Raw genomic sequence first — 144,179 nt, 5'->3', positions numbered from 1 at the left:
ACTATCCAATATGTTTTTCCCTTAATCTATTTAGCATCTTGTGCTAGACGTGTACATAATTTTTGCCATCTGCCATTTTAAACACTTCATCAGTGAGTGTTATTTTTTTCGTTAAATGCTAAATTGGAGTCACGATGAAAAGCGTTCAACTAACCACCTTTGCCTGGAATGAATTCTTTGCTTTCAGTTTTGCCAGATGTTTCCTAATTACTTATCTGTCAAGGATTTTTCTTTTCTTTCCATGTAAAGACATTTCCTCTAAATGAAAAGTAGCATAAGGGTCTTGTTGAGTATGTTTGGCCTGGGTGAAACAGGCTGGGCTCCACTTCATCATCAAGGCTGGATTTTATGCTTGAAGATGCAACTTAACACCAAAACCCATGATATTTTTTATTATTCAGCACAGCTCTTTTGGCTCAACTTTGACAAAAGCCAAATGGTACTTTATGGCTTGAGATTTAGCTAGAACTCAGTCATGCAGTTTCTCCTGAGCCTAAGATCAATTCATGTAATGATTTAGGGCCAAAATCTGCCTCCATTACTCACATCAGATAGGACTTATTTACATGACTAATCCCCCATTGAATGAGTGCCAAACAGCACCAGTAAGGGTTTCAAACGCAGGCCCGTATTAAACTTGATATTTGTCCCAATGGCCAAAAAATTCTCATCGACTTAAATAGGTCAATTATTGGGTTTTCTGAAGGATCTCCTGCCCTTTACTCACATGGCAATTCCTTAAGCCATAGAAGGAATAATTTAAGCCTTTAATCGTTGGAATTGACCCCTGTGGAGTTAGGTATAAACGTGTAGTGCTACTATTCAGGGTGGCCATTGGGGGGCACATAGTGAGGAGATAAGGGTCTGTGTAACAGGAGATAACCCTGAACATGATGTCCCGGGTCTCTAATCTCTACAACCACTCCTGAAGTGGAATACCAGACATCACGGGACAACGATCTGACTTTGGTATAGTGAGGCATATGCCGACACTTAGATCACTTCTGACATTTGGCATTGATTTGCTATTTAGCTATGATCAGAGAGCTTTCTCTCTCTTTCTTTTTTCGGTCTGTTTTTTCCAGTGTCCCTAATTTTAGAGCTACCTCCACACAGGAAAACAGAACGATCACATTGCAGTCAAAGTAAGCTTGACATGCATCTCAGCTGCTTTGACTGGGGGTGGAGGTGGGATCTGTCAGTTGCTTGTCATCCACTGACTACAAATACAGTATGCTCTTGGCTTTACACGCACAAATCCTGACACCAATCCTCTTGAGTTTGTTGTTATATTTTGAAAGGAACACAGAGGTAGTTCTGATGCCATCTTGAGTCACTTTGGCTGAATGGATATTACAATTGCACATGCAAATTGATGTTGCTGGTTCCATTCACCCCTGAGTTAAGCAACTTGAAATAGTAATTATTAGGTGGAGTGCTATACATCTAGGTCTTTTCAGACATGGAGTTAAAAGGACATATTCAACACTGTGACTCCATTGATTTGCAGAGAGTACCTATCAATATTTTTATTCATTCGTTAAATTTTTCATGCTCTACTGAAGTGGTTTTGATTTAGTTTACTACTTAGTTATGGAGGTAAATTAACTCTGGGGTCATACATTTTTCACTGACTAGTTCTGCCTTGCCTTGAAAAACAAGGTGCAGATTGATCAATGTCTGACTGAACAGGAAATGCAGCAGTGACATTAAAAGGTGGTCAAGAAATCCCACTGGCTCAATGCTCCAACGGGACCCTTCACGTCACTCTGGCAGCACGAAGGCTGGTGGATTTGGCAGAGGGGAATGACACCATCTCCTTTCACAGCACTTGGTGGAGAGGGTGTGTTGGAGACATGGCCAAGAGAAGGCAGAATACCACTGCTGGAATGGCCCCTGAGGGGGCTCTAGGTAGCCCAAATGTAAGAGCACTCCTGATGTTGTACCATACATTGGAGCTGGGTCCGGAATACAGGGGAAGGAAACCCATTTATCTCCCTCTCCACTTTCTCCCTCAGCTTCTGGGGAGCTCAGGCAGATTGGACAATTGGGCCCCATATTTGTAAATAGACATGATCCCCATTCCAGGATTCAAACCAGCTACTTTAGCTCACCTGGTGTGTTGATTTGTAGGGATTTGCGTGAACTTTGTTTTTGGTTTCTGGTCTTTGAGCTCCAGAGCTGAGCAGGTACATCAACCCATAGCGTAGCTATCAAAGGCTACTGTGCGGTGGATGGGTCAATACCTTCCTGACACGTAGAGTGATCAGCTTACACTCTGCAGCAGGGAATCCATTTACCTTCAATTTGTCTCTGTGACTACAAATAAAATCATTCATCCCTTTTAAAAACCCAGCTGCAGCATTAATTTAATTTGTCATATTTACACAATGTGCCCATCACTTGCTTTCTTGTCACATAAACAATCTAAACATTGACAAAAACACTGACAATAATTATCTAAATTAGCATAATGTTGAGAGAGAGAGAGAGAAACCAAAATAATCCCTCTGGGAAAGACCTGCATGAAGACACAGGCCTAGGAAGTACCTGGGAAGTCAACATAGTGTGGAACTGTTGAGCTGAAAGGAAAGAAAATTCCAGAATCCCTCATTCTCCCCTAACGATTCCTTACTTCTGGAGCCCCGCTGTATAATACCCTGTCCATACTACAATGTTTAGAACAGTTTGTAACCAGCGACGGGCATGGTAATGTCCAAGAACCACGTGATTAGTATTAGCAACCCCAAGCATTCAAATATTATGAATCAAGCCCCAAAATCATGAGAGCAGTTTAAAAAATCATGAGATTTTAAAAATCTGCACCTTTTGGGGTTCTTTTTATTCGACTTTTTGGTTTCTGAGCCTGGCGATCATGCTTTGTTCACATTTTCAGCCTTTTTTTCCTTTTAAAAACAAGAAGAGAGGTTCTGAGTTGTAGGAGCTGGGGCTTTAAGAAAGTCAGTGAACATTGCGAGACTTATGACAACTTAATGAGAGCTGGAAACACTGAATTCTGTTAGTAACAGACACCTGTTAACTTTTGGTAACCAGGCTTAGCTCAGCTGTTCTTGCAGTACACACAAGACCCCCTAAATGTGTCTGTATAGCTGGTTTGAACAGGCCTCCCCTTTCCCAGCTCTGAGGTAGGAATCCCAGTATCCACTGTCCCAAGTACAATTGTCTACTAGGATGGAGTAGTCTCTTTGGAGTGGCTCAGCTTTGGCTCCACAACCTTGGTTCCCACTTTGGGCTGGATCCTAGAAGAGGTTCAGAATCTTAAACTGACAAGAACAATATGCTTTGCATTCTTCCTTCTCACCCCTGCACCTCACTCATTAGCTCATCTCCTTCTCCAAAGAGGCAGAATTTGAAAGCTCTCTCCACCAAATTGAGTCATAGTTCATGCTGGGCTATCACGTCCAGTTAGCAGCTTGCCTTGGAGCCTACCAACAGAAGGATGGTGCAAACTAGTTGTAAGCAACTGAGTTTTATAGCAGCTGCATTTGAAATTTGTCACTTGTCACAGCACAAGATTTCCAAGTCCTGGGTGGATTCAAGGTTTACGGTGGTGCTAGGGCTCTGAAAGTTCACAGGGAGCATAAAATTGATTCACTCCGTTACTTTTCTTTCTCTGGCAGAAGAACTCCCTAAGGAAAGATATAGGGATCCTGTTTGCTTTTCAACATTTTGAGTAGGCAGAGAACAGTGTGTCCTGTTCCATTTATTGTCTGTAAATCACAGAAAATATCTTGAAAAGAAAAGGAGTACTTGTGGCACCTTAGAGACTAACCAATTTATTTGAGCATGAGCTTTCGTGAGCTACAGCTCACTAAATATCTTCCTTCTCCATGGCAAAAATAGTTAGAATTAGCAAGTTTCTTTACCTCTTCCTGCTCACATTTGTGAATTTCTGCAAGGGCCTCATAAGCAAGATCTTTGCTTTCCCCACATATCTATTATATGTCTTCATCTCCTTCACCCCTCTCAGTATCTGCAGTTTCTTCTACATTCAGGTAGTTGTTGTTCCCAATGATTACATCTTGCAGCTTTTCACAAAGGATGGAAATGTCACTTGACTGATCCATGCTGTTATCATCACAGGATGTCCATTTGCTTTGCTCCGAAATCAAGTTGGAATCTAGTGGAATTATTAAGCAAGAGGAAAAGTGAGAGAGCATTTAAGTGACTGGAGCAGAGCAGAGCTGTGCGCCAGCTGCCCTGCATGCTATAAATGCAACTGAATTGTGCAATCCTTATGTTAAAATTAATTAATTAATTAATTAACATTGTGGTTACTGACACTGGTAGCTACCGTTTGCTTCTATCTCTGTATATTTCATTTACAATTTAAAGAACACACATGATAAACGATTAAGATACAAAAATAAGAAATACGGGTGTGAAAAAGTACAGCATGCTGCAAAAGAGGAATCAAGGTGCTTGCAAAGTAATTACAGTTTAGCATGATGGGGGAAGTACCATAATAAATAAAATCAACCCTTGGGTTGAATTCTCCAGTCCGCTAAGGCCACTATGCACTGCATGGTGGAAATCACAGCCACACCCACCCCCTTGCTGGCTCCCTGGAGGGGACATGTCACAGGTAGCAAAGAACTTTGTTACTCCTTATTCGCCACTGGTGTAAGATCAGGAAAGTGTTTCTCTTGAGCAAGCCCTAGGTAAAGAGGGTAAGGGCAGAATTTCTGTGAGGGGTGAATTGTTGCATAGAAAAGTCCCTGGGGAAAGGAATCCTCATGGTAGTCTTTGCAAGCAGTTTACTGCAACTGAAGGGTGTAAAAGTGATTTAATCAAGAAATTTTCAGTTCCTAACAGCCAGAACTTTTCTGTTGTGAATGAAGCCACTGACTTTCCTGTTGAAAGATCCAGTGTGGATAGCTTTGAGAAGGTCTCAGATGAATCATAGAATCATAGAATATCAGGGTTGGAAGGGACCTCAGGAGGTCATCTAGTCCAACCCCCTGCTCAAAGCAGGACCCATCCCCAATTAAATCATCCCAGCCAGGGCTTTGTCAAGCCTGACCTTAAAAACTTCTAAGGAAGGAGATTCTACCACCTCCCTAGGTAACGCATTCCAGTGTTTCACCACCCTCCTAGTGAAAAAGTTTTTCCTAATATCCAACCTAAACCTCCCCCACTGCAACTTGAGACCATTACTCCTTGTCCTGTCCTCTTCTACCACTGAGAATAATCTAGAACCATCCTCTCTGGAACCACCTCTCAGGTAGTTGAAAGCAGCTATCAAATCCCCCCTCATTCTTCTCTTCTGCAGACGAAACAATCCCAGCTCCCTCAGCCTCTCCTCGTAAGTCATGTGTTCCAGACCCCTAATAATTTTTGTTGCCCTTCGCTGGACTCTCTCCAATTTATCCACATCCTTCTTGTAGTGTGGGGCCCAAAACTGGACACAGTACTCCAGATGAGGCCTCACCAATGTCGAATAGAGGGGGACGATCACGTCCCTCGATCTGCTCGCTATGCCCCTACTTATACATCCCAAAATGCCATTGGCCTTCTTGGCAACAAGGGCACACTGCTGACTCATATCCAGCTTCTCGTCCACTGTCATCCCTAGGTCCTTTTCCGCAGAACTGCTGCCTAGCCATTCGGTCCCTAGTCTGTAGCTGTGCATTGGGACCCTGCACTTATCCTTATTGAACCTCATCAGATTTCTTTTGGCCCAATCCTCCAATTTGTCTAGGTCCCTCTGTATCCTATCCCTGCCCTCCAGCGTATCTACCACTCCTCCCAGTTTAGTATCATCCGCAAATTTGCTGAGAGTGCAATCCACACCATCCTCCAGATCATTTATGAAGATATTGAACAAAACCGGTCCCAGGACCGACCCCTGGGGCACTCCACTTGACACCGGCTGCCAACTAGACATGGAGCCATTGATCACTACCCGTTGAGCCTGACAATCTAGCCAACTTTCTACCCACCTTATAGTGCATTCATCCAGCCCATACTTCTTTAACTTGCTGACAAGAATACTGTGGGAGACCGTGTCAAAAGCTTTGCTAAAGTCAAGAAACAATACATCCACTGCTTTCCCTTCATCCACAGAACCAGTAATCTCACCATAGAAGGCGATTAGATTAGTTAGGCATGACCTTCCCTTGGTGAATCCATGCTGACTGTTCCTGATCACTTTCCTCTCATGTAAGTGCTTCAGGATTGATTCTTTGAGGACCTGCTCCATGATTTTTCCGGGGACTGAGGTGAGGCTGACTGGCCTGTAGTTCCCAGGATCCTCCTTCTTCCCTTTTTTAAAGATTGGCACTACATTAGCCTTTTTCCAGTCATCCGGGACTTCCCCCGTTCGCCACGAGTTTTCAAAGATAATGGCCAATGGCTCTGCAATCACAGCCGCCAATTCCTTTAGCACTCTCGGATGCAACTCGTCCAGCCCCATGGACTTGTGCACGTCCAGCTTTTCTAAATAGTCCCTAACCACCTCTTTCTCCACAGAGGGCTGGCCATCTATTCCCCATGTTGTGATGCCCAGCGCAGCAGTCTGGGAGCTGACCATTTTAGTGAAAACAGAGGCAAAAAAAGCATTGAGTACATTAGCTTTTTCCACATCCTCTGTCACTAGGTTGCCTCCCTCATTCATTAATGGGCCCATACTTTGCTTGGCTTTCTTCTTGTTGCCAACATACCTGAAGAAACCCTTCAGGTAGTGAAGTGAAAGCTGTTAAGAAAGTTAAACAGTCCTATAACCCAAGTGGCTGTGTTTGGCCAGCTTGTTGGGGAGACAAGGTTGTTGAGAAAGGAATGTCTTCATGCTAGTTCTTTAAGTGAACAGTATGTGGCCCAGGTCAAGATGGGGACTCTTAACCAAGAGAGCCCGAATTGCAGCCCTCCAGACTGGAGCACTGGGAGAAGACCTGATCCCAGTTTGACCCCCGGGGGTTTTGGGGTGGCAAAAGGGCACGGGCTGCATAAACCTTCCCACATGCGGCATGCGAGTGCTGTTGACCACCCCCGACCTAAGGGAGGGCATGAAACTGGAAGGGCCTGGTGTAACTCCCACCAATGAATGGAAGAGATGCTGGGGCATCCATGGGAACGTTGGTAGCTTCGAACTTCCCCAGGTCACCGGCTAAAGTGACCCCGCTCAGTTCGGTCTCGAAGGGGGGAGAGATGTGATGAAGTGGGACTGTTCTTAATGTTTCCTCTGAATATTGTGGGGGTGCCTCAAAGTGATGTAAATTAGGGCTCCTCCTGTGCATAGTACCAATCTACCCCAGCATTAGGAAGGATGCGAGGATCTGGCCCAAATTGGGGGGGAAGGACCCACTGATAGTGATGCTTCTAGAATCTGATCCAAAGCCCATTGAAGCCAATGGAAAGATTTCGATTGACCTAAAGAGGCTTTGGATCAGGCCCATAGTGCACAATGTTCAGAACTGGCCACCTGTCCAAATTTGGCAAGTATGACCTAGATGTCAGTAGTCTTCAAATGTCTGGCACACACCAAGGAGCCAGCTCATACACATCAGGCACAGTTTACATGCAAGAGAAGCCTACAAGCGTCAATACGCCGTTTGCCATCTTGACCTGAAACATCTTCTTCCTCATTTGTCTCCTCATCTGCGAGGCTGGCAGAACCACACTGCTCATGAACACTCATTTGGTTGCTGTTTCCGATCATGACGTTCTCCATCTGAGACTTGTTGATGCTGACTCTTTGAAATGGAGCTCTCCTTTCCCCGGGGCGGGAGGTGCTAATTTTCAGTGACAGTCCAGGGCTGGCAGAAAGAATGTCACCAAATGGATCTAGAGTTAAAAAAAAAAGGGGGGGGGCATTTGTCATAAAAAGGAGAGCATAAGAAATCAGAAAGACGGAATCAGTGAATGTCGAAAAGGTGACATACTCATTTCCCAGGGCTCGGGTGGGACTAAGATTTGCATTATAGTAGTAGAAATCTCAGCATTTCAGCACGTTAGTTTGTTGCACAGAAATGAATGGATACAGATAGGAGGGTACCTAGTATAACTCTAAAAAGTTCTAGGCACTTGTGCAGCATGTTCTATGAAGGAGCTCAAAGCAACGTACAAAATATTGGCATCTTCATTTTACAGATGACATTAAGCAGTTTGCCACAGGCCACTCTGCGAGTCAGTGGCATAGTCAAGAATACCCAGCTCTCCTGACTCACAGTCCCGCACTCTAACCACTTGGGAATACTTTCCATTTATCTAGTTGCCTCGTCCTACATCCCTTTGAAGTCGGTGGGAATCAGAGGCAGATGACAAGTGCAGAGTCAATAATTAGGATCCATTTTCTGGGCTGCACTCTGTCATGAAGTTGGTCCTGCCTAGCTGAGATGCAGGCTTTATGGGAGGGTGTCCTACCATAAATAGTGGAGCCAAATGGAAGGCTTGCAAGAGGTTTTTGTTATAGGAGTGGGTCACAAATACGCGCTAGTAGGATGTCAGAGGAAAGTTTTCCTACCCCAGCTGTGAAAGGGGACAAATAGACATGAACAGGGCTGGAGTGCAATAACCACTGCTACTCACACATCACAGACTCTGAGCATTAAGCCCAATTTCTAGGGTCATAAAGGTTTGTTTCAGCACTGACATACTTTGTAATGATTCACAAGTCAGCGCTCATCCAGACAGGGCTGTGCTTGAGGGAGTTCTCGTATAACCAGTGCCCTGCAGAGCACTGGAGTATCTTCAACACAAGCCAACACACTGTACCTACTCTTTTCTGAAGTGCCACATTGGTCTAGATGCTCCTCTCGACTGTCAACGAAGTTCTTCATAATGATATTCATTTGATTATCATTACCAATGACAGTATTCTTGAGTGTGGACTCGGTGACATCAATTTCCTGACCACCCTGGGTGGTTGTTTTAGCGTCTACTTCACAGGGCAACATATCAGCATTCTCTGATGCAGCCCTAAGACTTGGAACAGTTGGTCTAGAATCTAAAGTATAAGTGTAAAGGGAAGGAATAATAACTATATTAATAAAATAAAATAATAATAATAATAGTGAAATTTTGTATGGGAGAGTGCCAAAATGATTCGTTTTGACAATCTCATTTTGATAAGGTCTATATTAGGTGTATATTGCAATAGTAATTTTATATATTTTATATATTATAATTTATATATTATATATTTAATACATTTATGCTATAGTTTCAGTTATTGACATGAAACGATTTGGTGTCTCCTAACAGAAATTTTTCAGAATTTCCATTCTGCAGTAACTTAACTTTTAATTCCGTCTGGCACAAAAGCAAATTTCAAAATGTTGGCATATCCCACAGGACAGAAAATCCATTTTCCAACCAGCTCTGGTAAAATACGAAATCTTTTTTATGTTATTAATTATGATGGCTGTTGTTCATGTCTGTTCTCAGAGAGGATAACCAGTATAGCACCCATAAACCTGTGCAGAGAGATGATTACCATCTTTTTTATCCACTAGATTCAGTGAGTTGTAGTTTCCAATTTGAGTAGCTCTGGAATCAGCTATAGAGATGGTGTTTTGCACTCCTCCCTGATAGATAATGTTTGTTGGATTATGCTGAATAATAAGTGGCACTGCTTCCTTATTTGCTCCAGGATTTGTTGCTTTGTAACCTGGAAAAGAACAAAACACACATTAGTCTCCAGTACAAAAGACAAAACAATTTTCCTGGGAGAAAAGCAATTCTTGTCCTGTGACAAAAGTGATCCCCTCTCTAGGCTTCAAAGCCCAAACTACAAAGTCTGCACAGCTATTGTTAGCCTTGTAATGCGAGTCCCACGAGCCTGAGTCTGTAAATCTCGGCTCTGAGACACTCCACGGTGGGCTGCTGGCTCACTGGGTAGACGCACTCTAGCAGAATCCTAGGACCCGGGTCCTGTGTGCTTGCTGACCCAAGACAGACTAATTTGTGTGTGGACTGAAGTGGGGCTTGGGCTCAAACCTGAGTCAGAGCCCAGACTTAGTGTGCAGTGTAGACACACCTAAAGGAGCCCGTTATGTTGCTAATTCTGTGTATTTAGAGGGAGTAAGGGCTGTTTAGGTATCCTGATTTCCTAGTGACCCTGACTGGTAGCAGATCTCTCTGTTGTCTCATTATCTCAGAATGGAGGGTTGTGGGCAGGAAGACATTGGGAGGAGCTACAGAAGTAAGGGAGCCTGATGTTACACATAACTTCTGTGTCTGTGTGTCTAATGGTGCCAGTGGCGAGGGCTGATCTCAGTCAGCCAGCAGTACCCAAAAACGATGTACAATGAACAACGGCAACAGTGTATATCCCAGGGCAGGATTTGAAACGAATGATAGAAATGGGACTGATCAAGCAAGGCCATAGAAGTAGTGAGATGAAATGATTTTAGTAAGAGATCGATAGACAACATCTCTTTTTTTCCTAATATATGTCAGCATAGGCGTAACGATAACTTGTGGCTACACAGTGCGAATCATTTCAGGAACTCAGAGCCTTTTACAAGGTGGACAAGTGCTCTCCGCATTTTACGGATGGGGAAATGGAAGCACAAGGGAGTTAAATGAACCCCCATCGTCCTAGGAGGGCACACAGTGAGTTGGGCATTGTCTGGCTGACTCAAGACCCAAGTCTCGCAGCCCCATGCTCTGAGCTGTTTACCAGAACTTCTGATTAAAGATCAATCAAACTGTGAGCATTGGTGCTGATAGGCACATCGAAGTAAAGCCCACGTTCTCAAAGCCAAAGAGACGTGGCCCGGGGAAGGACCATTTAGTTGTCTAACTGAAAGTGTTTACAGCCATAAAGAAAACAAAGCTGCTTTTTGTAACACTACTCAGAATGCGGTGTTCTGAAAAGTGCATCTCAGTACAATACCTGTGCCCTGTCCGTAAACTGACCAAAGCTTTGTGTCTTCCTCCTGGCTGAGGACATGTTTTTTCTGCAGCGCGTATAAATCTGCATTGACTTCCTTTTGTGTCTTCTTTCCCATATGTTTGGCAATGGCTAATGCACGGCAAGATCCATTTTCTGACAGAAACTGGTAAATCTTTTTCTCTGGGAAACAAAGGGTGGGCTTATTGATTCACTGCCAGAAATGGAGGATAATGCAGCGAAGTTTGTATCGTGCTCCCTGGGACCACTGGGCTGATAATTTGTGGCCCCAAGGCCACACATGGTCTACCAAATTCCCCTTTGAATCTTACCAAGTTATCAGCTCACATGACTTCACTGGGATTGCCAGTAATGAGCTCTGTGCTATCCAGCTCAGGCCCACCATTACACCGGCTGCAAAGGGAATGGGGAGTAGGTGGAGCCATAGTTCTACCAACTACCAGAGCTGGTGGGCTGCATAGAGTAGATAGAGCAGTATCCTGTGGCACTTACAGGGGTGTAGCAGTTCATGTGCTCCCCTGTGGGAACTAAGGTGCCTGGGGTGGGGATCTACCTCCCTGAGACAGAGGGTTTCTGGAGGTGCACCTGGGATGATGAGGCTTTATCGTGGCCTGGGGGCTACTAGCACAAGGTATTCCTAGCAGGAATACGATTTACGACTCCTAGACCCATGCTAGACTTCTACACATACAATAGTGCAATGCTAGCATTAATAGCATTCTATTGTGGCTGCCAAAAATCATTAAATGTAGATTTCTAAAGTTAGTCTATTCAGTCTTAGGCACGTGGCAAATATCTTACGATTTTCTGACAGTCTGCGGTCATCTTTCACAGGAGTCACAGTGTTCACAGCCTGGTGCAATGGGACTAGGGCAGTGTCATCTACAACAAAGAACATTGTTAGGCACTGTAATTTGCGGGGCGGGGGATTTGTGAAAAGTTCTGCTATTTAGCTAGGAAGAGAGACTGATTCCCCATTTTCCTTTCTTGTCCCCATCCCCTAAAGCAGGCTCCCAGGGGAGCAGGCATCTTTGCTGTATACCCTCAGTTCTGATCTTTGCCCACCTCCAGAAAATGTGGGGCTTTAGTAGAGCTAGGATATTGGCAGACGGTTGGTCTGCTGCATGGCTTGAGTTGATCAGGGAGGGGGAAGGGCACTTCTCTGCCTTTATGTGGAGTTTGTCCTCTCTCTAGTTATCTTAAAACTATCCCAGCCAAAGATCCCTGGCTAATGAAGGGCCCCATGGTCCCCATGAAGGGGAAAGGACACTGGATCAAAGCCCATAGGGGGTTCATGCAGAGCTTTTCATTGTGAGGTTCAGGGAGCGATTGACCCTCCTGTGGAAGAAGTTGGGGATCCCATGAGATCCACAGGATCATTCTTCTGCAGAAGTTGTACTTACAGGGCCTATGCCTTCCAGATGCCTCCTGGAGGGATGAAGGTCTCCAGTGCAAAGGGTATGGCAGTGCCAGATTCCCCTGCCTGGGAACCTGGTTCCTCATCACAGCTTTATGAAGCTGGAGCCATGGAGAGGCTTTTACAGGATGGGTGGAGTATTCTATAGAGGATTAAACTACCCCCCTTCCCTGGGTGCAGACCCCCCATGTCTGAGCGAAGAGAGGAGCCTGACACTCAAAAGAATGGCCCTACTGGGTCAGACCAAAGGTCTACCTAGCCCAGTATCCTGTCTTCTGATAGTGGCCAGTCCAGGTGACCCAGAGGGAATGAACAGAACAGGTAATCACCAAGTGATTCATCCCGTCACTCATTCCCAGCTTCTGGCAAAAGATATTTCCAAGATATTTCTGAAGAGCCAACCTTTGTCTGCTTCTGGGATGCACCAAGATTGCAGGTATTACAAAAGAAATGTCCTAGGGCAGGGTACCCTCAGAGAACACTACATGGGGTTAATCTACCACCCTGGACAAGGTTCAGTGCAAAAACTGCCTAGGAAAGAATGCACCTTCTGCTTTAGTCAAGTTTCAGTTCTGTACAAAAGAAAAAAAACCAGAGTCGATTGACTTGCAACTCACTGTACTAAATAAAAATGGACTCAGAGTAATTGGGGTCAAAGGCTTGAGAGTCTCTGATGCAGTTAGGCTGCAATGTAGTTACAGACTTGAGAACAAACTCAGCTCCCAAATGCCCTCAGCATCGGAGGTTGCGGACAGAGTTTTAAAAGGTTTTTCAAAACATTTACCGCTTTTCAACTGGGCGGTTTTCTGATGACATCCCACCTCTGTGTCATCTGTCCGGACAACCCATTTGTTATCGACACTCTGCTTCTCAACCTTTCCCTCCTTACGCAGCTTGTACAGCACTTTGTTGGCTTCCTGTTTTTTAACCGAACATGCGCAGGCAATCTCAGAGGCCTTCTTTGGAGTGGCAGCTGTCCTTAAGTGGTCCCAGATGAGTTGTTCCATTTGTGAAGCTAAATGTAAACAATAAAAGCCATCTACAGACAATTCTAAGCAATTCAGACAATAACTCCCCCCCCCCTCCATTTTTTTCTTTTGGCAACCAGACTTTACTCACTTGCCTCTGATCTTCAGTCTGAATTTTTTGTTTGTTAACTGTGGATATAATAGTCACGCAATAATGATCACAGAAGCCAAATGGGGAACTGTGACCAGACACAAGCGGTGGAGGCATGGAATGAATTGAAATGACGGGCTGGCGTGGCTTTGCACTGCAGTTGTCCGTCATATAAATAGGTGCAGTTACATATTTAGGCTTTAATGAATACGTATTTACTCACCCAAAATGACATCCTCAGAGCAGTCACGGTCATTGGCTTAAGGACTTATTTTAAAAAGTGATACCCACATTATTTTCCCATACTGGACTGATTTGTCCTCTTTAGATGCCACTTCACAAGCCTAGCACCACCGATTATGTCTGGAAGGGATGTGAGGGTCTAGCTTCTGGAGGCCACAAATTGACAATTTAAAAGAGATGCCATTTGGAAAAATGCGGCCATATCCAGGGGTGAAGTCAGAGGCACTGGTCCTGCATCTGTCTAAGCATTAGCTTCCCCTCCTCACAAACACAAAAAGAGCCTCCTGTCTCTGAGGCATAACTAAAATTCCCAGTAGCTACCCCTTCCTTCAGGTCATGTGGTTTCATGAGTGGTAAGTTAGTACCCCATCTCGAAAGAGGCAAGGTACCTCTCTGAATCTCTGGGTATTCTTGTAAGAGTCAGCAGTCCCTTCTATGACTGCTTCATGCAGAGTAAGAACTGAAGAGATGTTAGGTTGCAAGGACTAAATTAGCCTGTGAGCTAGAGAAACAGAAATTACCCTCTTGTATTCATCACCACTGTGTCTTGTCCTTTCCCTACCACGAGGGATGCTACACATTCCTGCTGCCAGCACTCAGACAAAAAGCAGTCAGCAGGGTGGTGCAAGGTCTCCTGCTTGCTAAGAGACTGATCTTGCACCACTGAAGTCAGGGGGGTTCTGTCACTGCTTTCAGTGGCCTTTGGATCAGGGCCTCTTCTGGGTGCAGTGTGAGGTCCAATATAAGGATCTCAATTCCAAGGATCCTGGTTGCGTCCAAATGCTGCATGTTTTACTCATGGCCTTCTATCTCCATAGAAGAGATTCTATGTCATGAGAGATTTTTTATTTCTTTTCGTGAAGACCAGGAAAGAAGGGGAGTAGAGCAGAGAGGAGCACTGAAACTGACAAAGAGCAGAAAAAGCATCTCTGACTGGAAATACATTGGCACATCTAACAAAAACCACTTTTATTTCCCCCAAAATGCTACAGCTGTGAAACATGGTTTGCCCTTGCAAACAAACTAATTCAATCAGGAAATAGGAAATCCAAGGCAAGAGGGCTTAACTGTCATTTTACAAAAACCATTAAATGCATGAAATGTATCCTAATGATATTATTAAAGAGAAATTCCAATAATCCATTAGCAGCAGGGTTAATTATTGCAAGCACATTACAATCAATATCATTAAAACAAGGAAATCATTTGCTATGCAGACTTTAAAAAAATAAAATAAACACAGATTATTTGCTCCTCCAGAGAAACTCCAAGAAGCTACTTTTGAATGCAACTTTGATTACATTTGTTTATTGAAGCTGATCGTAAGAGAGGCTGCAGACACTGCTCAAAAGTGACAGCATCATTGTTAAAAATTCAAAGGCTGAGTGAAGCAGTCCTGTGCCATTGCTATATATTCATGAATGTGTTTAGGAAGCTGCAAATAGTCAGCTCTGACTAATACTTTACCACTAAACTGACAATGGGCTGCTGACATGCATATATGACAGCAGAGTTCCAGCACTGAAATTAAATAGTTATGAATGAAAAAACCTGAGCTGGGTATACCAGACACTGCCTGCCTGGTATTTTTGTAAATATACCATATAGTATCAATGGGCTAGCAAATGAGTAAAGCTTTTCTGACTCCTGCTCTTTGAGGGTCTGATCCCACTCCCATAAAAGTCTATGGAAATACGTGTATTGACTTCAGTAGAGGATGATTCAAGACCTGAAGTTATGGCCTGGAAAGGACCTCATCTCCCATTGATTTCAGCACCACTTAAGATTGGACCCTAGAGAATGGGCTTTCAACCACAGAGAAACTACCCCGAACAAGTTGTCCCAAACTGTCTTCCTAATGCAGGCCAAATCCTATGTTCTGATATTCACACATGAAACTCACATGGATATCTGAAGGCAAAATTTGACCTTCAAGTGAAAGATGTGACACAGCAAAATGTCTAGGCCGAGGAATGATACCCTTTCCACTGGATTTCACATCTCCAGCTGCTTTTATTTTCTGAATTTCAGTGCCATTCACAGCACATTTTGTGAATTTTCCCAGCCATATTGTAAAGTTTTCACTGTATGTAAAGTTAAATTCAGCTAACGTTGGTGAGAATTGCCTCCTTAGATATGAGAAGCACTGCTTCCTAAGTTGCATTGCCAAGTGCCATTTGGTTTGGACTTCCCAAATCCTTTGACGAGCCAGACCTTTCAGGAAAGATGTTCTTTACCTGGGCCTGATCTGAAGCCCATTGAAATCAATAGATGTCAGCCCTGTATGAGCCAGTGCTGTATGCTTGTTTAGGCACATTTATGCATTTATTGTGTAATGCAAAATTTGTACTAATAAAGATGAAGAATAGATAAGAGTGACTACAGCCAGGAGATACAGCCCACACAGTCCTGCCCATGTGTGTTGGGTGTGAGTTTCAGCAGCACTGGTGTTCCAGTCCTGGCTTCTGTTACCCAAGGTGGATCAGTTGTAGCTTTTTTTTGGGTCAATAAACTACTGTTAGGTCTGTTGAACTCCTGGGCTTTTGCACACCTCAACAACGAAGGTAATTTATCTTCAGACATCTGAAAAATACACCGGTGTCACAAGACTACTTTGTACTTCTAATAAATAATCCACATAAATGTGCTTAAAAATGACAAAAGATGATTAGGAAAGTTTACAATGGGTGTTGAAATCTGAATAATCGAGACCTAAGGTACTTACAGGGCTTTTTTTCACCCTATCAAGGCAATTGAGATCAGCTGAACATTCTGAGATCTGCTCTGAATCAGGGCAAGGACTCATTTGTAGAGCACCCTTCACAAGTAGGTAACCAGTTTGTGTTTTTCAAATTCTGACTCTTGTTTGTATGTGCTGCCACCTCTCAGATTGCTTTGCAGCGATGGTGCTTTATGAATTAAATAACTCAAAAAAACTCGAGAAAAAATAGTTCAGAAAGAAAGAGCAAGAACTTTGTTGGAGTTTCTTTTTCAAATTGTGGTTTCGTTTAGCTTTCGCAAAGGGAAGAACCATCCATGAGCTGTTAAAAGGGTCCTTAGATGTTGCTCAAAACATCTTTACATATTGGGATTGACACTGGAATTACTGAGTGATCTCAAAGATCTGAGGATATCATAAATACCTACTCTGTGAGAAAGTCATCAATAAAGATCTCAGTAAGGGGACATCTATTTAGAGCCCTGAGCAAACTGTTATACAGCATAGGCTGCTTGTAGTGGTGTTTTAAATCCAAATTCAGCTCCACAGCACTTTTAAAAAATCCATCCCTGCCAAAAATCAGCTCCTGCAAATGCCCATGCAGCTACTCAATGACAACTGTGTGAGAACAAGCAAATGCATCGGTTGAGTGATTGTGTGGATACCTGCTGAAAGAAGGGGATTTGCAATTATCCCTGGGTGATTTTCTACATGTACATGTCCCTGTATATCATAAAATCAATTAGAGACCATCATTTGTTTCTGAACACATTGGTTGGAGAGAACTATTAGTTCAGAGACATTAATTTCTGGACAAATGTTTACAATTAAAATGTAATTTTGATTCTACTCAATTCCTGTATCACCACATTGTATCTCAGCCAATTCTGGAGAATAAATGAATGACTTTAGAAGATACAGTTCAGGCTGAAGCATAATGGGAAATGATTCCTAGATGGTTTGCTTTTATGAGGTTTCGCCACAACCAATAGGGACGACTGGGGGACATGGATGAGATTAGTACTGCCAACCCGAACCTTTGTCCCTCTTGAGAGCCAAGCTCTAATGGAAACTTTTTCAGAGATTCAGAAATGTTTGGATTTGGGAAAAGAACCAGGGAAAACATCACAGGGAAGCTACTTCTCAGGTCATTCCCAACTCTCAAGCAATAAAGGTTCAGATAACTCAAATAAACCTTTCAGAAGGATGTGAACTACTGGGAGCTTATACAGATGGCAGGCAAATGCTAACCCTTCTCTACGCTAAGGTTTTAGACAAAAAATGAAAATGAAAGCACGTACATTTCCTCTTTTATCTCCCGTCCCCACCACCTTCTCCAAAAAGCTATACAAAGTCAAAGAAGTTTCTCAGTTTACCCTGTAACCAAGATCAGAACGTGACACAGTCACTGGCTTGATTGATAAGCATTACCATGGGAAATTCTAGTCTAATGGACAATCCAAAGGGGGGTGAGGAAAACCACAAAAAGGTCTTGCAACCAACAGGAGGCTGTAATAGAGGGGTCACTCCTGCAAAGGTTCATGTGGTGTGCAGTCCTTGGGAAGTCAATTGGGATTCCCACACAAGCAAAGGGTTTACAGGATTCAGCCTGAATCTAGAGAGGGAAGAGAAGAGAAGAGAAGAGAAGAGAAGAGAAGAGGGTAAACACACATTCTGTGATTGGAAAGATGGTCAACCTTTCCGCTAAGATGGAAAGAAAGGGGAAAAAGAGGACTGAATTTTCCTTACCTCGCTGCAAAGAAGACCCCATCTACATCAGTCTTATAACCATGTAATGTGGTTCAAGTCCAGTTTGGAAGTGGAGAAAGCTGGCGTCTGATTCTGAAAGGTGCTGAGCCCTAGAGAGCTCCTCTACTCCCATTCTGCTAAGTGGGAGCTCAGTGTACCCAGGACTGGGCCCCAGAATAGAACAGTGCCACACGTTTAGAAGGTTCGCTATTGTTACGTTGACAGCGCATTAATAATTAGAGGCAAGCTCCCTCTCTCACCTCTTATCTGGTCAGGGCAAGTCCAGCCTGGCACAACAAGTTGATCTAGTCCATGTATGAATGTGAAATGCAGAGCTGTAAAACAGCCTGGGAAAGCTGGTGCTCTCGCTGTTGCCAGCTGTGGGGGCTCTCATCAAACCAATCATTTTTTGTGGCCATTTAATTGTTTTCTTTAATTATTATGTTGTCCATAAAGATTTAGTAGCTTGGCCACCAAAGCTAGCTCGCTGAACAAGTTTACACCTAATTAAAACCTAACAGCAAAACCTAACACCCAAAGCCTCAGGCCATGCACAGCTGGTGGCTCGTAGACCGGGAGACCCTCTGCCTAAGGCCACGCTGCAGTACCATGGGCCACAGGTGTGGATTACACACAACTAACCGAGTGGGTGTGATTCTCATGGGCACGTCTTCCAGCTTGAAAACAGCTAATGGACCCAGATGATGAAACTGCCAGATCTGACTCCTTTTTAACCCTTCAGTCCCTTCCTGTCAGATGTCTTCATGATAACTCGGGGTAGGCAAACTTTTTGGCCCAAGGGCCGCATCTGGATAGGGAAATGATATGCAGGGCCATGAATGTAGGGTTGGGGCCGGGGGTCGGGGTGCGGGAGGGAGCGCAGGGTGTGGGAGGGGGTGCACTGTGCAGGAAGGGGCTCAGGGCAGGGCCCTGGGGTGTGGGATGCAGGAGGGGTTTGGGGTGCAGGCTCCAGTCTGGTGCCGCTTACCTGGAGCGGCTCTGGGGTGGCAGCAGAGCGCAGTGGGGCTACGGCTGGCTCCCTGCCTGCCCTGGCCCTGTGCCGCTCCCGGAAGCAGCCAGCACCATGTCCCTGCAGCTCCTGTGGGAGGGAGGGCAGAGGACTCCGCTCGCTGCCCTCGTCTGTGGGTACCTCCCCCGAAGCTCCCATTGGTCACGGTTCCCCATTCCCAGCCAATGGGAGCTGCGGGGAGCGGTGCCTGCAGGCGAGGGCAGTGCACGGAGCCCACTGCCCGCCTCTTCCCCCAGAAGCCACAGGGACATGGTGCTGGCCTCTTCTGGGAGCAGCTCGGGGCCAGGAAGCCTGCCTTAGCCCTGCTCCACCACGGGGCTGGCAATCCCCTGGGCTGGATACAAAGCCTTGACGGGCCGGATTCGGTCCGCAGGCTGTAGTTTGCCCACCCCTGTGATAACTGCTTGATAGCTTGCTCCTCCCACCTGCCAGCTTTGGGGTGGGTGGGGGTCAGTAGGAAAACCCATTTCCCCCCCAGTTCTCATGGCTAGGGCTAGTCAATAATATCCCATCAAAGCTTGTTTTCCTATGGAAAGCGGGGGGTTGGCTGAAAGTTTCTGCTATCATTGGTAATATTAATTTTTACAAAAACTTTTGCCTGTAAAACAGGACATTTTCTGCTTTCATTTTTTTGGGGGGAGGTGGGTGGGTTCAGGGTGGGATTGGACAGTTTTGGGCTGACAACCAAGAAGGTTTTGACTTTCAAAATTTTCTGCTGAAAATAATCTTGTTTTTGTTAAAAATTTTCCACAGAAAGACATTCCATTTTCTGGCCAGCTCTATTCATGGCATTCGAAAGTAAACAGGGATGTTTCCAATCACTCTTCCAAGGCAGACGAATGATGACAAAGACACAACCCATAATTTAGATTTTGAAGCCCCCTTTCCCTACCTTCCCATTGCTGGGACACCTAACAACACTCGTATCACACCGGTTACACTTGTGTGCTCAACATCAGCAGTAATAGAAAGAGCAAGGAGTATAAATGAGCAGCTAGAAAAGTCAGGCAATGATTCACTAAAAACTCAGAATGTCTTTAAAAGCAAATCTTACCTGCACTAGATGGTGCGTTTGCCATTTATCCGAGTCCCAAAGCAGATTGAGAGTCAGTTACAGAACTTTCCAGAAAACGACTGACTCCAGTGTATGAGCATGTATCAGCAAGCACCAAATATCCAGTCAGAACAAAAAGAAAAGCGTAACTTGGGGCTGGGTTTCTGACGAAGGACTAATAACTATGTGGTGAAGCTGGAAGTGGAAAGTGAAACTTACATATCTCATAAACTGAAACCGAGAAGGCTGACAAGACAAAGTCCACTGTACAAATGTTTGTCTTGGGAATAAAGTATTACACTTGACTCAGACAGTTCCTGGCAATTTTAATTTGCAGCAGATATAATATACATCATAAAGCAAGAGTAGGGAACTTCCTGATAGAAGCAGTGAGGATATTAATAGAAAATCGGGAGGGATGAATAGGTATTCCACTCCCCACAGTTTACCTTTATGTGTTCCCTTCTCTTACATAAGTGTCCTTCGCTCAGTGTCATCCACTTAGGCACATCTCAGACTTGCTGATCTGGAAGATCCTTCTTTGAAATCTCTTTGAGCTTCAGGGAGCAGAGTCACATGGATCTACATCCTCATACTTTCATAAAGGACAACATGCTGTGTACTCTGCTGCATTAGGATCCATTGTGTATGAGCCATTCTTTGCGTTTCTTTTAGCAGAGATCATTATTCTTTTTTAAATAAAAGTTTCTCTTCCACCTGAAAGCTCTTGGTCATGTCAAAATTCTGAACAACAAGGCCCAGCTATTTATACGCTGTATGCATGCCACTGTGTGCATTCAAGAACAGCAACTGGGTGCACAGTTTCACTAGTTATTTATTCAAATAGTTGATACGGGGCTTTCACATGCACAGTTACTGCAGCTGTGGTAACTACAACTGCAAATAATGCATGCAAAACTCTGGGCCTGGGAGAGTTACGAATAAGGAATAAGCTCTGCTGAACTCAATGTTGCCAACTCTCCATTTGCAATGGGAAATCTTGCAATATTTCATGTTTTTTTCTTAAAGCACCAGCTTCCAAAGTCAAGCGATTACAGGAAAATCTTAGCTTTCATTACAAAAACAAAAAAAAGATGCAAGTTTCTAACCCTCATGGTCACAGAAGAAAAACTTGAAAAGACTCCAAGACAGGAAGGCAAATAAAAATAACTCCACACTGATTATTTTTAAAGCGTCCTGATATTTTTTAAGCTAGTCTCATGATTTTGCAGGGCCTGACTCCTGATGTTTGAACGTTTGGGTTCGGTTACGCTGTGAATCCTAGAGCTAAGTCATCCTGTCACACACTGCGAGATGATCAGCTGTGGGTGGAGCAAAGAGTAAGTAACATGGTTCAAACGATGCTGCAAACCTGTAAATGGAAAACGAAACTTACATGTTTCTCTGAAAACAAAACTAACGAAAAACACTGGCTGTCATGGAGGTCTTAACTACGAAAAATCAGACAAGGGAAACAAGGAGCTGCATGTCCTTATTTTTGAATATTTTTGTGTATTTAAACGTTTTTAATTCAATTCATTTTCTTTGCTCCATGTTTATCATGGCTTCATGTTAACATGTAATCTTTGGGTGGGCTAGTGTTTACTTCATTGCCTTTCTCCAGTGCCTAAAAAAACCCAACACCCATAGCAAAGCACCTGGAGACCCAGAGTTATGGCACTGAGGATTTTCAGCAAGAATTACACAGAGTCAACCTGCCCATAATCAAGTCCAAAAGAATAAAAGGAATTAACTTAATTCTTAAATGCCAACTTTATAAAATCTTATAATAAAGAAAATTAAATAGTAATAATAACTTCATTTTTATAACATAACATGACTGTTGTGTAAGCCACACAAATGATCTTTACAGTTACACATGAACATAAATAAAGAAAACAAATTGAATCTAAACAGGTCAGTCCCCACAGAAACACAGTGAGAAGAAACTCCCAAAAGGTTAGGCTGAGTTCACCTGAGTCTCAGAGTCTTTGGTCACTCATGGAGTCTGAGTCCAGCAACAGGGAACCTACTGAGCATACCCAAAACTACCACACCCAATTCCAGAAACTTCTGTGTGTGGAGAGGTAATTGTGCATCTACCTAGTAACAATGACCCAGACATAATTCATTCCTACCAGGGCCGGCTCTAGGTTTTTTGCTGCCCCGAAGCTGGTCCCTAGAGCTGGCCCTGATTTTCTACCCATCCACCATTTCTTAAAGATATATCTCCCCATGAGGCACGTGGGTTACAAATGCACACGGTGAAAATCTGTCTAAGGTGACTGGTTTCAGAGTAGCAGCCGTGTTAGTCTGTATTTGCAAAAAGAAAAGGAGTACTTGTGGCACCTTAGAGACTAACACATTTATTTGAGCATAAGCTTTTGTGAGCTACAGCTCACTTCATCGGATGCATCTCTCTCACTTCATTGGATGCATTCACTGAATGCATCCGATAAAGTGAGCTGTAGCTCACGAAAGCTTATGCTCAAATAAACTTGTTAGTCTCTAAGGTGCCACAAGTCCTCCTTTTCTTTCTAAGGTGACTGTAAGTCACAAGGACTGATGGTGATTCACTGTTGCATCGCTCCAATGTTACACTGGCAGAACATCTTTGATTTCAGTGGCAGACTAGAACCTCTACATCCATTGATTAAATGCCATCGCTTTGAAATATTACAACGGGTTTCCCAATGAAACACGTCTCTGGGTTGCCTCCTGCAGAGTGTAACACACAAGTGGATACAATTAAGGACACATTGGCATTGTTCTCAGTTGTCCCTCCTTAAAGGGGACAACCCCCAGTTTAGTCCCAATTTACCTTTCCCCTTCTCCCCTATGCAGCTTTGAAGTTCTAGCTTTTATCATTGTAGACCATCTGCCGAGGGGATGTTAGATCGTGAAGCAGACTCTAGCTGTTGGATGAGATTTTCCAAGCTGCCAAAGAGACTTCGATGCCTAATTCCTATTTGTTTTAATGGGAAACGAGCATCAAAACCCCTTAGGTAGCTTTGAAAAATCCCACTCGCTGCTCTTGATGTTAAAATAATTAGCACCATGTTCTATATAGGTCCTTATAATGTGCTCATTGCTGAAGTATTTGATCACCTTCTGGCAGTGCATTAGCATTGTGACTAACATGTTTTTGTTTACACACACACACACACACACACACACCTGTATGTTTACATTACAGAAGTCCAGGTCAAAGAAATGCACCATGCACTTGACCTGGAAGTTTAGGGTTAATTCATATCATTTAAAGTGTCCTGCACCCTTTTTTCCCTTGTGGTCCTAATCTGGAGCCATTGGCTTCTGGATTCCTCCCATATTTGGGTCTCAGGAATGCTAGCTGCCTGAAACAGCTGTAGTTTCAATGAAGCTATAAGAGCCCTCCTTTTCCTCTTCAAACCTCTCTTTATAGCCTTCCGACATTGACAGGTCTGTACTAGCAACAGAGTGGCAGGGGATGCTGTGCCTGAACTGACCGACAGCAGGTGAGGTGCCAAGGAACCCAGACCAAAAAGAGAGGGATGCTGGGGAAAGGCAGTGACCAGAGATGGAGGGAGAGAGATGGGAACCCTTTCAGCCACACGTTGGTACCTCAGTTTCCGAGTAAACTAGTGAGAGGTGTTTTAGCTGATCAGTGGTGTCAGCTCTCAGGCTTTGCTTGCAATTCTCATGATATTTGGTGTTTTTCTTAAAGCCTCAGCTGCTGAAGTCAAGAGAATCTCAGCTTTCATTTAAAAAAGACAGGACATTTCCAGCCCTCGTGGTTGCAGAGAAAAGCTGGGGAACATGAAGCAGGTGCACTGTAAAGGTTCAGAAACCAAAAAGCAAATAAAAAGCAGCCCCAAATGATTTATATAAAAAAATCATTATTTTTCTGTCAATTTCATGATTTTTGTGGGGCCTAACTCATGATGTTTGACCTCTTGGGACTGGCAATACTGGTCAGCTGAAGCGTTTCTTTACTCCGGGCACCATGTAAAGCAGGAAGGGACTCCTCGGTCAGTCAGTCAGTCTTTCCTGCCGAACTCCCGGCTGACCTCACTTTTCCTTCCCTCAGAGAGGTCTGATACTCTTGGTTCCATAGACCCCAAAACAGCACCACGCCTGGAGCTTTGGGCCATATCGCACCCTCCACCAAGAGAACAAGACACGTGGAATAGGAAACTATGTCAGGATTCCCCCTGGAGACTCATTTTGCCACATCCCTCACATTAAGTGGCAGGGCTCACTCTCAGACATTACAAATACCATCATGGAGGGGACAGCACAAGTCCAGGTAGGAGGGAATTAAGGGAGAGCAGTGCAAAAGGTGATTTACGTTTGCCATCTATACAGTAACTCCAGTGAGCCTGCACTGGTAAAAAGGAAGAGGGATAAGAGGGGTGCAAAGCCAGTTCTACCCACACATTTGATTTCTTTAGAGCGGTTTGTTTTGGTACCTTTACACGTAGTTCTCCTCCTGCTTATTAGCAATGCACACCACCACTAAAGCTGCCCACCCCTGCCCTTCAGCACTCTGAATCAAATCCAGTTCAACAGAGCCAAGCTTACCTAATTGTTCAACATCCAGGTTCTCTGCATTTGCAAGGGACAAGTACTCCGAGGAGGCACTTTTTGACTGGCCTTCAAAATCCATCGTTAGATGCTGCGATTGTGATTTATGGCTTCTGCTAGCAATCAATCTCAAGCCAACTTGTGTATTCGAACGAGGAGCTTGAACTACAGAGGAAAAAAAATATGAATAGCCACTGAGAGTGACAAATAATTAATCCTGGCTGATAGTTAATGCTCCCCCAGATTTCTGCTTTTCAGAATCCACTCTGACCACAGCAGGTTGAATGTTTAAAGCTACTTCGCCTTCCCACACTCTGGTGCCATTGGTTTATTTAGTTAGGGTTGTAAATGTCATTAGTGCATCTTTTAATCTTCTCTGACATTATACTTTCAACAGGCTGAGATGTGGAAAAACCCTAGCAACTTGTCAGTCCATTTTCCCTGTTCTTCATCGTGACTGAGCCAGATGAAGCCCTGAGTCAGGCACTGTGCAGTCTCTGCCTGCAGTGATCATAGCCTTTGTGGTGACCCACAAAGAGGTCTCACCCCCTAATTAGGATGGGAGGGAGCATCTCACTGCCAGGACGTGGTGCTGGTTATTCAGTGGGGCGCACCCTTCTTTCTGAGCCAGTTCTGAACTAAAGCACCAGCATGTTGCTACAGGGCACTGACTGAGTTCTGACCATGTGGGGTCATTAAAGACCTTGAAACCACCAAAGGCATCTTGACCCTCTAAGAATTTTTGCCAGTTTTTTCCCCAGCCCTAACCACGGGGACACAATGCAATGCACAATGGCAGTGCTCCCTGAAACCTACACAAAGCATTTCCTTCATAAGGCACTGAACCTCCCAGTTCTTCAAAAGAAATGACTGATGTCACAGTTTAGGGCAGTTGCACCTGTATCCTACTTGGTGGTCCAGCAAGGGTGCCGACTTTAGGATCCAGACTCTGCAGCTGTCACCACTCTTGGTTGAAGACCAGCATCTCTCTCCCTCCTGATCAGGGTATTTCCAGGCTACATAGTTTACAGATTATGCTGTGAAATCCCCAGCAAAAAACAGGCCTGCTTTGGATTGCTTTGCTTCTTTCCTCAGAGACGATATACAGTGTAATTGCCGCAGTTCGGTTTCCACACAGTTTTGTCTCAGCAAGAAAAGTAAAGCATTACAGAGAAAACACATTAACAACAATAAAAGAACCTACATGCACGCTAATAAGCTTACCAGAAATCAGCCCTCACTCCACAAGGGCTCTGGCTGTTGAACAGTACTTCAAATCCCAAGCACGGGTTTTCTGTGGCTACCAGTCCATCATCTTTTTGCTGACAGCAAGAACACATTTCAAGTGGCTATGTTTCTAGTGGGGGTCTTGCAGGGATTGGTTCTTTTATCAATGACCTGGAAGAAAACATAACATCATCAATGATAAAGTTTGCAGGTGATACAAAAATTGGGGGAGGGTAAGTAGTGAAGGGGACAGGTCACTGATAGAGAGTGATCTGGATCACTTGGTAAACTGGGCGCACGCATACAATATGGATGTAAAAGTACATATCTAGGAACAAAGGATGTAGGCCATACTTACAGAATGAGGGATGCTATCCTGAGAAGCGGTGATTCTGAAAGAGATTTGGGGGCTTGTGATAGATAATTAGCTGAACATCAGCTCCCAGTGCGACACTGTGGCCAAAAGAACTAAGGCAATGAATGCTTGGATGCATAAACAGGAATCTCGAGTAGGAGCAGAAAAGGTATCTTACCCCTGGATTCGGCACTGGTACAACAACTACTGGACTACTGATTCCAGTTCTGGTGCCCACAATACAAGAAGGATATTGTTACACTGGAAAGGGCTCCAGAAAAAGCCACAAGAATGATTAAAGGATTAGAAAACATGCCTTAGAATGATAAGACTCAATTAGCTCTATTTGTTTAGCTTAAGGGGTGACTTGATTACAATCTATAAGTATCTACACAATGAACAAATATTTAATAACGGACTTTTTATCTTGCAGACAAAGGTATAACATGATCCAAGATCCAATGGCTGGAAGTTGAAGCTAGGCAAATTCAGGCTGGAAATAAGGCTTAAATTTTTGGTAACAAGGGTAATTACCTATTGGAACAATTGGATTCTCCATCTCTGACCACTTTTAAATCAAGATGGAAGGTTTTTCTAAAAGATCTTCTCTAGGAATAATTTTGGAGAAGTTCTATGGCCTGTGTTATACCAGAGGTCAGAGTAGATCACCATGTTCCCTTCTGGCTTTAGAATCTATGAGTCTTATTAGGCCTCTGTAGGTCAAAGTCCTGCCAGCCCTTTCCTACTGATTGGGGCCCCTCTTGAACCAGAGGCCCTATCCATTTGATGGATCAAAGAGAAAGCCCTGAGTCAGTTTAAACTCTGGCTATTTATCCAAAAGTCCTTTCTGTGTCTGTTGGTCCCTGACAAATCCATTTTGAACCAGTAGATGTGGTGGTAGCTCTCTGGAGGTGGTACAACCTGAGTCAATTTGTCTAACCGCTCCCCCCCAGCCCCTAGTTCCTGGGGGTCTGTGGTCCCCCTCCCCCATGAAAATACATACAATCCCTCAATAGTACCTAAACATTTTAATTTTTAGTACAATGGCCTCCTAAACTACTTAAACTTAATTCAGTAAGGTTTGTCCAGCGTATGGTTATATCCATCAAAGCTTAATTCTAGACCAGGGATCTGCAATGTTTGGCACGCGGCCCACCAGAGTAAGCCCCGTGGCGGACCGGGCCTGTTTGTTTACCTGCTGCGTCTGCAGGTTTGGCCGATCGCGGCTCCCACTGCCATGGTTAACTGCTCCAGGCCAATGAGGGCTGCAGGAAGCCGCTGCCAGCACATCCCTTGGCCTGCGCCGCTTCCCGCAGCCCCCATTGGCTTGCAGCAGTGAACCGCGGCCAGTGGGAGCCGTGATCGGCCAAACCTGCAGACATGGCAGGTAAACAAACCAGCCCGGCCCGCCAGGGGGCTTACCCTGGGGGGCCGTGGGCCAAATGTTGCTGATCCCTGTTCTAGATCATCAGGCTGGAAAAAAGAAAGCTTCAAAATCTGGGCCTTCTTGTCCAACTCTGCGTGGAACAAAATTGTCTCCCCCCTCCCAGTTTGGTTTTCATCCATCTATTCATTTTGTCATATTCCTAGACTGTCAGATCTCTGGACAGGGCCAGTTTGAATCTTAACTAGCTTGGAGGAGACCTACTTCTTGATTGGAGCCTCTACACATCACTGTGATGCAAATAATAGTGACCTTCACCTCGGTTCAATGGCAGTCACTGTGCTGCAGCACACAGCCAGTCAGACCTTCACAGTGACATTTGAAATGGGCCCCACCCACGGCCAAAGCCCAGACTGTGGTGTTTGAGCTGAAGATGGATCTCCATACCCATGGAGAAGTAGAATTTAGCATTAGGGAGGGCTGATATTTTTCAGTTGAAAATTTTTTTTTTGATGCAAAATGCCGCCTCCCCCCCACCCTTGTCTCTGTCTAAGATCGCTATTTTTCAGTGAAAAATTAGAATATTTTTCAGCAGTTTTCAGGTTATGAAAATGGAATTATTTTTTTTTTTTTTTTACTTTTTAGGATTAAAAAAGGCAAATTTCTGAGGAAAAAACCTGAAAATATGCCCCAATCTTTTTTAAAAAATTTATTTTCCATAAAAAGTTTTGGGGGAAATATATTTTTTTGTTTTTTTTTTTAGAAATTTTGCAAATACCATTTTTCAGCCAGCTCTAGTAGCTCCATCGGAGTATTTCCAATTCTATCCAGTAGAGGGCAGACGAGCCAGCGTGTTATACACCCTTATCCCCAGCCCGCCACAGTGGCTCTATGACCTTCACAGTTGGACTACTCTATTGCCGAATTACTGAGCCACTTAGGAAACATTTCCTATCTAACCTGCAGCTTTTTCTTTTTTGAGCTGCAACCCTTTGTTGCTCTCCAAACGCTCCTCCAGGTAGCCAGCCCTGGAAGCAGCCATCATTGTAAGCATACATTTGCTAGCTGTCTTGCACTAAGAGTCTCCAAGAGACCGCCAGTATCCCTTATAGGAGGAAAAAATTAGTGGCAAATGTATTCATTGAATTCCTATCACATTCACAATAGTCACCAGAAAGGGTGTCTGCCTGAGAGTGTGTTATTCATCGAACCATAGGTTTCAAAGGGGCTGCAAAGATCATCTAGTTTAACTCCCTGCCAAGATGCAGGATTTGTTGTGTCTAAACTGTCTAAGACGGACGGCAATTCAGCCTCTTTTTGAAACCTTAGTGAAGGAGCTTCCACAACTTCCCTAGGCAGCCTGTTCCATTGTCCTACTGTTCTTCCAGTTAGGAAGTTTTTCCTGAGATTTAAACAAAATCTGCTTTGCTGCAGTTTGAACCCATTGCCTCTTGTCCTACCCAAGGGAGAACATTTTTTCTTCCTCTTTATGGCAGCCTTTCAAGTATTTACAGAGAGCTATAATGCCCCCCCACACACACCTTTTCCAAACTAAACGTACCCAGTTCCTTCAGCCTTTGCTCATATGGCTTGCATTCCATCCCTTTGATCATCTTTGTTACTCATCTCTGCAGCCTTTCCAGTTTCCCTACGTCCTTTCTATACTGCGGTGACCAAAATTGGACACAGTACTCCAGCTGAGGCCTAACCAGTACCAAGTAGAGTGGTACTATCACCTCACGTGACTTATATCCTATACTTCTGTTAATTCAACCCAAAATTGCATTTGCTTTTTTTGCAACTGCATCGCATTGTTGACTCTTGCTGATGATGTGATCCATCACAACTCCCAGGTCCTTCTCAGCAGTGCTGCTGCCAAGCCAGTTATCCACCCACTCTGTATTTATGCATTTGGTTTTTCTTCCCTAAGTATAGCACCTTACATTTGTATTTGTTGAATTTAATTTTGTTGTCTATAGCGGAGTTCTCCAGTTTATCAAGATCCCTTTGAATTTTAGTTCTATCTTCCAAAGTGTTTGAAACCCCTCCTAACTTTGTGTCATTTGCAAATTTGACCAGTATGCTCTCTATTCCGACATCCAGGTCATTAATAAAGATGTTAAACAACACCCGGCCCAGAACAGATCCCTGTGGAATTCACTTGAGACCTCTGAAAACTATTGCATCTGTCCACCAAAACAAGACAGCAAATCATATGCTATGTATTTTCATATCCTAAATAGAACAGATATTCTACTTCCTAATAGGAAGAGGCACTACATGGAACTGACAGCTACTATTTATTCTAAACTGCTCTACAGTAATCACTTTGATTGGAGTCAGTTTTTGTTTAGGATCAGTTGGAGTAATTTCTTAGGGGATGACAAACTGAGCGATCTGGCCCAACCAAAAGTACACTAAAAAGAGCTGCAAGTCTGGGATGTATTTTTTTGTCCTGTACTCCAAAATCTTGCTACCATATGGCTTCTGAATCTAAGCACTAAACTACAGACATGTATCTGTGCTAAATTAGAAAACATAAATAAAAACATACCTTTTTTCAATTGATACTTATCACTTGCATAGTGCTCTTCAGCTGCAAAGCAATTTTAGATGAACTAGATTAACAAGATAGGATATGCATGGGAGACAAGAACAAACAGTATTATTTCAATTTTACAGATGGGAAAACTGAGACAGAGAGGTTAAGTGACTTACCCGAAGGGAGAGAAGTCAAGGGCTGAGAGTAGAACTCAGTCTAGCGATCTAAATGGGCAGAGGAGAGCCAGGAACTCCTAAGAGCCAGCTGGAATAAATGGGAGCTGCACCCAGCTGGGGAATCTGTCTGCGTGTCATTTTTTCCAGTTAAACACCATTGCTTTAAGAAAAGTTCGTTTCTGAGTATAAATTTGCATGTAACATGCAATAACCCCCCAGGACTATATTGTCCATTCACGTGCAAATCAGGAGTGACTGCACTGCAATCCACGTAGTTGCACTGCTGTAAGCAAGAGGAGAATCAGGCCCTCTTTTATGATAATTTTACTGTTCTTGGATAGTGTACATGTACCCATTTCAAAAACAGATTTGTATTATTGGCCAAGGCTGGGGTTTTCAAAAGCAGCTCAAGCTCCCAATTAATTTGGGCACCTAACTCCCTTAGTTTCCTTTGGAAAAATTGCAGCCGAAGGTGCTAATTCCAGGTGGCATTTGTGTTTTGGGTTTCTGGCCCAGCCCCCATATCAAATGTCCTAGCTACTGTTCGTGGCATCTAAGAATATAAGAAACAGCAGATAAAATCAAGGCCAAGCGAATGCTATCATCCAAGTGTCTAGAGTCTTATCTTTGGACCTTTTCATGTCCTGCCAGGGTTTTGTTAGTTTGGCCATGATTAAAAAGAACTTTCCTTTGGATCCAAAACACTCCCTCCACTCTCTGTGCCACACACACTGAGAAAAAGAAAAGTAAAGAAACTTTGGATAAAACGGGCAGTCTTTCCCACTGCTCTCAGCAAAGAGTCCCTATGGATTCTCTTCAAAGAAACAATCCTCTAATGCATGTTACATTGTTAGCTGAGATCCCATTTCAGAAGAACCCTGCGGGTGACAAAACACATTTATACTATTGGAAGAAGGATGATGCTCAGTGTTTCGAGTGACGACCCTGATCTGTATCTGCAGCAGCCAGCAGGCCGTGTAAATTCTCAGTCAGATACAGGGAGGGGCAGACAACTGTGACAGTCTGCAGAATGCCAGACAAGTAAGCAGCACAGCTGCCCTGATTTTAAAAAACCAAAACCAAAACAAAACCAAAAAACCCACACACAGTTGAGAGTTGTGGCCAGATATGCTGACTGAAATCCAGGGAGGGATCAACTCTAGGTTTCTCCCCTTCTTTCCCTTCTAGTCTTAAGGCTGTATCATCCCATCCCCAGGCTCTTTTGCTCAGAGGAATGTATAATAACTTCCACCAATGATCATCAATTTGGACAGAACCCAGGACCTTCCACACACAAAGTCACTTGGGCTGAACAAATACCTCTATTAGCTGGTAGCAGCAGCAGGCTATTATCCTCTGTAGGCCAGCTGCTATAGGGTGACACATTTAATCTACACGTTATACAGGCATGTGAAGTATGTGGGTACATGGGACACCCAAGCAATGTCAATCTCACTTTTCTCCAGATCCTATAGAAGCCACTCCTTCTTTAACTGCATGGTGTTGAGCTCTATGGGTTTTGTGGGATGGAGGGCAAGGCAGGGCTGTGGGGACAGCAGAGTGCTCTAACTCTCTGAACTTGCAGAAGTTAAGCCACACTGTGTATGAGATCTCTTCAACACACACCAGGTGTTACCAAAACAAATAAATAAATAAACCCCACAACCTCTTTGCATGTTGGTAGCCGTGAATCTATAATGTAGGCTATGCTACTAGAGGACTCAGAATAGCTCCTAAAGCTGGGTAGGAAAAACTTCCCCTTTGCCTGAAATTGAGCTGCCTCCAGGAAGAAAAAATTATTAAATGCAGTCATAGGCAGCAACATGGCTAGAACTGCCGACGCTATGTGAGAAGTGAATCATCTGTCAAGCAGCAATGGGAACAAGGATTAACTCAATGCCCGAGGAAGAAGATCTCAGATTGGAAGATGTAACAAACAACAGTGGAGAAAAGTCTGGGTTATGATGGGAAAGATAAAATGTTGAGGATAAAAAAGAAATTAAAAAAAAAAAAAAAAAAAGCAAGAGAGATGCTGTGAAGTGTTGATGCTTTCAAATTGATACAGACACTTTCCAGCAAGCAGCGCCAGGGGGAGACTCAGAAATTTAACAAAAATAGCCTCAGTGTTGGAAGTGCTGGGTAAGGTGGAATCAATTTTTTCTTTAAAGTCTTTTTACGTTTAAAACCAAGACCCTTGCCATTTGTGGTTTTTAAGAGTCACAATTAAAAATGGTTTCCGCCACTGAGAAACCAAGTTAAAATAATCTCTCCCCCTTCAAATATACTGTAGCTTCCCTTGCTGTTTGAGAAAAGAAGTCGTTTAGTTACAATAATTCTCTCCCCCACACACTAGGGTTGCTAATTTTGGTGGACATATTCCTGGAGGTTTCATCACAGGACATAATCTCTAATTAAAGATTAATCTTTAATTCCTGGAGACTCCAGGGCAATCCTGGGGGGTTGGCAACCCTTCCCCACACCAAATAGTAGAGGTGGATGGATTTTTACTTTGCTGGAATTTTTCAATCTTTGATTGGGAGAACTGAAATGAAAAAGGTCATTCTGGGATGTTGATTCAAAACAAAAAAAAACCAATGTTGTTTAGTTTCCATTGAAAATGTAGACTTCTCATTTTGCCATTTCTCATTTGAAACATTTCAGAATATTCAATTTTGCACAAATTTGTTATTTTAATTTTTCATTCTCATTGGGAACGGAAAGCAATTTTGAAAGGTCAGTTTCCCACATATGGAAAATTCCTTTCTCAAACAGCTCTACCAAGTAGATGTATCAGCCTTGTTCCTGGACACATTTTGTATATGAAAAAATTACATATAGCTTCGCAGCAAGTAAGTGAGTAACAAACTTTGATATGGTGGTGAATAGAGCATTACAAATGCATGGACCAGATCTGCACTATCTACTTAAGAAACCATTTCCATGCACTGTCATTAATAAGCAGCTGGATGCTCCTCTTGACATACTAAGATGTGGACCTTTAAAAACTTTAGGTCAATGACTTCAGCTGCAGAACTTGCTTCCCTCTGTTAAAATATCAGTTTGCTTCCATACTACAGTGTATTTTAATGTCCTTTTACATTAAAGGAGTATGTAGCGGATAGGAATTGGGCAATATCCCTAAAATATAGTGCAATACGGCACAAAGACCCTAAAACAAACAAGCCATTCCGTTACAAAACTGCATATAAAACATGCCATAAATCAGCCATTCAAAATAAAATGCATGTAACAGTATAGGAAAGCTAGGCACAGCACTGGAGAAATGCATATGAAGCTAGCACTGGAGAAATCATAAAAGGTTCAGGCAAACATCCAGAGTTTTAAATGCTGATCCCATCCTACAGAAGTCCCCATGAGGCCCACAGTCCTCCATTCCTTATAACCCCCTTCATCCTCTTCCCAACAGACCTCACCTTCAACAAAATGAACAAAGAGTAAACTGATGATGAGATGTCTACTTCCGTTTGGAGCCAAACTAAATATCCCCCATCACATAGTTACTTAGTGGTTCATTCTTGGTTAAGGAAGATCGGTCTCCCGTTAGCCCTGTCCAGCTTTTTTTGTAGGGGTAGGTCCACGCTTCTCTGGCAAAATTAAGGAGCCTATCCCTTCCCACACAGATCTAAAAACAAGTCGAATTAGCATCAGCTGACCTCCTTGAACATGTTAAATATGCGCAGACAATCAGGGATCATTAGGAAATAACATGGGGCTTCAGCCATCTGACTAAACACAACCAACCAACTCAACACTCAAAAAGGCAACCCCAGAAAGCTACTCAGATTTTTTTTGATGGCGGTGGGATAGCAGAGGAAAAATGTGACCCAACTTGGTGGGGGTGAGGGCTAGAGGAAGCTCTCATGATGAAAATATCCCCCACACCCTTTGGTTTCATAGTAGTGCTCGGGATTTGAAAAGGGCTACATTTCAGCTGTTTTCACATTTCGCTACAGCTGTTTTGCATGGGCCGGTTGGCAGTGCTGGGTCAGTTTAGACTCTTTGAAGGGTATTGCAGTCTGACAGTTCTCAGACTTAACTGGGCAGGTTAATTGCTTGCAAGAGCCAAGAGATTTGTCATTTCTCTGACAGAGTGTGTGGTTTTTTAACTTGCAGGTTGGGTGGCTCTTCTAAAAGGAGGTCAAGAGTTACACGTATCCCAATGGCTTTGGAGCTGCAATCCATGGTCTTGCAGTAACACACCAAAGGGAAATAAAGCACTGTAATCATGTAAATGTGGGAGGGGAAGATGCTGCCTGGCAATGGAGCACCTGTCAGAATAAGGAAGCAGATAATAGCACCAACTCCTAGCGCATGTTCTACCCTGTCATGCCCAAGGGGCATTTGGCTGGGAGGGAACTCTGGTTATCCTTGCTTTGACCCGATAACATTGTGGCTTTGGATCTGGTCTTACATCCTACCCCTTTAGGATTCCCATCATTACACCTGAAGGCACCAGGCAATTGCATTTTAGCTGTGGAACTCATTCACTCCTGAAACCTCTACTTTATTCCCTCACCCTTTTAAAATATTATTGTTTATGTTAAAGTTGATCCTAGATGCTAAGTGAAGCTTCGTTTCCAACCTCCTCCTCAAAGGTGCCTAGTACCTGGCTATTACCAGGTTGCTAACACCTTCCTTTCCAGTTGCTTATATTAAAATTGTCCTCGCCCATTCGTTATCTGCCTGTACTCTAGGAGGCAGTACTTTACCATGTGCCCTCCATACTCTGTTTTTTTACCTGGACTCCTTGGCAGTGGATGATGTGTAAATAAAATTATTGGTTTTGATCTGAGAAATAATTTGTAAACAATTCTTTGATAAGCATACACAACTCCACAGTTGTGGCTAAGAAGAAACATTGCAAAGGGGATGTGCAACAAGAGACATATGCCATAGTAAGTGCACAGTTGATATCCGTATATTCACGTTATTGTAGTGCATGAACCAGGACCCCATTACATTAGGTACTGTACGAACACACAAACAAGAAATTCCTCCACACAGCACTGTAAACATTAGTAGCAGCTCAGGAATAGTGACCCCCATTTGTAGCACTGCTTAGGTACATTACTGGATTCTGGCTTTTGCTGAAGCTTCTGATAACCTTATTTCAGCATTGGCTAGTACCTGAGTTAATGATCAATACTCGGGCGTTCTGCAAAAGCTACCATACTCCATTCTTGCACCATTATAGCTGAGCAACTAATTCAATCAGTGCTTTTTCAGCCTTGTTGGTTTTTTTTTTTTTTTTTAAACTAGGGCCCTGATCCTGCAGAAACTTACTCACAGGCTTAACTTTACACACTGTGTTTAATCCAGCTGACATTGTCTGTGAGCGCACAATAGCAGAGATATGAACGGGGTTGGTTAATTTCACAGAAGGTGATGCGGTGATGTTTTCATTTCCTGTTTGCAAATGCGTAAATCTCAGACCCACTGGTGTTTTAAATGTGCTTCCTAAGATTATCCCCTAACATACACTTAAAATTTCCTGTTTCCACAATTTGCCTACTAGTAAAATGGGTTAGCTAGACTACTTGGCATAAGCAAAGAGGGGAAAAAACCCAAGACTGCCCAGTTTCTGAAAGTAATTACTTTGTTCCAGTAAGAAGCCACCAATCTGATTTAAAAAAAAGTGTTAAAGTCTGCTAAATCAAGTTCTGCAAGGAGTGCCTGACCAACAGCTGCTCTAAATACGTGATAGACACAAAGACTTTGTGCCTGTTTGATGGCTGAGTAAAATATTGGGCACATTCACACACCAATGTTCCATGATCCTCAGGGGTTTAGTATTGTTTGAATAAAGAAAGGATTTCACATTCTTGAGGACCATGCTTTCAAAACTTTGCACATACACACCCAGCTCTGAGCTCACACTCCCCAGGGTAGTGTTTTGTACACCCAAAAACTGAAAGGAAAACAATTTAATAGACACAGTACTTACAAGTGCTGTCTACACAACAGCTCTGGCTCCACAGGTATTTAACTCTTCAAAACATCAACCCTTTACCTGATCTGCCTGTGATGGGATGTAAGATGGGATGGGTCTGAGTTACTACAGAGAATTCTTTCCGGGGTGTCTGGCTGGTGAGTCTTGCCCACATTCTCAGGGTTCAGCTGATCGCCACATTTGGGGCCGGGAAGGAATTTTCCTCCAGGGCAGATTGGAAGAGGCCCTGGGGGATTTTCACCTTCCTGTGCAGCGTGGGGCACGGGTCACTTGCTGGAGGATTCTCTGCACCTTGAAGTCTTTAAACCATGATTTGAGGACTTCAATAGCTCAGACATAGGTGAGAGGTTTATCGCAGGAGTGGGTGGGTGAGATTCTGTGGCCTGCGTTGTGCAAGAGGTCGGACTAGATGATCATGATGGTCCCTTCTGACCTTAATATCTATGAATAAGAATGCATCAGGTGGAAATGACTGGTCAGGTCTCAACTTTCAAACACACATTTTCAGACACTTTAAGATGGGCTGGATGCATTTGCTGAAATGTAGTTTTATTCTAGAGTTAGGCCAATTTATGGCATCTGGTATTCAGGTATTTTGAATGGAGGTCTATAGGAGGTTCAAATAGCTCAGAGGGATAGCAGTGTAATACCTCAATCCACCAGATCCTACTATTAGATCCTTGGAAGGGGTGGCGTGGCAGGAGGTTTACTAGCATAGCAGCTTCCCTCCATGTTTATATTCCCCAGCAGGAAAGACTACTGAATGATAAAAACACTAAGCGGATGATAAACAATGTAGTTGAGGGGGTTGGAGTTGGGAATCTTGGGTTCTCTTCCCAGTCCTGCCATGAATCTGTTTCAAGCCATCTACGCTAATGTCTTCAAAAGCGGTCAGTGATTTTGTGTGCCCACCTTCGACAATTTGATTTGAAGTGTGCAACAACCAGAACTTCCGTTGAAGTCAACGGGAGCTGCAAGTTCTCAGCACCTCTGAAGAGTAGAGTCACGTTGCCCCAAGTTGGGCACCCAAAAACCTGAGGTGCTTGTGACCAGTGGCCACTTTTGAAATGCTGCTCTTACCGTCTGTGGTGCAGCTTAGCCATCTAGAACACCATGTCAATATCACCACCAACAGAGCAGGGCTGGTGGGAGGCTTAATTAAATATCTGTAAAGCCCTTGAGGCACTCAGAGGAGTGGTGCTATGGAAGTGCAGTGTTACTAAAGGCTTCACACTTTTAAGAGGAAAAACAGACTCAGACTTTAAGACTAGTAGACTTTCAGGTCAGAAGGGAGCATTATGATCGTCTAGTCTGATCTCCTGCACAACGCAGGCACCTCCTGCAAAGCTGAACCCAGCTGTTAGAACACCCTTAAGAAAGTGAAAGTGGAAACCCTGCAAACAGTTAGGTTTTTAATCTGTGATTGCTGCAAGCTGACCACAGCCTCCAAGGAAACCAGTCACACGAGTTATCTGCGCTTAAGACTTAAGCTAATCTAGACAGTTCTCTGCTGATTGATGGTTACTCAAGTTAAGAACTTCTCACCATCAACCATGCTCTTGTTGCAAAGGCAGGATCACAAGGGTGGTATATATTGGTGTCATGATGCAAAACTGGAATGCTTCTTCTGCAATAAAGGTGCACATTCGAAAAAGTGAACAGTACCTAGCTGTGCACACAGACACACACATGCACACGCAAACACACAAAACAAAAATATTTAGCATGCAAATACAGTAGGAGCAAACTACAGCTTCATTTGAAAACCACAGTGTCTACACATACGCTGGCTTGTCATTTTAGCCCGTTAAGAATGTTAGTGATTAACTCCCCTACACGCAAACGCAGAACTGAGGATATAGTTTTTCCAGTGTTTTCAAAAATTAGGGAAGTGCATTTAAAGATACGTTGTGTTGGCAAACTCTGAATTTGGCTAAGAAAGCAAAAGGAGAAAACAAACATTCCAAAGTATTGTAAAATTTATTGTATAAGTATTGCAGCTTTTAGAATGACATATAATTGCCACTATCGGTTACTGTTACACAATAAGCGTTTACAACAGATTCTTGTAACTTGGCATCAGAGTACATATTCATACTAAACCAGCAAAATATAGATAAGTACTGCATTGCATGTGCTGTCAATAGTTTACATAAGTTTAAACTTGAACAGAATTCAGGATACAGGACTGCCTATAACAAACTTCAAAGCCAAAGCAATGCAACTGGAAGTTTAAGAAAATATCAATACAATGAAATGTGACTATAAGGCAGGCAAATTAGGACTTTAATGTCGTCCTTCATGAGCTTCTATAGTACAGCAAAAATTTGAAGCACAGTTTCTGGAAAACTCTCTCTTTTTTTTTTTTTTTGTAGCTTTGTGTTGTACATAGAAAATCGGAGCGGACAGAAGAGAATAAAAATTCATTCTGTTCTTGACTAACATTGTTTATGCCACACATCTGGATTCAGTCGTTTTTCAACCCTTAATAAAAACGTTGGGCTTTTATTTTTTTTCAGTATAGCAGTTAGTGCAATTTTATTGATTCATATGCATACAAAAGGGGTCATTTCCCAAGAAAGCAATCAGTTCTCCTTACTCCCCCACTTAAGATAGAATGAATTTTAAAATACTTAAGGAAACAATGCACTAGATTAGTAAAGCTGATATTCCAACTGTTGAAATCAAGGGTTGTGAAGGGAACTTAGTTTTACCAGTGTTAGAACCAAATAAAACCCATTCTTCCTTGCCATCCTTATTTAAAAATCCTTGTTCACATTGCAGTTCACTAAGTTTTGGTGGCACTTTATTGAAGAATGCTGTTTGCCCTACTAGAAGATACAAAGAAAAAAAGGTAACATGACTTTAAAGCTAACATGTCAAACTTCTAGCAAACAGGCAGATTGGGACAAGAGGTTGCGAAGCATAAGCAATGTCTTGTTTCTTCTGCTTTTGTTAAATTAAAAAACAAGTGAAAGGGTGCTCCTTAAAGGGCTTCAAACTCTTCCCCCTCCCATCCCCCGTAACACCAACAGCAAATCTCCCATTATGGTCCTACACTACAGGAGTCAATCAAGTTCAAGTACAGTTCTCTCATCTGCAGAAAGGCAGGGAGAAACCAAGGGCAAAGATACATCAGCTGTTGTGCGGCACAGCTGGTTTTCAGTAACTTGGTGGTAATATGGGATATCAGTGTTCAGTAGAAATGGACCCTGAGCCAAAAAAAGTTAGACCATGATTCCTAAAACCCTGTTAGGATCTTGGGGTTGGTTTGGGCCCCATCTTGAGTATTTGGGTAACAAATACATGGATTACACAAAGCAGAAAGAGGATTTAGGGGGAAAAAATGACAGGGGGTAAATCCTGGCTCCAGTGAAGTCACCCAAAATTTTGTCATTGACTTCGGAAGAGCTCAGAATTCACCTGAAAGGGTTAAGTGCTGTTGGAAAACTAGATTGGTTGGGATCTATGGTTTCCCTTTCCATATATGCCCATATCTAAATCCCTGTTGATGGACGTTAAGGATACCTTGTTGGAAGAAAGGATAGATCCTTTTTGTCTTTGTGCAATAGATGAGTTGAAAGAGGAATTCCTTTTCATTGAAAATTCAATGTTTTGAGCCTTCCTGCTTATACAGACATATCTTCTGCATACAAGAAAAACAAATGAAAATACTCTTCCTGGGAAATAGTTGGGATGGGGGAGGGGAAAAAAAAAGTGAAAAGTGAAAATTAGACTCTGTATGTTGACCAGCTCTATTTTCACTATTCTTTTTAGAATCCTCTCCTGCCAACCCCCATTAGACAGTGCTTTCAGGAGAGCCAGATATCTTTCTGATTGATTTTACAGGTTTTTGGGGCGTGTTAATCCCCTCTTTCCCCCTCCCAATGACAAGACAGTTCAGTTACTTAACAACCTCCAGTCCGGATAACGCTTCCATATTTACTATACAGTTTTAGATGTGATGCACACTCCACCCAAAACCTGCTGAGGTAACCATTTTTGTAGCAAACAAACTAGTTAGACTACAGAACAAACAAACAAACAAAAAAGAAAACCCAACAATACTATTCACGCATTTTGGCTCAAGAGGGCAGTAGATATTATGTTTCAGTTTGTCTTTTGGTTGGTATCTCATTTACAATATCCACCACAGTTTCCTACCCCTAAAGTAGGATATGTGCATAAATGTATTCAAGTTACCTTACAAACAGTCCATGAAAACAAATGGCAGAAAGGGAGCACCTTACATGGCTAGGCACATCAAACTGGGTCTAGTGGGTGAAAGGGAGCATTTAAAGAAGCAGTACCCCTTTTAAATACATAATGGGAAAATTTAATGCAAGGATCTAAAGGTCAGGAGACCAGACCCTGGTAACTCACAACACTAGCAAAGATTTGTTTCTCCCTCTTTAAGGGGAGGGTTACTGTTTCTTTAATAAGGCACTAATTAGACATGTTACATAAAGGAAAGATAAATTTTAAAAACTTGTATAAATTCATCAGTTTTGTACCTTTCATGACAAACTAGATTTATTCCTTTGCATGACTTTTTTTTGTTTTGTTTTTTTGTTTTCTTGTTTTGAAGGCCAACAAAATTTAGGTGACATGACTTGTACAGTTTATGAAGATTTCAAGAAGCTGTGGAAAAGCAGGCAGTGATACTGTGAAGGTACTGGACTACTACTAGGCAAAAACAAACAAACAAAAAACCAAAACAAAAAAAACCCAAACAAAACAAAAAGCCCACAAGCAAAAACAAAGTAATGATCAAACTTCAAGTTAATCTATTCATTATCTCCTTTAAAATATATATAAATATTGTTCAAATGGTCAAAACTTCAAAACTGTTCTCATGGTTTGTTTGTTTTCAAGTAATAGGAAAAGTTGCTTAACAACAATAGTTTATAGTTATTGCCTTTATATCTTTCATTTATGTTACTCTACTAGTTAGCATCCTGCAGAAAAAGAAGTTACACCTCCTTGTAAAATCTTCACTCTTTGTGGTTCCCCCATCTGACCCTTCCTCACATTTGTAGATATCCTCTCCCAGCAAATGGAGAGGTGTAGCTCAGCTAATAAAATCTGCACACAAGGTAGCGAGAACAATTATTCCCTTATGTGTGTTCTCTCTCTCTCTCTCTCTCTCTCTCTCTCATATTTCACACTGTCACATACAAATTCACCACAAGGGTAAAACGTCTATCCGATATCCACACAATAGAAAAAATGTAAACAATAGCATAGTAAGACAAAATGCTTATGAAACAAAGATAAATTAAAAACACATCCAATGATTTTGAGGAGGTGCTTGGAGGGGGGGAGGTGGAACCTTGACATTGAGGGACAAGGGATGGTGCTTGTTTCGAATGAAGAAATATTCAGAAGAGGTAAAGGGTTTTGCTTCTAAAGCATTAAGCATGGTTTCGTTAGCCTTTATTTAATACATCACAGGAGCAGATTCATTTCCATCTATTGTTTTTTATGCCTCTTTCTCTAAAGTAATAAAAAAAACAGTTAAAAGCCAGAGGCGGCGTACAAGGATTGCAGACATTTATGCAAGACAATTGCACTGTTTTATTCCAAATAAAAGTTTTGCAGTTTGACATCGTATGAAAATGACATGAACAAACTGCAGACTGTTCACCTTGTTTCCATGTCCCATTTAAAAACCTATCCAAAAAGCCAGACTTCCGTTACGTTCCCGTTTACTCACAGTCACCTCAGTAACCACCGCTTTCTCTCAAACCAGGGCCCTTCAGTTTAATATTTAAAGAAAAGCAAAAAAAAATAAAAATAAAAAAAAAAATTCATTGTTTTCCTTCAGACCGAAGCTTATTCCCTCCCCCCACCCCGCCCCTCAAAAAAAAAATAGAAGTTGTCCCCCCCACCTCAAAAGTAATTTTTTTTTGCTTCTGTTGTTTTTAATTCACAGAAGTGTTGAGAGCTTTTTTTGTTTAACTCCAATAATCCTAACTGGCAACATACATGCAAACAAACAAACTCCTCTTGTTCTATAGGGAATGTATAAAGCAGTGACTATCATTAAACAACCCAGTAGCAGACTGTCCTGTATGGGTAACACTCGGGTGACTATGGAAATTGAAGATTTGCATAAGATGCCGTCTCTCTTGCAATGGTACTTCCAGGGTTGCCACTTCAACTTTAGGATTTTCCACCCCCTTCCAGCTAGTTTGTTCTTCACTTTGAAATGTATCCCTTAACAGTTTTGTGGTAGACATGATAGAGGCTTTGACCAACACAAGCACTGACATATTTATATTAAAAAATAGTGCAAAATTTCAACATTTATATAAATAACTCTAAACCCCTGCTTTTGATTTTTTCTGGTTTTTTTCTGCTTTTTTTGTTTTGTTTTTTTTTGTTTTGTTGTTTTTTTTTACAATGTAATACATACTTTTTGAGTTGGCACTCAAAAAATTGCCATTTTTTTCCTCCTAGTTCAGAAAACAACAAAACATTTTTTTTTTTTAACTAGGCCTCTTCTAATACAAAAATACTCCTGCTCCTCACACATACAGTTTCTCTTATTTTTTAATATATATTTATATATATATTGCAGATCTTTAAACAAAATGTTTTTGTGCAAATATTTTTTTTTAAAGTTAAGTGAAATAAAAAAAAGCATCCACACACACAGCTCAACTAGAAACAACACCAACCAACAACAACAACAAAAAATGAAGGACTACGGTTGATTCTTTTTTTTTTTTTTTTTTTTCCTTTTTAAACTTCTAGATGCAGCTCAATAAAGAAACGGTTTTGCAAGCTTTCTTGGCTTGTGCATTCAGACCAGACATAACAAGTAAATATTATACACAGAGTGGTAGGGGAGGGCTTCTTATTTTTTGCTCGTCTTCCCCAACTCTCTCTTTTTTCTTTTAATGAGAAGTGCAGAGTGTTCTTACTTTCGTGTTGGATTTTATTTTATTTTAAAAGGGGTGCCCTTTTTGCTTCTCTTTATCTTTGTTCCATGCGGTTGTGCTCTCGAGGCCATTGATTTGTGAATGGTGGAGTCTATTGCCCTCCAGTATCGAGGGCATGCCATTGTTGTTCTGCTGGTGCTGGAAAAACGTAGATCCCGGATAGTGACCTATCACCTCACTGTAGGTCGGCGGCGGTCCTTCCATTCTACCATTGCTTCCATAGCAGGTCGCGCTGATGCCAGAGTTACTGCTGGGTGGGCAAGGCCCTCCAAACACTGAATTATCTATCAAGTCACTGTCGAAGATGGTTCTATTGGGAGGGGCCCGGACCGATTCTCTGTTTAGTTCCATTTGCTGCTCTGGATCTCGGAGTTGTAGTGTGCAGGGTCCCTGGTAAGGGGGCGGCTCCTCTCCATCTGATAGGGAGATGGTGGGTGGGAGATCAATCTCGTGTTGCATGTAGGGGTACGTTGGCTGGAATCTATTAAAACGGTCCCTCTGCAAAAAGGATGGAACTGATAGTCTGTCTGTGGGTCTTGGAGTGTAGATTTGCTGCTGAAGACAAAGGAGAGAGAGTGAGTTTTGGAACATTTCAGCCTGTATCATAGCCTGCATGCAAACAGATGAGGTTATTATGCAATACCAGCCTTGTCCTTACCTCTGTTACTCCATTTCCTGACACTGTGCTTTCTGAAGGCCACAGACTTCCTTCCTACATTGGAAAGAATAGGAGGAAAATTGAGAATCATTCCTGTCCGGCCAGAGTCTAAACTGCCAAATATTTTCTAAGGAATTCTACCAAGTTACATTCTGGACCAGAACATCAGCTGGTGTAAATCAATGTAGCTCCAGTCAGCGGAGCCACATAATTTAGAACAGCGAAGTATATAGTCTTAGGTCTTAAAAACAGTCAATATTCTTACCTGCATTATTAAGAGCGTTAGATTAACAACACTGAAAGAATTCTCAAAATCTAATTTTCAACATTTATGCTTTCTATTTTTTTATTTCACTTACAGCTTGAATTGGACGGTGAAAACACCACCAGTGTTACTCTCTCTTTCATTAGAGTTGGTTTTTTTGGTCAGTTTCACTTTTTGGTGCTCAGGCACGAGAAACCTTGTCTGCGTTCAAGCATTGGCCCCAGTCCTACAATTAGATCCCACTGTCACCAACCGTAGGCATTCAAAAATCAGGAGCCAAGCCCCAAAACACCCAGTTTAGGGAGTCTCTCCTTGAAATACTAAAGGTTAAGTATTAGGACAACCACATACTTTGGAGTTAAAGAAAACGGATCTATAATTTTAGTTTCATACCACATATCTATGCAGCTGAAATGTCTGATAGCTGTGAACAAAGCCATTTTTTATAGGGAGTTTTGAGACTTTAATATTGCAACTGTTGACACGGGCACTGATTGTTTAGTCTATTTAATTGCATATGGCTTCCTTTGCCTACAGGAAGTAATGTTCTGTAAAGCTATTCTATGGTAAAATTCCCTCAACATCCAAAGTCACAAAGAGCACTTGCACCCACCACAGACTGAAATCCTGTCTGGAAACAAAACAAAACACAATTCCCCCATCCCCCCGCAAAAGGGACTCAAAACAATTAATACCAAAGAACTTTTGAATCACTGGAAACATCTAGTGTAAATCAATGGAATCAATGAAATCGAGGGAGCTATGCCAATTTACATCAGTTAAGAATCTGGCTCTTTGTAACCAAATGCATATCTCTCTAAAGGAGGCATGGGATTATGTTGTATGGCTAGGCAAGGAATGCAACAGAAGAGATACTACGAATATGAAGATGGCTGATGATGCACTCAGAAGTGAATACAGAGCCAACATATGGCTTTAAGACATTCACTGTGGCTGTACGCACGGATTAAAACTTTGCTGGCTTGGAGGTATATTTGATTACTGTTTGTTACCTCAATTAAAAGGAATCTGAACCAAAGGGCAGCAGAGGGAATCACTTTGAAACATTTAAGTGTTTACTTTGCAATGTCCTCATGGCAAACTTCCTGAGCAGCTAGTGCCTCACTGCCTTCTGCTAGATGTTTTATATTTAACTTAGCAGTGGGCAGTGCCATTACAATATCCCATCTGCTTTTCCATTTCCCCTGCAGTGATGTCAACCTGTTTCCACACGGGCAGCTGCTATGCAGCAGGAAGGACAGTGCTTTCCCCAAGGCAGAGGGAATAATGCCATGCCACTATATATGATTTTGGGTTTTGCACTGTATAAGGCAGCTCTCAAAAGGGGAGGTGAAATATTGTTAAGTGAATAAAGTTACTTTCAAAGCTCCCCTCCCCCTGGAATCCTCACCTCCCAACCCGCCTGTAGTATCCAGCAGTGAGCTCTTTGGGGCAGGGACTATCTTTTTGTTTGATGTTCTATAGTAGTCACCATACAATGGGGTCCATGACCAGGGCTCCCAGGTGCTACCAAGATACAAAAAATAATAAATCACAAGTGGATGGTGCCCAAGGGGAACTAGAACAGCATTAAAATGGAACATCCAGAAACTTAAGCAGTGAATGAGCGGGAGGCTGTGAAGTTCAGATCTAGATCCAAAGTCTGAAGTGGTTTGATCTGGGATTTTCTATTTAGGCTTTTTTAGGGCCTGATCCTGCAAACAACTGAGTTACCCCAATTAAATTAAGGGTGTGCTACAGTGTTGCAGGACTGGGGCCTTTTACAGTACCCATCATTATGGTGCCTGAGAACAGCTTATGTCTTATCTCTAAATATAGAAAGGAAAATAAAAAACAGTCCAGAAAAGCAGCAGCCAGAAGTGTGCAAAGTTTGTAGGCTGAAATATTAATCATGATTTTCTTTTCTTTTTTTTTTTTAAAAAAAAGACATCCATCTCCTGGCCATGGGAGCACTATAATGCCAATCCTAAACATTCCAAAATCATGAGGAAGGCCATCCCTCCACCCTCCCACCAAAATCAAAACCAAAACCACACCAACCATGAGATAACCAGATTTTCAAAGTATTACATTGGGAGTTATTATTATTTGGCTTTCTAACTTTTGAGCACTCAGGGTCATGAGTTTTCAAGCTTACCTCTGCATGTATGATGGCTAGAAACCTACTTTTTATTTCTTAAAAAGCTGAGATGGCAGTGTTTGTACATGACTCCATGGTCTAGGGCTTAAAGAAAAAAACTGCAAGACTCTCCATACAATTGTGTGAGATTATAACAATCTGAAATTTATTTATTTAAGAATTCTAACCATCTATTTACATGGCTGCCCATCACTGTAGTAGTATATGAGTACCTTCCATGTAAAATCAAATGGTAATAGCAACAGTGAAGCTTTTTGGGAGTTAACACTGTGCTTGGAGAAGGGTTTCTGATTTTGATTTCCTTTTCCAGGGAGTCAGTAGGGCTTTAGTAGTAGAAGGGGGTGTCAGTGTTTTGAGTATCATTCTCAGGGTGGAAAAGACTGTGTCGAAAGGAAGGTTTTGCAGTGTTTCCTAGAGACAGTCAGACTCTGGAGAAATGAAGGTATCTGTGACAGGCAGAGAAGGCAACAGAGAAATATGGTGCCAACAGTGGTCACATTAAAAACATTTGGGGGGAATTGTAAGGCTCTCTTCTTTTAATTGCAAATGTTCAGAAGCAAAACCATGTGGGCTCTAATGCAGATCTAAAATAAAAGAAAAAATGTAACCCAAGCAATAGGCCACATGAGTACTTCAGTAGATGGAAAGTGCATGGCTCCAGTGGGCTTCTCTGGGCATGAAAAAGTTTGCCTTTAAAAAAAGAACTTCTCAGTGTGCTCTGTGGATTGGCAAACCACTATCTAGTTCAATATAGAGAATGCGCAGGGATGACAGGCAGCAATTGATGTTGGAACATTGTTTTCTAGAGGGAAAAAAAATCATACTGGGCTGAATTTTAAATAGGCCACTTTTAAAATCTTTATTATGATTGATCCTTGTGTAATGAGCTTCCTGTTTAGCACACTAGGGGGCTTTTCTGTCCTTCCAGGAGTGCTCGCAGCATGCCAGTAACGAAAGTAATGTGTGGCTGTGAGTTAATTACACTGGATGGGGTGGGGATGAAGCTCTCCTCGGGGGGCTGGAGGTGGGGAGGAAGGAAACTAAGACATGATTCATAACTAAAAATAAAAGATAATGTGGCTTTTGATCTATGGAACTAATCTGTGTTACAAAAGTATTCCTTCGGTGGTAAATTCAAACAGGCTCTGAAAGTATTGTACACAATGCAAGCGGCATTGAACTGGCATAATGTAAACCTGCCAGGAGATTATCTTGGTTTTGCACTGCTTCCCTCCTTCCCCAAGCCCATGAGGTTCCACTTCCAAAGAGCTCTCAAAGACCATAGAGAACTGCACCAACTTTCTGTCCTGTGGGAGGTTTTAGCAGCTTGCTTTAAGCATAACACAAGAATGAATCAGAACCTTGCACATATCAGCACATAAGCCTCTAAATGCAGGCTGGTCCATCAAGAGCAGGCACCTTAGATCAGAGACCAAATCTGAGGGCTCGCCACACCTATGGAGGTCTAGTTTATAATAAAGTACATTGCAGGTGAGCTTTTTTTGCATAGATCTCTTAATTCCTGACATGTGAACATCAACCAACCCCTCACTGGGAGCAGAAAGATGCTTTCCTCATGCCAAGGTTATTCCCCAAGTGTCCATGATGGGGTGTCTTGCACACCTGAAGCATTTGGGATGAGCCATTGTCAGAGAGCCATGATACCAGACCAGATGGAAAGATGGTCTGATTTATTAATGAAATCTCTATGTAGCTTGCTGTGGGCTAGGAATCTTGCAAGAACAGATTCTCTCCTGAACTTTCAGCTCCTGTCGACTCTTGGCTGGATTGGAAGCATGACAAAAACAGCCTCTCTTCAGATATTTTGTTACTGGCAGAAACCAGGTGCATGAGAATTTAGGAAGAACGGCACCAAAGGTTTTTGACACTACCCACTGGGATCTGGATTCAGGTTAGAATTTCAGCTCTGATCCCCTGGCTTATTCACTCCAAACAGGGCAGATGCTTTTGTAAAATGCCTCATCTGCAAGTCACCGTAGTTAAAGAGAGTTCACATACACCCCCCCACCCCTTGCAGTTCACTCCTCTTGCCTGGTTTAAACAACTTGTTCATTCCCTCACTCCTTAGAGACATATTCCACATCAGACTAAATGAAGGGTCCTTTAACTGAATTGAATGATTTCACAGTTGAGGCTGTCTCTCACTTTGGCAAGAAGCCCTTGTCCAGGGGCCTCCGCTACCTTGGATTATTTCATGCGAAAGTGAGAGGGCATCTGTGGGATGAGGATGGTTTGTGTTCTTTGGGACATTAAACGAATACTGGAAAGCGTAGGCAGGTTCCATGTTACTACATGCTTTGGGCACTTCAATAGGTGTCACAAGGAGGACTTACTAGAACTCACTCTTTTGAATGTCAAGTTTCCTGTTTTCAAAGGGATAGCTTCATTTGATTCTAGATTGTAGGAAACATTGGATACATGGGAATGGTGCACCATACATGACAAACTAAACATCTGTTGGTGCTTTAGATTTATAGTGGAAACCTGTGAATTGGGAAAAAGTAACTTTCATTTTGCATGGATTTGGGGACATTCATTTTTACTTTCTGCCTATGGAAACTCCTGAACAGTTTCAAACGGATGAAGTATTCTTCCTCACTTCCTGTCCCAAACCGCTGAGCAGGGCTGCTATGTACTGCCTTCTACACCAGTGGTAGTTTGAAAGATTCTTATTGTTAAAGAGCTTTGGTATCCTTCGGAATGCAATGCAATATATGAATGCAAGTTATTGCTGTACTAAATGGTAGATCAAACAAAGAGTAGTGGAAAATCACATGTGCAGCCGCCAAGAAAAATAGAGATTCTATTTCTTTTCTATGTAGGTTTTTATAATGTGCTCATCACCATAGTGTTTGAACATCTTCCAGTTGTGCATTAAGCAACGTGACTAATATCTGTCATGATATTGGAATGGATTTTGACTGAATTCGTGTCAACACTACAATTAAAATAATCTTATTTCCTCTTTGTTCGAAAGAAGCAGTAAGCTTAAATTGCACCATGAACTTTTCAGGCATTATTATTTCAGGAAGAATTCACTTTGTTAGACTGACCATGTTTTCTGTGTTCTGCACTACAATAATGGGACAAGAAAACCTCGACAACATTGCTCTTCTAGCGGTAATAATGCAGCTTTTGGACCACTTCTACAGAACACCCTAGTAAATTCTGTATGATATTTGCACGCTCATCTCTGATCAAGAGTATAGTTTAGGGACTCCCTGGCCAATGCAATACCCAAAGGACTGCTGTATTTTGGGGTTATGTGAGTCAATAATGTGAATCCCATCCAGGTGTTTATAACTGGTGTTTTCAGGTTCAGGGGGATACAGGAATAGCCCCCTCATGCCATGCTGTGGTACCCCCTTTGAGTTAACTTCAGGCCAGTTAGTTGGCATTGGCATATGCATTCACAGCTGCAGGTCTGGACGTTGCAGAGCATAAAAATGCTGCTGTCCTTGCCCTCATGCAAAGTGTCCCACTGTAGACATGTGGTGGTTTTGTTCTCAAGGCACAGAACGCTAACTTGAAGTTTCTACACAAAATCCTGCACGACCCCAACCACCTGAAAGATTCAGCTGCTTGGAAGGTGCCTGTTCGTAGGGTTCTAAATGGCACAAGCACTTTACTATATGGGCAAAGGCAATCAAACTGGACTCCTTTCACCTTTAACATTTCACAAGCTTCTGATCATCTGGACAGCAATGCACACAGAGATGGGGGAGTTACTTACTGAAGATAGGTTCTCATCTCTCCGTCTTCCTTGACTGTGCCGGTTGATGAAGGATCGTGCAGAGAGTTTGTAGTGGTTCAGCAGACATGTGATAACGACCACCATCACCATCATCACCACCACGATTATGATTATCTGTACAAACTCCAACTCCGCTGCAAGAGACACAGACATGCATTTTGAGCCACCTTAGAAAGCAGCATGAAATACAGCACAAGAAATCCTAGACTGAGTTCCACCACGCAGCTAGGGGAGTTGCACAGCTGAATTGCTTCCATGGATGTTTCAAGCTCTCAGACACAAAAGTTCTCTGCAAGCTTCCACTCAAGCAACATAGAAAAGGGAAATGACTAGCACCAAGGAATAACAGCCCTCATACATAATAGATGAGGGTCTGTCTTTAAACGTGATCTGCAAAGACAAAATTATTCTAAATCATACCTAGATGTTGGCTTTATCGGCTTGAGTTGCGAGGCTAGAGTCCAGAGACCAAGTTTCTCAAAATCTCCCAGGGGTTTGGGTTCAGGCCCATCTCTACCAGAAATGTTTGCTAGATGCCTCCACTAACCAGGCTGTCCAAGTTTTACTTCTGTGCTTAATGCCTCGTCACCCTATTTAATGAAGGCACGCCTCAAATACTTCCGGTCTTAATTAAACAATTTTAAAAAATGTTTGGTTTTGCAGTACACTTAACATTTACATGGCCTTATTCAGATGAGGATCTGTATTAAATTTAGGCCTTAACAGCCTTGTGAGTTGGGTGAGTATTATCCCTGTTTTACACGTTTATAAATAGAGACCTGCTCAAGGGGTCACAGCAAGCCTGCAACACTTTGGAATCGATTCCCAGTCCCACCCACACTACAAGTCTCTCTCTCTAGGTCCAGTTAATCTGCCAAAAAAACACACACAGTGGATCAGACTTTGTGCTTTTCATGAGAGGACAGACATTGAATCTACACTGACTGCACCCCTCCCCACCACATCAATATACCAGATCTCCAGATGTCATTCAGTTCAGTGCTCAGCACAGCCAGCTGACAGTGGGGGCTTGAATGGTGTGAACTGGCACAAAGAGCCTCAACAGGTTACCAGTTAACTTCAGTGTGTCTCCAAGAGACGGACACTAGACAGCAACTGGTGTGGAATGACTCCTAAAGTCAAAGGAAATTGTTCCTCACTTGGACTGTAGCATGCATTGGCTGGAACTAGAAGATATCGGAGATAGCATGTAACAGTTTGACCGAGATGTCCATGCAATCCTAGTTCCGAGAAGATGTATTCAGCATCCAGGGAGAGCCTGGAAGCCACCCTGAGCAACTCAGCTCCCTGACAGCTGGCCAAGAAGTTACTCTAACTGTCAGCCGAACACAGATGCTCACCTGTTCTCTGGTGCTTTTCTATCTGGGCTACATTAGCAGAAGGAATCTCAGGAAAGTTGTTTTCCCCCCAGCAATATTTGTAAAGACTGGGGCCATTTCAAGGGAAAGAAGGGAGGAAAAGCAAAGCCAACAGTGCAGACAACTTAGATAGAACCTGTTCCTCCACAAGAAAAGCCAAAGAAACCACTTTTTCAAAAGCTGTGCCCTCCGCTATCACAGATACTGTAATTTGCATTAAAATGTAAGAGCGCCTAAACAGAACAGCATCACAGTAACATCTGTATGTGATGGGATGGCTTCTGCTGACTCAGGCAGATATTTTTAATGGAGCATTTTCCTTCTGGCAGCAGTGAAGTAAAAGCAAATAAAATGTCAAGCAAAACAGTCCAGGTGGCAATTCTGGCCAGTTACCTTGGAATTAACTCTGCTTAGCAGCAGCAGGGGTATCTGCCACCAAACCAGTCTTAATATTACATTTCCCATAGCACCTTTCATCCCAAAGCACCCCAAAACACTACTGACTGTGCTTACAACCTTCAAAGACTTTGGTATGTCTTGTGGTCATTGGGAATACTTGGGTGCTTAAATTTAAGCGTGAGAGCAGGTCTTTTCAGGATTGGAGCCCAGCTACCTACAGCACCACTGAAAGTGCAACTGCCTCTGGGGTGGAAGGAGGCAACTGAGTGGAACAATCAGTTCACAGTACCCTGCACAAACAGTGATGAATGGGAGTTTTAGCTAAGGCCCAGGGACAAACTCCACTCTCTTAAAAAGGGATCCATGGGATCTTCAACAGTAAAGCAGACCAGGTGCCCACATGTCATCGTGAGGGGCACAGCATGCCAACTACCTAGAACCGCTCTCTTTTAAGGTTTAATCTGAAAACCACACAGGCAGCATACTCTGTGGGAGAATGAAAGGCTATTTGACCCTGCTGGGATTGAGATGTGTGGTTCTAGAAAAAGAAGGATGTTTAAAGTGAGTTAATCATCTCTTCCAGGCACAACCCCCACATGATTAATTCTAATAGATTTCCCGCCCCAAAAAAACTATTAAGAACTCTTATAAATCTTCTTATTTATAGTAATGCAACTGCATAGGGAAAACTTCAGGTAAGGCTTCCCTGGAGAAAAATGTGTGCATTATATTGCTAGATTCCCCCCACCCCCAACACTCCCTTCTCAAACTTTTACAAAGCTATAACTTCCAAGCATGAGCTTCTTGGATATGGAAAAGGGCTGGAAAGGAGATGGCGGGAGAAATTTACCCAGCGACAGCAAAGAGTTCTCTCTCCCCTCCAGAGCCTTTCAAAGTCTCAAGAATCTAGATGTAATGCTCTCCACTGAATGGATAACATACAGTGCACATATTGTCCCCCAACACCCACGTTCACAGCTGCAGCCTGTCGCTTGGGCTTCTTTTGGGGCCCGTAATAAACAGAGGTCTTTAAATCCACTCCAGAGAAAAGGCAGCTCTGCACTTTCTACCTCAATGAGATACATGTCAAAAAGCCACACAATGCCATGAAGGGAAACAGTCACACAGGCCCTCCGCCTCATTTAAATATCTGCCATTAACATTCAAGGGCCCTTTGTAGAAAGTCTCCCTGCATGACCAAAAGGATGAGAGGCTTTAAACCAATACCCGGAGTCCTTTTGTTTCCTTCCAACCATGAGAGGTTAAAGGTAACAGGAACCCTGACAGGGAGACAATCCCCTTGTCCTTGTGTTAACTGCTATCGCCCTGGGCATGCTTGGTTGCTTCCTAGACAGCTCTAAGCACTTGGCAGACAGGCAGGCTGCCTTGAGGGTGGAGTTAGGGCAGACTGCATTTGGCAGTCCTATCACGCACTGCACAGGCCTCAGCCTTGCCTGACAAGGAGGAGGTTCATATAGGAGCAAGGGTTTTTTTTGTTTTGTTTTACTAACCAGATTTATGGCTGCCTGTCTGCAGGATAGAGGGGGTTCCCATAGTTGCCATCTATGTCTTCCGGGCAGCAGGAGACCTGCATTTTTGGGCTAGTCTGTGTTTCTTTAGAGAGACGAGAGTACCAGAATTGCAGAAGGCCAGACTTAACTGGGAGGAGAGATTCTGTTTCCTAATGGGGCTATTGTGGTCCTCTGCCCATTGGGAAACACCAAATGCCCTTTAAAAAAAGAAGGTTCCCTGGAGATGTTTATTCAGATCCAAAGGCCTGTTGTAAATGGCTGCTGTTCGGAGAGACAGACCTAACTGGGGAGGTGTCCCAGTTCACTTTCCTTTGGGTGGCCAGACTACAAGAGATGGCAGCATATTGCAACAACCCCTTTCAAACTCAGGTGCCTTTCTAAACTCCCATATTCCATCAGTTCTAATTAGAAACTCTCCACATCCAGCTACCGTACAATATACTTTCCAGCAAATATCCTCATCACCCCCCCTACTTTCCCTATAAGATGACACCAATCATGTGAAATCTGGAGAAGGAACCTCATTCAATTATTCAGGACGAAAAATGGAGATCACATAAGATGACTGGGTACTGTAGCAATATGGTATTCAGAATGCACCTGTACCATGCTAGGGATTATACACGCACTTGGCTTCACAAGAGTTTGCCATACACTCATTTCAAAAAATCTGCCAAAGTACAGATAGCAACTAAAACTGCAGTAGACACAAAGACTGTCTGCTACTCAGGCTGCAGTTCTGGTCTGCCTCTCCAATCTGAACTCTTTATGCTCTCTCTGAGCTATCCCAGCAAAGGTCCTGTGTGTTTTCTGTAACTAAGGCTTGGCACAAAGTCTAGACAGTGCACTTCTGAAGAACATTCCATTTCTAATGACCCTGCCCTTGTCAAAATGCCCAAGTTACTCAGTGACTCCATTTCAGCAGATGTATGACAGCTCTTTAAAGCAGAAGGGCACAGACAACAGCACACCTTTATAATGATGAGCCCTCTTTTTTCTCCTACATATTTGTAACAGAGAATATCAGCTCGATAAACCACCGTCCCACATTATGGAATGCTTTGCTTACCGCATAATTTACACAAAGCTGGATTTTAAAGAGGCAAGTCAACTTTGCCAGTGATGAAGTGTGACACATGTTTTGGTGACTAGAAAGAAAGAGAAAGGAAGGATATCAGTGACCAAATGGCTCATAAAACCTACGAAAGGGACATGGTTCTACTCCAAAAGATTCTGAAGACTGTCTAAAGAAAAACAAGACTAGCTGGTTATAAAGAAAAAGTTCTCACACGATGGGTGTGAGACTCATCAATTAGCCAAGTCTTGCTAAACTGCTTAAGGAATTTTGTTGGTATAAGTAAAGCTAAAGCCATCTGGGAGTGTTTTTCATATCCCTCCCACCTGTAAAACTCTTAGTTACCATGAGTCCAACCTCAAGTTTTATAGTCCTCTAAAAGCTGCATAAAATAGCGTTTGCATACACAAAAGTATCGTGACTGGAGAGTCTGGAATTGAACAAAGGATGTTTTCCCTGTGGGGAAGGTTGGGGATGGTGTAAGGGTCAGGAACATAGGTTGTTACTCTATCCCTGGTCCAGTACCAAACGTTGCCTAGTCTGCCACTAATTTAATTGGCTGATTACAACGTAGGTGCCAAAAGCTATTATTCGAACATGGTATGATTATTAGATAAGAGGAAATATTTCTTTCTGGGAAGGTTTTTTCTTTTTCTTTTAAAGGCAGCTGTTCGGAATATTAGAAGTGAATACTCAAATGAGGTAGATTAGTGGGCAGAGTGCAGGTGACATGATGAAATGGATTGGTTCTACAGTGTATCGCATAGCACTCACTACTTTTGATTATGAATTAGGCTGTTTAAATTTATAATTTAGTTTAACAATATGTGCTGTGTGGGAAAGTTAACATTAGAAAAAAAATTAGAACTTTAAATTTCTTAATTGGGAGGGAAATTACTTTTGTAATCTCAACATCCTACAAGCAGATTTTTTGCAGTATCATAGGTCCACTCCTCTCATTTCAGCTATTGTTTCTTCATATCCCATCAGTGCTCACTGTGTGGGTGTCCCGGGGCTGGAGCACCCACGGGGAAAACACAAAGAAACAAAAAAAGCCCAAAACAAACAGTGGGTGCTCAGCCTCCCCCTCCTCCCCAGCACCTCCCGCCCGCTGTGGATCAGCTGTCCTGCGCCTATGTCTATGCCCATGTCCTTGATCATTTCTCTTCGTCTGCATGGGGAAGCAAATGGCTCCTAAGCACCTAAAAATCACTAAGAGTGACTCTAGATTTTTACTGGACTAGCAATCAGAATCTGAACTTAGAGACTTTTGTGCATCTCAGCCAGGTGCTATCTATGAGGGATCTGCTAAGTTTTATAAATAAAGATTTCTCACCGTTGCATTGCCATCAATGTGCCTCTCATGCGGGCAATGCATCAGCAACTTTCAGCGCAGGTCTAGATGACAGGGTGATAGAGACACCACCAGCCACAAGTGTCTGGACATTATTGCGCCCATCACAGCTGCTACCTATGGGGATTGCATCAGTGAGATGCCTGCAAGTCTCATTCTGCCCCCAAACTCTAGCCTGCAGTGAGCAGCACAGCATCTGAGCCTGTGGCTAAGTCAGATATTTTGAGATGTGCTGTATCACAATAGGAAGAACATTCATGCGCCCTTTTGAAAAACAAAACAAAACAAAAATATCCCACACAATTTGCTCTTTCCAAGCGTCAAAAGGGCCAGATCTACTTGAAGCATCGAAGTTTATACCAACCCCTTTTTCTGTTTTAACTTGTATTCATGTGCTTCATTTTCAAAACTAGTGAAAACTCCCTGGAAAGCGGGATCTATATAGTAAAATTTCATTCAAATAGCCAGAGTCAAACTAATTAATAAACCCTAAAGTATCTAATAACCATGCAATTCAGCCACTGTGCAAATAAAAAGGGATGGGGTGGGGGGGGGGGAGGTGACAGGACTGCAAAGAATATCATTTATAATTCTGCTGGTGTCCTAAAAAAAAAAAAAACAAGAAAAAAACCCCACTCGTTTTGTATTTGGCTTCCTAATCATTGTCATTTTTCAATTAGAAGAGACCTCATTCCATTTCTGTCTGTAATTTCCCCCCAGGGAGGTGTTATGAATGCACCAGGCTTTATGAGATGGACAAATTTGGCTTCCAAATAGAAAGTAAGGTCACTTTAATTTAATTTAGCATAATTTTCACTCCTGAATACATTTCAAACTAACAGGTTCAGACACCACATTTAAGTGACAACCTGTTTCTCTATATTTTCTGTCTAGACAGACATTGCCGGTTTTGGGATCAGTGTGTGATCACTCTGCAACTATATAGATATAGATATATATTTACAGATTAACAAATTTCTGGAAATGGATTTTAGGGTCAAGTGAAATCACTTATCAAGTAGTGCATTCAAGTTTCTATCACTAGTCTGCCCTCTTAAACCAGTTCTCTCCTTGAACAACAGTTTCATAATGGATCATAGTGTTACATTAAATCAAACATAGGAGCCCAAAGTGCCTCCCAAAGCTTGTGGACTACAAAAAAACACAGCCTATACAGTGTACCCCAGATGACAGAAGTGCACAGAGTTATAGCTTCACACACAGCTATTTTGACTTTTTGTCTAAATTTGTGAACAAATTTGGTGTAATACTTTGACAGTGTGCCAAGAGCGAATGGGACCCTTAGCATTGCCAAGTGTGGGTGCCACTATTGTAAAGAAATTGCCTACTTGCTAAGAGGAACAACTACTCCCTTCCTGGTTAAAAACAACCACGTGCAAATTTGGTCATGCCTGCAATTCTGTCTGCCCACGAAGGTGTTAGGAAGTGAAAGTGTCTGAAATGTATGAAAATCTAATCTGGTTAGTAACTGTTCCCTATGTGACAAGGCAGAAGATAGATAACTCATTGTCATTCTGACCAGCAGCTCCCCATTTGAGTGACTTTCAACTGGCAAGCCGTTTCATTTATCTAGGCTCCAGGAGCACCAGAGCCAAGATTTAGTCCTCATTTGAATGAAGACCTGGTTCTTTAGAATTTAAAATCAAATTGAACCAGACATTGAAAGGAACAAACTTTCTGAAAGCTGCTAGGAGCATTTCAAATACTATGTCCATTGAGCATTTCATCCACAAAAGGTTTACATTTTGTTTAAAAAGAAGACAGTGATTTGGGTTAATATTCATACCGTTACCAATGATCATTACTCTTTCCAAGTATCTGGTGGTGCAAGTATTCAGCTTTTAAGCAGAACCAGCTTTGCCACATGATATTTGCGATGCATTTGAAATGTGACGATTTAAAATGCATTTCCTTATTTTACAATTATTGTTCCCATATACAGAATAGATACCAATAACTGTTCTTTTCTGCTATACCATTTATTTATGATCGCCAATACTCCACCGCTGTAGGGGAATAAGGTAAGTATGGAAAATATACCTCTATTTTGCTGACCTATTAAAAAAAACCCTAAATCTATAAGGTACAAAGGTACAGGGTGGTTTTCAGAAGAGTATTTTCCAGTAAGACCTTTGCTTTCAGTTGGATACAATCTGCAAGTCAGAACAATTCTATTACTATCCATAAGCTTTAGTCATTATGTGTATTACATACCATACAATAAAAGGGAGTGAGGGTGGGAGGGCTAAATTATTTAGAAGATGGTAATCCAACTACACTTTCTTGTTTTACAAATTGGTAAAGAATACACAGATCATACATGCTATGGTAAACTGGGCTGAAACTAAAAACGTTTTTAGTGAGACTTAAAGTTAAGCATATTAATTCAGAGTCAAAGCAAGTCTTGGTGAAATGGATTCCTCTAATGCTTTGTTTCTTTTACTTTGACTACCATTTCATCCAAATTCTCTTGATATTGTCATTTGAATTCCCTGTTTAAATCAGTTTCTGGGGCAGTTCAGATGATACAAAGAACTGATCTAGACCACAATCTAGATTCTGAACCATATCCCAAATGTGTGTTCTTGCTGAGTTTTAAAAACTTTTCTTCATAAATTTCATGCACTCTTAGGTATTTGCCAGGATTGGAGGTGGCTCAATCACAGTATCAGAAGAAAGGTGGTCCAAGCACCAGATCCAATCCAGAAATACAAGGCACCTTGTTAGAAAACCTCACTTTTTAAAGGTTCACAGCTCATTTTCCAACCCAGAAGGTTTGGGATGTGCACCTGAACTTTTGGATGTTACCTAGACTGGCATCAAAACCAGTGGAGGATCACTCATCACCTCTGGTTTTAATGAAACACTCTTTGAAGAGAGCATCTGAAACGATATTTTATGATTGCTCCGGAAGCAGCGAGATAATGAGGCAGCTGGCATCAGAGGCAGGCAAGCCCTTATGAACAGGATACATTGATTTAGGGCCAAGCTTTCAACCAGGCTCAGGTCAGCCTCCGATTGTGCAAGACCACTTTTATGTAAACAACTATGTGTGTCATTCTATACATACAAAATTCACATGTATGCAAAAGCTCTGGGTGAAATCCTGACCCCACTGAAGTCAATGAGAATTTTGTTATCGACTTAAATAAGGCCATACTTTCACCCTCATAAACATTTAAAATAGCTCCTTCCAAGGACAGCAGAGAGATTTAAAACTTTAATACATAGGCCTTATTTTCCTTCTAAGGCGGGTTAGTATTCTTATCCCCACTTTACAGACAGGGAAAGCGGAGGTGCAGAGAGGTTCAAGGGCTTGGACAAGACCATGCAGTGAGTCAGAAAGAAGATTCTTCTGTCCTTTGCTCTGACTTATCACTGTCATTTTCAAGACAAATATTTACACATTAGAGCAGCAGTAAAGATTATATAGAGATGTTACTCTTCAGAGAAGTTAATTCCTTGTGTTAATAAATTAAAGAAAAAAAGGGAGTAACGGTTTGATGAGTTTTGTTACTGAAAGAAAGAAAATGTCCATCCTATTTCCTGCTAAAACCACGTGGCTAATTCTCTCTCTTGGATCCGGTCACGGGTGATGGAACAGGTTTCCATTTATAATAATCGTTTCAGGCAGTATTTGCCCACATACTCCACAGGTCTGCACTTCTTTTTCTCTGAACCCTAACAAATGCCAAAATAATAGCAGCTGCCTCACATCCTCTGTGCCCATGCACTGCGAGTTTGGCTGGACACTAGAGACCTCTGTGAAAGGAAGCATCAAAGCAGTGGCGTTCTGAATTATTTTAGCAAGTCACTGTCCATACATGATAAGTGCTGAACCAGGACTAAGAAGATTAGGGTGTGTATCTGTGTGTAATCCATTCCCTACCTACCTGTGCACCAGATTTAATGTAGGAGGGTCCAAGATGCTGCTTTGGGGAAGTAAATCTCCATTAGGCTCAACCCATATCATCCCATTGGGAAGGTTTTCCATAGAGTTTGGGAGGGGTCGGAGTGGAAGGAGTGTCAAATATGTTTCAGCCTACTCCCAATCCCCCTCTCAGGAATCCGGGTGGACCCCTTTACAGCTGCACCCCCTTCCCCAGCACCTCCACGGTCCCCTGGTAGCACGGCTCCAGTGGTGCTGTCCTAACTGTTGAACCTCCTGGCCTGTGGAAGGTCCAAGGAGGGGGCTATGCAGAAGAGGGTCATTCTATTTTCCGCAGGTAAGTTCTATCAGGCTAGTATAGTATGAATCCCTCCCCACATTCTCCCCAGGCTCTCCACTCCTTACTTTCCTCTAGCACAGATCTCAGAAAAGGGGGCACCATCGGGGGGAGGAGGGGCGCAGAGGGGGGAAGAAAGAGAGCCCTAGAGGGAACTGTACCCCTTGTCCAGGTGGAAATGGGGTGATCCACATACAGTGAGTCCCTCTAGGTACAGAGAGGGGGGCACAACCCGACCACTAAAAGGCTGGCTTGTTTCTGTACAAAGTCAACTCTTTTCAACGTCTTTCTTTCACTGCGCCCTCAGTCAAGTTCCCGCCCTCTCTGACCCTCAGACACGTCCAGGCGACCAACATAAAAAGTGGTTGTTGAGTAATATGCAAAGGGGGTCGAAAGTCCTGGGTGATGAGGAGAATACAGGAAGAAGGTATAACAAGAAAAGCCCTGTCTATACCAGGGAAAGTTCTAAAAATTCCCCAGTGTTATTAACACCAGGTTATAGAGAGGTGGCCAAAGCTGCGTTTATAATGGAAACTCAGTCGCAGCTTTCATTCACTAGCATCTACTGCTAATCTATATCACAAGGCTAATTAAATTAGTAGAAAAAAAGAAACAGGAAGTGAGTAAGAATTTCTGAAACTGTAAAGAAGAAAATAGACTGAAAGGAACACAGATTTTATTATATTACAAGTTTTAGAATCCAGTGGAAACAACGTTTTTCTCTGAATCACAGCCACCCTCTTGCACTGCCAATGTCATTATCAGCACTGCTCTGGAGAAGTACTGAGTAGGTTTTCTTTCACTTAGCTTGGTTTTGCTTAAGGGGGAATTTGGTTTTATCTTGATTTGGTCATGTTCTACATAAGTGATAAGGGACTCTCCTGTTGAGTACTAAGGGGAAGAAAGAGTGTACAGACATGGAACTCGACTTAGAGTTACAGGGGGGATAAATTGGTAGGTGTTCCTGGACCGGTTTCTTTTCCAGTAAGATTGATAAAATGGCTGTTTGCAAATCAACACATGAAAGCTTTCACCTCTCAAAGAGGCCAGTTTCCTCTGAAAATAGGGTATTATTTTTTAATTAAGAAGTTCAAGAAATGGGACAAAATGTTCAGAGAAATGGGCCCCAAGAAATTAGTGGAATGGCTAAAGAACTATTTCCGGCATTGTACATTTATTTGCCTTGGATTCTGAATTTGTCTAAGGTATTTCAAATAACTGTTGTAGCTAGCTACACTGGGATACTGAAGCTACACTGGGATACTGAACAGGATATCTTTTGTGCAAAAAGATTCCTGTTGCCTGACTACCAGTGCTCAGTAAATGCTATAGGAAGATTAACAGATTTAAAATGTGCCTCTTGAAAATGAACTAAGGGGCAACTTGAGTAACATCCTCCTGAGCATCAGAATAGTTTTCAGAAGACAGGGGACTGAGGACTTTTTTTCACAGTGGGTAGTTTGAGGATGTTCATATTTAAAGATGTTGATAGAATTTAATTCCAGTCAGTTTCAACATCCTTTTCCCTTAGCCACAGCACTGCTGGAGATAATGCAGGCGGACGGCTGTGACTGCAGACGGTCATTGTAAACAAACTGCCTCGCGGCCTGTCCCGCCAGCGGATTACCCTGGCGGGCCTCGTGCGGTCTGTGGGCCACAAGTTGCCCACCACTGGTCTAAGAGGTATAAGAAGGGTTATGTGAATTCATGAAACAGACATGGTTGACAGTGGGAGGGGAGAGAGGAGCTAACAATCTTTTAGGGACTTAATTGACTCTAAACTAGGTTAGCAGCTAGAGTGTAACCTGTCATGGGAGACACCGCTGTCAGCCACACTGGAATGACTCCCTGTGATTGAGGTGAGAAGCCTTTGGAGCCCTCTTAAAAATCTCACCCAGTGGCTCAAAAAAACAGAATCCTGCTCAAAGATGCAAGCATACCGCAGAAATACTGAATGGAGAAGTTTTACTTCTGTGCACTGAAGACCTTTATGCAATGTTTTTCCCTTGCATAGTGCATTGCATACAAGGGTCTTGTTGCACTTTAAATACCGATCCAACTTTGTAGACACTTTTTGGCAGAACTGGGAAAATGAGGCACAGAGAAGTTAAGGGACTTGCCCACGGTCACATAATGAGACAGTAGCAGATCTGGGAATAGAATCTAGGTGTCCTGTGTTACTCCTTCATAAACCATTTGCAACTATTTGTGAAGTCTCACTTTATGAATGTGACTTTGCTCAGTGAAGTAAGAGAATAGGGTAGGACTTCTAGCAGAATTTAGGGAAGTTGGTGTGAAATGCCATCTCACATCAGGAGGAGAATTCACTTAAAACAATAATACTCTGATTGTGTAATATCTTTTCAATTCAACAAAAATACACTGTCCTCTCCTACATCTAAAATAGGTTTGAGGAAACACAATGAGGTTGAGGAGTGTGTTCTGAAGCTTATACAATCTGAAGTGAATTGCTGACTACAATAAAGCTGCAATCTACCATTATTTTCTAAAAGTGGCGGCACTGTGATACATTTGGCCACAGACTTCAACTTCCTCTACAATCTCTGGAAACTAAACGCCAACTTATATGGGTTTAAAGGTCCCACTCTCCCAAATGGAGTTTTAAAAATATTTTCTTGGTCTCAGAACAGGGAGTGTGTGTGCACACACACACACACACACACACACACTTTCCAAGCAAGACAGAAGTAGCTGGAGGAATTAATAAAAAGAGGTTCAGCAATCCATGGTGGGTACTTTTGATCATGTGTTGTTTTCCGATTTTCCATTAACACCTCCAACAGCCAAACGGCTGCCCTAACAATGTGACTCACAAAGAAAATGTAACGGTTATGTGCACAATCCTAATTTCTATTTTCATCCTGGTTTTCTAATCCTTTCATGCTTCCCCCGGCCCAGGGCATCTTTTGCTTGAACAGATTCCTTGTAGTCCCTGATGGCAGTGCCAGTTTGTAGAACCAGCTGTAAAGGAAATACAAAGACAATGCAAGGTTTTGACTTTACGACAGGTTCGGGTGTTAACGATATAAGAAAAGTAGTGGGAAAGAGAGAGAGAAGATGCCTACATTAGATGGTGTTCACCATATAGCGTTCTGCACCCCCATTTTGGATTTTGCGCCAATAGGTCTCCATGCACCCCTCCCCCATTTCTAGCTTCCATAATTCTGTACCTGATAGGCTTGATGGGGAAAGGGAAGGAGACACAGTAGGATGCTGGACATACAGAACACTGGGCCGCCATCAATAACAGGAGAGTCAACTCAAGCCTGTGTGGTGACTTGCAGGACTTTTGAACAAGATGCCCCACAGAACCTGCGAGAGAAAATGAAAAGCAGCTCTTGGAAAAGAGGGAAGAGCACGAGCCCTGTGTATCCCGGTTTCAGTAGGAAATGCTTTTCACTATTCAAGCCTTTGGATTGCTTTAATAATATTGTAGCTTTCTGTAACACAGCCTACTTTTGGGCCAGCTGCCTGGAGGACCCACCCATCTCCTGCACTTGAAGGGAGACACTGCTGCATGTGCAGTTTCCCAAAGAACAAGCCAATTAAAGGTTTGGCATTGAAGCCTCAGGCCCACAATCTATCGCTGCAGGGCAGCCAGAGATGCTGCCTTTCACCAGAACTTACGGACCTGATCTTCAGCAGGGCTCAGCACCCAGACTCCAGTGGGAGCCAGAAGGAGATATGGGTGCTCAGAAGCCATGAAAATCAAGTGCTGGTTATTGAAAAGGAGAACGGGAAGGGGAGAAAGAAGATACCCTGTCATGTCTGTCTGTCAGCTGTTGACGCGCATGGCCAGATACAGTCAGACAACTTCCTTCCTCTGTCACTGAGTTTCAAAGCATGCCTGTTATTTGTACTGAAGTAGTGCCCAGAGGCCTCAGTTTGGACCACAGCACCATTTTGCTAGGTGTTGTACAAAGATAAACAGGAGTTCAGTTCTTGCCACGAAGAGCTGACAGCCTCCCAGCACTTGGCATGCCCTGAAAAATCAGGATCTGCCCAAATAGAGACTTAATCACTTCAGTAGAAAACAATCAAACAAAATAAAGCCTGCCCTCCCTGTACCTCATGCTCTAAAGCCAGACACACACGCGGTGAATGAACAGTAAGGTTTATGTTGGCCAAAGTCTTGTTGGCAACATCAGACGATGCCCTATTGCTGTTTGAGGCAGCAGTGCCTAAATCATGGAAAGGCTAGAGCTCCTGGGAGATTTAGGAACAAGCAGCACCTCTTTGAAGGCAAGACTCAAACAGACAATCTGCTTGAGTAAGAAGAGCTGAGACAAGCTGCAGGGCCACAGATACATGAGTATCTGGCATAATGCTGTAGTGTTACACGAGTCAAGCAACATGGCTAGACCTTGGACACCTGTTTTTCCAGACAGAGCAGAGAGTTTGAATACACGTCCCTAGGAGTTTTGTTGGTGATCCAAAAAAAGATTTACAAAAAAGGCTAATATTAACAGTTAGGAATACAGCTTTTAACTTGTGTGTAACAACTGCCTTTTGGACTACCTGCGATGCCTTGATTATCCAAAGGAGAATGTAGGGGCCAATTCCTGCTCCTCCACCCACATAGGAACACAAGAAGAGGGGAGAATTCCCCTGGCAGAGGGGCAGCATTGGGTTGACATGAACAGCCTTGCACTTTCCCCAGTGTAAGAGGCCTGCTGTCCTTGAAGCTGCTCTAACTTATGCTGGGAGCTGTTTCAGCCCTTACAAGAGCCAGAACTCAGCGGTTGCCCAAAGGTGGCACAGCACAGAATCCAGCTCCTGGTTTATAGATACTGCACTCACCAGATCCCAAACACCACATTTTAGGGAGACTCTAATGTTCTTGCTACCAAAGCTGGAGAGGATGGGAAGAAAGGGCAAACACTAAGATGGTACATTTCTCTAGTTCATCACTTGCACATCAGGAGGATGGTCATTGTGAGAAAATATAGACCATCAAACATGGCATCTGGTTGTTACTGCACAGATTTGTCTGTTTACCTTCCAAATAACATCAGCTCAGTACATCTGTCAAAAATGCATGATAGAAAATAGTGAAAAAAAGAATATAGGACCCCATCCTGCTCTCACATACATTGCAGGAGTTACTATCTCGATTTCAACAGAGTTATACTGGCAAAAAACATGGACATAAATGAGACTGAAATCAGGCCCATAATAGCCAGCACTGTAGAACTAGGTACATAACTATGGAAGAGTGAGTTTGATTCAGTTCTGCTTCATGCATCCCCAGCACACTTAATAGCTACATTATATTTCCCAGGTCAACATGGTCAACTGTGTTGTACAAAGCGGAAATAACGCCGCACGACATACTGATTCCAGCTTGAGAACTGTAGCACTGGGGGTAAGGAGTAACAAATCACACTGATTCAGAAAGGGAGCTAGCTTGCAACAGAAATCGTTGCTCGAGAAAGATGAAGCACCAAGATGTCACCCTCCGCGTCAATTCTCAGACCATAACTGCACTTTAATACAGCTCAGTTTTTCATTTATCAGACTTGATAAGCAAGCGTCATCGGTTACCTGTGTCACAGACAAAGTATGGCCGTGAGTTCTTAGGACCTAGCCTTTTTGGAGAAAATCACCCTCATTTCACGATTGCCAGTGACAGCAACAGTGGCAACATCAGTGTAGATGGGCCTTAGGCATTTTTGCCACAGCATCATCTAGACCTGCTCTGACTATTGCCCTAATACACAACTGTGTCGCACTTCTGCTAGTTATAGTGCTAAGATGGGAGTTTACCCAAGCTAGCACAGACACAGCCTTAAGGAATAAGAGTCCGTCAAGTTCAAGGCCAAAGCTCCCAGGAACTGAGAAGGATCGATTTGACAATCCTTACCACTTACTTGAAGCTTTATGATCATTAATGTTAAAAAATCAGCAAATTTTTCAGTTGGGTCACCTTTTGTTTTAAAGTAATTGTAAAAAAAGAAAAAAAGAAAGAAAGACAGAAAGTTGGCAACAAGTAATTCCAGCACTGTGTTGGGAGAGGTTCATTACATGGGGTTGTGGGGGCGGGGGGAAGAAGGAAGCAATGGGGACAGGGAAGAGACTAACCAGTGTTATAGGAGTTGTGGAGAGAGTATATGAACTAAATGGCAATCCCTTAGGACAGTGAGACACTTTTAAAGATTAACTCCCTTTTTTGCCCAGTTTCCCCCCATGAAGTCTTTTGAACCAACATATTTTATGCACAGAGAGACTCCTCCAAAGCCCATTGGAGTTTATGGAAGAACCAGAGTTTGTGTACCACATTTTGGAAGCTATTTCCAAGAGCAGGGATGGTCATTTTACTTTTTAAATTCAGAATCTGATTTTATACTTATAGACCGACTACACTTTATCCAAACTTTCAACCCCCTCCTCTAGCCATTACCGGCCAAAGAGTAAGCAAAAACCATCCCTTGTCAACTCTACAAGCTACCACAGCTAGATGGCTGCTCAAGTACCAGAAACAAAGCCCACTGAGTTGCTGAATTCCCCCTTTTATTCTCCTTAGCAACAGCAATAATTAACAGCTGAAGCTTTATGGCATGATCTCTCAGCACCCACTCACCTCTCCTGTCCAAAGAGAGAAAAGTCAGACCCCAACTCCACCCTTGACCAAAAGACAACAATAACCCCCAGGCTTCCAGTTTTGCATGAGGCCCTGTACAGAGGGTCAAGAAAGTCAGAGAGACTGTGCCAATCACACTGGCATCAATCAGGAGCAACTCCACACAAACCAATGGCTTTACATTGGTGTAAACATCAGAAATCAAGCCCTGTATATATACACTCTGAAAGACAAAAAAGATGCTTTGGTTAGCCAGGAGTGCTTTAAACTTCTATTAAAACAAGACAGAATAGTCCCATGTACACTGGAAACACTCTGGATCAATATGTGGTTTGTTGCTGGACAGGTTTTTCCCCCCAGCCATCAGAAACTCATGACAAAAGAGTACATCTCATTTACGAACTTAGCTATAAATATTTTTGCTAACTGCCGTTTAGGAATTTCATTTCCTGCTTGAGCAAGTCCTGTTGAAAGAGGCAATTACCAAATTTGTTTCTAGTTATAGAAATAGATGTTTGTTGCTGCCCACATCTGTTTCACCAAATTGTCAGCTAGGGACTCTCTGAGGAGAGTGAACCTCTTCCAGAGAGAGCTTTGCCACCTCCCCAGAAAACTAACAGCAATTAGATGGAATAGGTTTCCACTCCCATCTTCTTTTAAGCTCTGTCTGTCACCGTACTGGAGAGCTGGCTGGTGTTCACAGGACTTTTCGCATGCAGTTCCACACTTACTTGTGAAAGTCTACATCCCCTCTGGTAGGGGCACTATAGATTGTTTTCTGTAGGATAGTAACTGGCTCTGTTTCCTGCTGCTATTGAAAAGCTACTGCAGAATATACATTTGAGCCATTGTCAGAAATATCACACCAAAGCAGGTTAAGTTATGTATGTTCTGAAGTTTTGAATATGGAGAAGGAATAATGAAATAAGGGGAAAATTACGTGTGTATTCTATATACCTACATACACCCCCCTACCCCAAGGAATGAGTGTCTTGTGGGTCAGGCTGTGACCTGGGCATCCGAAGAACTGGGTTCAGTTTCTGGCTTTCTGTGTGACCCCTGACAAATCAATTAATCCTTTTTTGCCTCAGCTTCTCCATAATATTGCCTCTCCCCCAGCACTTTGTTTGACTTGTCTACTTAGGATTTGTGGACTATTCAGGATCTTACCTGTACTAGTCAGTAGTTACTGTACATGGGGCACAGTGAGACTACTTGCATGAGTAACTTCACCAATATGCATAGGAGAGTCACAATCTGTCTAAGTCCTTGTCTACACTACACAGGTGTTTTCGACAAAAGTCAGCTTTTGTCAATAAAACAGTAGAGGTGTACACACTGAAATGCTCCTTCGCCGATGTAACCTCCCTGCTTTGCCGACATAATAAAACCACCTCAATGAGAGGTGGAGGGCTTATGTCAGTGTAGTTAAGGCAACACAGTGTCTGCATAGACATTGCATTCCTTACATCCATTGTTGGCTGTCATTCTTGTCAATTTCACAGCTTGGCTGGAGCCGTGAAATTGACAAGAAAGCTGGCTCCCCCTTCCGGAGCCAGGCTGCTGCCGTTCTCTGCTCCAAGTAGGGCTGCCACCCAGGCTCCCATCTTGGGCTCTCTCTGCTGCCTCCCGGGGAGGCCACTGGGAGCATGGCAACCAACTGTACTCTGGATGCGGATCTCCCTGTCGGAGGCGAGAAGCCCCAGGTGACTGCCCTCTCTGCTCCCAGCTGGGAGCAGGGAAGCGAGAAGCCCCAGGGGGCAGCTGAGTGGAGCTGTGAGCCCTGGCTCTCAGTCCCCCACACTGCCCTCCTCAGTCAGTGAAAGCACTCCTTGTGAGGAACGTATCACCGACAAAAAGAGGGTAGTATGGACATCAGCCACCCCAGTACTTAATGCAGTGGCTGTACATCAACCTAACATAGGTCGATTTATCTTTGTAGGGTAGACATAGTGTTAGGTTACAAACTCTTTGGGGCAGGGATGATCTCTCACTATGTGCAGGTACACCACTAAGCACAATGGGACCCTAGTCTCAGCTGGGCTCTGTGATACAAATAAATAATGATCCCTGCACATATACACACAGTTACACTGCTAGCCTAAGACAATAATATTTGATAACATCTCACTCTCACTGGTGCTTTGCTTCATTACCTGACAGCTCAGAACTTGGCACGGGATGCACTACAAAGCCAGTTTTGCAACATTGTATCTGCTGTGACCAAGGAAGAGGTTCTTCATGCGACAGTCTGCTGATCATGCCTTTCCCTATCCCATTTTCATTATTTAGACAACAGTCCCATTACAGCCCAGGGTTATATTATTATTGTATTACAGAAGCCCTGACTGAAATCTGAGTCCCAATTATGCTAGGTATCGCAAACACACCAAAAATACAGTCCCTGCCTTGAAGATATTACAGGTGAACGTCCCAGTCCTGCAAACACTTAGGCACATGTGTAACCTTTTTTTACACGTTAATTTGTTAGTCTCTAAGGTGCCAAAAGGATTCCTCGTTTTTTTTGTGCTACCACTGAAACCTTACTCAGGCTGGTCATCTTACTGACTCTAATAGTTCATTAGGTTCTATGGACTCTAATGGGACTCCTTGGGAAGCAAAGTATTTGCAGGACAGGGGACTATGTAGGCAAGTCAAAGCATGAGAGAGAGGAAATGCTATTACTCCATTTTACACATGGGTAAGCAAGGCACAGAGAGGCAAAGTGACTTGCCCAAAGTCACGCATAGGGATGTGGTTGGATTTGAAGCCAGATCTCCTCCTACTCCAATGCAGTAACCAAAAGAACATCTTTACATTTTCTTATTTCCTCTACTTTTGTGCCCCTTGCCTGGTTTGGTCACTTTTGTTTATAAGCCAGAGACACATCACAAAGCAGTTGCTTCTGTCAAGTAAGGCAAATGTCAACTGAAGCCATAAAATTTACTAGAAAAAAAATCCCAAACACACACAAAAATCTGAAATTGATCCGAATTTCGCCATTTCAGTATTATAGTTCTAGTCTCAAATTGGCTTGAGTGCCTGAAGCGGGGGAGTAGACGAGGAGGAATATCATGGGCCTGGTAAAATTAGGGAGGAGAGGGTAATAAACTTATTTCCATTACAATTATGGCCACTGCCTGAGGGCTAACTAACTTCTGGAGCAAGCGCTGGTGTTTATGTATTTTTTTTAAAAAGAAGAAATCTGTTTTTCACTAATCCAAAGACCATTCCCCTGTTCCTTTTCCAGCCACAAAGATGATTTGAAACAATCAGAAATCTATTTCTATTTAGTGTATGCTTTGGTCACTACAGCAGAAGCGGGATTAGTTTGGAATCCTCATGAGACATCTGCTCCCCGCCCCCTTCCAGCGGAGACCTCTCCCACCCTGCACGTAGGAACCAGAAGGTAGATGGACGACGGGGTTGCAGTGGAAAATTTACAGCTATTCAGTGAGGTCAACACCAACAATAGGTTTTCACAAGGACAAGGGGATGGGGAAAGAGACCCTCTTTCATTCTCTGCTCTTGCCTGTCCCCCCACCCCCCTTCCCACTCTTCCCAGATGTGATTTTAGCTTGGCTTCTAATCAGCTTTGTAGGGACCTAAATATCCTGATGTGCTTTTGGCTCTCGTGGTTTTTTAAGTCTGGTTGCAGCAGTGGATGGCTAGCTCTGCTCCCTCCCCTTCCACCGTGGGCATGCCTGTGGTATAGGTAAACACAGTGACCCTGAGAATTTCAGGGGAGTGCAGGGAATAGCAGTTTACATTGCAGTTTGGCTCTGGTGGGGGGGTAAGAGTTTGATGGGGGTGGACAGAGGGGAGGATTATCCATGGACACAGCTTGTCCCTTTTCCACTGTTTAACAATAAAGTAGTAGCTATAGCAACGGGTTAATTAATGCACCTAATTTGCATAACTAAAACCACAAACCCATTCAAACTGTGCTGATATTTTCATTCTTAAACCTGGCCTACCGAGCTGTATTCTTCTTACCGCAATGTGAATGCACACAAATAATATATATCAAATATAATCATGGCTTTTGTAATGTGATCTGCCTATGCAACTCCGAGAGATACTCATCCTACCTACCTGTATTCTCCCAGAAAAATGTTAGCACTTGCAAGAAAACATATAATAAAGGCAGAAAACAAAAAGGAGAGTGAAGTGCCCCTTAAAAAAGAAAAAAAGAAAGTAAAATAATTTGTGGGAAAACCATACATTCCAGGATTGGGGAGTAAAAAGATAGCGAATGTAAAGGTTTCAGACTATCATATAACCAGAGGGGGAAATGTCTTCTCACCACAAACATGCATCTGCATGATGTCTAGACAGTCATAAAAAGGGCAATTAAAGTACTGCATGCTGCAGTAAGCTAACGTCTCCTCTCTGAGTCTAAGCAGTTTAACGTACTGCACTAACTTCTCAAAAAAAAAAAAAAAAAAACGAAAAAAAGACGACTGTTTGCAGGGGGAAATATTTTGAAATTCATTTTTAAATAAGCTGGTAAATTAGTTCAACCTTGTCAAATCTTTGCCTTATAAGTTATAACATATCAAATATTCTGCCTGCATCCTGTCTAGACTGTGACAACAAAGGGCATTTAAAGTCCTGTGAGATGCACAGACAGAGTAGCCATTTAAAGATGCAGTATTGCTTTCTGCATCTGAAACCATTTATCAGATGGAATTAAAATGAAAATAGTTAGTAATCACTTGAGTTCATAACCAACATTTAAAAAGCAAAAAAACCCCAAACAAACAAAAAAAACCCACCTACTTCTATAGCCCATCAAAACCATTCCAATAGATCTTTCCAATGGAATTTGGCTGGCATTTGTTTTTATTAACTAGAGAGGTATACATCTTTGTTTGGCAAAAGAATCTTTAATACGGATGTTAATGTACTTAAAGCCCAGCTCCAAGAGTGTTAGGTGATCCACAAGAACATGAAAGAGTGATTTAGAATGGGAAGTCTTTCTATATAAAGGGTTAACTACGAAATGCATCAACATATATAAATAAAAAAGAAAACCTGAACGTTGCCTTGAAAGCTGCAGGCTTAAAAATACATAAATTACACTTCATGTAATAGCAACTGGTCTACCTTCCCTGAGATGCAACCTGAATGGACATCATCCTCTCCTCTTAGGGGCAAAAGGCAACTTAATGCAAATCGAATGGGTGTCTAAACCATTTTTACTGACAAAGGACAATTTTCTGGGAGAAGCACAGAAAGTTAAAAGCTCAGCCAATACAAGAACCATCTCCCGCTTCCACCCCAGTTTTATCATCTGTTTGAGAGCCGAAATATTTATAAAGAATATGCAAAATATCTGATCTGGCTTAACTGAATTAGATTTACAACGCCTGTGATGCAGTAGAGATTAATGAATGTTCTTGACAGATAATGCTACTGGGCAACAATTTCAGCAAAACCCAAGTGTAAGGCTATGACTTTTAAAGATCTGATTTTATTATAAGATAGGGTAAAACTGGCCAGACATTACAAAGGGCATCAAAAGCATGTTTTGAAGAGGAGGCAGTTATGCACACACAGTTTCTATTCTAGCTGCTTCATATGGCGGTTATGAGTGGAGTGTAGGATTGAAGGGGGCGGGGGTTGTCTTTTAAGTTCAAAATCGGATTATCTGTTTATTGCACCATAACATTCCCCTCTACCCCCATTTGTGTCCCCCCCACCACTCATTGCTTAATTATTATTTTAATAAGACTGTTCCCAACTTCACAGCTTATTCTGCAATAGCCCAAGGGCTACAACTGTTCATTAGACAGAATTTCTGTTTTAATTGCACTGACACAGATGTGTTGGTTATCTGGAAGAAATTACTAAACTGAGCAGTAAAGAATGGAGCTGGATGCTTTTCTTCCCTTATGAAAAGTTTAATATTTTCCCCTATAAGAATAGCAGTGTTAAATGCATTGCAGGTTTTGCTGTCCAAAGATGCAATTAGCCCGTAATTGCTTCCTGTGCCCTATTTGGTCAGGTGTTACAGAATCCTTACCAGACAAAAGTATTGCATTTATTGTAGCGTATGCACCTTAGAAGCCATTTATAAGGATGTTTTAGCACTGGTCAACATGCATCTCAAAAATTATCCATCTATATCTGTGCTAAGCTTTCGCTGGTTGGAATTGAACCCACGGTCAAAAGGGTGTTTTATTTTACTCAAAATGAGATGATTTCTACAAGGGTTAAAGTGCCATTTTTAACTTGAAGCAGTTCTAAATTTGGTGTGTGTGCTTAGAAATCACCTCTATCTTCAGCGGAGCTACTCTTTTAAAGTGAAAAGTCACAAAGATTTTTGGTGCCGCTCTGATGATGAGCCAATATATATTTGCAGGGGGCCCAATCAGACTCACATTACACTCAGTTACCTCTTTCCATTGACGTTAATGGGACTGGGCCCAGTGTATGTATGCATGACATGTGTGCTCTAGCCAGCAGGAACTGAAGAGAGTATCAAGATGCCAAATCCTGCTTGCATTCCAAAGTCAATTGGTTAATTTTTAGTGCAAGGTGAGCCAGACTGGGGTTATGGGGTACAGCTTTTGGGAAGGATCGCAAGTCGCTTCACTAAGCTGATGCAATCACTGGCTGGGGTTGCTAACTTTCTAATGGCACAAAACCAAACACCCTTGCCCTGCCCTGCCTCTTCCTCAAGGCCCTGACCCTTCTCCGAGGCCCAGTTCCTCACTCACTCCATCCCTTCTTCCTCTCCCCCACCCTCACTCACTTTCACTGGACTGGGTGAGGGGGTTGGGGTGTGGGAGGGGGTGAGGGCCCTGGCTCGGGGTGTGGGTTCTGGGGTGGGGCCAGAAATGAGGGGTTCAGGGTGCGTGAGGGGGCTCCAGGCTGGAGATGAGGGGTTTGGAGTGCAGGAGTGGGCTCAGGGCTGGGGCAGTGGGTTGGGGTGCGGGAGGGTCAGCGGGGTGCAGGTTTCAGAAAGAAGTTTGGGTTCAGGAGGGGGTGTGTGCGTGGGCTCCAGGATGGAGTTTGGTTGTGGGAGGGAGCTCGGTTGTGGGAGGGAGCTCAGGGATGGGGGTTAGGATGTGGGAGGGGGGTGCGGGCTCCAGAAGGGGGCCCAGGGCTGAGGCAGGGGATTGGGATGTCGGCTCTGGGAGGGAGTTAGGGTGCGGGAGGGGGTTCTAACCTGGGGCCGGGGGTTGAGGTGCAGGAGGGGGTTTGGGGTGCTGGGGTTCAGGGTGCAGAGTCCAGCCAGGTGGAGCTTATCTCAGGCGGCTCCCGGTTGGCAGCACAGCGGGGCTAAGGCAGGCTTCCTGCCTGCTCTGGCTCCGCAAGGCTCCCAGAAGAGGCCGGCATGTCCGGCTCTTAGGTGCAGGGGCAGCCAGGTGGCACTGTGCCTGCAGGCACCGGCTTCGCAGCTCCCACTGGCCACAGTTCCCGGCCAACAGGAGCTGTGGAGCCGGTGCTCAGGGCAGGAGCAGTGTGCGGAGCTTCCCTAATTGCCCTTGCACCTAAGGGCCGCAGGGACATGCCAGCTACTTCTGGGAGTCGCAGGGAGCCTGCTTTAGCCCCGCTGCACCGCCGACCGGACTTTTAATGCCACAGTCAGCAGTGCTGACTAGACCTGTCAGGTTCCCTTTTCGACCAGGTGTTCTGGTCAAAAACCAGATGCCTGGCAACCCTACCACTGGCTCAAGATATCTGACCTAATCATAAAAGACTTCCTCTGGCAAAAGCTCCATTTTGAATGATTATGTGTGTTTGTGTCTTTGTGGGTAATTGGTGGCACATGGGCTCAAACAGTTGCCAAACTGGAATGGAGAAATTCAGAGAGTCACTCTTTGGCAAGACATTGAAAAAACAAATGTTTGAAGGGAACCCCCCAATACCTCTGTTTTTTTAAAATGGCTCTCCCCAATTCCAAAACCAGCTTTGCAGAACCGAGGCTTCTAATTCCAGCCTAGTTAAAGTACCTGGGTTTTAGGGCTAGGGTGGGGAGTAGGTTTATTGGATTTTGTTCCCCCTCTAACCTCTCCCAAGATGTAAATTACCAGACAGATGTGCTCTGTAAAAATTACATCTCTTCTGCTTAACAATCAGGCTTCAAACCTGCCACAATTCTGCAGCTGTCAAATCAACCATGGAGTTTATATAGAATTCTTCCTAGACTCATTTCGGCAAAAGACGGAGATAATAGCCTTAGATATCTGGAGAAATAGCTATCGGTTGTATTCTTTTTAAAACCACCATATTTGACATGACAAACTCCATGAGAGGGAAAAAAAACTCCAACCCTCCCACCCAAAATGCTCATAATTTCATTGTCCCCAGAATCCTGAAGAAGTTTCTTGTATATATTATCCTACATATGCGCACTCTACACATCTGATATGCACACACACATATAAACACAAAAGTGGGGCAAATCTTGAATCATTTTACTTCACGGAGAGTTTTGCCTGAATAAGCACTTCAGGATTTGAAAGCCCACTGTTACTATTAAATGGTTTTTAATTAAATGAAAAGAAGTACTAACCTGCCAGTTTTTTTGTCCTCTTTCCACTGTGATAAATGTGCTTCCAACATATTTATCTAACAATTTCAGTTATCAGGCAAATGGGCCAAACACAGACTTTAGTAGCAGGGGCACAACTGGACCCAAACTGTCCAATGAAAGGTAAAGCTAGGGATGATCTAAGTTTAGGGGAAGCTGGACGGTAGGGGGCAGGGGAGGAGAAACACAGGAAAGACATGCACTGAATAAAGCTAAAATTGCAGATTAACAATTCTCCTTCAAACAAAAACCATCTGTGATTTAAAGAAATAAAAATTAACAAATATTTCATCACAAATCTGCATAAAAGAATCAACGACTTTGTTGCTGGGAGTTTATTTGCTTTGTATCTGCTGAAAACCTTTGCAATTCCACTATCACATTCAATAAAGCCCTAAAGACTGAACCATCTTGTATGCGGTCTTCAAGAGACAGAGGCAGGTCAGCTGCATCCTTTATATATAAAGTCCTCTGCCGAGACCTGACTTTGTTTTGTATCTTGGTCCTAGATGCTTTTTGGCAGTTTGCTCTAGACTTATTGGCATAGGCTAAAAGGTTTTTATTTAGACGGTGTCAGCTGAGCATCTGTGCATGTAAGAACTGGAGTGGGAGTAATCTTGACTGTATTTCAAAAGCACATTTCTCTCTGGGAGCTGCCTTGATAATTATAAATCTGAGCATGTTTAAATAGCGGGGTTACTCCCACTGGCGGAGTCCCCGTTTCCTTTCCCAAGCATAGCTCTGTATTCTGGGATGCATTCCCTGATCAGTCGAGAGAAGACTGGCTGGGAACACTCCCTAACCTCTGACCCCCACTAACAAAAGGTAGAGAAAGCGTCTAGACCTTCAGTCTGAATGTGAGAGAAGGCAAGTATTGTATTGCGGAGATACAGGCTTTGCCTTAGAGAACAGAGGCTGCTATAGACATTGAAGGAGCCGGACTAGACAGGAAGGGAAGGAGAAAGCCAAAAGTAATGGAAGCTCCAGCCCTAATATTTGGTAAATAAAACCCAGAACTACATCCCACCACAGTGAAAGAGCCAAACTACATTTGTCCCTTTTTAGCCAATCGATGCTTTGGGATAGGCTTCCACAACACAGGGTCCCTCTGGTCAGTGTTGCTACTCTCTAGGGAGTCTAAGCAAACAGCATCGTATCAAGTCTGCTAAACCCCTGGGGGCTGGAATTTGCTTATCTGACTTAATATGTTCAGTTTAAATGGGCTTGGAGTCCCCTTAGCATCTTTGTATTCTGCAGATCTCTGACAGCTCCACTAATACAACGAATGCATGTTCAATTCAGTGCAGACTGTTACAGGAGCGAGAGCATACACCATGATCTCTTTCACTGAGTCTCTACTTTTGTCTTGCTGTTAGTCTAAATTAAAACAATTTGGGGAAATCCATTCTGATCCTGTGATTAGGATGCTGGCTTAGGAGTCAGGACACCTGTGTTCAAGTCCAAGCTCTACCCTAGATTTCTTGTGTAACCTTGCATAAGTCACTAAGTCTGTGCCTCCATTCCCCATCTGTAAACAAAGATAATAGTACTTTTCTACCTCACAGGGGTGTTGTGAAACACTCAGATACTACAATAATGGGAAATGTACAAGTACTGTACAAGTAGAAACAGAGACCCACCAAACACCCCCAAAAGTTCTTCCCCCCGTCTTAAGGAAATTGGGTTGTTACCAAATACCTAGAGTGTATTTTAGTATACTTTTTAAAAGTATTTGAAAATATTACAGATGAGCAACATTTGGAATTTCCATCTTGTGGGAAGTTCTGACATTTCAACAGTTTTTTGACCTGAATAGGGATGATAGGTTGAAATTTCAAAATTTTTCATGGAATGGACATTCCAAAACATTTTGATTCAGATATGTCAAACCAAACCATTTCATTTCACCACTTTTGATCAATACAAAACGTTCTGACATTCCCAAACTGAAATGTTTTATTTCAGTTTCTTGAAAGAACCTGAAATGCTTTGTTTCAAATCAAAAAGGAGTACTTGTGGCACCTTAGAGACTAACCAATTTATTTGAGCATAAGTACTCCTTTTCTTTTTGTGAATACAGACTAACATGGCTGTTACTCTGAAACCTGTTTCAAATCAGTTTAACATTAAAACTGCATTTTCCATCTGGGATATGTTGCCTCTTGGGAACTATAGTATGGAAGCCTGATGTCCCTATTCTCCCCTATGGGCCAGGCTTCCTGGTCAGACTACATTTCCCATGACATACTTTGGGTCATGTGCCTCCCATGATGTACCACAAAAAGCTTTTTCAGAAAGAAATCTGCACAGCATTATAGAAGCTCGTCCCATAGGAGAGAATGGAGGCCAAAACGTCAACTCCTCTAAGGCAATGTGCCATAGGGAAATGCAGATTAATGTTTCATTTCAAATCAGTCCAGTAAAACTTTCTGGGTCAGTTCAACGAAATGAAATAGTCTGATTCAGCCCAAACCAGCATGAAACAAAAATATTTTATTTAGATTTTCCTGATGAAAAATTAATACTTTGTGAAAACTGCATTTTCCGTCTGAAAGTCATTCCGATGGAAGATTCCCAATTGCCTCAAATAAATAAATAAATAAATAAATAAAAACAATTTATGCATGGGGAGCCAGTGCTGTTTTCTGTGATATCACCTGGGGAAATTACTGCTGTATCCAAATGTAAGTGGTATTTTCTGGATCACGAAAGTCAGTCAGCATGGCAGTGAAAGAAGAAGAGGATTTACACCAACTTATCCAAAAGTTTCCTTTCTTTCAGCACAGTGAAATCCACAGAATTTATAACGGGTCTTTGGAGCCCACTTGCAGCCCAGTCACTAAACTCACAGATATGCCTAACAAAGACAAATAAGCCAGCTTCCACAGCTGCAACAGAAATAGAGCCCTTGTAACCGAATATATTCGGATAAATAAAACATTAATTACTGACTATGCATATGCTTAGTGCAGAGCATAAGAGCTTTGTTATTCACTTAACTACCAAATGGTCAACCTTTATCTATAAGTCCTACTATGTGAAGAAAAGAAATTTTGGGGTAATTGCATGTACATTTTCTGTACTTCAGCACAGACAAATCCATAGATCCTACAAAGAGGTTTTAGCAATAGTGTGTAGCTATGGAGAGGAAAAAGTGTAGACTAATATAACCAAATATTGAAAGAACAGAGTGAAATAAAGAAATATGGACATAGGCCATTTACCAACTGACTGAGGCATTACAGGATTCAATCCCAGTCTTTTGAGAACAGTGACAGATGAGGCTTGGATTTCAAGCATTTTGATCCAAAGCCCAAAGAAGTCAATGGAAAGCGCATTTTTGCCTAGATTTATATTTAGCATTGTGCAAACACCAATGTGGTTTCTAGCTTTTACGAGAGATGGTAGAGACTAGGAGGAGGAAAACTGTAATTCTGTCTCCTTTGATGAACGGGATATGGACTTGACTGTGGAGCAGAATGAACCACTTTGTCAGAATGAGCAATGCAGTTCCAGTGTCCACTTGGACAAAGCTTCCAATTAAGATACTCGTCTGGTGGGTAGTTTTGTTGTAATGTTTACTAAGTCCAGTAATCACCAACTCTATGCACCATATGGAGCCACCAGAATCATAACCCATGTCTGACACATCCATTAATGCCAGCCAGACCATTCTTGAAATATTACCAGGAAATTGCAGGTGAAATATGCAAATGCCTAAACTGAGTAACCAAGCAATCTTACCGCTGTAAGGTTTGTCCCCTCACCCCACTCCTTTCCCTTCCATTTTATTGTGTATACTGACTGTACCTCAACCAAAATAGCTCTTTGGGGAAGGAATCATCTGAAGTTCTCATGTTATAAAACAAACATTTTGTGGGAGGCCACTGTGAAGACAGTAAGAGCTGCTTAGTTTTTCGTTGCCATATATTTTGATGGAAGGAATTCCCAAGTGCCTCAGTTTAGCATTCTGCTTCCAAAAGAGAACCAGGAAGCTGAAGTTCTTTAGCTCTATATCCATTGTCCCACATCCTTTAAAAGGATAAAAAGTCAGAGATTCAAACATCAACTGAATTTTTGAGAAAGAGCCCTGCAACCAAACTAGAAGATTGTACTAGATATTCAGGAGTCTGCAGGCAAAAGTGGGAAGGGGGAAAAAAAAGCAGTTAACTATAAAATCTCTCAGATCAGTCTTACTTGAAATAGTATTCCCTGCCTGGTGCTTGTGTTTTGACCCCTTGCATGAAGAGTTTTAAGAGATTTATCTCAACATCCAAAGAGAGATGTAGTTAGGGATTATCCAGCGAAGCCAGCACAGATCTTGGCTAATGCTGCCACTGATGCTATTGTGGTTGTGCAAACTAACAAGTGTTTTAATGCCAGGTTGTCACAGCTAAAGGGCAAGTCATTAAATGCAAAGAAGGTTCCATTAAAAAAAATTCCCCTTTATTTGAGTGCAACACGGGGCTTGCATAGAAGAGAGAGACGCTTCTCCCTCTTACCCCCGCTCAGTCAAGTGTAGTTTTTAGTGCATCCTCCCTTAGAAGTGATAGCTTGTCATTCCCTAAAAATGCAGCTCCAGATGCCCAAGAATGCCAAAAGAGGCTTGCATCTCTGTGTGGATTCTCAGGGGAGGTTTTTCTGTGCAAGCTACAGAATAAATCATTTTTTGGATTTGCAGGTTTTTGCAATATAGGCACAATCTGTAGCTGCAGTCAGGGTCCCAGACAAAGCCTCTGAGAATAACCATCTGACAGAGGGATTTTGTGTTGCAGACTGGAGCTTTTAAGTGCCTTACAAGTCTTCTCTTGTTTTTTTCCTGTGTTCTGCAGTCTCCCCTTTTTGTGTAACATTTAAGTAAAAGGTTCTTGGATGGGGTTTAAAAAAACGAAACAAAAACCCTGGTCAGCCATTGGTTTGAATTTGAGTGAAATTAGGTTCATGGTAAGATTATTAGAATGCCTTATGTTGTATTCCAAACAACCTTTTTTTGGATAACTCAAGGAAATGTTAGGCAAAGGAGCCAAGACGTAGTGAATCCAGAAAATAATTAATTTTCATTAGAAAGACTCACATTTAATCCTCTTCTACCCCACTACAGAAAGACAAATTCTCAGCAGAATCTTTTCTCAAACAAACGAACAAACAAAAAACGGGGAGTTGGGGGGGAGTGATGCCAATAATGAAAATTAAAAAACCACAAAAAAACAACTTGAACTAGAACAAGTCTTTGCTCACATGCTACAGGAGCAAGATAACTGGTGCAAGTTTGACAAAATTAAAACCACAGTTGAACACTTGGGCTTTCTGGGCTGGTCCAACATATTTACAGAAAGCTTCTAAACAGCAGACAATTTGGAAGTATTTGGTGCTACATTAAAAAAAAATTTTTTTTAAACAAAACAAATCCCTATCAGATTTTAGTAAGTCTTTTCCTCACCTGACACATTGGCTACATCTGTTCTTGACACTGCTCCACACACCAGCTATTCCCAACCTGGGGCTCCATTCTCTGTAGCCCTGCTCCTTGAGTCATTATTTCCACCAACGCAAAGTGAGTGCAAAGCCTTATTAAGAATGGTGGCATTTCACAGCCACTTGGCACTGGTGAAAGTGATTACTTTGCCCTGAACCTTGTAGAATCTGGACTTCTTTTAAATAGAATCATGCATAAAGCTTTTTGGTCACAGCTTTTGATTGAGGATTCATTTTAAATGGTTTATAAAGGGCTAACAAGAGATTTATAGGGTTTAAAAGCATGTTACAAACATGAGTAGAGTGTGTTATAGACGTTTGATAATAAGCCAAGGTTATAAACAACCTACTGACTTGTCAGGCTCTACACCAATTGATTCATAGATGTTTTAATAAATAAATTTCCTAACACTCTGTAAACTCTTTATAAATGGAACCTCAATAGAAAGGATTAACTTTTAAATATACGGATTTCTGCAAGTTATGTTTTAATCAAAGAAAAAAAGATGTTTTATATTTAGGGTGAATTAAGGTAAAACCAATGCCCAAATTTAGTCCGTGAACCCCATAAATGTAATTACAACATATTCTTAAGAAAGCAAAGAGCATTTTGCAAGCAGCTTCAGATCGTATCAGCAAGTCTGGTCTACTAGGTATTTGGGACCAAATTTTCATGGGTGCTAAATAAATACTTACAGCTCCTACCAACTTCAACTAGAGTTGTGGCTTCCCAGTACTTATGAAAAATCAGGTCACTGAAGTTCACACACGTCTGCCTTCACAGAATGCACAGAAGTGTTTCCTCATTAACCAAAGTCTAAGTTTAGAACAGGAGCAACAAAAAGAAGAGTGATCAAGACTTTAAGGAGAACAGGAAAATTAGCACTTTAACAGCTGTTTCCATACTAGACAACAGTGGAAGTTGCAGGTTACACATGACAGCTCCTAGGTCTGTCAAACAATGGAAGGAAAAAAACCCCAAACTATGCAGATTTGTAGAATTAAATAGATCAGCTGGTACAGATGGTTCCTCATAATATTGCAGCCCTCTTGCTACACCCAATATGTCAAATATCTACTGTCATACACATAGTATTTCATTAATAGCATGACAATGGGATTTACACCCCATTTCCATTGAGTGAACTATGAAAGCTGTTTGTAATCCAGCAACATACAGATAAGCTTCATAATTAGATCTTGTCGCTCTTGAAATATTTAACTTGCCCAGTTTACCTGGAAAGGTGAGACCAGGATTTGGTGCCAGGATACATTTGAAAGAAAAACAGAACACAAAGCACCATTGAAACGTAGGGCTGGAATAGACCTTGAGAAGTCATCAGGTCCATCCCCCTGCACTGAGGCAGGACCAAATAAACGTAGACCGGGGGTCGGCAACCTTTCAGAAGTGGTGTGCCGAGTCGTCATTTATTCACTCTAATTTAAGGTTTCACATGCCAGTAATACATTTTAACGTTTTTAAAAGGTCTCTTTCTATAAGTCTATAATATACAACTAAACCATTGTTGTATGTAAAGTAAATAAGGTTTTTAAAATGTTTAAGAAGCTTCATTTAAAATTAAATTAAAGCTCAGAGCCCTCCGGACCAGTGGCCAGGACCCGGGCAGTGTGAGTGCCACTGAAAATCTGCTCGTGTGCCGCCTTTGGCTTGCGTACCATAGGTTGCCTACCCCTGACCGAGACCATCCCTGACAAGTGTTTATCCAACCTGTTCTTAAATATCTCCATCTTCCACAACCTCCCTTTGAAGCCTAGTTCAGAGCTTAACAACCCTTATAGTTAGAGAGCTTTTCCTAACATCTAAACTAAATTTCCCTTGCTGCAGATCAAGCCCATTTCTTCTTATCCCACCTTTAGTGGACTCTAAATACAAGGTGTCAACATATTTAAAGACCATTACTAGGGCACACTTCAGCCATCTTCTCGCAAGATTAAACATGCCCAGCTTTTTTAACATTTCCTGAAAGGTCAGGTTTTCTAAACCTTATATCATTTTTGTTGCTCTCCTGTGGACTCACAAATTTCCTAAAGTGCGGCACCCAAAACTGGACACAATACTCCAGTTGAGTCCACACCAGTGCTGAGTAGAGCAGGACAATTGCCTCCCATGTATATATATAAATGTATATGTATATATATAAATAAATAAAATACACCTGTAAATACACCCCAGAATATTAGCCTTTTTTGCAACTACACCATACTGTTGACTCATTCAATTAATGATCCACAATAATGTCCAGATCCTTTTAAGCAGTTCTACCACCTACCCCATTTACTCACCATTTTGTAGTTGTGCTTTTGCACTTTAATCTTGCCGATTTCAGACCAATTCTCCAATTTGTCAAGGTTGTTGTGAATTCTAATCCTGTCCTCCAAAGCACTTGCAAAAACACTAGTGCCATCTGCAAATTTTACATACTCACCACTCCATTATTCAGAAATGAAATATTGATTAGTACGGGATTCAGGATGGACCCCTGTGGAACACCACTAGATATGCCCTCCCAGTTTGACAGTGAACCACTGATAACTACTCTAGAAGTTTGGTCTTTTAACCAGTTGTGCACCCACCTTATAATAACGTATCTGTACTCCTACCACCTTAGCAGCCTCACCTTTGTAACTCCCATACAAGTAGCTATTTGCTACGTTTTGAGACTTGATTTTCAAAAGACCTCAGGACATTTGAGAACTTGAAATATCTCTGACCCTTAGTGCCATTACCCCTGCAAACTTCAGTGATACTAATTTTTTTTTACAAGTTAGTTTGTTCCATTCCTGTTAAAAAAAAAAGTACTGAAAAAACCCTCTTTCCAAATGAGCTGAAGTTATAATGAATGAATTCCCCTTTTAATTCACTGTTATACCAGTACAACTGCTTACCCAGTAGCACTTACATCCAACACCAAGTCAGGACTTAACCTTGGAAGGCCTAGATAAAAATATACCAACTTTTCGGGCCTTATCTAACACCTTGGCGGTCACAGTCACCCTTCTTCTTCGCTCCCAGCCTATCAGAGCCTTCCCTGTCATCTCCAGGAACAGCAACCCTCTTTTACCTTTTACATTGTGTCATACAACATTGGTGGTCTCAGGTGGGAGACTCCCATGGGCTGTCTGCCTATCTTGGAGCATCATGTCTTCTGTACAAAGGCCTACACTGCACCTGTTCTAACCCTAGGAGAAACCCCAGGAATCTTCACATACTAGATTTTGAGACAGCTAGCATTTCAGAAAAGGCAAAGGCCTCCTAAGATACTCAAGTAGTGGTGGATACTTACAACGATCTGAAGAAGACTTTAGCGTTGGGCGGAACATAAAAATTTGCACTAATGATTTGTAATAACAATAACTGAATGTTGTAACTGAAAACACGTGACCTTCAGCTGGGCCAAGAATAATCTAGGCACTAGATCAAAGACCAAAACTTCAGCAGGTCACGCAATCCTGTCATGAATTCAACTGAAGGTAATGCTACAAATATCCATTTCTAGGCTGACCAATTGATTAAACAGCTAAATGGTCTCAGATACCTGATCTAGAGCTCAGGTGAGGTGCATCATTTAGATGATCATCCTTGGACGCAGGCTTACTTTGATCAAGGCCATGATACAGCACTTGGATATAATGGGTAGGGAGCTGCTATATAATGTCCTCTTAAATATAATGTAGCATATTATGTGAGACAGAGTTGTGGAGTTCTCCTATGTACGATGCTGCAGATTCGTAAATCTGTGTTTGACACAGCCTAGAACATTACTTGGACTTCCATTAGAAATTAGCACTTTGTTAAACCCTGCCTCACACCAAGCAGGAAGAAATCTTAGAACACCAATAAATACAAAATACAAGTTTTTTGTATACAAGCTTTTTGAAACGAAATACAAGTTTTTGTATAAAAATAAAAGTTTTGTATAGCACTCACCAATGACTCAAATGGAGGTTTCCCTAGAAAGGTGTTTACTAGTGGATCAATACAAACCTGCTAGATTATAGATAAAAGGCTTTGAATTGCTTATTTTCTTTATATATTTTAATGCAGTATTATTTAGTCTCAACTCTTAATTAATGTAACCATAACCAGTTTGAGCATCTGCTTCCAGTTAGTAGCACAGGTAAACAATTTAGGCACCATTGTGATATACATTGAGCTCTTTCACTCACGAAGCCACAGTTCACAGAGAGGGGAAAGAAAAGAGTATTAATGTCCCGCTAGTGAGTGTTATTTGGCATCTACAGATAAAGACTACCAGCCTTGCATAGTAGGAGATTTTCTGTATTAGTCAAAATTTGACGCATAAACAGGAGGGCAACATGTGCCATAGAGATCAAACACACTAAGGCAAGGAGAGTCAACACCAAAACTAGCAAATCAAAGGCTGCATTGCACCTCTCTCTCTTCCCAGCCTTCCCATTGCAAGATGGCAAGTGAGAACTGCAGGAAAGCAGTCTAGGAAGCAATTTAAAAGGTTATGTTAACACAGCCTTTCTCCTGAAAGAGACCTTTAAAATTACTTCCAATGTTCCTGAGAGGACAGAGATAGGCAACTTTTTCACCCTAGAAAGAGATTAAGGGTCAGAGTGTCAGTGTAAATTACCACAGTAGCTAAACAACTTGGGATTTCTAGCTTCAGAGTTTACTCACTGCTTTTAAGTCGCTCTGTTTTACAGGAGCAAGTTCAGATACACTGCAAATCAATTCCTTGTTCACAGAAGGAATTAGGAAGTTATCTTGTAAAATGTAAACTGTACCCTCCATTTCCTTTGGGCAGATGGGAATTCACTGGGCAGTGTGCAATAGTGGCACATGTGTATGCAATAAAGTTTTGATTGGAAGCAGCATCTCATAAATTTATCATGAACGGAGAGAAAAAGAAAAGAAATCTACCAAGCTCAACACCCACTTGTGGTGACAAGTTCTATCTGCCTCCTTGATCTTTCTCAGCCTTTTTGGTAAAGTGAAGATACCCAACTGCTTTCAATTTCTAAAATCTACAAAAATAGCTACATATAGGATGAGTCCCACTTGGGATAGGTGATATGGGGTCAGAAAGCAGTCACTGGTCACTTCCCTCCCACACCACTTCAAATTCAGCTACAGGTGCATATGTAGCCCACTGCTGAGTGTGTTACCAGTCCCCTACCCGCTCCATGCCAATCCACAGAGGATGAGTTGTTACAACTGGTAGCTACAGAGGCTGGTTCTTTAGCTCAAGCTGTAGCAGCTCATGCTTTTAGCTCTTGAGGTTCCTGGTTCAATCGCTGATGTGTCAGCCAAGAGGGAGGCCATCACTCATATGCCACACAGTGTACACACACATTATCTGCCCATATGACTTATCCACGATGTTTTGGGACTGGCCGTGGTTGTGTGGGAGATGTTAGTCTGGAGTTTGTGTCATCATGCGGGGTTTTAGGAAGTTACGTCCTGCCTTTCTCCCTGGCCTTGTCTGGCTATACTATGTTCATATTTGTCCATTAATTTGTATAACGCATTTTACATAGTGTTAAATATAAGTGGGGCTATCAAGCAACAATGGTCAAAGTGAATTCTTGCAAACGACTTAAGCCACCACCCCTTTCCTCTCCTTTCATCCCCTCTAGACTACTCCTCATTGTTAGAGGAAAGACCTGAGCACTGCAGAACATTCAGTGAATTGTCACCATGGACCAGTGCCCAATCACTTCTGTGGCTGCACTACTACTGAACGACCCTCTAAACCAGTGGCCCAATCAGTACCCAGCCCATGTGACATCCTCAGGGCCATACAGGTAGTATGTATATTGGATGGCTGCAACCCACATAACACACAGACAGCTGCATATGCAGCCCACGATGGTAATTAGGTTGAGAACCACTGTGCTAAATGGTGGCCCACAAACTCCATCTATAAGCAGGAACAAAGAACAGGTAGTTCTACTGGCTTGGCCAACACCTGCTGCTGCTAGTGATTTCATCTTATACGGTTTGTACAACTAAGCGGACTGCCAACAAAACAGAGGTGTGCACATCTTAGGTGGATCTAAAAAAAAATAAGTCTATGTAGGGGGCAGCCATGTTTCAAGGTCCAAAATACATTTGGCACAAGATACATCCGTTTAACCTCTGCCTGGATAAGCTCTTTTGTTCTAGTCAATAAGGAGAGTTCAAAACAAGCAAACCCTTGATATTCAAAGGGCTATGAAGTGACAACCTCAGCAGTGAGACTGTGGTGGGGAGGGGTCTCTCCTCTTACACTTCCAGTGGAGCCCAACTCCAGGAACTGGCACCGTTGAAAGCAGTTTCCCAATAGTTTCTTATAGAGGGCAGGGAAATGCAGTGAATAAACCTCGACTCAGATTTAGTTTGGAACAGCCCTTCCGCATTCTCCCTGCAAGGGCTACCAGAAGGCTCTAAGCAGCACAATCTCATATCCCTGTGGCTAGCGAGGAACTCCGGGTCAATCACCACCTGGTTCTTACACCCTAGAAGCAGCAGCCTTCTTCCTTCTAGAGGGCTGGCTCACTTCTTCCCTGCTTTGTAAAGGCACAGTCACCTATTGATGTAGAGAAGTTCCTTACAGAGAAGCTCGTTGGTTTAACAGCAATGAGTATTCTCACATCTCAAGATTAAGAGCCTTTCAGAAATCTCTCTCTTTCTCATAAGGTAGAGTGTAGATTTAATGCAGGATAGCTATTCCAGAATAACTCCATGCATAGACATGCCCTAAGATGGATAATGATTAGATGAGAAAAGAATTGCCAATAAGCACATAGCAGGTCATCGGCCAAGCTGGGAACCAGGGCTTCATGCTGTCTTCAAGGTGGATGGCCATCCTAAAAACTGTATTAGATTTCAAGAAGAGCGCTTTTCAGAAATAAGCTAAAATCCAGAGATTTCAGTGACAAGGTTGGGGGGAGACTATGCTATCTATGGATTGCTCATACGAGCATCAGTCTTTAGCTTTCATCAATGTTTGTAACCAGCACAGCCTTTGGCAGGCAAAGCCAATATGCACTGATCTACTGCAATAGATTCCCTGCCTTGCCGTATCTCCTCATGATAGCCAACAGAAGCTGGGTCAGCAAATGACTTATAATATCACTGGAAATGCAAAGGCAGCTTCTAAATTGTACAAACCAACACCCCAAGTGTGCTCATTCATTTGCAGTTGGAACTTTTAATTTATTTTTAAATGAATCTTCATGTACTAAAGCAACGCCAGCCATACCTTTTGCAGCATATTCCACTGAAGCAACTGAATGTTAGGTGGAGGGTTTTCTCCAGTAATATGATGAACCCATCCTTCCTCTCCTAAATAATCATATCCTTCCTTCATAAGTAAGTATAAGTGATTGAAGAATATATATACATATATATTCCTCTCCTGTTGGGAGTGGGAGAACACTTTGAAACCCTGTTTGAGAGATTAAATGGACAAGTGCTGAATAGTGATCAAGTCTCCTCTTATACCTCAACTTCCTTTTTTCCCCTTCCTAGAAGTCACTATTGCTGCATTTCTTGTATTGGTTAAGATGCTGCTCAGAAAAGAAACATGGTTTTCCCCCTTCAGAGGCCTGTGCATCTGAGGAAGATGATCGGTCATTGTCTCACCCAGCTACTCCTTAGCCAAAGTTGAAGACAGGCCAAACAGACTCCCAGGACAGAGAAAAACTGTTAAACAATGGGTTGAATAAAGGGAAGGAGTGCTCATCCCACTATTTAACAGCTGTGCGGATGTAGGTTTTGCCCTGAAGGCCTAGTGCCTAGTTTCATGGGCAACACCTGGTAAGCAAGCCCAGTTAAAGAAAAAGAAAAGAAAAAAAAGAGGATATTTTGCATGAAGGGCCAATGTTATGCCCCTCCAGAAAGGAGAGTGAAAGGCTTTATATGGCAACAGGAAAGAGTGTCTAGCTGAATGTGAGGCTGCAAGGTCAAAGCATCATATCCACAGTTTCCTTTGTCCCTCAATTCCAAAAGGGTTGGGTACCGGTCACAGAAAGTGTCAACTGACAGTTGTTTGAGGCAGGGGAAACCTTGTATTCAAAGGGAAGTCCCCTCCTCTCCTTCCCAAGATGGGCAAACAAAGCAATCCAGGCTCACGCTAGTCAGACAAGAGTGCCTACAGCTATTAAATTATCCAACTACTTAAACTAACAACATTGATCAAGCTAGAAAACTGAGCTTCAGCTCTTGGCATCGGTACAATTAGAGAGTACAGCTGCAAGAGAGTTTGCATTTTTCACCTTCCAGTAGTTACAACAATTAACAAAAAAAGTCTTTACACTCCGCCTACTGCCAAATACTGAGAGAATGAACATTACAGATATAGTCTGGCTTGCAAATACAGCGAAGAGTAATGTCATCTCCCAGCCTTCTTGAAAAACAAAAAAGCTAAACAAAATATAACAGATGTGTTTAGTTTGGAAAACAACAGGAAATGTTTTTCCGAGAACTTTATTCCTATTATCTTAGGTTTTTTGTCCCCCCTGCCCCCTTATGATGCTCCTCATATTTTCAGTTCAACCAGAGTGATCAGGATACAGGATATTATGCCATTAACATTAGAAGCCATAAAAACCATTGTGCAACAGACCTATTTACCTATTTTTGTAACAGCTAATTTCAAATTTTGCTTAGATTTGTTGTTGGTTTTTTGTTTTGTTTTTTTTTAATTTAAGTGGGCCTGTGCCTTGCACCTGAGATCTTTTTTTGGAAGAGACTGTGGCTTGGTTTAATGTAAAATTAAAACAAAGCTGCAGTAAAAAAATTCCTTGACATGAAGTCAGGGAAGACTCACACACAGAGCACATTCTGATCCTACCTTTGCCAAGTGAAAAAAAAAAAAGAATATAGGATGACGCAAGATTTCTTCAAAGCCATAGGCTCTTTGAGACTGAAGTGCACTTGTCATCTGGAGTGCAACAAAGCTCGATGGTCAAGTGAATAAAGAAGTTCCTTAATGTTCGGGTACAACTGCTACTCTTATTCAAGAGCAGCTAGTTCTTTACTCATTACTCCTACTTCGGGGCCCATTCCCCTCTCGCTCCATAACTGAATAAATTAGACCCATTCAAGCAGGTTTCCTTCAAATTTGAAATACCTTCTTTCAAAACTTACATATCAATGAATGCAGCTTCTATTAAAAAAATACTAATAAAAGGACATAGTGAATTTATCCAACTCATTTTGTCCATTATGTTCATTTTTCCTCACAACTCAGTCCTGTGGCAATGACCGACACGTCCAATGAGAACCGTATTTTCAGTGACACTGCCCTAGAATTCTGCATGATTAAAGTCCTGGGCAAGATATGATGGCAAAAGCTGCGGCAAGAGCAATCTGTATACACTGCAAAGGATCAGTCATTCCAGGGTTGGAGAATGAGTCTTCACCACTTCATACAACCAACTAAAATCATTAAAAATATTAAACTACTTGTGAGGGTGGGGCACGAGGGGGAGACAAAACAAGAATATTTTAGTCTTTGAAGTTACTATATACCAACAAGGTATATAGTACCACATAGGAAAGGTATTTTCCCTTAAAAAGTCTCCACTATAGGCCTAAGACAAGAACAAAGGAGATACTGTATCCTAAATTAGAAACAATTAAAACCTAAGCTAATTTTCATTCAGGTATGAGTAAAACAGAACAATGTGACTTATGGTTAAGTATTATACAGTATAACTTTACTGGACAATGCTGAGCTCAGTTTTGAAGGGACCAATGTTATACATGCTGGGGTCTGTTATTGGAGCCAGTGGAGCACACAGGCCAATTGAGACACTAAGTAGCGGTGGAGGGAGGCTGTTTGCTTCCTCTCAGATGTGGGGAGGAGGCAAGGGGGAACCGCAGCACTTCCTACACCTGTACAAAAGGTTTAGGATTTGGTTTTCAGAGGGGCCGAGCCCGTGCAGCTCCCACTGACTTCCCTGGAGTTGCAGGTTGTTGGTACCTCTGAAAATTGGGCCTATAATGCGCATGTTTCACATCACTGCCTTCTCAAAGCACGAGCAGGTGTAAAGTGGCATCAAGCCTACCATGCGCCAACAGACCAGAGCAAGCACAGAGACATCAGAAAACTTGGACCTACTGAAGCCAATGGCAAAACTCCCAGTTACTTAAGAGGGCCAGGATTTCACTCCAAGTGCTTTACCGAGAACTAGAAAACATTCTCCTGCTCAGAAATCCTTCCTCCCACAATGTGGAAACTGGAGGGCCAAGACCTCGCTGAATTCATCTCAGCTCCACAAGGCCCTTGATCAAACCCCTTCCCACCCAGCCACCCCCTTTGTGCATGTGATTAACAGAGAGCACAGCTGCTGTATTGTGGGTGCTTCTGCACACATGTGATGGCAGCAAGGGCCTTTGTATTTTAAACCACTAACTCCATTCAGGGGACCCCACCCTTGGCCACACACACCAAAGGAATGTTCAGATTAGCCAAGTCTGTGTGAGTAACTCCACTAGACATTAGTGTGTGTCTAGGATCAGCAACAGCAGCATGTGGAATGCAGAACAGGTGAGGTGTGTGGACAGCAGGAGAGGTTTGGGACATGACTTCACTATGTTTTCCATTTGAAGGTTTAAAACCAAACAAAAAAAACCCCAGCCCAATACATTAAAGGTTGGATTTTCAAACTTTCTCAACACACAGTTAGGTCAAAGCTGAGCATTTAGAAAAAATATCTCACTTTAAGAACATTATCCCTAGCCCTGGGATTGAGAACAGTCAAGTATTTTCAGAGCTTCCAAGAACCCGCAGCTCCCACTCAAGTCAGTGGAAGCCACAGGTGTTCAGCACATCCGAGAATCGGGCTACACTTACTTAGGATCCTAATTATGGATTTAGAAGCCTTAATTTAGGTATTCAGGTTTGAAAATTTGGCCCCAATGTTCAATGGCTAGAAGTCTCATGGGACTTGATCCAAATGGCATTGTTCCCTCCCTCCCTCCCCACACCCTGCAGGTAAATCTAGCACGTGACTTACCCAGTCTGTTAGTTTAAATAAAGTGGGAGAAGAATGCAATTCAGACATCAGAAGAGATTCACCAGTGTTTGAGCAAAAGTCCAGGTCAGTTCTCCTCCTGGAGTATATTTCCTGTTTGGGCCCTTTGTGGGTGCACACACAGCAAGTATACAAAAGAGCCAAGATAGTCAGGGACACAACCCTATGCTCTGCGTGGCCCTAAACCTCTGACTGCCAGAAGCTGGGACTGGATGAGAGGGGATGCATCACTCGATAATTGCCCTGTTCTGTTCATTCCCTCTGAAGCATCTGGCACTGGCCACTGCTGGAAGACAGGCTACTGGGCTAGATGGACCATTGGTCTGACCCAGTAAGACTGTTCTAATGTCCAGCTAGTCAAAGTGTTTAAAATTTTCAATTTCAAAAATTGATGAAATTTGTGCCACATTATTTCCACTTCTCTGCCAGCCCTAGTGCACATGTTCAACTTACTGAGTAATCAAGCCACTGATCTCTGGGCTTCAATGTACTCTTCTGTAAGCTAGGTGCACCACAGATGTGACCAAACCAACCCCTCCTGGAAAGGGGTACCCTTGAACTTGGGCATGTTGCAAATTTCATGAACTACATTCAATGTTGCCAATCAAGCCCATCTCCAATGTAATGCTTATCCATGTCCCTGTGAGAGGTATTTATACAGCACTTTGAGATCTGTACACTGCAAGTGTGACATCTTGTATAACAATACACTTACTTCATGCATGAAGCATTTCAGTTTAAGACAAAAGAGCTATATACGACCCTACACCTGCAGCAGAACTCATTGGCTTCATGGGTGCATGAAGATTAAAGAGGATTCTGTGGCCCAAAACCTGCCTCTTAGTCCTTTCCACATTGCGAAGCTGGTCGTAGTCGATAGACAGCAAGAGGAAGGATGGTCCAGTGGCTAGGGCACTAGTTTAGGATTTAGAAGATCTGGGCTCAATTCCCTGCTCCACTCTGCGTGACCTGGGCAAGTCACTTAGCCTCTCTGTGCCTCAGTTTCCCAATCAGTAAAAGTGGTAATGATACTAGAACCTCACAGGGCTCTTGTGAGAGTAAATACATTTAAGCTTGTGAAAAGCACTTTGAGATCTACTGAAGGGAAGCACTATAAGAGCTAGGTATTATTATTACTACAGCATCTGTCCCTTGATACTCTTATTAGGACTTTCCCGTCTCTCCCACTCGCCGCAAACCCCCTTCTTCCTTCTGGCAGCACAGACAACAAGTGCCATGGCAGTGCCTATGTCTGGCTTTACTACACGTCTAAGCAATGCTGAGGCAACTCTGAATCCCCCAAACAGAAGACCGAATGAAGGAGTTTCTATCTGAGCACAGCACAGTTTGAATATTTGGTGCACTTAGCACTGATGCATTCATTCATTTGAGAGCAGAGTGAAATCAATTCTCACCACTAGTCAAATGCAAAGGAGAAAAAGTCACTCCAGAATAGATGTCCTGACTAGAACCAGCTCTCCACTCAAACAGGAGAACACCAAGGAAGCCAATGGAGCTGCATCTGAGAGGAGAACCAACCCACTTGCCCAATGTGTTTACTTTTCTAAGCTGTTCCATGGAAGTTTTGCCAGATGTGTAAAAATGGAATGCTATCCCAGCTCATGAACAGGCAAGTATTGGCCCAAATTCTGAGTACAATGGAATAATGGCATATACCAGTGGAACCCTGGATAACAGAAAGCAAGGGTTAAGCCATTATCTACAAAGACAATTAACGTCAGCCTCTAGATTTTGAGGTAGGTTGAAGGGAATTATCACTATAGTTATGTTTGTTTAAAAAAAAAAATCACGATCTCAGTGCACTTAGGTCAGATACACTAAGTGGAAATGATAGCATTTAAATGCAATCTATTGTAATTAGCCCTAGCAACAAGCAGAAAGTGGTTTTTAAGTAATGGTTAGTGTTGTTTAACTGGTTACATTCACCAGTGTAATTGACACCTATTCCATCATCCTTAATACACCCACTTCTTTCTCCGATACCATAAATAGATTAGAAAAGTTTCTGCAGATGGCCATGACCCCATTTGTTTGTGCACTTAGCCATGTATGAATCACTCTTGGCTTCTAGCACTACTCTGGAATTACTGAAAGATAACTAGTCAGCATAGACACCAATAAATGAATCATGCTTTCCACAAGACCAAACCTTTGGGCTTTTACAGACACCAATTACAAAGTAAAAAGAAAAGAACAAAGAAATTACTCAGTCTGTTTGCACAGTGTCATGCAAAGCTGATTAATAGTTTTACAGAATTATTACTGACAATGTTTGCAGGAGCTTACAATAACAAACTGTCTACTTGACATTTTGGACAGAATGTGAATAAAAGTGATACAAGACCAAAAAAACCCCCCAAAACAAACAATTCCTGCATATATCTTTACAAATTTATATAAATTTTTGTAATTAAATATTTTCACTTTTAGTAACTTTAAAACTGTTGGTTAATAAACAGCTTGCATGTGCGTATTTAATCATCAAGCTAAATTCTACTTGTTGGATTGCATGAGTCGAGTTTGCAAATGTGGGCAATTAAGTTGCACCTGCTGAAGGGCAATTCCATATTACATGCCCAAATTTTCAAGCTGCAGATGCAAACAAACAGTACTAATAGCCTGGCATCAGCAAATATGTTTGCACATGTAAATGCTTTTGTGCATGTATTTTAAGTGCTAAATTACCCATATATAATTGAGAATCATGGTCAATTTTGTTAAGTGATTTGTGTAGTATTGTACGTATATTGTGCATGCATGCACACACACACAATTTGAAGGCATTACAGAAATACACCAATACACACAGAATAACTTCAACAAGCATCTTGAGAAGTTAAAAATTCTGTGCTAGATCTCAGTGTTCAAATCTATAGTCCAACTGTCATTACAATTCATCTCAAAAAAGAAAACTAACTCTTCTAAATACAGCATAAATGCACCCCCTTATCAGATACAAATTCTAAAGTTCCAGGGTACTGTTCTACTGTTTAAATTATACATGACTCTCTCAAAAATTTTTCTACACATACTGCAAAATTACTATCAGGTCATAAAACAGAAATAAGGTTTAGGAGGACTCAGTGCTAATATCAGGCATGTGAGCACGCATCACTTGTAAATTCAGCTATCATGCTTGCAGGTTTTACAAGATACATGGCCATGTGCGACCATAAGTCCAATATCAGTGTCCAGTCTCAAGTACATGCACAACATAATAAAGTCAAATTGAAGGAAGACATTTTAGTTCTAGAGAAGGGTGCAGAAAGATACAAGTTAAATAGACACAAGACCTTGTTTGTCCTAAGGCATTCATATGGGACTAAGTATTACATGGTTCTGGTGACCTGGGTTCACGTGATAGTTTAGATTACAAATGGAATGGAGCCGGTCTCTTCCGAAAATGACCTGACCAGTGCCCACAAGCAGAAAGCTACCAGTCTGGGGCAGTAGTACATCTCTGCCCTAGAAAGTCCTGTGACTGGCGCAGTAGAAAAGCAACCAGTCAGTACTAGAAGGCACTGGTGAAGCTATTTGCAAAAGCCTGCTTTCTAGGCCCTCATCCTTAAGGACATCAACTTCCCAACCAAAAAAATTAATCTTGCACAGATCAGCTTCAAGAAGTAAATTAAATTAAACTTTTTTAAATGTCTTCTGTGTTTCTATCCATCTTTCTTCTAGATGGACCTAGATCCACATTACATCCATCAAACACAACAGCCACCATTTCTCATGTGTGAGAGATTATGTGTGTAACAAGCACCCTAGACTTTTTCTGGGGACCAATTGTTAATTTGGTCAGGAAGATGAGGTGGAGGACGTAGAAAAGATTCTGAACAGCTAGAGAAAACCAAGCAAATTATTTGTACAAAGTGCCTTACATGTTCATTTAAGTCACTATCTTCTAATATGTAAGATACAAGACTAAGCAGATTTAAGTGTCCTATTTAGGGAGAAAAATCTAAATCAGAGACCCCCAGCATTAGGTAGAAGGGAGACAGTCAAGATAAGTCCTGTATAATATACAGTGTTCAAAATGCTAGTGCCAGTTTAGGTTTCTCACTGGAGAAAGTTAGTGTATTCAAAAGAAACTCAAAGCTTTGATAATAGATTAACAGCTCTACTAATTTCCTGTTTGCCGTAATCATGCCGTTAGGAGGTATACCACTACATGTGATGAGCTAGAATTTTTAGCTGGCTCCAAGGTAGATAATAAATAATAATTCCTAGCACTTATATAGCACTTTTCATCAGGAGATCTCGAAATCCTGTATTTTACAGATAACGAACTAATAATAAATGTCTGGTAATATGTTTTTGCTATTCCTTTTAATAAAAAACAAACCTCAGCATTACAGACTTAGAAAGAAAATTATGAAAAATTTTCATTACAAAGAAACATTTAAAATGCAGATCAAAGTGCTGCCTTCCAAGCTATATTCCTTGGCAAACCATCAAACCCCTGTTTATCTGGAATAGTTACCCAAATCCTCTGAATACAGATGACAAACTGATACAGCTGAAATTTATCTGAAAAGAGATACTGCCTCCTCAAATTATCCAATAGCCTTCAGAAAGTCCATTGAGTTTATTTTAAGTCATTTTTGGCAGTGTTAAGCAAATTACCCTTTACCAAAAAAATTAAAATAAAATCAATCCGTAGTCCTTGGGAATTGTTGAAAACACTTAAGAAATAACAGGTATACGAATTATCTCTGTCCCACCCTGTAAATGACTATGCTAGCCTTTCAAATACTAACAATATTTGTCCAAACACACATAGAACACCGTACAATGTAATATTCTGCACTTATACCTTGACCACTCTTCAAGGAATTCAATCAAAGACCACTAACTGTTGCGACAGTGAAGTAGGGAAGAAGCTACAGATGGAAACGTAGGCACAGTGAGATGAAGGATCAAATCCTGGTCTCACTGAAGTTCAATGGAGTCTTGAGATGAAATCCTGGCTCCACTCAAATCAGTGGCAAGACTCCCATTGACTTCAGTTGGGCCAGGATTTCACCTTTCATTGACATCAATGAGACAGGGATTTGATTCTAAGGAACAGATCCTCGGCTGGTGTAAACGATCACAGCTCCATTCATCTCAGTGGAGCTATCACCATTTACACCAGAGGAGGATCTGCCCCAAATGACTCGACCAAGATCACCCAGCAATTTAGTCACAGAGTCATTCCCCCTAACCCCTGACTCTAATGGACAAACTGGCACATTCCCTCTCTGGATCTTGGTCTTAGTGCTTGCATACAACTCCCATTAACATTAATGGCCCCTGTCCTGCATGTTTGTTTAGGAATATACCCATGTGAACAGAGAATATACATAATGCATCAGAGGGCCCCTTGTATCTCTCTACTTGTATGCCTTCCATGCCAGGAGTTGCTAGTAACAAGGCAAAATAAATACTGCTGATAACAGACATATTGTAACCATCTAAACCAAAGAACTTAAAGTACTGGATTAGAAATGGCCACACATGCCATTTCTTTATAAAAAGCAAATGTTCTTCATTGAAAGATGGTTTTTATTTAAAGACCATTACAAGTAAATAGCCCATTAGCTGATTAGAGTTACTAAATTATAACTGGTAATATTAAACTGAAACAAGACCAACACCTGCGACTGTACAACTGTTTACCGCACAGGAAAAAATCTAGATCATCACAGTTACTGTGAGAGTCACTATATATTTACGTGGTTCCCTGGGAAAGGCCTTTTCTATCCATTTATAATTTGGGTTTTCAAATTCATTCAGGGATTCCATTGAGCCTGCCAGCTCTCTGACCAAGAGATTTTTGAATTTTAGCATGTTTGGAGAGCAACAGCAAAAGAAAAACAATAATAATTTAAAAGGAGAACTTTCTTCTTTAAGGCACCTACTCCTTACATTTTCAAAGAAATCAGGAGAGTCAGGCTAAATTCCTTTTTACAATATTGAAAAATGTGGAGAAAACCTCTGTCCCTACTTAATCTAGCTATTTATCAAATGCATGTCTACAACATCCATCAGGCACCCCAATTATTCGTATTCGAGAACCTGATATAATTTCAGTACACCTAAAAACAATTTTAAAAAGTCTTATTCGGTGAGTAACACACACCTCCATGACACAGAGTAACAAAACTTATCATGTCAAATATTCTCCTAAGTCTACCACGATATCGACCAAAAAGAAGAGTTAGCTGTATCATGTCAGTGCTTTGCATTATACATGAATTCAGGTGCCCCCCTTTCAATGCATGCCACCTGACTTTGACCCACCTTGTGGTATCAGGACATGGAGTACAGCACAGAAGAAAAAAGTCTGACTCTCTTTCTTTTAAATGTACTTGATACTTGTTCTTCCTCCATTTCTTTTATAATCAACACTGAATGAAGGGAATAAAGCACAAAGATTGAAGTCATTGTCCTGGGGCACATAATAAATCATCATTTTAAGACCCCTGTGATATCTAGGCACAGTAGGGAGAGAAAAGTAAATTATATTTATATCTTCACTGAAAAAAAAAGAAGTTTTAACACAGAGCTAGCTCGAAACACCTATGTAAAATCCCAGTGGAGACAAAGCACTGGTAGTTCTTTCCTTAAAGTAGCTACAACCTGTTCCTTGCTGGCTCTTGGATTTTACAGGAGATGGCTATCTTTGTAAAAACACCCTTCCCCCCACCCCCTAATGAAGACACAACCAAAGAGAGGCAGAACTCTCCTAACTTGGGTTTGTACACATCAAATTGAGATTTCAGCGACAAAGTAGGCTTTGTGTAAAGAGACAACAGCTTTTTAAAAAGCTGGTAGTGGACCTGTGCTGTTTATGGGTCATTCGCTGACATGTACTGGTCTTGTTTATGAAAACTTTAGTCAAAAACTATATTGTGTGACAGAAAAAGTCAATATTTTAGTAACTCAGATTCTTTCAGTCAACAGAGGGCAACGGGTCAAGTGCTGCCATTAACATGGGATGTCAATGATGACACACACTTGAAAAGAAATAGTTTGGGGGCGGAAAGGAGACATGATACTAGGGTGAGCCATCTGTATTTGGTTATTGAACTCAAGAATGCAAAGATTTAAAAGTTCTACCTTCAGAAAGAAATCCACTCAGATGGTCAACTCAGAATGGTTTAAAACCAGCAATCTAAGCCGCTTTTAAATTTGTGTATAATGTCTACTTTCCAGCTGTAAGGATGTCAGGAGAATGTTCTCATTTCCTTAAAAAATATTTTAACTACTTTAATAAATAATAATAATAATAATAATAATAAATCTCCAGAATATTTTGGTTAACATCAGTAAAAGAAAACCGACCAGCTCCTTACTCACTGTGAATAATAATAGCACCTTACCCCTTAAGCATTCCCACTGAAGTCATTAGTGTTTTTCACCTGCATCACGCTAAAATGTTGAAGTTCTAGGAAAGCGCAGAAGCATTCTTTGGTCATGGCTGCCTAACTTCCTCAGGCCGCCTTTTTGGTCTAAAATAATCCTGCAGAATTCATCTTGGCATCCACAAGGAACCCATTACCAGTGCAAATGACTCTAGTGCTGGACAAACTGGGCAGTCACAAGACTCGTCCATGGAGAACACTGAACTGAATAAAAACAGTTTTGCTGTTTTTAGCAAGCAGGAAAGCAAGCTATTCAATGAAGGGCGCAGCACTGATTTGTTTAGTCAGCTGAATAATTAGTTATTTACAGACTCAGCCAACACTTAAATCACCCCTGACCTCCTTCACCCAGCCTGATTGATCAGGGCCATAGAGAAGACGTCTGTCTGGTTTAACGTGGCACAGAGGACTGGCACTACAGCAAGTCAGGTTGTGTCTACACTGCTACTTTCAACGTCTGCCCTTCAGGGGTATGAAAAAAGCACACACCTGAGCGACAAGCGTTTTAGCGCTGAAAAGCGGCACTATAGACATGGCTTCCATCAATAAAGCTACCACCACTTGTTCAGGATGGGATTTTTTTTTTTTTTTAATCGCCAGGAGAGCTCTCCCCTGGCGATAAAGCGTGTCTACACTGCCCATGTCACAGCACTGCCGCAGCTGCGCTGTAACTGGGTTGTGTAGACATACCCTCAGAGGACTCTCTTTAGTCACTACAGTAGTCAAGACTTTGAACTTGGCATTAAAAAAAAAAAAAGCAAAAGAAAACCAAAAAAACCCCTTTGCAATCCTAATCCCAGAGTGCCACCAACAGATGCCACCTGCTTTAATCTGTCTAAATACTCATGCTTGTCATATGGACTAAAGACTGCACCGAAACATTGTTGAGTCAATTTCACAGCTTACCTACTTATAGGGAGAGGGTTAAATTAAAAAGAGTTTGCAGTTATGCTACTTTCCTGCTGCATTCCTACACTATATTTACAGCTACAAAGTTGACTGCTTTTAGGGCCAGTTAAAATAGTTATTTTAAAAAGATAAGTCAAATAGCCAGTGAAAAACTTTGCTAATAATCAGTCCGGTGGAGACACAACTCTGTCTTTTCTATTAAATCCAGACCAGGAGCAGCGTTCGTGTAGCTAGTTCCGTTTTACACGGCAAGGTAACAACTCTGGCCTCACAGAAATTAGCTATTTGCCAGTAATTTAAAGTAACCTACTGCAAAATAAACTTTTACGGGTCTAATCCAAAGCCCAGTGAAGTCGGTGAAAAGGCTTCCATCCACTTCAGTGGGTTCTGGATCAGGATTACAGTGCTGATTGACTGACAGCACAGGAAAAGGGTGCAGTGTTAGAAAGACACTGTTTGGTAAAGGAGCTAAGCAGTGTAACAGTCTGACATACAAGCTTCTAGCAAAACTGGTTCCATCTTAATGAAAGCGATTGTGCAAAAAACAGTTACATTTTCTTAATTCTTCCTGGGGTTGCACACAGGCAGTAGCAACATCAGTGACTGGCATCTGTCATGTTGCTGAGTCTTTCAGAACCTGGAAAAAAAATCTGAAAATGGACAGTATCTCTAAAAAAATAATCAAGGAATAAGGTTCAAAAACAGCCCAAACGGTTCCAAAAAGAAACTCATGCCATGAGTCAGACTGTAGGAAAGACTTTTTCTTCAAAAGACAAACCGTGCAGATGCTATTTCTTTTAATATGCTACTTTTTACATCACCACTGCCTTGACCTGACCTAGTTTTAAAAAAAAATAAAAAGTTCCTCAGATTCATTATGCTGTGGGATAGAGAAATAATTTACATTCATTCACTGGTTGGCATAAAAGAGAGCCATATCTTTATTATGTATTTATATAGTATCATTGGTATGCATACCTAACATGGTCTGTTAAAGTCAAAAAAGAATAATGGTCTATTCAGTACTGGTAGTGTTAATAAAATCAGGCAAATCCAGCTTAGTTTTGTCTGAACACGAATGAGATTAAATCAAGATTAAAGGTGCATACCGTACAAAGGGCATGGTTTATTTTAAAATTCAAGATGAACACGTTTTAGTGCCCAGCATATGAATGCCAATAGATTTTTTCAAAATTCAAACAACCCGAGTCAGCCCAAGATGTGCAGGGAATGCAGGAATCTGACCATCCAAAAGCCTAAGGACCCAATGCTTCCTGTCTGCTGCTCAGTCTTTCAGAAACTGGAGAAAAATCTGAAAATGGACAGTACCACAACCCCAATGAAGACAATGGGCAAAATTCCCTGCTGGCATCGATGGGCACAGCTCAATTTACTTTCACCTCCTTACACCAGGAACTAATTTGGCCCAATAGGGTTGCCTGAGCGTAAGTGAGGGCAAGTCTGTGCCCCAAATTTCTATTTTTCACTCAATGCAGCAACACACAGGTTCAGATTCTGCCCTAACTCGAATAGCGTTGCACAGGGTGTAAATCAGATCAGAATCTGGCCTTCTAGATGTAGAAAAACCACACAGGCTGAGATACTGTGACAAGATTCAGTTTCCAGACAATACATTTAAAAATAATAGCTAGAAAAGCCAATCAACTTCTCAAACAACAAAAAACTACAAAAACACCCCCGTCCCCAAAACTAAAACCCCTCACACCAAAACATAGCTCGCTTTCTATCTCAGCTCCATACGCTATTTTCAAAAGGCAGATTGGCAAACACAAAACTGGAGATATTTGGTCCGACAAAACTCTCACTGCTACTCCATTTTTATGGATTTAAAAACAAAAAACTAGTTTTCCAAATATTTGCTCCATTTCTGTGTGTAGCCCTCTAACCTCCAAATAACTACATGCATACATATAATTTTAATGTAGTGGCTAATTAAGACACCTAAAAGCAAGATTTATCTGTTAAAGTGTTGACAACACTAACCTTATGGGTCAAAATCTCCTGAGCACCACTTCATCAGAAGGGAGAGAAATGTTGTCTATTTGGAAGAGCAGACAACTAAATTATCCAAACTGCCTCAGTGTCAGCCAAAATATCATTACATTTATGTTTATATTCTCAGCTGAGGGGAAGGACCTAAATAAAAAATGATGAATTTGAAAAGGATTTATTTCATATATATATGCTGAGTGGGGGAAGATGGATGATCATAATTGTCCATTGTACAAACTGCTCAAAATTATATATGGAGGTAGCATTAAATGCAGTTTTGTCCTCCTAATCAAGTAAATTCTTTGCATAGCTTTATAACAAAACCGCATTAATATGGCTAGGTTTTATTAATGTGAGGATGCTGTGTCTCATAAATATTCTAAATCCTAAACAGCAACAGATGAAAGATCAGGGCTAGCATGGAAAAGCCATTAAAATATCAACAATTATTTTTAAATGAAGGAGCTATTCTATCATTTCAATGGACTTACTTATCTTTAATTAGGAAAGGTTTTGACAGGCAGAACCTGACATTGCTCTCCCAGCAAAAACTTTACATCATGGGCGGGAGAGGAGAGGAGTGCTGTGTCTAGGAGGTTTGTATTCTGCTCACCAAAGCCAAGACACCAAGAGTGCTTGACAGCACCCAGAATGGAGAAGGCCATGGTCTTTTGTTATTTTTACCTTTTGTATAGTACTTGTGATGTTTAAATACCAGGCAGAGTCTTCCTGGAGAAAGCACTCAGCCCAATGTGTGGCAACAGCATATGTTAAACTGGCTAATGAGTCAAGTGTGATCATGATCATACATGGGTGTCTACACATCAACGCATTCATGTTAAATAGTTTATTTAGGATGTGACACATATTTAGAAATGTCTGCAGATCAAAAAAAAAAAAAAAATTGGAGCAGAAAGACCAAGAAAAGGGTTGAATTCTATCGCCTGATGGTTTTTACTTCACTCTGTCCCTTCAGTAATATCTCTACAAGTTGTTTAGCCCCTGCAGTTACCCCTTGGGTATTCAGACCTTTGTGAACAGATCCAAGCTTTTTTGTATTTGGTTTCACAGTCTGTCTGACAATACAGCTTATTAGCCAGGCCCTCTTCCCCTTCAGACAGGCAGGAAAACTTTGACTTATTTAACCACCCTGCAGGCTAGACACTGTCTTAATCTACTTCTCAGACCTAGCGATTACTATTTATAGTCACAAATTCTAGATCGCTGGATGTACATGTGTATCTCCCCCACCCCCAGCACACACACACACACACACAAATTGATGAGACCACTTAATGCTACTACTACACCATTGTTACCGTCTTGGGTAGAGGGAGAGAAAAGAAAGGAGAAAAACACAGACATCTTTCTGCAACTTCACTGATTCATCATCCTAAAATCAAGACATATAATAACAGCTGACTGTACACTTCAAAGCTGGAATTAGTACAGAAGGTTAGTGGGACCCGCACAATCTCCCTATCACAGCCACATGATCTCAAATGCACCCTTTGGGAACAGACAACGGAACAACCAAGAATGGAGCTAATACTGCACTCCCCCAAATCCTGCTCTTTGCAAAATCTAAATGGGGAATGGAGGGGGGAGACTATTGAGAATACAATAGCTCCATGGGGTGGGGGAAAGCGCAGGAAAAGAGAGAATCACAGTGAGGGATACCTGGGGTGTCAGGGGAATTACAGGGGTGAAGCGTTGTAATAAAACAAGAGGGATGGTCTGGCGGAGGAAAGGACGCCTGGAGCTGCCGGATCCGCCAGCCTAACGCTGGGACTCTGCCTGGGCTTTAAATAGCCCTCGCAGTCTGTTTCCCCGTCTGCCTTGGGGGCGCAGGCAGAGACAAAGCTAAGAGAAGCAGCCAGCTGAAACGGACTAGAACTCACCCTTTCCCAGATACAGACCTTTCCTCTCCCGCTGCCACCCCAGGAACACTGACCTGGCAGCAAACCCTCCCTGTTAGTACCACGCAGCAGAATGCACAGAAGTCTGCTCGGTCTCCCATACAGCGACTCCACGTACAACTGAAAGGCCCCCATAAAGTGCCCTGGGGAGAGGAGCGAGTTCGTTCCTTACAGACATGCAGATCTTTCCAAATGTAACTGATTCCCACATATGCACAAGGTGACCAGACAGCAAGTGTAAAAAAATCGGGACAGGGCGTGTGTGTGTGTGTGTGTGGGGAGGGGAGGTAATAGGTGCCTATATAAGAAAAAGCCCCCAAAGTCGGGACTGTCCCTATAAAATCGGGACATCTGATCATCCTGTATATACAACAGCAACTTTTGAGGGTGGAGGAGAAGGAAGTAAGAGAATTGGGGGAGGGGGAAAGGCAGGAGAGGGCTGAAATCGGATTAAAACACACAAGTCACACACGCAGAGCCAAGAGGTCATCACCGCGACTCGCTCCTTTGCGGTGCGTTACGAGACAAGGTGTACCGGGCGGGGCGGGGAGAGAGAGAATTAAACAATGTGTTTATTTTTAAAAGAAATTAAAAAAAAAAAAAAAACCCCAACAACTTTTCCCCTCTCCGAGAGGCAGCGGGGGAAAGACTCCGGAGCTCAGAGCCTGCCAGCCAGGACCGGGGAGCAGCAAACACGCTTAACATTTTTGTATTTCTAACCATACAAAGCGATCCGTCCGGGCTGGGAGTGGAGGGGTGGGGGGACGGGACGGGACGGACACATACATATATACACACACATCTGTGAAAGTTGAGCGGGCGGGGAGACAGCGGTGAGCGAGAAGGAGCAAGTACTTACTGATCTCCATAGTCTGGAACAAAGACCGCTTGCAGTTGCATGTGCAGGAGACATTGGGCTGTGTGGCTGCGGCTGTGCTGTTCACACCCATCAAGTGATACATTTAAAAAAAGGGGCGAGCGAAGAACGGGAAGGCAGCCGAGCTCGCCGGGCAGCACCACATCAAGCCGGGCTCCTCCTGGGGGCTGGGGAGGAAGGGAGGGAGGGAGGGAGGGGGGAGGGAGAGGGCACGGCGAACGACTACGGCGGCAGCCCCCCGACGGAAAGAGAAGGAGACCCGAGCCGGGCTCGGCTCAGCTCGCGTCCCTTCCCTCCCCTCCCCCCGCCGGCCCGGGAAGTTTGCTCAGGGCTGAGTGAAACAGACTCGCGACTTTGTTTCGCTCTTGCTCCTGCCCAGGCAGGCTCCGAGCGGCTTCCCCCCCCCCTCCCCTTCGCTCCTCCTCATTCAAGTCCAAGGAGATTCAAGTTTCCTATGGAAAGGGGCGTCTGAGGCAGGCAGACAGGGTGACGTCAGCGCTAGACTAGGACTGCCATCGCCCCGCCGGGCGGGGAGGAAATAGACGCGGGATGGGGACCGAGGAGAGAGGGAGAGAGAGAAGGGGACAGGCGAGTGACGGCTCCGCGAGCCAATCCCAGCTCCGACGCCCCGCCCACCGCGGGAGGGAGGAGCGTCCCGGCCCCTCCCGCCGCAGCTGTCGGGACCCGCGCAGTGTGGGGTGAGCGCGCGGCGAGGTCGGTTGGGGCGGCTCGCCGGGGCGTCGCGTTGTTCCCCGGTGGGACGCTGCCGTGCCCGGCCGGAGCCGCTGAGCGGGCCCGGTCCAAAGCCCCAAGGCTCCTGCTGGCCCCGGCGGGCTTAGGAGCGAGCCCCGGCTGTGCAGCGGGCTCTCCGGTGGCGGTGCAGGTCGTTCCCGGCGACGTGGGTAATAATGGACCGTCCCTGGTAGTGGGGCTGCGGGGAGCCCCCTGCCCTCCGATGCACCCGAATTGAAAGGGGGGGGGAGCTAGCCATCTGCACACGGGGACACCCACACCGGACCCCCGAGGAGGCAACTGCTGCCGGGCCTGGGGCTGCAGGCCAGGGGACAGCGAGGGGTGGTGACACGTCACCATCCTGTGGGGTCTAGCGCAGATTATTAAAAAAAAAAAAAAAAAAAGCGAGACTGCTGCCCCAGACTCACGCAGCAAGTCGGTGACGGTCGGGCATCGACCCCTGGGGCCAAATTCTGACCTAAACGATGCCAGTGTAAATCCAGAGGAACTCCACTGGGGCTAGTCCAGCTCCACAGTGGTGTAATGGAAATCAGGTGTGTTGGCTCCCAGCGCCAGGTCAGTTCCCTAGGAGACCATCCTTACCCTCCTTATACTGGGGTAGAGGGCAGCATGGTTTATAGCGAAGGGGATTGTTATAAGAATCAGGCTGTTGCGAAGGACTGCGGTGTGCAAAATGTACTTCCCAATTATTATACCTATCCTTTGATTACTGTGAAACTATTCTGAAAAATAAAATCACTGGAACAGTTCCCACCACATATGTTTTAAAAATAAAAATAAAAAATTATTTACATAAATTTCATGATCATACAGGAACGTTGCAGTTCAGGGTATTACTAGAAGGTTTTCCTTTCTTTGTAAGGAAGTCCACCCCGTGCAGGTTTGCTGTGCAAGTCAGTGGCCTGCTTTTCAGAGCACCACAGCTCCCCTTGACTTCAGCAGAAGTTACGCTTCTCAGCACTTCTGCAAATGAGGCCCCAGAAATATTGTATTCTTGGTTAATGCTGTTGTGACCCACTGTTATGTACAGATGTGTTTAGAAAATCTGTAATGTACATTAAAATGCACATTCCAGAGATCACCCTTATGGTAATTCTGATTTTTAACATTCCCTGAATTAGGGGTTCTGAGCCTTTTTCTTTCTGCCCCCCCCCCCCCCCCCGCTATAAAAACTCCATGGCCCATCTGTGCCACAACAACTATTTTTCTGCATGTAAAAGCCAGGGCTGGCATTAGGGGGTAGCAAGCAAGGCAATTGTGTGGGGCTGCATGCCATGGGAGCTTTGCGACACTAAGTTGCTCAGGCTTCTCCTTTAGCCTTAGGGGGCAGGACTTAGGGCCCTGGGCTTTGGCTTTCTACCCTGGGCTCCAGCAAGTCTAACACTGGCCCTGCTTGGTGGCCCTCCTGAAACCTGCTTGTGGCCCCCCACTGGGCCCTGGACCCCTGGTTGAGAACCACTGCCCTGAATAATTTCTAACCACTTGAAGCATGCAAAATCAGTGCCCTCTTTTGAAAATTTTGGCCTTGGACTATACAGGATATACAGGGCTTTATCATGGTTCTGTAATATGGCTAGGTCCCTTCAGCAGAAACAGACTAACACGGCTGTTACTCAGAAACAAAATAGGGCATTATAGTATAGCAACATCCCTGTGGCCTTGCAAATTTGGTTATGTAGACAGATCCTAAGTGAAAAGTTGGGGGAGCTTTCCAGGGAAGGGAATGTGGAGGTGTGGAAAATAAAAGCTTTGAGGAAAACAGAGAGTACCTGATTCTGCTGTCATTGAAGTCAGTGGGAGTTTAGCCATTGATTCAGGCTCTGAAGTTATAAATCCTGAAATATAAATCTGTGGTCTTTCTGCAGGAAAATTTCAGTACAAACTTTGTGTGTATGTGGAGTAGTTACAAGATTGGGCTTAATGTAAGGTCACTTTGGGGCTTGCCAAAGCATGATGGTGCCGCTGGTAATCCTTATGAACAGGAGTTTTAATGACTTCAGAAATTCCATGTCACTTTTTTTTTTTTTTTTTTTTTGGTAAAGGCACCAAAAGCAATTAGACATTGTATGGCTTGATCATTTGGATCACTTGTCAGCTGAACCAGCATTTGCCTTATAGGTGCAAACCTCAACAAATAGTCCAAAGAGATACATTTCTATTGTCATTTAATTTAAAAATGTCCAGCCCAGTTTAATTTTTAGACAGATATAAGCGGAGAGGGAGGAATCATCCCCACAATGAGAGTTTGTGTGCCAAGTTTTAATCAGGAGTGATTTTTTTCAGTTGAGAAATAGACCTGTGAAAATTGGGGTTTATAATGAAAATGCTGATACATGCTTTACTATAGTGGTGCGAACAAGGTCCCATAATACTCAAATAAATTTGTTAGTCTCTAAGGTGCCACAAGTACTCCTTTTGGGGGAGGGTAAATCCTGTTACTGAGAGAGAAAGTCAGCTTCAGTTATCTTCCAAGAAGGCATATTTTCCCATAATTCTTGATAACTATGATTTACTGCTTGGAAGTAGTTAAAGGGTCTTCATTTGAGCCTATGCTCCCTAAACATGCTATCATGAATATTGTGCTAAAGAAAAAGCATACAAACTATGAATACCACATTAAAAACCAAAATCTCTTGCAAAGCCGTAGAAATCATGGAGGATGGAGGGAGAATGTCTTGGAGTCAAGCATGATTTACTTACTGGCAAGTTTGAACTTTTATTTTCACACACAGAAAATAGGATTTTTTTCACAATTATTTACAATGTGATTTTAAATAATCCTTTATACCCCTCGGAGATGGCTATATTCCATCTACCCCTCAGGAAAATGCCTGATGGAAAAGGACATGTTATTGAAAGATTGGGTAGGCTTTACACTTTGCCGTCTGACAGTAGGTATCTCCAACAATAACTAGTCCAATACGAACAGGGGGAAGAAGTCTTGCATCACAGATAGCAAATGAGCCTTAAGAAGCTAGATTGTGGTTCCTAAGGTGCCACAAGTACTCCTTTTCTTTTTGTTCCTAACAGTGTAGTGCTAAAAGGATATGAATTTTTGTAGAACTACAGATGGCAAAGAAAACCTATTAGGTCACTTTGCCAATTCAACAGATTTTTCTTTCCCTAGTAAAAGGCATATATGAGTGCATGGAATACAACTTTGAGTTAAGGAACTAGAAGGAGAGGGTACTGTCTGTGGTTAAGGCACAGAACTGGGAGGCAGTAGGGCAAGAGTTATTTTTTTGGCTGTGGTGCAGATTTCCTGTAGTCAAGCTATGCTTTTCAGACCTGGGTGGCTCCCTAAATTAGGCATGTTTGTAGGTACCTAAAATTGTGGTCTGCTTTTTCAGACACACAGAGAACCCTGACGTCAGTGGGAGCTGGGAGGGTTCAACAACTCTGAAAATCACAACAATTTTTAGGTGTCTAAATATGGATTTAAGTGTTTAAATGTGAGTACCCCAATTTGAAAGTTTTAGCCTAAATCACTTGCTCAGGGTTACATGAGAAGTCTGTGGTAGTACTGGGGAAAAAAAAACAGTAATTCTCTGGTTTCCAGCTCTGTGCTTTAGCCAAACCACTGTCTTCTTCCAGCTCTTTGAGGTATGCCTCAGTTTCCCTTCTGTAATCCTTATCTCCCTTATGGGCTCAATTCATTAATAGCTGCAAAGTGTGCCAAGATCCTCTTTAAGTGCTATGAAAACACAAAAATTGGTTTTGTTACTGACATGGAAATGCAAATAGAGAATTTAAATGTTTCTTTAAATAAGAAAAGCCAGTTTAACCTGAAGCTCAACTAAACTAACTTGGGTCTTGATTCAGCAGTCCAACTCTATTCAGCAGAGTATTAAGCATGTGCTTAAAGTTAAGCACATGCTTAAGTGCTTTGCTGAATTGAAACCTTAAAGAGGAATGCTCTGTTTTGCCTCCGTAGCCTTAAATGACTTAAATGGGGCTTGGATAACTGGGTCTTTTCTTCCAGAAATGCTTTTGATGCAAGCTGAATAGCAAAGACCCTATTTCAATGGACCCTGCTTGCTTGCCCAAAAGCTCTGTAAGCATGTGAGCTGAGGCTAGGTCATACTACTTGCAACTAACATATGGCTTCACACTTACAGTGTGTAGCATAGTCATAAATAAGTCAATGTTAACAATACAACCTTACTCACATTTCATGGGAAACCATTGACCTACTCGGACTAATCTTGCAATTAACCATTCAACCCTCTGTGTTCTGTCTTCTAATATGCATCCATGTTCCTGTACAAGAATAAGTGACATTCTGCATCATGTTTGATAAATAATTACTCCATTTCAGGATATAGACTTTGTCATTTAGGCCTCTGCACTCTTCGCACAGCCAAAATTCCTACTGAGGCTAGGATCAGTTAGTTATCAAGTGGAGTCAATGGAATTTGGGGTGAGTAGGATCAGGCCCAGACTTAGCTAAATGGGAGTTTTGTGACTGACTTAATTGGGGGCAGGAGCAAGCTGTAGGTGAGTAAGAAAGAGCAGGCACAGGAGATGAAAGGATACCTTTCTTTGTGGCTGGGAAAAGGAGGGGGCAAGAGTTTATTCTGTTCCTGTGAATCATCTTTCTTGTTTTAAGGGGAGATTTTACAAGTTTTATACAGCTTTGGTAGATATAAGCTCCAGTTTCAGATGCAGGCTTCTGCAAAATCACACATTTTCTCAACCTTTCATCCAAGATAAATAAATAAATAGATAGATCACTGTTTGCAAGTTGACGCTGGATTAAAAATGCAACGTTTACTACCCAATTTAATCGGAAGAGCTACATGTGGCCTTAAGAACAACCAGCATTTTTCTGTCGTGATGTAAGAATGAATAATTAAAGTCATTCTAAATGGGGCTTGTAAAAATTAAAGTACATCAGATGACCTTTACTGATTTATTCCGAATTCTGTACTAATTTTACTAATCCCCTAGTAATGTGGTGGTTAGGGCATTGGTCTTGCAGTCAGGAAGTCTAGGTTCTCTTGGTTCTTCCACAAATCTAGTGTGAACCTAGGCATGTCACTTAACCTCTCTGTGCTTCAGTTTTCCCATCTATGAAATGGGGTTAATTTTACCTCCCAGGGTTTTGTGAAGCTTCATGAGTCTTCACAGTGTTTTGAAACCCTTGGATGAACTGAGTTGCATAAATTCATCATTCTGTTCTGGCTGTGTTTTGGTTATAAGATAATATTACTCCATTTAAAGAACAAAAATTCAGTATCTGCCTTCAGCATCTATACAGTCACATGTTTAAATCTTTGCTTTTAGGCCTTACTACAAACACTTTAGATTTCGTTAAGCATTTGAGCTATCCCATGTAATTATTATACTGAGTATAAGTTCATATAAAGTACTGTGAAGAAGAGATCCATAATAGAAATAATTAAACCTGGGAGTCCATTCATTTTCTTAAGAAAATAGGTCAAGGCAGTTTGGGGGAAAAAAACCAAAAGAAAAACAACAAAAACCCAACAGCGCTCCCCAAAGATTTGTTAACTAAATAGGTGTCCATTAAAGAGACCAAATATTTCACAGCATTAGTCCCAGGATAAATGTTAAATCGATATTCAGTAACGCAATAGGGCAATAGTTACCATGGTGAATAATTCTATATTTATTTTCAAGCAAGCCTTATTTCTAACAATTCCAGACATGGTTTTCACTTTCTGGTGACTGCCTCTTAATCCACTTTTCTTTTCTTTTCTTTTTAACTGTGTGATGCTAGGGACTCCAGTCTGCTCCATGCCAGTTATAGCAAGTTCCGTAGCATGGTAAAGCAGAACCGTGCTGTGCAGAGACACAGGTGCATGTCAGTTTCAACTGAGTTTTGCACTTGTAAAGCACCTTCCTTCTGAGGATCTCAGAATGGTTGACAAAGAGTTATTCACCCTACACCACATTCCTATGAGCAGCGTGGGGGAACAATCTTCATGTTCCACTCAACTCTCCCAGTGGTTCTCTACCTAATTTACATGTCCACCCACCCCAGGCATTTATACTATACTCATCAGCATAGCTCATCCTTGGTAGCTGTTGAATTGTCCTCCTTCCCACTCCTTTGGGTGGATGCACCTCTGTTTCTTTCCTTTTATTGGGGGACTCCCCCCTCAGCCACGTTCCTCCTTCCCTCCCACCCCCGGTGGATATTGCGCCATCTCTCACCTGGTTGTTCATGTTCCATCATTCCTGGTGACTTAATTCCAACCCTTTGTATGGTGGGATTAAAAGAAAAAAAGAAAAATCATCTAGAAAATAGTCATCATTAGGGTTCAGTGTAAACCCTCAATTTAGATGAAAGAAGACACTTCACAGCTGCCTTGTAGCTAATGCTTTATTCTGTCTCTGCAAACTTACAGTATTTGCCTGGGTCATGTATGGAAAGTTTTCTTCACAACCAGGAGGGCTAGAAAGTCCACTTGTTTTTGTTTGTAATGACAGATTGTACTGAAACCCTTGGAATGTTACTTTAGTCTGTTCCGCCTGTTTTTGGTCCCAATACAACTCCCACTGAAATCAATGGAAAGACTCCAACCTAACTTATATTTCGCTGGAAGCAGTGGTAAGAAATATAGCATACCACTAACAAAAAATAAACATCCTCAGATTTCATGATTTCCAAGTTGAAAACATTTTACTTTCTTGCTCTGAAAAGCAAGAATAGCAATGACAGTATGTAAAATAAAACAGCGCTAGAGAAAGCGCTTTAAAATACAGAAGCATAAACTCCGGCTGATTTTTCTTGATGGAAAGACAGTCGCTTTGGACAGAGAAATGGTACTTTGGAAGGCAAACAAAAGTGACACTTTGAAATTCTGAAATTGCAGCCAGCATATCAAAGTTAAGTCTTCTAGCTCTTCTGGTGGAGCAGTTCAGACATTCTGAAAGCAGAGCTTTGTGCACAGCTTTCAGACAGAGTTTGCTTTGAGGGCGCTTTTTTGTGGAGCAGTCCAGATGGCCAATGTGTGCATTTCATATGTTAAGCCGTCCAAATTTTATATATATAATATGATCTTATATTAACTGTATAAAATATCTTATAGTCAAAACCTAGCCAGAACAGAATGATGCATTTATATATTTATATCGACCATAATGGATATCTCTCCATGCCTCATGACCCCGTGATGCTTGTAGAAAAGCAAGCTCAGAGAAATCCAGATTCTGCTGTTCTTCTTGCTGATGAGACATGTTCACAAATATATTTTTGTGTTTTAAAAGGAGAAGCAGAACTACTTATTGGGGTGCAGGTAGCTCTCCTCCTGTTACCTCTGTTCTGCACTTTTAGATGCAAAGGGGCAGATTTTCCCCTGGGGTGAGTTATCAGTGCTCCACGGAACTCCATTTCGGAGCTCTGACAATTTTCACCAGCTGAGGATCTGCCTCAAGAAGTCTATAGCTGTCTGCCTGGTGAGGGACAAGGCTATGAGTGGATTTTAGATGGAGTCTCTTACAAAATGAAAGGCACACTCTTGTCTCGCTCCTGGAGACCTTATTCTTTCGTTGTTTCTTTGCTCTCAAAGGAAACCCCAGTCCAAACTTTAAGAAAGGGCTTCTACATTTGGGTAAGTTGCATGGGGTCAGTCCAAATCTACACTGCTGCAGTACCTCTACCCTGTGGGTACATCTTCACTGCAGAGTTATCCAGGCTCTTACCCAGCTGTTGCCCCGAACCCCTCTCCTGTCCACACACAAAACCCTCTGACCCAAATTCAGTTGTGGTTTCAACCTGAGCTAGCTGGGGGTATGGGTTAGAGCCCAGGTGACTTTCACCTATTTTGCAGTGAGGATAAAGGCTAAATCATCCAGTGCTGCCAGTTCTGCAGTGCCTTCCCACAATTCCCGGACAGACAGCTTCTCCTATTCACTGTGAAAGACTCATAGAGCTTACTACAGCACAAAGAGCCATGGGATACACCCCTAGAAGTCCTAGCGACACACACAAGGGAGCACACCACGGAGGACACAGTAATTGAGGCAGGGCTTTGCAATAGGGTAGCTGCTCACACCTGTGGACAAGCTAAATGGAATGCTCAGACCTCGTTGCCTATCACATGAGTTAACTCTGCAATGAAGACGTACCCTAGGGGGAGCGAACACTGTTTTAGCTACCTCAGTTACTACCACCCACAAATGCTCTGTGGTTTGCTCTTTATTTATGGAAACATTTAGCTTTCATTTAATTCACAGAACACAGGCTCAAGGCAGTTATCGTGGTCCTAACAGCATCTCAGCTTTCAACAGGCTTCAGCTCACTTTCAGTGGCAAAGCAGATAAGTCGTAGTGACAACGGTGTTTTCAGCATGGCTCTGTTAGCAGCACTTGCCTGCTTCTCATTTGGCTATGACAAGGGAGGGGGATCGGGTCTTGGCTACATGACCAAAGGACATCACTGCAGCTCTTTCCCACTTTCACTGCTTCCCATCTCTGGAATAGCCCTGAGCCTCCAGCAAGCACTTATACACCCACAGGTGCTGGAAGAAGGGGTGCAGCGGTTGCTACTGCCCCCTGGCTTGAAGTGGTTTCCATTATATACAGGGGTCACAGTTTGGTTCAGTGGCTCTCAGCACCCCCCACTATCCAAATTGTTCCAGCACAGCAGCACCCATGTATGCACCTTTGTATTCCTGCATGTGTTTCTATGCACCCTCCACAGAATGAAGTTGACTTTTCTTCAGGTTCAGGATGATGCATGATGAGGCAATGCAGCACTTGAGGTTAGATCCAAAAACACAAAGGAGAACTCTCCCCAGGCTGCTGGCTCACACAGAGCTCTTAAACCCAGGAGTTGACTCAGAGGCAATGGAGTGCCCACAGTTCAATTCTTCAGTGACCCGAGCAGATGACTATCTGATTTAGTGTAATTCTGTCCATGGATTCTGTCACATTGCCACTCAAGCATTTGAACTATCTACAATGTACAGCTGCCTAAATTAAAAAACAAAAGAAAAAAAATAGGGACATTATATTGATTTCCCTATCTATTGCTGGGAGACAGATATGTGTGTGCGTGCATCCCTCCTCTCAAATAAGGAGAATTACAGGGGTACAAGTTTTGTGTAGAGCCTTGCTTTGCCCACAGGCAAAAAATAAATAAATTAGAGCAAATGCAGTTTATTTCTATTTCGGTTGCTAGAGGATGATCAAATATTTCAAGACTCTCCAAGAATGTCCCTCCGAAGGGAGTTAATGCTACCACTGAAAAGAACAGTGAGATTTGATGGTTTTGAATATGTATTGTGTGTTCTCCATCTATTTCAATATACATACTCTTTTCACTCTATCCGTGAAAAAACAGCTTGATTTTGTGGTCAGGAATATGCAGTTTTTCCTCTATCTACCTATATACCCAAGGAAATATACAAAATATTTAAAAATATAATGGTGTACAATCATAACTATCTACTGCAGCTTAGAGGAGAAGCACTGATCAAAGTGTTCTGCTGCTTTAAATCTCTTCAGACCCCCAAGAGGTGGGTTTCAGACATGGTTTGATGTCACTCACAGACAGGAGTTTCTGTGTCTCCACATGTAAATGACACCATCGCTCGGCCAATCAAAAGTTGAGTTCCTTCAAGTGGAAGTTTCCACTGGTTGCAAGGGAGCTAATCAGCAAAGAGGAGGAAGGACCCAGCTGTCCATGTGGGGTTTTAAATCCACGTGTTGCAGGGAGGGAGGAGGAGGTGTCTGTGCACACAGACACAATTCATTACCCTTGCAATCAGAGGCTGTTGTAAAAAGGGGCTGCTAACCTCAGTTTGACCCACTGCTATCACAAAGGAATAAACAGCTTCTTCTCCCTGAGCTAGACGCATTAAAGAGACAGGCTCCTTGTTCTGCCTCCTGCAAAAGTAGCACCAATGTCTCTGTCTACGAAGCGATGGAGACACGTTCCTAAAAGCCATAATTGTTTCTTGCCACGGATGAAGTTCAGTTTAGACATAGATCTGTCTTCTTGGGTTTTTTTTAAAAAAAATAAATTAATTCCTCCTGTTATTTGGTAGCTTCAGTGTATTTAAAATATACACACCCGTGTTCCAGTAAGAAAGGGAGAAGTAAACATGCTGCACTCACAAAGAAAGGAAAAATGCAATTTTCAAGATAAATTCATCACAAAGGCTAGACAAAGGGTTTGTAATATGTTGGATTTCTGTGCCTGATTCTATTAGGATCTGATCCTGAGTCATGAGTGATCAGAACCTGCTAGAATAAAGCCCATAATGTTTAATTATATGGTATCATTTTAATATTATCAATAAATAAAAATAGGGGATAATGCCAGAAGTAAGGAGCTTTTTAGGTCACCTGATCCTGCAAGACTTATGCAGGGGAGAACCTTTACAGATGTGAATAGAGCTGGTTTAATAGCACTATTCACCTGTGTCAAGTTACTCACACATCTGTGTGTGCACACGCATCAGCTTCGCCACGAAATCTATACACAAGCAAACAGCCTGATACAGAAGCACATCCAGGCTTATATATTTTCTATGCCTCAAGGGACCCAATCTCACAAGTGCTTCCCATCAAGGGCAGTGCTTATTCCTAGTTGTAACAATGGTCATTTTGAAGGATAAGGGCCCTTGTGGGTCATAAAATGCTAAACCTTAAATCAAATACAGCACTGTTTATCTGTGAAGTCTCAGCGCCAGGTCCTCACATGGGCAAATTGGCAAATCTGTTCTCTTCAATGGTGCTGAACTGATTTACACCTGCTGAGGATATGGCCCTTATTTTTAAAAAACAAAGTTTCAGACATTCTCTGCACTGATTATTGACACTTCACACATACACAGCACTTTACAGAGATTACAAAATAACAGCAGCTCTTAGTGACTACTGAATTGTTATTTACCGTGTTATTAAACCAGAAAAGCTTTCGGTGACACATGCTTGTGTATGCCCCTAGTTTAAACACAACTCACTGTTGGCACCTCTGTGTAACTGGGTGCAGAAGGTGTGTACTAACCCCCCCAGTAAATTCAAAAGAACCCTTTTCACATTTGTCACATGGATTCTGCTCCCAAAAAGTCAATGGCTTCAATTGGAACAAGATTATACTCTTGAACCGTTTTTCTTTAGTCTCCTATTATTTCATACCCTCCTCAATTCCACCTTCCTGATGCTTTTAACTGTATGCCTTAGGAATCTCATTCTATGAAAGATCTGATCTGAATACTGCTCACTAGGGAAAAGTGCAATGGAAGTGATCTGGTTGCAGCTGATAGAAATCACTAAAGAGCACAAGGAAAAGTCTTCTTGGGGATTGTGTGTGTGTGTGTGTGTGTGTTGCAGACTCTTGGACTGTGCTTGACTGGTCACAGCTTTTGGTGGCAATCAGCCAGGCACATAGTTGAATAGACCTATTGCTTTAGAAAGGCCTATTGTTTGGGGATGAGCTGCTGAACTTGCACTCAATTTGCTCAACTTATATGTATATGTTACAGTCTAGAGGCTTTGTTGATTGCATAGTCGCACATTTGACATCGTCATCATTACCTAATAAACCTGTTAACTTGGAAGCTTCAACACAAAAGGGGAAGGAAAAAAAGGAAGCGGGGCATTGGGAGTGGGAATCCCAAAATACAAACTCATCCATATTGATGTTCTCTGTAAATGTATTTACTCAGCAGCTGCTAAAATGATTTTAACGGAGTTATTAGTCTTACATGTTAAAACCCAGCCATCTACTCTGTACGCTGATATTTAAAATCATACATTTGGTAATTTATCTGCAGTGTTTTTTTGCTTAATTTAAAAACAAGATTCTGCAGTATTTTGGTCCTTAGTTACTATATAACCTCACATTTTCTGCTCACAGTGAATCACACATATTAAAATATTGTAGATTGTTTCCCCATAAGTGGTGTTGTGCTGTGCTGATCAGGAATTCTGTCAAAATGTTTTTTCAATAGAAAAGGCTGTTTCCCATAAAATAGAACTTTTCCCACAGAAAATTTTGATTTTCCGGACATGTTCTGATTTTCCATCAGGAGAATTGAAACGAAATATTGCATTTTGGTTCAGATTGACACTGATATGTGTCCATTTGAGCTGCCACATTGCCTCATGGGAGTTGTGGTTCAGGCACCTCATGCTACCATTCTCCTCATTGTGCCACGCTCCGTGGCTGAACTACATCTCCCAAAACTTATGTCATGAAAACATATGGTGTTATATGCCTATGACTAATTTATGGAGCCACATCATGAGTTGGTGTAAATGAAGCGACACCAAGTTACACCAGCTGAGGTTCTGGCGTATAATACCATGTGTGTTAAATAATAAATAATAGTAATAAAATATATGTTAAAACACAAAGAGCCAGATTTCTGTAGCTCTTTCTGAAGTCATTGGGAGTTTTGCCTGAGCTCTGCAGTGCTTGCACCAGTGATATTTGCAGTCACATTTAAATAAACCATATGAATCAGAAATATTGGGTTGGTAGAGGGTTTTTGTTTTCCATTTTAGATTCTTTTCCTAATGATTTTGGTCATTTGTAAACTGATTAATTTTAGGCTTAACAGAACACACCAAAATGACTCCTTCCCAGGGGCCACACATCAATCTGGTTTTTAAAATGAAAAGAGTTATAATATCAGTTAAGACCTAGAGGCTTTACTTTTGCAGATCTTTTATTGTAGATTTTATACAGCTAATACATCGCTAGTGTTTCCAAGGAAACTAATATGCCCTGTGTTCACTGAACTGAATCTCACTGTTAAAACAATTAGAAACTTAATCTTGGTTCAGATTTATTTTGGAGGGGGAGGCATCATCTTAACACATTTTAATTAAAAATATGATTGTGATAATATTTTACACATATGTAGCCTGTGCCATAAATTACTCAGGATAAACTTCATTCCAACACATTATAATTGTGAATAAAATACATTTTTCAACATTTCAGTAAAAAAATATTAAAAAGAAGTCTTGATAATGGAATTATCCCCACTGTTCATCTCTGAAGACTCTTGGCCAGCTGATGGTAAGTAGTTTAAAACACAGCACTGAAAAATATATGTCTGGTTATGGCTTAGACAGGGTTCTAAACCTCAGCTGAAACACTGTTTGCTAGGCAGTTCTAGGGGGTATTAACAAGGATTAGTGTTAGCTATTCCCAGCCAAAGAACAGCGAAAGTCAGCTCTCCAATGAGGAACACGATGGTCCCACATAAGTACTAATCTATTACGAGGGTGATCTCATGCTTTAGTTCATTAAGTAGCCTAACAGTGGATAATGAGGATAAAATTTTCAAAGGATTGGCATCCTCTTTCTGGCCACCAATTCATCAAAGCATTTTAGCATGTACTTAAGTCCTAATGAAGGCAACATACATGTAACTGTATAAAAAAATGAAGACAAGAAAGATCAGGGTCCTGGGAAGTCAGTGAGACTTAAGCAGGGACTTAAAGCTGAGTACACGCTTAAATGTTTTTCTGAATTGAGGAGCAATTTGTGCCTTCAAAATTTGAGCCCGCCATTGAATTGCTGGGTCAAAGTTGGGTTCTAACACTTGATTGTGTATAGCTAGCGGCACAAGTTCCACAGTTTGCACCCACACATTTTAACACTGCAAACTGTGCCTACAGAGAGAAGGGCTGGGCCTCATCCCTTTTGAAAATTAAACCCCAAGGGTGTATCTGCACTTGAAATCCTGCTGGGTTTTGCAACTGGTGTCAAAAACAGCTTTTTTCCAAGCCCTTCCCTATGTGCTGGATTTGGGTGACTCACTGGTGTAGACAGGGTCAAACACATTTCCTTCTTCTGCCAGATTTCTAGCATGTTGAGCTGCAGTATTTATTGATTTGACTGTCTCCATCCACACCCCTGAGAGAATTGTTTTCAACAGTGGCTAAGAGTTGCCAGGGAGGAACTTTCCTCAGTTCAGATCTAGGGTTCGAACTTCTATCTGAGCCCCTCTCTCTTTTAGGTGTGCCAGTTTTGGTTGGACGTATTCCTGGAGGCTTCATCACATGACATAATCTGTAATTAAAGATTAATCTTTAATTCCTGGAGACTCCAGGACAATCCAGGAGGGTTGGCAAACCTACTCTCTTGGTTTATTTATTACTCAGTGAGTGCCACCGCTGTTCTTAAGCACTTTGAAAACATGAAGGCACAGTGGCTGCAAAGGAGCTTAAAGTAAAGACGCAGACACTCAGTTCAGACTCTTTGTGTCTGATGTGTTGTGCTGGTGTGAACAGAAGAGAGATAAGAATCCAGCAGTGGAGTTTTTTTTTACAAGGCTTCATTGCAAGAGTGTTGGTTTGAGAAAGGACCTGAAGGTCAAGAGGCTCATGGGAAAACGGAGATCATTCTAAGCATGAGCTGTGGATGTCTTTGGCAAGACAACAAATAAAAGCCTTTTGTTACCCACACTTAGGGCTCGCAGATCTGCCTGATAGATCTTGACTCTGGTATTCTGCTCTCCCATCTGTGTGACATCAGCAGGAGAAGTGAGCATGGAGGGAGAGCAGAGAGTCAATGTTGAGATCTTTCAAGTGGATCTGAGAGCTGAATTTTCCATTCCATTTCACTTTCTTGATTATACAGAGGAGTCAAGAGGGAAGTGCACTCGTGGCTACTTATTCTGTCATTATCTGAACATTTAGACCTGTGCAGGGTATCTCTTCTTCCATGGGGCCAGTATCTATGCAGTGTGGGAGGAGACATAAGGAACTTCTACTCCCTCTCTTGTTCTGTGTAAAGCTGGCTTGGACACCAATGGGAAGCACAGTCTCTGCTACCATCCAGGACCCTGGGGGGCATTTGGTGTCTGAAACAATTTGGGGCCATGGTTCCTGCATTCCTCACCACCTAACGTCTCTTTTACGGTAGTGCAGCGGGTATGCTGGTTGCTCCCAGAAAAATTTTCAACTGGGACAGACAGAATTCTCCCTGGGGATGACTCTGGCTTGTGCATAACTTCACCTGACTCTCTACCCCAGTGTTTGCAAAACAAACAAAAAAAGTAGTCACACAACCATCACATTTCTAATGACAGGTTTCAGAGTAACAGCCGTGTTAGTCTGTATTCGCAAAAAGAAAAGGAGTACTTGTGGCACCTTAGAGACTAACCAATTTATTTGAGCATGAGCTTTTGTGAGCTACAGCTCACTTCATCGGATGCATACCGTGGAAACTGCAGCAGACTTTATATATACACAGAGAATATGAAACAATACCTCCTCCCACCCCACTGTCCTGCTGGTAATAGCTTATCTAAAGTGATCATCAGGTTAAGCCATTTCCAGTACAAATCCAGGTTTTCTCACCCTCCACCCCCCCACACAAATTCACTCTCCTGCTGGTGATAGCCCATCCAAAGTGACAACTCTTTACACAATGTGCATGATAATCAAATTGGGCCATTTCCTGCACAAATCCAGGTTCTCTCACTCCCTCACCCCCCTCCAAAAACCCACCCCCATACACACACAAACTCACTCTCCTGCTGGTAATAGCTCATCCAAACTGACCACTCTCCAAGTTTAAATCCAAGTTAAACCAGAACATCTGGGGGGGGGGTAGGAAAAAACAAGAGGAAATAGGCTACCTTGCATAATGACTTAGCCACTCCCAGTCTCTATTTAAGCCTAAATTAATAGTATCCAATTTGCAAATGAATTCCAATTCAGCAGTTTCTCGCTGGAGTCTGGATTTGAAGTTTTTTTGTTTTAAGATAGCGACCTTCATGTCTGTGATTGCGTGACCAGAGAGATTGAAGTGTTCTCCGACTGGTTTATGAATGTTATAATTCTTGACATCTGATTTGTGTCCATTTATTCTTTTACGTAGAGACTGTCCAGTTTGACCAATGTACATGGCAGAGGGGCATTGCTGGCACATGATGGCATAAATCACATTGGTGGATGTGCAGGTGAACGAGCCTCTGATAGTGTGGCTGATGTTATTAGGCCCTGTGATGGTGTCCCCTGAATAGATATGTGGGCACAATTGGCAACGGGCTTTGTTGCAAGGATAAGTTCCTGGGTTAGTGGTTCTGTTGTGTGGTATGTGGTTGTTGGTGAGTATTTGCTTCAGGTTGCGGGGCTGTCTGTAGGCAAGGACTGGCCTGTCTCCCAAGATTTGTGAGAGTGTTGGGTCATCCTTTAGGATAGGTTGTAGATCCTTAATAATGCGTTGGAGGGGTTTTAGTTGGGGGCTGAAGGTGACGGCTAGTGGCGTTCTGTTATTTTCTTTGTTAGGCCTATTTCCTCTTGTTTTTTCCTACCACCCCCCCAGATGTTCTGGTTTAACTTGGATTTAAACTTGGAGAGTGGTCAGTTTGGATGAGCTATTACCAGCAGGAGAGTGAGTTTGTGTGTGTATGGGGGTGGGTTTTTGGAGGGGGGTGAGGGAGTGAGAGAACCTGGATTTGTGCAGGAAATGGCCCAATTTGATTATCATGCACATTGTGTAAAGAGTTGTCACTTTGGATGGGCTATCACCAGCAGGAGAGTGAATTTGTGTGGGGGGGTGGAGGGTGAGAAAACCTGGATTTGTACTGGAAATGGCCTAACCTGATGATCACTTTAGATAAGCTATTACCAGCAGGACAGTGGGGTGGGAGGAGGTATTGTTTCATATTCTCTGTGTATATATAAAGTCTGCTGCAGTTTCCACGGTATGCATCCGATGAAGTGAGCTGTAGCTCATGAAAGCTCATGCTCAAATAAATTGGTTAGTCTCTAAGGTGCCACAAGTCCTCCTTTTCACATTTCTAATGTGATTAGGGTGACCAGACGTCCCTATTTTATAGGGACAGTCCCGATATTGGAGCTTTTTCTTATTGGTCACCCTAAATGTGATACATACACATCTATATACAGCCCTTCACATAATCCTGACATAAAATGTCTTATACCCAAAGGGATATAAAAATGTGAAACACATCAGCATTACGAGAGCTGATGCCTCTGGTTTTGGTGTTTTGGTTTTTTTTCCTTTTCCAAAGGAGTTTGCAACATTACTTTTAGCCATCTGCCCTGCCTGTGCTAGGAAATATTTGGAATACATTCCACTCCCCTAATGAACGTGCAGCAGCGGGGGTGCGGCAAATAAGAGAGAGAAAATCTTTCTAATGAACAACAAATTAATATGGAAATCAGATCTACACAGTGTCAGCTTATGTTTCCTATAGCTTTAGGGTGATTAATGTAGACAAAATCAATGATGTGCACTAGTCACAGGTCTAGCATGGCGCACATAAGCTTTACTATTACCCAAGCCATATTTGTTTAGAATACAATTATAGACTCTTGCTAGATTCCTTTTCTCTGTAACTGAAAAGAAAAAATTCTTAAGTACAGTAGCTACAACTTGCTAATGTTTCTCAAAATGTTGAATTTATGTGATGCCGTCAAATGCATATTAGTATTCATGACACAAATCACTTTGCTGCAGACTGATATATTGGGCTGTATCGTGCTCTTTTGTTAAAAAAATAATGTGCTCAGACTGAAAATTTTAATGGATCTTTATACAATAAAAAAGGGCTTAAGAACTTCAGTTGAATCTTGCCCTTCAAAAATTGTGGATTTGTGTTTGCAGGTCTGGCTATGAGTGAATTTTCAGATCCAGTCCAGTCTAGTGTCAGGCAACGTACACACCATTATGAAGATGCCATTATCTGTTCTTGGTTTAAAAGCTCTGGCTACTGCAAGCCATTCAGGTATAAGTGACTTTCCACTTCAGGACCTTTGTTGTCAGAAGCTTGGCCTTATCAATTGGGAACTGCATTCTCAGCCTCAGAAGAGCAAGTTTTACAAAACACTACGCAGTTCCAGCAACGAGTGGGAAAAATGTGAGAAGTGTAGCATACATGTGGATACACAACTCACCTTTATTAGCAAAATCTGTTCGGACAGTGTGATATTCCCTCATGGAGCAATCTGCATGGAACTTGTTGGGAGAAGCACAGGTTGCAGGAAGGATGAGTTTGGAGGAGGCACCAGGAAGTCAGTTAGTTTGCACATGGATGAAATGCTAGCTGTAATTGCAAGATCTCTGTAAACAGTTCTGTTAATAGCCAGTTTAGTTTTAGAAACAGGGTGTCCTCTCATGTTATTACCCAGCACTTGGTTCATGGAACACTTCCCACTTCCATTATTTATGCATTTATTTCTTCTGCACTGATCAACAATCTCTAACCAAACATTACAAAAAGTCATCTCCAGGACCCAGTGCAACTCTCAGCCCTTCGTCTGAAAACAACTGGTAGCAGAGATGAGCTTTGCAGCATGCATTGAAAATCCAGAAACCTGGGCTCTGGTGGGCCAAAGAAGGAATTCAGTTCCTGAGCCAAGTGGAGAGGTGGTCACTGAAACAGGCAGGGCCTTAATCATATAATGTTTTATGAGATAAAGGTAACCGTTTAAATTTCATTCAGATATCATTGGGTTGACAGTGCAGATCATAGAGCTCCAGTGTAATTTGCTCCCTGCGGGAAACGCTGCTGGTAGGTAGACTGGGAAAGAACATTGCTTCGGAAGAGAGCCACCTCCTTCTGCACTAGCTGAAGGTTCCAAATGATCTTGAGTTATGGCAGCCATGTAGCAACCCACTATAATAATCCAGTCTGGAGGTGACAAAAGCATGGGTGACCCACTAGGGATCTCTAGGATACAGGGATGCCTGGCCGTACCCACTTTTTCCAGGCCAAGCTCACTGCACCACTAGCTGGAACGGAACAAGGTGTAGGAGCTATTCTGTTGGTTCTATGCCCCTGAAGGATTCCCCTTCACAAAAGGAATCTTCATGCGGGCTTTGTAGCACTGGAGGATCTGGTTCAATGCGTGCGTGCTGATCTTTTGTCATGAATGCATCATTTTTTTGAGCCTGGTATTGTAATTCATACATGCACAGAACTCGCACAGAAATCCGTAGGAGTTCCCTTTGTGCGGATCGTGCATGATTGGGCCCCTGTATTTCAGAAAACTTTCTGAATGCAGACTGAATTTCTTCCTCCTGTATTCATTGTTGTATTACCTAACTTTAACAGGAATGACAATCAGCTTGATAAATGGATTAAAAGGTCACTGGTTTCCCTGTTGCTCCTAGACTTTCACACTGGAGCACACTTGTAAAAAGATAACATTTATACAAAAAGCAATTTCTTGGCTGGTTGTTTCCTGTATTCCCCTCAGTATCACTGAAGATATTTATGCCTTCAAATAATCCAGTTTCTCTTGCTTGATTCTGCACTGCAGTCACAGTGTTTATATCAGTCTGTTGCTGTGAAAATTAATGTGACAACACAAAATGCAGCATTGTGACTAAAGGTGTGTGACATACTCCTAGAGAAATGAAAAATGACTTGAAATTCATGGCACTATTCCCCACCACACACACACCTCCATCCTGTTCCAAATCTGATGGGACAATTTTCAAAAGGGTCTATATTTTCCAGGCAAAAAATGGGCACTATTTTTACTGGAAATTGCCAATTTCTTGAGCAGATCCAGTCTCATTTGCAAATGAAAGTAACTATACTTTCCACATTGGAAACACATGGAAATTTATGTTTTGAGAACTCTTGCAGAACAAAAATAGGCTCTGTCTCTGTTTTTGCACTAGTGTGGATACACCAGTGTAGATGTGATGCACTGATGCATGATGGGAACTCTATTAGTGTGACTTATCCTAGTGATTACTGGGGTAAATTAGACATTTGCCATGGTGTAACAGTTTTGATGTTGCTACATTACAAGTTGCCCTAGTCTCAGCAAGTCCATAGCCATGTTGTCAAAATTACAAATAAAGGTCAAACGGTGGGGACAAAATGCTGCAAACATTACAAAATTTCACACAAGGTCCCATGAAATTGGTGATAGCACACAGCACTAACTCTGGCTCCAGTGAAGGTTTCACCAGGAGACAATGGACTGAGAGGCAAAAAATCCTTTATTTAAATACAGATGTTGCAAGAAAAACAGGAAAAAATTATAGCCAGAGTGAAAGCTAAGTGATCTGGGGCCAGATTTCCAGAGAGGTGACTTGTCTTTTAGGGATCCCATTTGCCCTTGCTGGAATGAATCCCTGCATTCTTGGACCTGCCATTGAATTGTGGATGCAAATCTAGTTGCATTTCTGCTGGCAGAAATCTGATTGAAGGTGCAAGTCAGTGGTGTAAGTACTCAGACTTGCTTACAGAATTCCATATGCTGATGACAGTTTTGCAGGTGCATCTTCCATCTGCAGAGGGAGGGCAGGCCTCACCCATTTTGGAAATTTACTCCCTTTCAGCGTATGTCTGACAGGTTTCACATTTCCCCCCAGTTCTTGAAATGGATGGGGCAGATTCTTGAGCCTCTTACTGCCTTGCGTAACCCCATTGACTCCAATGGAGCTATTTGCAAAAGGAATGGTTGCAAGACCAGAGGTACAAATTTCAAAAGCAGCTACAATTCCATTGGTATAAGGGATTGAAGCACTTAGGCGCCTAAGTCCCAGGCCAGGTCTACTCTAGGTATACTTTGCCGGTATAGCCATTCTGGTATACTAGCACTCCTAGTGTGGACAAAGCTTATACCAGCAAAACTGCATGTTTGCCAATACAGGTTATTTCATTCCCCATGAGCTAAATGAGTTATGCAGAAAAACTCCAGTTTTGCTAGTATAGCTACACCTATCCCAGTGGCTTTTGCCAGCACAGTTGTGTCCATCGGGAATCTCACCTCTTCACACCCTTGACCAACACATCTATAGACAGCAGAAGTCTGTAGTGGCCCCACTGACACTTCAGATTGCTTTTTCATGGCAAATTCTCTCATGGTCTTTCTGTGGGTTTGTGCCATGACATATCTTTTTACTCAAACATTTTAAGTCGATTTACACCTATCCCTGCCACTAATTGACTTGATTTTCTGAGTGATGGCTTTAACACACCATTTGTTTTGTATCATGTTTTGACTCCTTTTAGAAGTCAGTGCTTTCTACAGCAGAGGTAGCATTATGGAAAAGAAAGAACCAACTTTCCAGATTCCAAAACCTCACAGGCATTGTATTCCTTAAGATAGGCAGCTAGAATATATTTTCTCATTACTGACAAAAAGATAGAGGTGTTCTTTTGTGAGCACAAGGCATCATATAATTTGTAGCAGGCATGAATTATTGCAGTGTCTCCATCCAAACAAGTGAACATCTGTATCCCATTTTCACTGGCACCACAAGATACCTGGCGTAGCCCCAGAACTGTATGTTTAGCTACAAGAGTTTAAAATATGCAGTAATTTGCTGTTGTGTTATCCTTTGGTATTCTCTGCTTTGGAAAAAATACTTTATTAATGGAGTCCTCCCACTGTCTATTGGCTTTGCTCTAGCCCAGAATAAAATGAATCAAGTTAGATGATTTCCAGAGCATAATCTGAGGAGAAGTAGTTATGGGAATCAGTTGGTGCAGGATTCCATGGAGGGTGGGGCATGTCATGCATCCCTTTCTTAAGAGGCTATGTTATGCAGACAGGAGGAAATGCATATTCATTTGTGTGACAGGTTCCCCCCCGGGGTGCCACCTGGAACTGGGGTTCCACTGAGCCCCCCTGACCCACTAGCCTGGGCTCCCTTTTACACTGTACTGCTGGGACAAGCTGCCAAGCCCTCTCCAAGCTTCAGCCTTTCCTTTCATCAGCATACGGACAGGTAGGGACACACCCAGGTGCAGTTATATGCAGATGCTCTGACCAGGAATCCAGCTAGGGTACTTCCCAGCAACTCAGACATGTACCCCATCTGGAATGTATACCCAAATTATACTGTCTTGCACTGAACAGGGAACTGTACAGCATAAGCTCATGAAATTTGCCCCCTCCCTCAATGGGGAGACAAATATGCAACAGCTTTCTGCCCTGAGTTATGATTCCCACACACTCATTTTAGATAAAGCAAAAACAAGTTTATTAACCACAAAAGATAGATTTTAAGTGATAGCAAACTGATCAAAGCAGATTATCTAACAAATTAACAAAAAATACAAACTAAGCTTAATATACTACATAGATCATCTATGAATAGAAAATTCTCACCCTAAGTGATGATACAAGCAGGCTGCAGATTCTTAAGGGGCAAGCTGCACCTGCTTACAGCTTGGAATCCCCAGGTGTTCCATTCACAGGCTAAAAATCCCTTCATCCTGGGTCCAGCACTTATCACAGTTCAGTCTTTGTTTCTCGCTATTTCCACAAGTCATCTTGGGCGGGGGAGTCAGCGAAAAACCACGATGATGTCACTCCCCTGCTTTATATAGCTTCTGCATATGGCGGGAACCTTTTGTTTCAAAGCTTGGTTCCCACACCAATCAGTGGAAAAATACTGACATCCCAAGATGGAGTCCAGCATCAGGTGACCTGGTCACATGTTCCTGCAGTATCACAGCAGCCATTACTCGGAGGCTCTCTGTAGGGTCCTCAGGAAGGCTCCCTAGGTGAGACATAAGCTTCTCCTAAGGCCAATTGTTCTCTCTAATGGCTCATTAACTTGACGGGGCCCTTCCCAGCCAGCCGTCTAGATTGAGAGCCTTTTGCCTAGTGCACATTGCCCAGGAATAGCTACACGTGAAATAGATACATAGTCAATATTCATAACTTCGGATACAAGAACGATACATGCATACCAATAGCATAATCATATTCAGCAAATCGTATCCTTTCCAATGACATCTCACATGACTTATAGTGCATAAAATACATCATAACTATGTCATAATCATATCATAATATCACTGTGAAGAATATGGGATACAGTGTCACAATTTGAACTTACTAAAGATGGTGGCACTTGGAAAGTAGCATTCAGTGGTAGCAACAGTGGGAAATTTACGGAGGAGAAGGCTAGTGTAGGTGATCTATCTATTTATCTGGGGTTCTTGTATTGGCACCCATCACCATAATATCTGACACCCCTTTAGGTCGGGTCTTCAAATTAGGCCATGTTAAAATAAGACCTTGAGTTGAGGAGTCATGTGAACTAATAGGATGTTAAACATGACTTTGCTGGAAGTGTAGACTGAGATAAGCTGTATTTAACATCACGTCAACTGGTTGTAGTTAACGCTATAATGTAAACCTTGGGGTTCACCCATGAGCAGCTGATCTGATGTTCAAGGTTTTATTATCACTGCAAAAAAAGTGTGTTTTTACAGCAAGATAGCCAATTTGAGTTAGCGCTCTTGATGCAAAATCCTAGTGGAGACGAAGCATAAGAACATAAGAATGGCCATACTGTGTCAAACCAAAGGTCCATCTAGCCCAGTATCCTTTCTTCTGACAGTTGCCAATGCCATGTGCCCCGGACGAAATGAACAGAACAGGTAATCATCAAGTGATTCTTTCCCTGTCACTCATTCCCAGCTTCTGGCAAACAGAGGCTAGGGACACCATCCCTGCCCATCCTGGCTAATAGCCATTGATGGACCTATCCTCCATGAATTTATCTAGTTCTTTTTTGAAGATGTTATAGTCTTGGCCTTCACAACATCCTCTGGCAAAGAGTTCCACAGGTTGACTGTGTGAAGAAATACTTCCTTTTGTTTATTTTAAACCTGCTGCCTATTAATTTCATTTAGAGACCCCTAGTTCTTGTGTTATGAGAAGGAGTAAATAACACTTCCTTATTTACTTTCTCCACACCAGTCATGATTTTATAGACCTCAATCATATCTCCCCTTAGTCATCTCTTTTCCAAACTGAAAAGTCCCAAGTCTTATTAATCTCTCCTCATATGGCAGTCGTTACATACCCCTAATCATTTTTGTTGCCCTTTTCTGCATCTTTTCCAATTCCAATATATCTTTTTTGACATGGGACGACCAAATCTGCATGCAGTATTCAAGATGTGGGTGTACCATGGATTTATACAGAGGCAATATGATATTTTCTGTCTTATTAGCTATCCCTTTCTTAATGATTCCCAACATTCTTTTCGCTTTTTTGACTGCCGCTGCACATTGAGTGGATATTTTCGAAGAACTATCCACAATGACTCTGAGATCTCTTTCTTAGTGGTAACAGTTAATTTAGATTCCATCATTTTATATGTCTAGTTGGGATTATGTTTTCAAATGTGCATTACTTTGCATTTATCAATTTTTAATTTCATCTGCCATTTTGTTGCCCAGTCACTCAGTTTTGAAAGATCCTTTTGTAGCTCTTTGCTGTCTGCCTGGGACTTAACTATCTTGAGTAGTTTTGTATCATCTGCAAATTTTGCCACCTCGCTATTTACCCCTTTTTCTAGCTCATTTATGAATATGTTGAATAGGACTGGGCCCAGTACAGACCCCTGGGGGACACCACTATTTACCTCTCTCCATTCTGAAAACTGACCATTTATTCCTACCTTTTGTTTCCTATCTTTTAACCAGTTACCAATCCATGAGAGGACCTTCCCTTTTATCCCATGACTGCTTACTTTGCTTAAGAGCTTTTGGCAAGAGACCTTGTCAAAGCTTTCTGAAATGCTAAATACACTATATCCACTGGATCCCCCTTGTCCACATGCTTGTTGACCCCGTCAAAGAATTCTAGTAGATTGGTGAGGCATGATTTCCCTTTACAAAAACCATGTTGACTCTTCCCCAACAAATTATGTTCATCTATGTGTCTGACAGTTTTGTTCTTTACTATAATTTCAACCAGTTTGCCCAGAAGTCAGGCTTACCGGCCTGTAATTGCTGTGCTGACCTCTGGAGCCATTTTTAAAAATTGGCGTTACATTAGCTATCCTCCAGTCATTTGGCACAGGTAGTTCTTACCTTGATGCAGTCAGTCAAGGTCAATTCTACAACCCTCAACTGGAACTGACTTCAATGAATTACATGGAGGTAAAAATGACAGTGCTTTGTCTATGCTAGGGTTGCATATCAAGTAATCTCTTTTGATGTAAAAATTCCCCTTTCTTTGCAATGAAGACGTAGCCGGACATGATGGTCCCTACCTACACGGGCTACACAGTGATAATTAACATGGTTTGAGTGAGGTGAAGTGGTAAAATGCCAGTATTTTCTAGTGAAAGCCAGCCCTTAAGGACCAGGGCATGACCTCGTCTCTCTACAAGTTCCAGTGGTATTAGGACTATATAAATTTTTATAGTCAGCTGGTTTTCACGTTAGAAGTTGTAGTCAGCTGGCCATTTACTCAGTGAACTAATGCACTTAAATCACTGTCAGCTCAATTAACACCTTCCTGTGTTGTGAGCCAGTCTCCTTTAATTCCCTTCTTTACCAAGGATAGGTGAGGAGGGCAGATCAGGAGCTTGCTCTCCAGATTAAAACTGTCCTGGGTCACTTTTGGAACACACTGTGCTTAAAAAAAAAAAGTCTCGATCTCATGGGGTGAAATTCAGACCTGTACAGAGGGTCCCACACAAATTCTCTGCACCACATTTGCCTTCCACAGGAGGTACAGGGTGGAGCAGCATTGTAGCAGGATCTCAGTACCCCCTGTGCATAAGGAGTGAGCTCTTCTGTTCGTTTAAACAGGCTGGTGTGGAAGGTGGTGCTGGGGGTAGTGGAGGGGACTCCTGGTTCCTCAGTTACACATTGGCCCTCACTCCACACAAGTGCTCTGCAGTATCCTGAGCCCAGGTCAAGGGCTAGGTTTTTCCCACTGTACTATTGTTCTGGCTCTACGCTGGTGCTGTGAATTTCCCACTGGATGCATTAGGAAATGGAAAACATTGAAGTGATGCTTCAAATAATTATACAAAGTGGTGTGTCCGTTTGTTGGCCCACTGCTGCTCCTAATCCATGCCACCACTTTGTGCACGCCAGTAACAGCATTTAGCATTCACACAGCACTTTACTTCTTCATGGCACTTCTCAAATGTTAACATGTAGCTATTCCTCATTACCCCCTCTCTGCGCTATGCGAGCATTATTATTTTGCAGCTGGGAAACCAAGGCAGAAGAGTCAAGCTACTCATCCAAAACCACAGCTGGGCCATGGCAGAGCCAAGATTAGCATTCAAGAGTTGTTGGCTCCGAGGCCTGGGCCCAAACTCATTAGACCACACATCCTCTCTGAAGAATCCAGACATCATGCTTCTAAAGCAATGTTTCAAACTTTGTTCTGAAATAAGTAAAACCAGAGACAATTAAGACAGTAATAAAGTTCCTGATGGGACGTTTAATGTCCCTGGGGAAAACTGAGCATACAAAACAATAAACAAATTTAGAACTGTCACTAAACAGTATGTTCATTTGTTTAGAAAAGAATCAGACGGAGAAGTAAATAAGACCTTGTCTACATGGGAAAGTTTGCCAGTGGTATCAATATCATTACACAGACAGAACCCCCTCTAGATACTCTTACTGCAGTATGAGTGGCTTCTTCTCAAGTAATATAAACTAAACTGGAAAAGGGCATTCTTATGCCAGTGTGCACGTGAGGTGGGAGGTTAAATCATGAGAGCTAAACTGGCATAAACTTATACCTTAGTTATATCAAAAAACTTACCCACATAGACTCCAACCTTGCAATCCCTATTTATCTGGCACACATCCCCTTAGTGTTTGAGCACCTTGTAATCTTTAATGTGTTAATCCTCACAACACCCCTATTGTATTATCCCCATTGTACAGCTGGGAAGTGAGGCACAGGGAGGCTAAGTGACTTACCCCAGGTCACAAAGGAAGTTTGTGGGGAGTAGGGAACTGAACTCACCTCTCTCAACTCCTAAGCTACTCCCTAACACTGGACCAGCCTGCCTCACTCTGTGCAGCTGTATTCCCATTGGCTTCAGAGAGTTCTTCCTGCATGGGGCCAGCAGGATTGGACCCTGAGATATTGTATACCCTAATAGGTGCAGGATACTTTCTGTGATAGCATCAAAGGGAGAGAATGTCGCTTGCCCAAATGTGATGGACTATTGCTGCAAGCAGGAGTAACTTATGCTGTCAGTATTCAATTAGCACCACGTTAAATTAAATGTCTTGTGAATATTTCATAACGATCTGGCAGCATTATATCTGGCTTTTTGGCATTCCCTGGCTTTTACCAGGCCATTTCCGTTCCAACGTGACACAATGTGGAGTTAAAGTGGGATGGTGAGCCAATCTCACTTGTATGATTGCCTGTTCTAGAATCAAGTCTTATAATTAGAAACAAAACAACAATCTCAACTCACTTTTCGATTACAATAACCCATCTTCGACTAAGAATTGACCAAAATGGGACTTGCTATATGTCACCTCTTTTTTCTCCTACAGTGTACGTTTAATTGGGACGTTAGTAAAACACTTTGTCAGATGCAGGAGCTGGGATCCTGAAGGCCTTTACATTTTTGGTTTTGTTTTTTTGTAAGGATCTCTTGAATCAAGTGGTAGAAAATAGGCACGTCCTCAATCTGCTATTCCAGCATGTTAAAAAACAGTTTGTAAGCAAATTCAGTACTAGAATCGGCTGCCAGATGAATAGCAAAGTGACTGTCCAAATGAACTCTGTGTATGGAGAGTGAAATGCATTTCTCCCTGCTCAAAGCTAGAGTCAATGGGCCTCAGGTGGGAGGACAACTGAGCAGCAATTCGTACACAACCACCCACCCCTTGATTCTGCAGATTATGTGCAAGGCTGCAGCCAGACATCAGCCCAGACTGGTAGTCACATTTATCATCTGGGTGTATGATTGATTGGGTGACAGGAATTGTTTACCTTGGTCCATTACAAATGGTACCAGCTGATCATCTTATTGGTAACCGTGGAGAAAGGAATGGGTATGCACTATGAGATACCCTCTCACACACTTCTCAGAGTGGTATCCGTGTTAGTCTGTATCAGCAAAAAGAACGAGGAGTACTTGTGGCACCTTAGAGACTAACAAATTTATTTGAGCATAAGCTTTCGTGGGCTAAAACCCACTTCATCAGATGCATGCAGTAGAAAATACAGTAGGAAGATATATATATACTGAGAACATGAAAAAATGGAGGTTGCCATACCAACTGTAACGAGACTAATAGATTAAGGCGGGCTATTATCAGCAGGAGGAAAAAAACTTTTGTAGTGATGAGGTACTACAACTCCCATTTTCAGCACACATCCTTTTGGTTTTGAGATTAACAAAAATTCAAAAATTTACCTGGAAAATTTAAAGTTTTTGTTTTGTTTTTTTCATTTTTGTCAGAAAGTACTGCCACAGAAAAAAATTGCAGACCAGCTTTACTGGTGACTATTCTTCACCAATTGGGGCTGAGGGCTATGTTAGAGCTTCCTTCTGTAGCAGAGCTGTGTCTTCCATGGGCGAGAAATGCCCTTTTGGTTTTTTACTATTTTTTATGAAAAACGGCATAAAAATTGCCGTTTGCATCTGAAAATGGGATGGGGGGGCAAATCCAGGAGACTTGTCTCCCATGGGGCTGTGAACTGTCACTGGATTTTAAGTGAAAAGCTACATTTCCTAGCAGAAAAGCAAAACTCTGCTCTGGCTCAAATGCATGAACCCTCGCACAACTACTCAGCATGTCGACAAGGCAAAGTTGTACTGGTATTAGCTAAGGTGTGAATTTAAATTGATAGACTTATACCACCATTATCACCTCTCTCCCTGCTGTGTGGACACTCTTATTCTGGTATAAGAGTGGCTTTTTTAAGTTTAATTATGTTGCCTGGGAAGGGGTTTAAGCGAAACCAAAAAAAGCCATTCGTACTGGAATACGAGTGTCCACAAGGAGGTTATACAGGTATAACTATACTGCTATAACTGGTATAAAATTTTCCTGTGTAGACAAGGTCTAAGACTCTCACAGCTCTGTTCCCCATATTGCCTCATCCCTGTGCTTTTCTCTTTCTTTGGGCCCAATCCTGTCAGACATCTGATACAAAACTACCGCTGACTTCAGTGACACAACCACTGACTCCTGTGTACAGAGAGGCTTCCCATAATGCAGTCAGTTGTGGGCGGCATCTGGATCCAGGCCCAAAGATTCAGGCAGTAACCCCGTTGCTTAGCTCTCCCCCACAACCCGCTGCTACTGGGGTACTCAGCTAGACCACGAGAGCACATTCAGGCCAGTACGATGGAGCCACCCGGGCCCACCCTCTTCACCCGCCAAACAACACTGAGGGCAAATTTTTCAAACGTGCCTTGGCGACTTAGAAGCCTGCATCCCATTTTTAAAAGTGACTGAGGCATTTAGGAGCCTGAGTCCCAATAAGACTTAAATGCCTCAGGCACTTTTGAAAATGGGACTCAGGCTTCTGAGTCACTCAGGCACTTTTGAAAAATGTGCTCCATCTTCTAGAGAGCAGGGAAATGAAAAGAGGAGAGGGGACCATAAAGGGTTTTAAAATCGGAAGCAAGAAGGCATGGGTTGGGGAAGAAGGGACTAAAGAAGGGAAGCAGAGGGAGGGATGCAGAGGAAGGTTGAAGGTGGGGATTAGGATAGATCTAGGTAGGTCCCCAAAGCATTGCTATTAATCTCTCACTTTAATGAGTGGTAACACCCTCCCTTCCTCCCCCCCCCACGCCCTTTTCAAATAATAAGTCAATCCAGCTTCTGTTCCAATGGTGGATTCACTAGTCAGAGCCCTTCTCAGTCTGCTGACATTAGACAGCTGAGTAATTTGGGACGCAGTGCTCTAGCCTGTCACGTGAGGTGTAGGATTCTCTGTCGAGGGGCTCCTGTCATACATGTAAGAGACACGGTGGTCTATCAACATTAAACTGCTGCAGATATGGATGCGGCACAAACAGCAAAACAAATCCAAGCCTTAATATATTCCGTCTGGGGCCTTGGAAATAGGCAAGAGCCAGTGATTAACATTAAACACTAGGAGTTTTGTTGTGGACAGACAGCACAACTAACAACAGAATGTCTTGACCTCTTTGCATTGGAATTGCTGACATTTACCCCAAATGGTTGAACTAATATCCTTGATAGCAGTGATGGAATCTTTCCAGCCGATGGTATCACTATGTTTTGTACACAGATCTGATTTATTTTATACGCAGTCACTTGTATGTGAGGGCTAGTGTCTGAAAGACAAGTTAATGGGCTCCCTTTCATGGTTCAAACCTAAAGCTTTCTGGACTCTTCCTATTTCTCTGCTGGTTCTGGATAACCCTGTTGAAGAAAGGGAATCCTGTCGGACTCAGGGCAGGTGAGCCCAGCTTTAGGCTTCCTGTTCATGGATAGAGCCACGTATGGAACAAGTGTTGCCCTTCGCTTGTCTCACTGCATCCAGCTATGACCAGCCATCTCAAACCTTGGTGGACATTAAACGCCATCACATGATTCTTTTTTTTCTGTGCCCAGGCCTGTATAGTCAAGTGCTATTCTCAGTATTGTCCACTGGTGGGTAACAGGCCCTAAATGGAGAGTGAGGGCATCCAATTGCATTTGGGCACAAGAAAATGCTTCAATGGGGGAAAGGCCTACGAAAGCCGCAGTGCCTTTGTGGCCCCTTTTGCCTCTCTGTAGCTATAACGCTATTAAAAACTCCTTTTTTCCAGAAGCATTATTACTCACCTGGAGCTTGCAGGTTTCTCCAAGATGTTTTATTACATGAGCGTTGTCAAATTGTGACATTTTGTGAGTGTAAGTCATAGGGTTGTTGTTAATGCCAATTTAATGGTGCTAAAATGATTAACTATGGCAGTCTTCTAAATAATGAGGTACATAAAAGGTGTTAATAACCTCTTAAGTGCTTTAATAATATTCTGTGCCATCATAAAATGTTCATAATTGGGCCTCTTAACTTTCATCTGCCATAAAGTAATGAAAGAAAAATCTCAGCAGAGCAGCTGAAGAGCTTAAAATTTTGCTTAAATAAGAGAAAAACTGAACAATGGTGAAACTGAGCCCTGTTTGTTAAAAAAAAAATTAAACAGCAAGCCCCATGGAATTATGCATTTTAATATCATGCAAATTTTTCACATTTCTGAAAATAAAAGGCTCTAGTAGAAACTACTGCAAGAACAAAAGATACAGATTCATGTCATGAGGGCTCATTGAGACAGTGCTAAACCCTGTGTCAGACTGAATATTTAGGTCTTATCACATACAAGTAAGAGAAGGTTTTTCTTTCCAGTCAGTAACATATGGGTTGTCTCGTCTATCTGGTTTGTCCTTTACTTTATTCTAAGCTGAACCTGGGTCACTTCTAGAGACTACACAGATGAGCAAAGCTTCTTATACAGGTTTAATTACAATGGGGCCGATCCTGCAATGGAAATATGCTCTGCGGAGTGGAGAGTTAGGCAATAATAATAACTACATTTTCCATGTTGAGAGCACTGTTTGTTACAAACTGAGAAAGGGATCATTTAAATACATCAATAAAATGCAGCCACCTCTGGGGCAAAACACTCGGTTGTTTAACAGCACACAGCTACAATACTTGCCAGTGTAGGGCAGGAATGAAAAATACCATGTACAACAAAAACTGCAAACAGGGTATTTAAGGAGGCAGAATATAAATGACTGCTTTGAAATTTGCTCAGGACACTGGTGTTAACACCCGAATGTTAGGGGAAAGGCCAAGTGTCATTTAATACAGATGATGACAGTGGGAACATTGGTTTTAAATCTCAACTAAAAAAATAACAGCACCAGCAGCTGAATTCCCCTGCAAACATACTGAGCCACTGACTGAGTACTGACTCCGAGAAAAGAGGGCTACCTACTGAATTACCAATCCCATTTCTCGCAGCAACAGGGGTGTTGTTTAGAAGTCTCCCATCCACATACTGAGTGTGACCACCCACAGACAGTTTGTAGGAGGTGTCAGGATCACCAGCACTAAGTGGAAGGTTTCTGGTGCAGCGGGTCTCTAGGGGGAATACTTAAAGCTATTACTTGCTGGCTGCCTTATGTGCTTCACTTTTATTGATCTCTGACTTTCTTCCCCCAGCTTATTTAAAATAGAGGTGGGCCGAAATGACTCAGATAAGCAAATCTCTGAATATGGGGCATAACCTAACTGTGAGTGGTGAAACAAAGCTATTTTGCACGTCAATAGTGAGTTAGGTAGCTTGGGATAGTCATCTAAACCAACCTTAATGAAATCTAACACAGGAAGGAGTCTGTAAAGGCCCTTCATTGGTTGAGAAGCTGTGTCAGGTGGTCTCTTTAAAACTTGTTTTCAGCCATTTCAGTTTGCCTCGGATAGAGAATAATGGACTAAATTCAGAGGTACTAAGCAAAGAGGTGTAAATTACACATCCGTGAGTGGGACTAAGTCTGTAATTTGGGCTGTAGCCCACAAAAGCTTATGCTCAAATAAATTTGTTAGTCTCTAAGGTGCCACGAGTACTCCTGTTCTTTTTGCTGATATAGACTAACATGGCTGCTACTCTGAAATAAAACAACTTAGAATCCCACACATATAACCTGTAAATTACACCTTATAATAATCATACCTAGCTCTTCTATAGTGCTTTTTATCTATAGATCTCAAAGCACTTTAACCGCCTTATATGCTGCTGACTTTGGCCCAAAAGCTAAACTAAAAATATAGTGTCCAAAACTTAAGAACTTTAAACAAACTATTTTTAGATATTTTGGTGCAACTTAATAAAACTTTGCACCCCCTTTTTGTTCACCTGTCTCCACAAATGTTTGGGGAATGACTGGCTTTTATGTAAATGCCTATATTTGCACCCAAACTACAAATAGTTTACCTACATCTCTTTAGAATGTTCTTGGCTGCTGTGAATGCTGGTTCTTTCTGCTCTTTACCATTATTATTTTCTCATTATGGATCAAATGCTGTTCCTATTGAAAGTAGTGGCAAAACTCCCATTAACTTCAATGGGAGAAAGATTTGGCCCCATAAAATAATTCTTCATCCATAAATATAATGCTCCCTAGACCTTGTATTTAACACAGAGGCTGCTACCCACTCACTGGCATAGCTCTCCAGAACTGTTACAGCTTGTAAAACTCTCTCATTCCCAACTCCAAGGCCCCTGAACTGGATCATATATCCTCCAACTTAGCTGCTCTTTGGTTCATTTGACTCTCCCATTATTTTGAGAAACATCTTTACTATTGTCCATTAGGGAAATCCTGGATGAGATTATTATGCAGGTTTGGGCTAACAATCCCTCTGGATCTGTCATTATGCTTTCTAGGACTTTGGAAACCCAGTGTGAGTTGAGTTAAAGCACACAGGCTCATATCTCAGATGATCTATGCTGCTCATCACGTCATCCTCCAGTTCTGCAACACAGCTGCAGCCTATATGCTGGAAGCAGCTGCGTAGCCCATACAGAACACTCTACTGAGACATGTGCATGAGATTTGGGGGATCTTTGGCTACATTTATAATGCTCCTTGGCCTGCAGACTGGTTAATTTATAGCTGGTTGATTTTTCTTCTTCTTCAAGTCCCCACTAAAACCGCACTTCTTTCAATCCTTTCCTGCCAGTGCCAAAAACACAAAATACATTTTAAATCAAGTCCCTGGAATAGCAAGAGATGTGCCAAGCCAAATATGACCTTCCCCTTTTCTTATTCCTTCTCCAGTTCTTTGCCTGTCCATTAGTTCAGACTGTAAACTCCTTGGGGGCAGAGCATTCTGGTGCTTATCTGCAAAGCCCCCCACTCATCTATAGAAAAACCACGACAAATAAGAATAATAATTTGATATTGTTGACCAGGAAAAAGTATATGGGTTAGGGCTGGTCTCACACTGGAGAAATGTCCCTTGTTTTTCTAGTGCTTCAGTATGGGCTCAATTATGGCTTTGCCACAAGCTCTGTATAAGGCTAACCACGCTGTTGCACTGCCCCAGGACCAGACTTGGGACCTGAGCCCTTTACCTGGCATAGATTACCTGCCCTGCTGCTCCAGCTGAGTTCTGCTGGCCAAGCCTCCACCCACCCTCACCCAAATACGTGGGACAGAGTGTAGCGTCTCTGTAGAGACTGCTCCCCCTGCTTGCCTACCTATGCGAGCAGTGTGCAGTGCCGTACACTCTGTTACTTTTTTCTGGGGGTACATGAGGTGGCTCAGAACTGAGCCATATATAGCAATTTGGAATCTGTTTGTTCCAAGCGCTATGTCTACATTCCCTGTGCTATCCTATGGATAGATTCTGGCTTACGGCCATGTTGATATTGCGGAGGGGTTGATTGAAAGAATTCTTCATAAAGACTTCCAGCATGCACATTTGATACTAGCAGCTCCGCCATCCTTGGGAGAACTGGCAATGTGCATTCCCCTCTGCAATGGACCACCCTGCCAACCAGTCCCCTCCCTTCCCACCTTCTCAACCCTTCCTGTCCCTTTTGGGAAACTCTAGCCAAGTCAGGAGACTTTCCTATCACAAAGTGCTGGGGTGTTACGTTTAAGGGTCTGATCTTCTAGGCCCTCTTCATGTAGAGCAACCATTTGCTTCAATGGGAGTTCCACGCATGGAGCTCACGCCCTAAAGAATCGCAGAATCACATCAGTTTCACAGGAACCAGGCTTTGCTGCTGAGCAGCAGATGTCACAGGAAGGAGAGGTGCATTCTGGGCCATTGGCAGCTCCTCCCAAACCATCTCATGGCAGGAGAGAAGTTGCGGGCAGGTGATAGTTGGGGATCTGATGATTGATTTGCCCAGTGTGTATGGCACATACTGCTTGCTGTCTTGGGTGGGGCCACCCTTTTTGGAAGGGAAGCCAAATATTTGGTGGCTCCAATCTCAATACATCCTTCAACCACCTCTGGTGCCACATGAATTTTTTCAGGACCACGTAATGGTTAATGCACTATGCTTTGCATTATGGAAAAGAAGCAGATAAAAAAAATCAGTGGCATACTTGTAAAGTTGTTTTGCACTTAATTTCACGTGCATTTTTAGAAACCCACCCTTCTCTGCCATTCACCCCCCCCATTCTATTCTTGGAGAGTAAAAATTGGGATGTACTTTGGAGCCGAAAGTAAAGTCATAAAGAAGTTTGCTCACGTTCCCCGACACATGAGATATAGAGTTAATTAAAAATTGTTCCCTGTACGACAGGTTTGTTTCACTGGAAAATGTCACTGATGTAAGGCTGTTCTATTCCTGTTGCCAACTACATTGCATTGACTCCATTATAAGCTCCCCCCCGCCACGCACACACACACACACATTTTGTTACTTTTCTTTCTATAATAAACAAGACAGATCGTGGGTCCCAATGCTTTTTAGGAGATGGTGCATTAGGATTAGCTGAATTGGGGCAGCCATTTTTTCATCCCCAAATTCCCTGTTTATCTGTGGTTCTACAGAAGAAGTTAACACTTCGCCCATCAGATGCACTGTATACAGGAGATACTGGATCCTACGTACACAGTTGCTATTACAATATTTTTAATTAACTAAATAAATTTTAAGAAAACAGTTTTTGCAGAATAGTTGCCTCTAGCAACCGTAACCATCGAGAATAAGCTTCATCTTCTAAAGGGAAGAAAACTCTTACACAGGGCTTGTCAAGGTTCCTCCCCCACTCTGAACGCTAGGGTACAGATGTGGGGACCTGCATGAAAACCTCCTAAGCTTATCTTTACCAGCTTAGGTCAAAACTTCCCCAAGGTACAAGATATTCCACCCTTTGTCCTTGGATTGGCCGCTACCACCACCAAACAAATACTGGTTACTGGGAAAGAACTGTTTGGAAACGTCTTTCCCCCCAAATACTTCCCAAAACCTTGCACCCCACTTCCTGGACAAGGTTTGGTAAAAAGCTTCACCAATTTGCCTAGGTGACTACAGACCCAGACCCTTGGATCTTAAGAACAATGAACAATCCTCCCAACACTTGCACCCCCCTTTTCCTGGGAAATGTTGGATAAAAAGCCTCACCAATTTGCATAGGTGACCACAGACCCAAACCCTTGGATCTGAGAACAATGAAAAAACATTCAGTTTTCTTACAAGAAGACTTTTAATAGAAATAGGAGTAAATAGAAGTAAAGAAATCCCCTCTGTAAAATCAGGATGGTAGATACCTTACAGGGTAATTAGATTCAAAACATAGAGAATCCCTCTAGGCAAAACCTTAAGTTACAAAACAGATACACAAACAGAAATAGTTATTCTATTCAGCACAATTCTTTTCTCAGCCATTTAAAGAAATCATAATCTAACGCATACCTAGCTAGATTACTTACTAAAAGTTCTAAGACTCCATTCCTGGTCTATCCCTGACAAAAGCAACATATAGACAGACAGAGACCTTTTGTTTCTCTCCCTCCTCCCAGCTTTTGAAAGTATCTTGTCTCCTCATTGGTCATTTTGGTCAGGTGCCAGCGAGGTTACCTTTAGCTTCTTAACCCTTTACGGGTGAGAGGAGCTTTCCTCTGGCCAAGAGGGATTTTAAAGGGGTTTACCCTTCCCTTTATATTTACGACAGGGCTAACACCCTGTATAACACCCTGTTATTATATAACACCAAAAGACGCTATTGTAGAATTAATGGAATGTGGCCTGTGCTCCAAAGGAAATGGGCATTCATTTCATTATTGCCTTTAAGCAGTGTGCAGATCTGTGCCTTATTTTTTCCAGCCAGGTTACCAAGTTTCAGTCACAGGATAGAGGGAGACCTGGACCAGGCTGGAGGTAGATTCTGTGAGTTGCTTTCTTCCATCAGAGATGTGCTTCAGATTGTATCATGTAGACTTCACCTCCAAGGAAAGCATTTGGGCTCCATCTACACCATAAGGACTTCTGTGCTTTTTAACCAGACCTTGACACCTTTATCCGACCCCGTTGCAACAAACATGGGTGAAATGTATCCACACAGTACTTTTCTTCACAGCATGACCACTGGTCGACTGAGCTTGTGCATCCACTCCTACCACCTGTCTAAGTGTGAATGTATCAATGCATTCTGGAAAAATCTGAGCAGCTATCCCATGCTGCTTAAGCAGGGAATTGTGCCCAAAGAACATGCCCAAAGGGTTTCACCAGCATCATGTGGAACATGCATTCTGGGATGTCCTGCTGCACTAGGAGCTGGAAGGAGGGCCTTCCCAGCTACACAGTCACAGTTTGGCATCCCGTATATTAACCATGTTATGTATAGGCACAAGCCAGGTTCACTGGCATTGACAATGATAGGAGAGCTAGGTCTTGAGCAGCACTCAGTACAGATGAAGGGAGGCAGCAAAGGTGGCTTCACACCACTTTTACATACCCTGCCCCCCCAGTCCTGGAGCTGGCCATGGGCTAGTTTGACTCCCACACCCCACCGAGCTTCCCACAGGGCTAGGCCATTGTGAATATAATAATACCTTTCATCTTCCTTTGGAGGATCTCAAAGCACTTTACAAATGTTAGTGACTTAATCGTCCCAACGTTCCTGTGAGGTAGGGAATCGTTATCCCTAGAGACTCAGCAGAGGCTAGGCACCGTGTAGGCAGCTTTAACGGGAACTTTTCCATCCTCACCCCCATACTCGGTATATTTAGCCCTGACCTAGAAAGACCATCCTTTCTAGGGCTGAGTTGTGATTCAGACAGTCTGCTTACTAGCTTAGATGTGAGCCACAGCTGAGTAGCGACTGCCAACTGTGCCGAATCAGATCTGATTAGAGGTGGGAGAAAGCTTGAAAAACAACATACTCAAGCAAATGTGGTGTGCTTGGAGCATGTCACGAAAATTATATTTAAGTTCATTGTGATGACTTAAAAAAATTCAAACAATCAGCTCTTCCCCACTCCACCCAAATAACCCCTCCCTGTCTTTGATGGGAAAGAACAGATAGCCAGAGTGTTGCTATTTTGAATTGCAAAAAAGTAGAATAGGGGAGAGCATATGTATATGTGCATCCTGCTACTACTGGAGATGTATATGTATATGACATATGTATATGGGGGAACGTCCTTTCTGCCCCATTCAAGGAAAGAAAGAAAGAAAGAAAGAAAGAAAGAAAGAAAGAAAGAAAGAAAGAAAGAAAGAAAGAAAGAAAGAAAAGGACTTTTTTTCAAGTTCCTTGAGATTTAGGGCAGACTCTAGCTTTCTATCATGGAAAAAAAATTCCAGTTTTACACCAAAAAATGGCAGCCCAAAATATGTTCAAGAAATTGTCCTAAGACATCTAAAAATGGATCAAAATATGACTGAGATCAAGTTGGATTTCAGCATGCATACTCCCATTCGTTCTGTATGAAAATCATAGAATTATAGAATCGTAGGACTGGAAGGCACCTCAGGAGATCATCTAGTCCAGTCTGTTGCAGTCATGGCAGGACTAAGTATTATCTAGACCATCCCTGACAGGTGTTTGTCTAACCCACTCTTATGACATTGCATAAAAACCTCCAATGATGAAGATTCTACAACCTGCCTAGGCAATTTATTCCATTGCTTAACCACTCTGAGAGGATGTTTTTCCTAATGTCTGACCTAAACCGCCCTTGCTGCAATTTAAGCCCATTGCTTCTTGTCCTATCCTCGCAAGTTAAGGAGAACAATTTCTCTCTCTCCTCGTT

At 42.4% G+C, this 144,179-nt stretch overlaps 2 protein-coding genes across 5 annotated transcripts; both read right to left on the bottom strand.

Annotated features, from left to right (window-relative positions):
* Positions 1-3,959: 3,959 nt before the first annotated feature.
* ZBP1 (Z-DNA binding protein 1) lies at positions 3,960-20,232 on the bottom strand. Its single transcript, XM_077831676.1, has 8 exons — positions 20,208-20,232; positions 13,078-13,308; positions 11,678-11,758; positions 10,859-11,038; positions 9,455-9,628; positions 8,738-8,965; positions 7,585-7,803; positions 3,960-4,141 (listed from the first exon to the last, which is right to left on the bottom strand). The coding sequence occupies exons 1-8, from the start codon at positions 20,230-20,232 to the stop codon at positions 3,960-3,962; spliced, it is 1,320 nt and encodes a 439-aa protein (XP_077687802.1).
* Positions 20,233-43,147: 22,915 nt separating this feature from the next.
* On the bottom strand, positions 43,148-105,174 carry PMEPA1 (prostate transmembrane protein, androgen induced 1). Of its 4 annotated transcripts, none has more exons than XM_077832257.1 (5): positions 104,988-105,073; positions 98,164-98,270; positions 50,214-50,368; positions 44,034-44,087; positions 43,148-43,930 (listed from the first exon to the last, which is right to left on the bottom strand). In XM_077832257.1, exons 3-5 carry the CDS (start codon positions 50,325-50,327, stop codon positions 43,382-43,384), a joined length of 717 nt encoding a protein of 238 aa, XP_077688383.1. In that variant the 5' UTR covers positions 50,328-50,368; positions 98,164-98,270; positions 104,988-105,073; the 3' UTR covers positions 43,148-43,381. The 4 variants fall into 4 exon arrangements, with proteins under 4 accessions (XP_077688383.1, XP_077688382.1, XP_077688380.1 ...); XM_077832256.1 differs by lacking the exon at positions 98,164-98,270 and adding an exon at positions 63,412-63,553 and having other exon boundaries at positions 104,988-105,068; XM_077832254.1 differs by lacking the exon at positions 98,164-98,270 and having other exon boundaries at positions 104,988-105,174.
* Positions 105,175-144,179: the final 39,005 nt, after the last annotated feature.

Source organism: Eretmochelys imbricata, chromosome 13 (genome assembly GCF_965152235.1).
Source record: "Eretmochelys imbricata isolate rEreImb1 chromosome 13, rEreImb1.hap1, whole genome shotgun sequence".
NCBI classification, from domain to species: domain Eukaryota; kingdom Metazoa; phylum Chordata; order Testudines; family Cheloniidae; genus Eretmochelys; species Eretmochelys imbricata.
The sequence above is the reverse complement of the archived record's forward strand: the minus strand, read 5'-3'. Positions and strand labels throughout refer to the sequence as shown.

Bases quoted from the DNA above. Each gene is read 5' to 3' on its own strand.
- ZBP1 (XM_077831676.1), bottom strand. From the start codon at position 20,232: ATGGCAAACGCACCATCTAGTGCAG. The intron at 9,629-10,858 runs GTATTGTACTGA...GTTCTTTTCCAG, and splicing joins AGTTTACGGACAGGGCACAG to GTTACAAAGCAACAAATCCT. The intron at 4,142-7,584 runs GTCAAGATGGCA...TAATTCCACTAG, and splicing joins TGAGGAAGAAGATGTTTCAG to ATTCCAACTTGATTTCGGAG.
- PMEPA1 (XM_077832254.1), bottom strand. From the start codon at position 105,090: ATGTATCACTTGATGGGTGTGAACAGCACAGCCGCAGCCACACAGCCC. The intron at 44,088-50,213 runs GTAAGTAACTCC...TTTCCAATGTAG, and splicing joins GAGATGAGAACCTATCTTCA to GAAGGAAGTCTGTGGCCTTC. The intron at 43,931-44,033 runs GTAAGGACAAGG...CTTTGTCTTCAG, and splicing joins CAGGAAATGGAGTAACAGAG to CAGCAAATCTACACTCCAAG.